Raw genomic sequence first — 119,523 nt, 5'->3', positions numbered from 1 at the left:
AGGTCACGTGGGGGTGGGGTACGATCATCCAGTCTCTGCTTCAGCTGGTCCCAGACGTGCTCTATGGGGTTCAGGTCAGGGGACATTGCTGGCCATACCAGATGAGGCACTCCGACTTCCTGAAGTCGAGCTGTGACAATTCTGGCACAATGTGGTGGAGCATTATCATCCATGAACAGAAAGTTGGGGGTGTGCTGGCGGAATTGGGGGATGATGATGGGTTCTATGATGTCTCTGAGGTAAGAACATGCAGTGACTGAGCCATCTACAATAACCAAATCTGTTTTGCGCTGACTGGTGATGCCTGCCCAGACTGTTGCACCTCCTCCACCAAAGGGAACCCTGGGGACCATGTTGACCTCGGCGTATCGCTCGCCTCGCCTTCTCCAGCAACGCTGACGACCATCATTTCTGTGCAAGGTGACCTGACACTCATCAGTGAACAGGATGGTAGACCACTGCTGCATTGTCCAGGTCACATGGTCTTGTACCCACAGCAAACGTTCACGGCGGTGTCTTGGTGTCAGTGGAGTCACCTGCAACGGTCGTCTGGCATTCAAGCCAAAGCGGTGGAGTCGGTTTCGAATGGTTTGTCTGGAAACCCTAGTACCCCTCACATCTCGTAACTGGGCCTGCAGCTGTGTGGCAGTTGCATAACGATGTCTGAGTGCATAGGTCCTTAGGTACTGGTCATCGTTGCGGTCTGTCACTCGTGGGGCTCCACTCCTGGGTCTGTCAGCAACTCTGCCAGTAGTTCTGTGTCTTGATGCAAGTCTGCTGATGACACTTTGAGACACACCAAGTTCACGAGCAACATCTGACTGCCTGCCACCGACCCGAAGGCGCGCTATGGCCAGGTGGCGCTGCTCGTCCGTTAAGTGATGTTGTGTGTTCATGGCTGTTTGAATGATGAACTTGGAATGACTTACTGACAATACCAGCTTTTTATACCCACAGAATGTTGAAATTGATGCCACATTGAAAAGGGTTGTCTTTTAGTTTTTTGGTATTGGCACACTGTACACAGTGAGACCATTTCTTGGAAAACACAAAATGAGGTGTGTCTATCACCCCAATACAATTGCCTCCCTATCCCAAAACTCTCTGAAGTGAAACAAACACCGTATATATGAAATTCACTGAGTCTCTCACAATATCCCTAACTTATTGTGAGTAGTGTAATTATAATTAAAGTGTACCACTATAAAAGGTCAGTACCAATTTGACAGTTCTTGACATGAATTGTTTAGTACAAAAAGTATTAATATTGAAACTTATTCAGACAATTATTTAAAGCCAAGGTTGGTAGTACTGCTTTTCCACCAAAATTAGCGGTCTACAAGGTTTTTTTAAATGCAGGTACACCTGCTAAAAACCCTCCAAAATGACTCAAGTCCTTAATAGACTGATTCCAAAATCCCTTCCTTGTTATAGCACCACCACTGGATGTTCATAATGTGTCATCACTTGGCGCGACGGAATTTAGTGTGTTCACCCAAGTAAACTCAAACCAATGAGAGCAGCCAAAGAGAGAACTTATTGTACACACCTCAACCTGTTCCCGTTTAGGCTACTGTAACTCCCTCTTCACGGGGATCACTCAGTCCTCATTAGCTCGACTTCAACCGGTCCAAAATTCCGCAGCTAGGTTGTTAACAAATATAGGTCATCAGTCACATATCAACCCAGTTCTAGCCTTCCTTCATTGGCTTCCAGTAAAGCACAGGATCAATTTCAAAATTGTATTAACCACATATAAGGCTCTGAATGGTCTGGCAACTGTATACTTACCAGAATTACTGAGCTCTTATTCATGTGGGCGCCCTCTCTGGTCATCTGATTAGGGCCTTTTATCTGTTCTTCATTCACATTTCAAATCCAGGGGTGATTGTACTTTTGTGGTGGCAACAGCAAAACTTTGGAACAGCCTTCCCCAGTCCATCAGATCTTTAAAAACTAATTTCTAGAGGTAAGCATTCTCATAAATTCTCCTGGCTTTACCTAACTTTTACTTAAATTCTCTGTTTGTTAAGACAATTGTGAGTTTGCATCATGCATGTGTTTGTCTTTGAACGTGTCTTTGCACTCACCCCTACACGACAGCACAGAGCGCTGCAGCAGCAATAAATAATAAAATGATAATAATACATTTTATTTGGAGGCGCCTTTCAAGACACCCAAGGACACCTTAAAGTGCAGGAGATCTATAGCATTGCAATAGTCAATCTGCGATGTGACGAAAGTGTGGACCAGGACTTCAGTGCTTGATTGAGACAGGGATGGGCGGAGTCTGGAAATTTTGCGAAGGTGGAAAAAAGCTGTCTGGGTGATGTTTTTTATGTGAGGTGCAAAGGAAAAGGGTGTTATCCAGAGTGACACCGAGGCTCTTGACTTGGCTGGAGAAAGGTACAAGGAGGCCATCGATGATGATGTTTGTGACTATGGCATTTTGAACTTTGGAGAGGGTGGTTTTGGAGCTAATGATCAGGGCCTCAGTCTTGCTGCAATCGAGCTTTAGAAAGTTCCTACTCATCCAGCTCCTGATGTCCTGGATGCAGGTGGTGAGGGAGGAGGGAGGAAGGGCAGTGGTTGGTTTGGTAGAGATATAGACCTGTGTATCATCAGCATAGCAATGAAAATGGACACCATGGTGACGGAGGATTGTGCCCAAGGGAAGGAGGTAGATAATGAAGTGGAGAGGACCCAGTACTGACCTCTGGGGGACACCCAGTGGAACAGCCGAACACCTTGACTTTATGGTTCCTCAGTTGGACAAACTGTTGTCTGCCGGTGAGGTAAGAGGAGAACCAAGCAAGTACCATGCCAGTGATCCCAATGTCAGCCAGACGCTCCAGCAGTAGTGGGTGGGAGATGGTATCAAAGGCAGCAGTGAGGATAGACTTCCGGTATGAGACACACAGGGTAGACGCGCCCTCAATTTGCTCCCACTACCGCCCTTTTGATTACCTTTTTAAACCTAAGATTTTTCAGTATATTTTGTCTCAAACTGTTTGCAACAGGTTTTTAGAGCTGTACTGATTACTTAACAATGTCAAAGTCCAAAGGAAAAACCTCTGAAAAGGACAAGGAAACTTCGCCAGCCGCTAGCATAACTTTGTCCGAGATTAGCTTGTTACTGGAGGAGCACAGGGCGGCTCTGGTGGCTGATTTCAAGTCATCCTTCAATTCGCTGACATCCACACTGGATAACATCCACTCCACTGTGACGGACCACGAACAGCGGGTCAGCTCTCTGGAGGTTAACGCCACCGAGGTTGACCAGCAGCTTCAACAACTTGAGACTGCTTGCGCCACTTTGCAGGTAGACAAGGAGGCACTCACAGTCAAAGTGGCGGACCTGGAGGAGCGCAGCAGGCGCCAAAATATCTGCATCATCGGCCTGCCTGAATCAATCGAGGGCCCTCGCCCATCTGCTTTCTTCTCCCAGTTCCTCGTTGATGTCCTCGGCACGGAGACCCTCACTTCACCCCCTGAGCTGGACCGGGCGCACCGGAGCCTCGCACCCAAACCTGCGCCGGGAGGCAGACCACGGCCCGTCATCCTGCGCTTCCACCGCTTCCAAATTAAAGACTTGGTGATCCGCGAGGCTCCCAGACGAGGTGAGCTGACCTACAAAGTCCATAAGTTCCGCTTCTACGATGATTACAGTCCCGACGTGCTGAAGCAGCGCGCCGAGTACAAGACCTCCATGGCCGAACTGAACCAGCACGGCTACAAACCGGCTCTCCTTTACCCAGCCAGGCTGCGCATCACCATGCCTGACAGGGAGAAGATCTGGCTCCCCTCTTCTTCAGCGGTGGTCAAGTTTGTCCAGGGTTTACACAAAGATCCGTAAGCAAGTGATCTGGCATATTTTCCTATTGATATTTTATCCTCTTGTTATTTTTTCAGTGCAGTCTGTAGTTTCGTGACGGGTTATTGTGCCTCGTCTCGATCTGTAGACTGTGTTTTCTGCCCCTGACACTCGCCATATAGGCTGACTGATCCCATCCGTTTAACATTTTACCAAGATATGTGGCCTTGCCTTCTGGCTCATTATTGTACTTTTAAAATATTAATTTTATGAATTTGTTGTATCTATTATTTATTATGATATATATATATATATATATATATATATATATATATATATATATATATATATATATATATATATATATATATATATATATATATATATATATATATATATATATACATATATATATATATACGTTATGTTGTGGGAATCGAGCGATAGGTTTAAGGAAGTATTTAGATATGCTGATCTATGTGTCAGAGAGTTGTGGGTTGCTGTCCTCTGCAGCAACTTCACTGGGGTTTGGGGTAAGGGGAGGGGATGGGTGGGGGGAGGCTTGTATGTTTCATGTTCTTTCTGTTAGGTTTCCTGTCTTGTCATCTGATCCATGTTTTGTGTTTTTTTGTTTATCTTTTGTCTGTTTGTTGTTACCTGTGTGCTGCTCCTGCAGCTTGGCATGCTTGGCCCAGTCAGGCACCCTTTTTCATCATGCTGCTGACTTGTGGGCGGGGGGCGCCAGTCATAGGGGGAGAGATGTACTGGCACAACATCCACCCAGGCCCCCTAATATCACTGTATGTTCAGTTCTAACTCCTTGACAACACCTAGGGGTGCTTTAAGATTTATTAGTTGGAATGTTAAGGGGCTGGACTCTCCTGTAAAGTGTAACACAGTGCTTAACCATCTGAAACAGCTAAACACTAAAATTGCCTTTCTACAGGAAACTCATCTCAAGCCATCAGATCACCTTAAGCTCCGTAGGGGGTGGGTAGGCCAGCTCTACCACTCCTCCTTCTCAAGTAAGGCTTGTGGTGTTGCAATTCTTGTCCATAAATCAGTCCCGCTTTCTGTGTCCAAGGTCATATCAGACCCCAGTGGGCGCTTTGTTATAATTTCAGGGAAAATTTATGGCAATAATCTGACTTTGGCAAATGTGTATGGTCCAAATTGGGACAATGAGGATTTTTTCAAAACCTTTTTTTTCTCCCTCCCTGATTTACATTCCTGCCAGCTCATCCTCGTGGTGACTTTAACTGTTGTCTTGATCCCCCACTTGACCGCTCGTCTAACAAGCCGTGTGTCCAATCTAAATCATCCAAAGTCATTCAGCTGTTCATGGAGCAATATGCAGTCTCAGATGTGTGGCGATTTTTCAATCCTAGTGCCAAGCAGTTCTCTTTTTTCTCCCCTGTCCATGGTACTTTCTCCTGAACAGATTTTTTTCTAATTGACAGCAAATTACTCTCCTCTGTCAGCTCATCCTCCTACAGCCCTATAGTAATCTCGGACCATGCAGTGGTCACAGTTGACATTTGCCTTCCTGGTAGATCCCTGTCGCGTTCCCCCTGGCGCTTTAATTCGCTACTTCTTCGTGATTCCAATTTTGTTAATACTATCAACAGTCACATTGACCTCTTTATTTCCACTAATGTTGATTCGGCTGTGTCTGCGGCAACAATCTGGGAGGCATGCAAAGCCTATTTAAGGGGAGAAGTAATATCCTACTCTGCTTACCATAGAAGGATTGCTGCTGAAAATGGTACGCGTCTCTCCAGTGCTATATCAGAACTGCAAGCAAAATGACGCAAACTCACCTGACGCAAATCTTCTTAAGGAACTGCTCATGAAAAAAGCAGAATTTGATATCCTGGCCAACAAAATCTCTATTAAAAACACGACATAATTATTATGAATTCGGAGATAAACCAAGTAGACTACTAGCTCACCAAATCCGCCAATCTTCTTCGTCAATGCAAATTAATACTACCAGTGGAACAACTATCAATCCTCAAACCATTAATGACCAATTCAGGGACTTTTATAGTTCTTCAGGGTTTCCTCCAGGATTTTTTTAAACCGTGGGGGAGGTCTGCCCGAGTGAAAGAGGGGTGGAGACGACGACTACGGCAACATGAATTTTGAAATGTGAAATTATGACTATTTCAAACTGAATGTTTTTCGAAATACATTATTTACTATACGGTTTCCGGTACATGGCTTGAAAATAATAATTGCAAATAGGATCTTGCAGTATCACTAGGCCAAAACAACAAACACAACAACAACAAATTAAAGATATAAGTTAAATAACTAAACTAGTCTATACTGAATACCTCAACCTCCTTCTCTGCCTCTCCTCTTTTCTCTCCTCCACTCACCTCCTGCACTACTTCTGCCTGTGCTCTTATCTAATATAATATTGGGAAGTGTTAAATTCGTTCACATCACCAATACCACGCAGGTAATGTTAGGAATATTTAAATATTACACTTATCATGGTACACATCATTATCATTTCCTTTCCTGTTCACCTTATACACCACTGACTTTCAGTACAACACCGGGTCATGTCACCTGCAAAAGTTTTCTGACGACTCGGCTGTTGTTGGGTGTATAAGTGAGGGACAGGAGGAGGAGTACAGGGCACTGCTGGACAACTTTGTGGAGTGGACTGGACAGAATCACCTGCGGCTGAACATCAGCAAGACCAGAGAGATGGTGATAGATTTCAGGAAGAAGAGGAAGACGGCTTTCCAACCTCTGTGCATTCTGGGAAAGGATGTGGAGGCGGTGGAGGATTACAAGTACCTGGGTGTTACCATCAACCACAGACTGGACTGGATATCTAACACTGAAGCTGTTTACAAGAAGGGGATGAGCAGACTTTACTTCCTGAGGAAGCTGAGATCCTTCAACGTGTGCAGCAAGATGTTGGAGATCTTTTATCAGTCTGTGGTGGCCAGTGTACTTTTCTTTGCTGTGGTTTGTTGGGGGAGCAGCATCGGAGCCAGCGACATCAACAGACTCAACAAACTGATCAGGAAGGCTGGCTCTGTGATTGGCTGCAAACAGGACACTCTGGAGGCTGTGGTGGAGAGGAGGACACTGAAAAAACTGTCATCCATCATGGATAATCCTCTCCACCCTCTCCAACTCACACTGGTCAGACAGTGGAGCACCTTCTCCGGAAGGCTGCTTCAGCTTCGCTGTCGTAGCAACAGATAGGAAATCTTTCCTGCCACAATCCATCACTTTATATAATAACTCGCTCACCTCTGCCTGACAGAGAACTCTGGTCTCTCTACTGTTTTGTTGTATATATTATTATTGTTATAGTATATTTTGCATATTTTGTTTTGTTGTATATATTATTATTGTTTATTGTTTATAGCACACTGTGCACTGTATATATACACTATGTATATATTGGATTCTATTTATGTTATGTACAAAGTGTTTTATTTGCTGACCCACTACTGCTGTAACAAAATCATTTCCCAGTCTGGGATCATTAAAGTAATTCTATCTATCTATCTATCTATCTATCTATCTATCTATCTATCTATCTATTTCTATTGACTTGAGGGAATAACATCACGACAATAAGTCAAGAACATTGAGCCTCTCCTTTATGTAAGGTTACCTGACTCTCTTCCTCTGGAACCTTTCTCTTCTTTTGAAAATGGTTTAATATACTCATCTGAAAATGAAACCAGAAAAGAGTCATGGCAGAAAATTACCTGGGCATTACCTAAGCTAACGTTATGTCGTGCTGTTCAAACTGTGTATCTGAAACGTAACAGGTTTCCTCTATCAATAGAAAATTAAGTTTTACAGTTAAAAATTAATCTCCAACAAAAAAATATCTCTCTCTACTGTATAACCAAAGACTCGACATGCTTTATTAGGCCTAAAGTAATCTCTCTTTAACAAGTGTCAATGGTACAAAAATAAAATAAAAATAAGAATCTCTCTGAAATAATGATAGAAATAATGCGTATCCTGTATTACCAATCAGTAACACATTTATCAGGATTTTTTATGTAGCCTAATCCATCTATACATTAGGGTCGTTTTCACTGGTTTGAACAAAACTGTATATATAGGCCTATAAAAATATATAACCTAGCTTAGGTACCTTTCTTTCACCCTTTTCTCTCCATCCACGTCGGACTGTTGTCTCTACTCTCTTCGTCTTTCGCGCGCCGCAGCTAGACAGGCAGGTGGTGACTCCGGTGTTGGTTTTTTCAAAATAAGGGTAGGCTATTTGCAGCGTAGCGTCACATTTCATGAAAAACACCATGTTTTGTGCCAAAATATACTTGTTCTTTATTCATGGGTTTCAGTCACGTGACTTTTTCGTTCTGGCCGCCATCTTTAGGACCATTAAGGACCATACCATAGAGTGTACTGTTAGCGCCTTCAACTGGTTCAAGGGGAAATGGCTAGCAAAATTCATCTCTCCACGGAGGAAAAGCAGCGCTATGTTACAAAAACAAGTATTTTAGGATTGGATCCACATGTACTCCCAAATGGATTACTAACCCCGCTTTTGTCCGCACAACATTTGCCAAATATTTGTTTTGGCGATAGTTTCATTTACCTTGTACACAACCCGTCGCCATACAGCAGAGAGCACAAGCTCCGGTGCAGCAAAAAAATAAAAATTACGACTTGAAATTCAAACTTTCTGTCGTGAAATATGCAGAGGAAAACTCGGGAGAAGCAGCCGTTAGATATTTCTCTGTCGACCCCAAGATGGTGAGAGATTGGCGAAAAAAATCAAGCTGATCTTCAGCGTCCGTCTGAGGAGGACAGCAACACAGCCAGGCTGCCTGCTGGAGGGAGGAAGAAGGCTAGCGAGGAGCCTGAGATAAACATGCGGGGATGAGTTATCAGCAAACGGGCACGCCACGAGAGAGTGTCCCGCAAAATGATCAGGGTGATGGAGAAACAAATGTATGCCACCGTGAGTGACAGCAGAGATGAGGAGTTTCCTCCGCTGCAACAACTTCACTTGCAGAAGGATGCCAGAAACATCACAGAGGAGCTGGCAAAGTTTGTGACATTTTCATCCCGGATTTTTGTGAGGAAGGAATTAAACACCTGTCCCAAATTCCCGCCTGGTCTGTTAGGTGGTTGAAACAAATAAACGCCCCGGCCATTATTTGGTATTTTCCGGGTGCTAATTTCCACTTCTGTTAGCTAGCTAAACTAAAGTCAGTTCAGAGTCAACGAACTTACCCGAAATAAAATGATGATTGCACAGCCTGGAGTGTTCTGACGGTGTGCAGTGAATCCTTCTAATTGCAGCTATCCACTTCTGTCTCCTTTCTGTGTTCTTGGGAATGTTATAAAATATGTGTCCATCTTTGTTTGACTTGCTGTTATTACAGCCTACAGCACAGCAGATAGACGGCATTGTTTACATTAGACTACCATAGCTCCGGTCCTAGGACGGTCTTCAAGATGGCGCTGTGACTCATGTGTGACGTCACATGAAACGCATGAATATACTTCTGAGTGCTCGTCTGATGAGGCACAATTTGAAAACTTTTTTGGGTCCTTAAACATCCCCTCCATTGACCCTGAAACATCTTCTGGCCTGGATGAACCTTTTACGGTGGGCGAACTTAAAAGAGCTTTGCTGTCCATGCAGAGTGGGAAATGTCCAGGCCCCGATGGCTTTCCAGCCGAATTTATAAAAACATTTGCTGATAAGCTGTCTCCACTTCTGCTAAACATGTTTAATGAATCTCTACAGTCGGGCATCCTCCCTCCCACACTTCGCCAGGCCACTATTTCTCTTATTTCAAAAAAGGATAAGGATCCCCTTTTTTGCAACAATTTTCGCCCTATCTCTCTGCTCTGCGCAGATGTCAAGTTATTGGCTAAGATGCTGGCAAAACGCTTAGAGTCTGTTCTGTTTCCACAGACCAAACAGGGTTTATTAAGGATAGACACTCCTTTCACAATGTCAGATGGCTATTTGATATAATATACTCACCCTCGTCCTCGGATTCTCCAGAATTAGTAATCTCAATGGATGCTGAGAAGGCATTTGACTGTGTCGAATGGCCCTATCTGTTCCAAGGATTGAGACACTTTGGATTTGGCAACACATTCATTTCTTGGATAGAGCTTTTATATACATCCCCCCTAGCCTGTGTCCGCACAAACAATGACTACTCTGATTATTTCCCCCTCAATCGTGGAACTCGGCAGGGCTGTCCACTTTCCCCGTTACACGGATGACCTCTTACTGTTCATCCCTGACCCAGACAAATCTGTCCCCCTTGTGTTGGCCATGCTGAAGGAATTTGGGCAAATTTCTGGTTACAAACTAAATCTTCAGAAAAGTGAGCTTATGCCCATTAATACTGCAGCCGCAACCTATCCCCTTTCGGACTTGCCATTTAAGATGTCCTTAAGTAATTTCAAATATTTAGGCATCTGTAACCAGAAACTACTCTGATTTGTTTAAATGTAATTTCTCCCCTCTGCTTGCTCGACTGACTCAAGACTTCCACCGTTGGTCTCTCATACCTTTATCTCTTGCTGGCAGGATAAACTGTATTAAAATTAACTAGTGCAGTGCCCGTAAGAAACATGTATTCCCATAAAAAAGTGGGAGGTTAAGTAGCTTTTTCATGGATGGCCAAATGAGGCTGTGTTTGAAGGTGGGACGTCAGGGATATTTAGGTTTGTTGTGAAATCCGATATTCCAGGGTATAATTGGCTGTTTTTGACTATTTTGATTTTGCCATTATATTTCACCTTTAAAGCTATTTACTTGGTGTCATTATTTTCAGCACAACCTCACATGTGTGACTGTATAGTTATTTTTTTATTTTGACATACTGTATTAACACAATGGACCTAAAATCACAAAAAAAACCCATAAAATCAGAGTAGAAAAAGTTATTTTTTTACTGTGAAAACCACAAATATGTTTAACAAACCTTTTGTAAAATGTAACTATTTACATTTAAATGCAGGCAATGCTCAGGTCTGCCTGTGCTCCTTAAGAGCTGGACTGCCTGCTCCACATTCAGCTTCTCCTCATTGTTCTGACTCATTGAACAAAAAACCGACTCCACTACACACTAAACACACTACACCAAACACTACATAACACACTAACTACACACTCCAAGCACGCTAAATCTCGCAACTCTCAATATCGCTGTCTCTACACCGATCGTCGCTGCCTGTCAATCATCCGCCTACGTCCCTCCCACAACTTCCTGTTCCTCAACAACCAAACTTGCTGCTTGGACACTTTCGTGACAAAAGCCCGTTTTTACCGTTTCTTCCTGCACCAGACACAAAGCAAACATGACGGCAATGTTCGCGAAAAAGCGTGACGGACATTATTTACCCTAGGTCCGGTTTTGGACGTGCCGATGCGTCCGGTCCGTCGCCTCGGGAGGTGGGCCGTGTAGCTAGCGGCTAGCTGCTAGCCGTAGCAGCTAGCTACACACGAACATCCAGATTCCGATTCCACTTTGTTGTCCGCGCGTCTCCTGATCTCCTCAGACCCGAACAGACTCGGTCCGGACTCGTTTAATCTCATTAATCCACAACAGTCAATTTAGATGGACAGAACAAAACAGAACGGGACCTAACCGCCGGCTAAATCCCGGTCCAGCTCGTGCCGCTGCAGGTATAAATCCGCTTGTTTCTTCAGGTATGTCGTGGGCTTGAGCTCTGCAGTGATTGTGCGCACGTGGCCACGGTGTGCAGTGATTGGCTCTGGTGCGCACGTGACTGTGGTGGCTCCGGTGGACAATGCTTGGCGGAATTTGTAAAGCATTTATGAAATAATTTATTCATGGTATCATTGCAATCCAAGCAAATGCTTAGATGCACACCACTGAACCACGCAGCAGCCATGTTGAAAGTCTCAGGTCAGTGTGATCCTGATCCGCAGAGATATTTGACTAACAGAAACACACACACACACGGACAGACAGAGATTCCGTGCTTTTATAGAGAGATGTGCTTCCCAAATTCCTCTATCTCTTTCAATCTATACCCCTCTTTATTCCAAAACATTTTTTCCATTCACTCGACAGCTTGATCTCGCAGTTCATATGGAACAAAAAAACTCCCAGAATTCAGAAAGACACTCTACAAAAACCCAAAGAAATGGGTGGACTAGCGCTACCAAACTTTTTATGCTATTACTGGGCCGCTAATAATCGATCTATACTGCACTGGTATCACATTAACAATCAGCCTCCACTGTGGCTGCAAATTGAGGTTGCCTCGTGTGGCTCCTCCTCTCTAATGTCCCTTTTGTGCCTCCCCCTGACATTATCACCATTATCTTATTCCATTAATATTATAGTAAAAAACTGTCTCAAGATCTGGACTCAATTGAAACGCCATTTGGGGTTACAGTCAATTTCTCTTTTATCCCCTGTGCAATCTAACCCTCTGTTTACTCCCTCTATTAATAATCGGGCTTTCGCAGCCTGGAAGGATCTTGGGATTGTGTCTGTCAAAGATCTTTACATTGAGGGAATATTTGCATCCTTTGACCAACTAGTGGGTGTATTCAAATTGCAGAGATCCCACTTCTTCAGATATTTACAAGTCAGAGACTTTGCCTGCAATCGCTTCCCTGGCTTCCCTGCTATTCCTTCCTCTACTCTGATTGACACTATTTTAAATATTAACCCCTACCTCAAAGGTACCATCTCAGAGCTATACTACACTCTCCTTACACACCAATCCTCGTCCTCTGGTAAACTGCGCACTATTTGGTCCGAGGATTGGCCTGAGGTCTGGCAGTCTGCTCTGAAATGGGTCCATGCATCATCTATTTGTGCCTGGCATGGGGTTTTGCAGTGCAAAGTAATTCATAGAGTCCACTGGTCTAAAAGCAAACTAGCTCGCATTTATCCAGGCACCGACTCGAATTGCGATAAGTGTCACTTAGGGCCAGCTAACCTCAGTCACATGTTTTGGACCTGTCCCGCTCTCTCTCGGTTCTGGAAGTCTGTATTTGACTCACTCTCTGCCATCACATCTACCAAAGTCCTCCAGTCACCATTAGTAGGCCTGTTTGGTGTCCTGCCTGCTACCAACCCACTGACATCCTACTTCACCAAACTGGTGGCTTTTCTCACATTATTAGCGAGGCGTGTCATTCTGATGCACTGAAAGAACCCGTCTCCCCCATCCCACACCCATTGGATAAGGGATACCTTATCCTTTATGAAATTAGAGAAAATCAAACACTCCCTCCGTGGCTCCAATGAAACATTTTTAAAGATTTGGCAACCCTTTCAAGAGCATGTCCAGTCTCTGCAGCTGGATGCTCCCCCCACTGACGAAACGGCCCCCTGAACGGCACCTTCTTGTAGTTCCTGGCTGGGTTGTGATCTCTCACTGTACTAGCAGCAGACAGTTTGTCTCGTTTGTTAGTGTCTTTTAAGTGTCTCACGTTCTTTTTTTTTTGTCTTTGTCTTGGTGTCTTTGTCTGGTTTTCCCATTGGTTTTAGGCGTTTGCGGGTTTGTGATTCTGTGTGGGTATTGACAAACTTTATCCTCTTGTTTTAAGTAACACCACTTTCTGCTATTAGCGCTTACCCCACCCCATTCAGTTGACTGTTGTATCTTACGCACTCAGATGTAAATGGGGATCTGTGTCTGTTCTTTTTTCTTGAAAACTCAATAAATAAATCATATTTTTAAAAAAAAAAAAGGCAGCAGTGAGGTAGAGGAGGACGAGGATGGTAAGTAATTCCGAGTCAGTTGCGCAGAGGAGGTCGTTTGTGATTTTGACCAAGGCTGTTTCAGTACTGTGTTTAGGACAGAAACCAGTTTGGAAGGGTTCTTGGAGGTTGTTTGAGTCAAGGTGGGATTGAAGTTGAGCAGCAACCACCCTCTCAAGGGTTTTAGAAATGAAGGGAAGATTGGAGATGGGCCTGTAATGGGTCAGGTCAATTGGGTCAGCACCAGGTTTTTTGAGGGTTGGTGCCATTTTGAGAGTGGGGGGTACAGTTCCAGAGGTAATTATTTTTGTGATCATGGGGGAAATGGATGGGGGACAAGCTTTGACGAGGGTAGTGGGGAGGGGGTCAAGCTGACAGGTTGTGGATTTAGCTTCACGGATGAGTTCAGAAATGGTGTATTCCATTGATGGGGTGAAGTTGGAGAGGGGGCTGATGGTTGGTTGGCCCGAGGAAACCATCCAAGGTGGGTCCACTGGTGGATGGTGTTGATTTAAGCAATATAACCCGAGAGGGTGTGCTTTAATGTCATTTGAGCACGACTGTGATGCAGCAGCACTGAAGTGCTCAAATGACTTTAAAGCACACCCGTGAGGGTAATATTGCGATTATACAACTAATACCAACAAACATAAAATGTATAATCAAAATATTTGCTCTCAAATTTAAAAGGTTTTTCTGAGTGTGCATCGCGTTTCCATGGAAACACATGGGGTCTGACTAATAACTGAAACAAAATCAGTCACGTCAGTAGACTCATATGTGTAATGGAACGTAGTTTACCACTCCAGCAAATAATCCAACCCTTAGTAACGACCTAGCAACAGAAAGGATGTTCTAGTCCCAGATGAGTGAACTCTGAGCTGACGTTAATGTTTGATCGGGACAGGCGTTTAATTCCTTCCTCTCATCGGAGGAAACGATTTATCCAACCAGCACTCGCGGCAAACTCCTCATCTCTGCTGCCACTCACGGTGGTGTACATTTGTTTCTCCACCGCCCTGATCATTTTCATTTTTTTTCATCTCTCACTCTCTTGGGGTCGACAGAGAAACGTCTAGCGGCTGCTTCTCCCGAGTTTTCCTCTGCATATTTTACAGCAGAAAGTTTGAATTTCAAGTCACACTTTTTATTTTTTTGCTCCGGCTCTGACAGTTACAATGTCGCCACAGACTTGGCGATGTAATATTTTGAGTATTGAGTCAGGCGTGCTGTCATGCTGATTTGAGCATGATCTAAATTTCTTGTTGACCAATCAGATTGCTTGGTCGGAATTACTTGTTGTATAATCTGGTGTTGAAGAATGAATGAATCCTTTATTTATTCAGGGAAGGTCGATTGAGAGCAAGCATTCTTTTCAAATGATGCCCTGATGCCCATCAGTGGCTAACATAAGAAAAAAGCATATAGCCCAGTTGCCAAGCCAATCCAATTAGCACAAAGCACGACATACAGCTGCAAGGCGTAACTGACACACAGGGTAGCCTTCTCAGACTAAATTACATTTGTGAACATAGTTAATTAGCTGCAAACACATTTCTCAGCTAGCCAGCATGAGCTGTTAGGCAGTCTCTGTCGGTGTAGTCAGGCAGTATACAAACGTGTTTTGGAGGAGTGGCTCTGGAGGGAGGCTTGAAGGGAGGGGTGGTATTTTTTTCAGGTGGATAAGTGTCCACAACCACAGCCTGCCTGAGTAGTTGGCTTTCCACTAAATTGTTAAACACAAAGACGGCTATAGGCTCTCGATACATACATACATGTACCATGGGATCATGGGCGTGGTCTTCTTTGTCATACAAGTGGACTATTAAGTCACATTTGGTCTTCGCATCTCCGACACTCACAGTGGTGACATGGCAACCAAATAAAGTGCACTGTTGACGTAAATGACATTACGTTCTTGTCTGGGTTTGAACAATTTTTAAAACATTTAGGATAATGTAATTACACAACTCATCAATATTAATCCATGTCTAGTTGTTTTACCCATTATAATGCAGAAATGTTACATATTATATATTTAAGCCAAGAGCCTAATGTGTGTCTGCAAATGTGTTTTCTGTAGAGCAGTTTGAACTCTGGCAGAACAGGGCTATATAAAAATGGATGATGCTAGACAGCTTATATGATAGCTGCCTCTATTTCAGACTCACTGAAATGTCAGCACTGTTAAGTCAGCTTATGAACAGTACAAATGTGTGCATTCCAAAATTAACAGTTTAACTGAGTGTAAAAATTGCTTGCAGATGTATTGAGGCTCTGCAATGACATTAATTGTGTTTACAAGTGAGGACTGGTGCTCACTCCCATATTATATATATATATATATATATATATATATATATATATATATATATATATATATATATATATATATATATATATATATATATATATATATGTATGTATATTATGTGAACGCAGTGAGAAACTATGAAGGCTGTAAAAATGTCTGTTTGTGGATTTCTTTAGCAGTCCTTTTACTTATGTACTGTATATTGTGTTTATTTCATGAATGGATGGTTGTCCTGAGTTGTGTGGGTTTACCATTGTAGCTGATCGTACAAAACATTCCTGGGAAGAAACACTGAAAATCCACCTATCTTTTTTGAACTGGTAAGTTTTGGCCAAAAAAGAAGTGCAAGTGTTCAACTTGGTCAGTGCACAGCGCAATTATGCAGCTTCTCTGCTTGAGATGTGGCTACTGTCTGAGCTGCAAGGGCAGCTGTGCTGCAGTGAGTACAATAAATATGCCTCATTATGGAGACATCTGTAGCCGGAGGGTAAGACTACAACACCACATCATAAACTCATAGAGATGGCATTGGGTCAGAAGTTTAGAACTGACTTCTACACAACTTCCTAGTTCCCATCACTATAGGCAGTTCCTTGTCCCGTTGTAGTGAAAGCACTAAAGCGAAATATCAGGACTTTCATCATCCTGATACTTACTGCTCACATTTGACAGGTTTTAAACTGGCTGACTGTCTCATGTCTTTGCTAAGGCCTCTGTCAAGACCGCTGTAGGTTGAGTTTAAACTTTTTGCAAAATGTATTACATAGTGTCATGTCAGGTTCATGACAAATTGCAGTGTGGCCCCTCATATATCACGTACAGTATTTTCCTTTTTCTATCACTTTCTTTCTCATTCAAAACTCAGAGACTACAACATGAAGACTTCATAGATGCCTCCCAGCCACTGTCTGTTCACCCTGCTGCCATTTGGCAAAAGATCATGCTGTCTGTTTCTGACAGTTTGGTCAGAAAAATGCACCCCAGCAGCCTGCTGGAGGTCATTATGTAGGGCTCTGGCAGTGCTCCTCCTGTTCCTTCTCGCACAAAGGAGCAGATGCCGATCCTGCTGCTAGGATGTTGACCTTCTACAGCCCTGTCCAGCTGTCTTTGTGTAATGGTCGGTCTCCTGGTATCTCCTCCATGCTCTTGAGACTTTGCTGGGAGACACAGCAAACCTTCTTGCGGCTGCCAATATGGACGTGCAATCCTGAAGGAGCTGGACGACCTGTGCAACCTGATTGGTCTGGGGGTACCGCCTCATGCTTCCAGTAGAGACAAGGACACTATCAGAACAGAAAACTAGCGAAAAATCAGTCAGGAAGGATACGGAGAGAGCACCTGTCTGAGGCCACCACATGTAAAACCATTCCCTTTTTAGGAGTTGTCCTGGTTCTGCCTCTCCATTGCACCTGGTGTCACTTTCATTTATACCAAAGCAGGTGAAACTGATTCACAACCACTTGTGCTTCCTAAATGGAGAGACTGATACTACTGAAGTTTAACTGACTTCCTGTGATTCCTGTGGTGTTCCCTTAATGGGTTTTTTTTCAGCAGTGTAGTTGAGTTGAGTTCAGTAGTGTATTTTTTGTTATACAACCTTATGTTATATAATTACAAATTAATGTTGAATCAATAAATCTTGAAGAGGACTTATCCTCTGGGGAGCATTCATGTGTGTACCCATTTTAATCCATTGATTGTTTAATATTTGATGAGATGTTTCAGTCTAGAACAAAGTGACTGCTCCAACAGTCACTACAGCCTAAAAAGAAAAGACAATTTGGAAGAATATCTAAATTTGTGTAGCTTTTAAACATCAAAATGTCTATAAATGTACAGCCACATTATCCCATAGCCTACTATATTGGCAAGACCAGCTGAGGAAAGCAAATATTTCCAGTCACACTTCAAAATTTCAAGCAAATTTCAAGAAAACCACAATGTTAGAGCTGGCATTTATGACATTTTTTACACCATAATCCGACCATGAGTCCTTCTGCAAGTCATTTATTGTTGTAAATACTGTAACAAACATTCTGGCTCTGGTACAGGAATGTAGCTCCAATAGCTAGAACATCACAGAAAAAAAGCTAGCAAATAAATAAACATTGCTGCTGCTTTACAGAAATGGTATTTTTCTTGTATGTTTTTTTTTTTAATCTTTTGACACATTTAGAGTTAATGTTTCAGTTACATTCAAAATGAGTGCACTTATAAATACGTGTTAGCCAACCCTGCTGCCTGCCACCTGCTGCAAGTGCGTGTTTCCTTGGGAAGCTTTATGTGTCACGTTAGCGTACAATCCCTGACGGACCATGGAGGGATAACACCACACACCTAAAATCATCTTGTGCCCTAGCTGTGTGTGTGTGTGTGTCTGTGTGTGTGTATATATATACACACATACATACATATGAATGTTATTTCACACAATCCTACATTCCACTCACCACTCACTTTCTATTGACTGATGTGTGCCTATAGACCAACCCAAACACACAAAACCATTAGAAGTATATACCTTTACATAATTTTCTATATATTTAATCTATATGTGTATTTCATATATTAAGCTCGTTTTTTAACATGGAGTACATTGGTTGTTATCACACAAACCACACACACTAGAAGTGAGTAACGTTACAGCAGAATCATGTGGCTCCAGAGAAGCCCCTCTTAAAAGTTCCAAAATGGCTGCCATCGCCCCAAACCTCCTCAATATCAGTTTCACCACCGTAAAAAGTCCAGTAGTGGTAGTAAGGCCAAGATGAGTTTCATCGATGAGGACAGAAATTTGGAATAAGGAGTGGGTTTTCAAGTTGAGGAGAACAGTGATCTAGCCTCGGGGTGTAAAAATAGAACACAAGTCATGCCCACAATGTCCAATAGGAAACTAAAAGTCTGTCAGATCCAAAAAAGTTAGACAGGTACATTCTCAGAGAAACAGGAGGGGTCAGAGGAGATTGTGTTGAGTTCAAATGCTTTAGTAAATTGGAGAAAGGCATTTCCACAGATTCATCAAAAAACCCTTACTGTCCATATTTAGTAGCCTTCTTTAAATGAGTCATTAATCTGCATTGTAAGTGTCCACGCCATGAAGCGAACCCCTATTCAGAATGGTTTAGTTTTAAAAAGGAAGGATAGCATCCAGCTTCATCAAATAAAAACTTGAGAACAGAAAAGGAAAATACTGTTAAACTTTACAATAATCTTTCAATTATAATAGCAAACATCAATTCTGGTTGATGTCTGGCACAAAACACTTAACAACAGTTCTGTACCTTTTTCCTTTTAAGGACACTTACATTTACAGTTTATCGAATAAGCTTTGTTAAAATAATCTTGAATATTTTGAGCCTTAAAGGTGTAATTAGTAGAATATGGCCAGAATTCAAAGGTTACCCCTTAAGCCCAGGCTGCAGCATATCACCAGAGTAACCAACAACTGCTGCTCTTTGCTAGCTATCCTTGGCTGTAGCTAGCTACTGTTAGCTAATTGGCTCATGGTTGAGTTAATCATGTAGCCACTGTTTGTGTACTTAGTGACTTGTCGACTTTTATTTCAACCAAACCGAGATTTTGTTGGTGTGTTTAATTTTGTTTACACCAGGTTTGAGCAGATTGGGTTTTAAGTCGATTTCAAAGAGGTATTTAAGCTCTTCTTAATTCAGTAGTAGAACGAAACTTGATTTCAACTGGTGTATGGTTGTATTTTTCTGTTTAGTAGGGAAAATAGCTGCGACTCCAAGCTGCTATCTGAATGTCACCCCTTTTTTATCACCTCACTGTTGTTATATGAGACAGGAAGGGCAGGGACGAGCCGGTTATCATGTTAACGCCACATTCACGTTCACATTCTGTTGATAATGTTAGGTCAGGGTTACAAAAGAAAACAACGATTCAAGCCATACCATATAAGCCAAATTGCTCCTTTAGATGAAATAAGATTCTGGATTTTTATTCCCATCTTCCTCTGGTCCAAACAAACTGTCACTTGAGTTCACATGAAATTTGTAGATATTTTAGTTTACAAGCACATGAAGCACAATGGTTAGGATCATTTTTGTGACTGCAGTAATACAGCATACAAACCACCAATTTTATAAAACTTTTTTTTTTATCTGACCACTGCTCTCTTAGCATTTACCAATCAACTTGTTAATTAATTGGCATGAAAGACAACTTTTGATAACTTTCCACTCTTGCCCAGTAGGGACAACTCGAGCACTGACACAGTATTACTGTATTTATAAGGTTCATAATTGATGTCCTGGTAAATAGAAGTGCTTGCTTAACAAAAAAAACCCTCTTTGCTTTGCTTCCGTCTTTGAGACTCATGTTAGGTCTTCTCGTGTGATCTCAGCACTTTTACCTTCCACTCAAGACAGTAGATAATCAAACATCCACAAGTCCTCTTTTAGCCCGTTAAGTTTCTTCTACATTATTGTTGAACATTTTACACAACAGAACCTTCCTTTTTTTGAGGCAGCTGCTTTATTTCAAATTACTTCCCAACTTTGACTGGAGACCTTGATTACAATGTCCATTGTGACAGATTTCTCTGAGTTTCAAGTTAATTTGAGCTGATTTTGTTAAAGATGGGGAAAAGAAAAATCATTCCGCACTTCAAAAGTAATGCAAAGAATGGGATAAAACATATAGTAACACTGTCATTTAAAGGTACAGTCATGTTGTCATCCAGTTTTATGAGCACCATTCAAATTTGAAAAACAAGTTACGTTACTGTGTTATTTGTTGTGTAAATACACAATATTATTACATGACCCTAAAAATAATCATGTTTCAGATTTTAAAACCCACTGCACTTCTTTTGCGAGTTGAACCCCTGACCGGTTAGCATTGCAGGAACAGAGAAGTGACGTTTAGGGCAAAGTAAACTGCCTACAGCTGAGCTTTGGTGGACATGAAATTGTGTTATTGTAAATATTTCTGAGCCACTGCTCTTTTTTTCTATTCTTCTTGATGGTCAGATCAGTGACATGTATTACTTCTGAATGACTGCAGAGAAAAAGTCAGCTGAACTCAAAAAGTGTCATTTCATTCTGATCATCTATTTTGCATTCACGTTCAATGTTCCTCCTTCCTCCTGATAATGACTCTGTTAATATCATATTCATTCCAAAAATGACATATTGAGCTGGTAATACAATTCCCAATCACAAATGTGTGAATCAAATGATGCTACATATAAGAATGTTTATGGAAGAGGTCTTTGGTGATCATTCAAATCTCTGGCACATACTGAATTCATGGAAAGTTAAATAACACATCACATCATTTCACTGTTTCTTTACTTTTAAGTGTAAGTGTATTTTACATAATAAAGTGTGTTTACAGGTCATGGGTACTACTGCATGTGTAAACCAAAGCCTCTTGGTGTTTTATTTGATTGAGACCTTAAACTAGACATCCACATAAAAAAAAGATTGTCCAATTTAGTTTTTTTTAATTACGTATTTCCTAATTGAAATAGTTTCAGTCATTCTCTGTTCTGGAGAAGGATGTTCACACATTGATCTCATCTTGTCTCAACTACTGCAACTCCTCGTACACGACTCTCCCAAAATTCCCTCCATCACCTCCATCTCGAACAAAATGCCCCATTTCTTGGCTCTTAACTGCTTCCAACAAATGTGACCACAGCACCCCATTTTAGCTTCTGTACATTGGCTGCCCATGTCTTTAAAATATGTTAAAGCACTTTAAGTCTGGATTGGCACCTTCTTATATCTAAGAGCTGTTCTCCCCTTACGGCCAAATGTGCTGCCTGAAATCATCAGACAAAGCTGAAGGTGAAGATGCGTTTGCTGTAAGAGCCCAGAGTGTGGAATGCCCTGCCTGAGATCAGAGATCAGATGTGTAAACAGGACCCCATTTTAAATCATTCCTCAAAACAGTTCTATAAGCAGCTTTCAACCCCTCACCTCCATGCTTTCATCTTTTTTTTATTGAGGTTTTACTTATTTTTGTTTTTGCCACTGTAATATTTGATATGATGTATGAACAACACTTTGTGACTCTCATTCTAAAAGTTTTATATTAATAAAAAATATATTATTTCAAATGTAAGCCTCAAGTGATGTCACTCAGTCACAAGTTGCATTGTGGGTAATGTAGGCACCAGGAGGAAGAATGCATGGAAATAAAAAGGTGATATCTCTGGTTCTGCTTCATCAATTTTGATCATTACTTTTGAGCTGTCCATAATGAGTCCAACAGTATGATTAACAGAAGTGCAATGCTAGTCCAGTCTGTGTTTCAAAACCTGGTGGCCTACAATACCTACAATGCAACTAAGCCCCAGAGTGACATCACTGGAGATTAAAGGCAGCTTCTTCTGAAGACACGAAAGACTTTGTACAACTTTTTCCATATAAGCAGCAGCACTCCTCAAAGACCTGTTAATACACTTTAATGAGTAAAACTAGTGGTGTTACCTGTGATGGTTGCACCTGGGATTTCTTGGTCACTGTAAATGCTCAAACAGTGTTTGTGGCCATTATTTACCCTGAATGAAGAGAGTCAGACCTTAACATGATATTAGAGACAGGACTTAAATCATTATTTCCCCTATCTTATGAGTATGGTTGATCATATGATAAGAAACTGTTTTCTCATCAGCTCCTTTTGTAATTTTTAATCCCACCATATTTACCTGACGTCTTGATAAGTTCAGTATAGTGTCCATTTCCACAGCACTAATTCATCAGTACAACATTTCATGCCACACTCAGGCTCTGCTGCTCTCTGCATTTCACTCACTGGTTCTACTTGATCGTTATTTATATCACCAATCAGCTACTGTTAATAACAGTTAACACCTCCTTTACCAAACACTAAAAGCCATAGAGAGGCTAAAAGGGGGTTCCATTTCTCTTTCCAAGTAGATTTTTTTATGTAAAAAAAGACAGTAAGTTAACACCAATTAAAAAAACAGTTAAGTGGAAGCACGTGAGAGCAGCAGAGTGGTGAGCATGACATGACTGCTTTTGTTCACATGGAAATAGTGCTGTGGAAATGTATTCCTTGTATGTATGAGTGTTACTATATTTGCTTCCAGCAGTGTTTCATGTAAATCCTTTGGGCAGTGCATAGACCACAAAACCCAGTAAGAAAACTGACTATGCAAATGAACACCTTGTGGTATTTTATAGTCACAAAGTTCCCTTCAAATTATCCACATTGTCTAACCAGCAATGAACAGAACCTATATCTATGGGAGCCAAATCATGAAGCCTTTGTGCGCAGTACAACAGGTAAAGTGTGGTTGTACTTTCTCTGAAATCCATATACCATGTACTTATAAGCCTGTACTGTACTTAGACAAAGACAGGCTTCAAGTGACTAACATTCTATTCCTGCATCTTGGACAAACATCTTGAAGCAGGGACATCTTAGGTCATCAGGTTTGGTGTAACAAGCTCTCATGTGAGTCAGCTCTATGTTTGGACACACTGGTTGGACACCGGTCTGTGGTGTAAGAGGGGTATTAATATAATGGAGGATATTACATGCTGACTGGAGCTACTGCTAGTGCTATGTACAGAGGATACAAAAAAAAACTTTAAAAAAAACTGAATGGAAACACAACAACTACTGTAAGAACCCACTACAGTAGTGTTGTAAAGCTTTCCTGGTAGAACTGTGACATGCAAAATGGAGCTGCAGCGTTGACTCTTCAGAAATGCAGCAAACGTGTGTGGAATGTGACGAGGGGGGTGTGTGCTCACACACTCATTTGTAAGCAAGATTCACATACTCGCTTTTGTGGAGAACTCCGCGTTGTGCAAGGACCATCAAAGTCCACAATCAGGTTCCAGTTTTTATCTCTTAGAAATAAACGTGTGTGAAGTTTCCATTTTTTTCATCAGAAATAAAATTAAGAGGATTTTGAGGCACTACTAGCCTCTTAAAATGCATGATTTGTAAACATAATTGTACCTTTAGCCAATGTACAAAAACCAATCTTTTCATCAGTATAGATGGATAATGTGGGTTTCTATGTTGTTCTGTGTTGTGCACTTGAAGATGAGGCTGCGCAACAGAGCAATACTGCAAACAACTTACAACAGTCCATCAGCTGTGGATAGAAAGGTACAGGATGAGTGCTGGGCTGAGTGGGTCGGCTTGGGGAGCGACAGTTGATTGAGTTGAGGAGGTTTAAAGGGTCTGTGAGTTCAGGGCTTTGACTTGTTAAATGTAAGCAGGCTGTTCCTGGGCCGTCAGCAGGCGGTACATGGCTGCAGGCATCGTCTTCATGTGGATCTGACAAACAGAACAAAGCATTAAATTCACTGAATTATTAAAGTAAATGTCTCTGAAGATCATGTGCCAAAAGCAAACAGTCAGTGTTGCTAGCCCAAGGCATCCCACAGAACACTAGTAACTGTCATTAGCTCCTCTTCGTAACACCATGATACTGTTCAATTCTCAATAAAGTAGAGCAGCCAAACTGACATCTGCAAATGACAGAGGTGGATAAAATCTGACAAAATCTGAATCTGGCCGCTACAATACAATACAAATGATAATGCACTTGATATGAAAATTCGGTAAAGATTTTCTAAAGCATTGTGCTGTAGGAAACCTCAGGAAAATGTTAATGTTAATCCTCTTGGCAGGCAATTTCATGGCAGTCTGCTCTTTAGATTTTAAAGTATGGGCTGGTGTTACTCTTTCTTATTGTCACCAAATCTTGTGAAAGCACCAGTGACATAGGGTTGGATTTTTGGAAGCATCTAGTAAATGTTCAGAAAAGGGAATGATTTCCCTTCCGCTAACTGCCACTAACTATAGTTGCTGTTAGCTAGTTAGCTTAGTTAGTTCAGTTGGCTCACTTAGCCATGCAGTAAGCTTAGGGTGCTATATTGAGAAAAGAAAGACCCAGGCTAGCTGCTTAGCATGCTAACTTCAGTAGATATCTCTGCAAAACATTACATAGATGTGTGTACACCCTGGACAAGTCGCCAGCTCATTGCAGCTCCCCTTTGGGATTCAGTATCTTGCTCAAGGACACTTCGACATGCAGTTCAGCTCAGCCCAGCCCGGGGAGTGGGGATTTGAACCAGCGACCTTCCGATCACTAGCCAACCTGCTCTACCCGCTAAGCTCTTACAAACTCAAACTGCAACTTTAAAATGCAAGGTCACAAATCCTATGAACAGACTTCCCTGCCCTGTCTCAGCCACTCAGTCCCACGCCCACTGAATTGAATTTCTCACAAATAAAAAGTTTCGGTTTGAAAAAATAAAAAGGCTCAGTAGTTTCCTAAAACAGCTGGACACTAGGGATGTAATGATGTACAGAATGTTGCAATATTGTCGTGGGACTATACCATTTATCATGTGGCGTGAAGTTCATGGAATCTAAAAAGGGAAATCAGTATAATCCTTGTCTTATTATCCTTGTCATTGTATTGTTCTGTTTGAACAGCAGAGAGCACAGGCATACCACTCATGAAGACAGACCTGCCCTTCTCCACCTCTGATTGCTTAGCTTTGTTTTTTTTGTTCTCAATGCTTGACTTAAACTATTATTTTAAACAGATGCTCCGGTGTCAAACTTTTTTTTGCAGTGTTTGAGCAGTAGTAACACTCCGATCTCCTCACTCATTTTCTGGAGCCGGTTTTTGCTTCAAGAGTGACTCTAGACTTGTTAGGTGCTTCTCCACCATCCGCCCTGTCTGCTTCGCCTAAAGAGACAGAAGACACTGCAGCTGCTCCAGCCAGGCGGTGTGTTTACCAGAGGGGAAACTATGGCTCACAATCCGCTTACTTTAGTTTTTATATAGCGATAAACATGATACTGTATCAGAGATTATATTGTACCGTGAGCTTTTGGTATCATTAAAACTATGGTGTCCAGTAGGGACTGGACATCATAGTTTTAATGAAATGTTACTCAAATGTGGAAATAATTTTGTTGGGGATCGTTCTGTTAGTGGTGTATATGTGACGATCCCTAATTTCTCTCTTCTTCTAAAAGACAAGATGTTGTTTTCGTTACCTTACCCTGCACTTGGGTTTTTGTACATCTGGCTTCGTAGTGCATGCTTAAGTACAGTATTTACCCTGGTTAACTGTGTCCCTTTATCGTTCAGTAAATTAAGATGTATGAAATATGAGTCATCAATTAAAATGGCTGAAGCTAAGTACAATCAAACACATGTTTTGAACTCTTCTGACCTTGGATTGTACATAGAGAGGTCAGGATGTAGTCTTAAAGTTTGCATTAAGTGTAGAGCTGCTTACACTGGGTGAACTGGTATATACTTTTGGGTGCCATGTAGCTGCCACAGCTGTTTATAACCAAGCAAACTGCAGTTTGAAGTCCTTGGTGTTAAGTTTTTAGGTGACATTTAAAGCTGCTTCTTCTGCATAGTAACTGAACTGTGGCATTCACTGCTAATAACTCTAAAAATCATATACCCATACAGTGCACAAATCCATATGATAACCGCAGCTTATTTTCCTGTCGTTCCTTAAATTAGTAAGAGCATCCAAACATGTAATTTGCATGCATTAACTTCAAAAAGTCTGATCCAGATCTCAGTGTTCGCTATGTCTATATCCATTTCAACGTCTCACCTCTCCCACAGCATTGGACAGGATGTGGACAATTCTTTCATGAGGCGTGGCAACCACGCTCTGGCTGTTTATCTCAATAATGCGGTGGCCCACTCTGACACCGCCCCGTTCAGCGATGCCCCCACGCATAAGGCTACAGATCTGTCGAACAGACGATTTAATTCTGTTACATGACATGACAGATGATGATACAAATATCGCTTAAGCAATTTAACAAATATCATTTCACATAAAATCAGAGCAGAACCACAGGGCTACCGACAATTCCATTCTGGACGCTGAAGCCCAGCTGGTAGCGCAGGTCTGGTCGTCTGATGAGTACAGTGGTGACGGGGGGACATCTGACAATGTTGAGCTTGATCCGAGACTGGTTTTTCAGACCCTACATAAAGAAAGCATATAAACAGTGAAATGTCAGGAGGTGCACATCACTACATCATCATACATATGATAAGATGCCACTGGTGGTTTTGGTAGAAAATGCCAGCGCTGATCCTACACTGGCTTCCCACCAACAAACACAACCTCTTTTACAGAGGCCTAAAACAGGTCCTACTCTCCCTAAAAGTTTTCATCCCAATTGCAAGTTGCCCTTTTATTCTACAATTCTATAGAAAATAAATGATAAGCAACACCTTACGGTCTTGACAGATGACCGTTTTGCAGTACCTCAGGGTCAGTGCTAAGTCCTGTTTTATTTTCCTGATAGATGCTCCTTCTGAGCATAGAATTTGCTGGCATAGAATGTTATGTAATTATTATCATTAGTGCAGTGCCCGTAAGAAAAATGTATTCCTATAGAAAAGTGGGAGGTTAAGTAGCTTTTTCATGGATGGCCAAATGAGGCTGTGTTTGAAGGTGGGACGTCAGAGATATTTAGGTTTGTTGTGAAATCCGATATTCCAGGGTATAATTGGCCGTTTTTGACTATTCTTGATTTTGCCATTATATTTCCCCTTAAAAATTATTTACTTGGTGTCATTATTTTCAGCACAACCTCACATGTGTGACTGTACAGTTATTTTTTCATTTTGACAAACTGTATTAACACAATGGACCTAAAATCAGTAGAAAGAGTAGAAAAAGTTAGATTTTTTTACTGTGAAAACCACAAATATGTTTAACAAACCATTTTTTATTACTTATAATGCAAATATAAATTGTCGTTTGCTAAATATGTGCATACATTTTTCAAATTTACAAAGTTACATTTAAATGCAGGCAATGCTCATTCAGCAGTTTCCTAATTGTTTTGACTCATTAAACAAAAACCCGACTCCACTACACACTAAACACACTACACCAAACTCTACATAACACACTAACTACACACTCCAAACACGCTAAATGTCACAAATCTCTCAACTCTCAATACACCGTTTTGACCGTTTCTTCCTGCACCAAACACAAAGCAAACGTGCCTCGAGCCGCTGCAGGTATAAATCTGCTTGTTTCTTAAGGTGGGGGGGTCGCGGTGGGCTCTGCCGTGATTGGCTCCGGTGGACAATGCTTGCGAATTTGTAAAGCATTTATGAAATAATTTATTAACGGTATCATTGCAGTCCAAACTAATGTGAAGTCGCACACGCTTGAACCACGCAGCAGCCATGTTGAAAATCTCAGGTCAGTCTGATCCTGATCCGCAGAGATATTTGAGGCATACACACACACACAGACAGAGATTCCTTGCTTTTATAGAGAGATTATTATTATTATTATTTTCGTTTTGCTGACAATACACAGTTTCTATAAGGACTGTCTACCTAATATCGAAAAACTAGACGGTGAATAATTTTCTTCAAGACAAAGCAAACTGGCTGGTTTTAACTGGCTGTTTTCCGAGCAGGTACTGAAATCAACTGCGTTTGCGCCATTCAAATGTTCAATCCTAACTTAATTTTTGCCACAATAAGCTAGTTCAGTCTTGTTTTTAGCTAGCTGAAAAGCTACTACAAGAACAGTAACTGTCCTGCTTTGTTGATTGTTGTGGTCTCTGTAGACAAAAGTTGAAGAAACACATTTTTCGGCTTGGAAAAACAATGCTTACATTTTCTGTTTTCACGTTGTATTGTATGAAGCTAGAACAGTCTCAATATCATTCACAAGTAAATGCAGAGGGATTTATATCCGCAAAGCTGGATTCGTATCTGTGCCAGAGTAATTTGTATCCGTAAAGTTGGATCCGTATCTGTGCCCCTAATTTGCAACTTGTATATCATCATTTGTTCATCAACATATTATTTTTCAGTGGAAATATATTTGTGAATTTCCACCTATTTGTGTGGATACTTTTGAGACTCTTCTACCGTGCTGTTTCACACAAAAACCACAAATGCAGGGCGCAGGTGACTCATAAAATGTCACTTGACTCGTGTCTCGTAAAACACAATTCACAAATAAATGCAGAGTGATTTATATCTGTAAATTTGAATCCGTGTCTGCGCCAAACAGATTTGTATCTGTATCTGTGCCATCTAACTTGTATATCATCATTTGCGTATCAATTTAGTATTGCTGTGGATCTTTTTGAGACTGTTTTTGTGCACTGTTTTGGGTCACACAATTCACAACTCGTGTGTGTCTTCCAGTAGATGGCGCTAATGCAACATTGGTAGACGCTGTTATACTAAACAGAAGAAGAAGAAGAAGACCAAATCAAGTGCTGCCACTGGTTGCCTGCTTGACGAAGGGGCAGCAGCAGCATGGCTAGCTAACTAGCTGCTTCCATGCTGCTATATTCACACTTTATTAATTATGAAAAGTCAGTCAGAGCCATAAAGTAACGTTAGCGGACAAGACGAGTAGACTGCAGCTGAGCACCTCCGGAGAGGGCAGAGCTGCGAGCTGCAGAGATGGTGTCGGAGCTGAGTGCTTGGATAAGAAATGACACAGAACTCCAGGTGTTACACTTGGAGTTCTGTGTCATCTATCAATATAGCAGCATGGAAGCTGCTGCTGCCCCTTCATCAAGCAGGCAACCAGTGGCAGCACTTTAGCATTAGCGCCACCTACTGGAAGACATACACGAGTTGTGAATTGTGTGACCCAAACCGGCATGGAAAACCAGTCTCAAAAAGATCCACAGCAAAAGATGGAGATTCACAAATATATTTACACTGAAAAATATTAAATTGATATGCAAATGATTATATACAACTTAGATGGCACAGATACAGATACAAATCTGTTTGGCGCAGACACGGATTCAGATTTACAGATATAAATCACTCTGCAGTTATTTGTGAAGTCAAGTGACATTTTACGAGTCACCTGCGCCCTGCATTTGTGGTTTTTGTGTGAAACAGCATGGTAGAAGAGTCTCAAAAGTATCCGAAAAAATAGTTGGAAATTCACAAATATATTTCCACTGGAAAATAATACGTTGATGAAAAAATGATGATATACAAGTTGCAAATTAGAGGCACAGATACCGATCCAACTTTACAGATACAAATTCCTCTGCATTTACTTGTGAATAATATTGAGACTGACTCCATAATATTGCACTTTGTCACTTTTTTGATAGATTTTGCTTGTATATACCCTATAATGTTTGTTATGTTTTCTGTATTGTGGAAACACAAGCAAGCTCAATGTACAGTCAACCACAGCCAGCTGTGACATCCACATACCTTGATGATGCTCTGGCAGGTGGACAGTGGCAGTCCCACTAGGCTGGTCCCATTAATGGACATGATCTGGTCTCCTATGTTCAGTCTGCCAGATCTCTCAGCAGGCCCAGCATGCATCATGCTGGCAATGATAACAGTGGGCAGGATGGAGCCCCACCCACTCTCCACAATGACCACACCCAGAATCTCCCCCTTCGCTTTTTCTATGAACACCTGGGGTCAAGGCAGGCAGAAACAAGACAAAACCATTTCAAAGTTGTATCAAATATGGCCTTTCACTTTGTTTAACAATTCTACACATCATAAAGTAAAAACTTATCGAATTATTACAGTGTAATTTTAGTGGTTATTTCATTGTACAGATTCATTGTAAATGTGACTTTAATATGGCAGTTCTGAGCAGCAACACTGTAAGAACAAATAGCTGTAGTAAAGAAAATGATAATGCCTTGTTTTTATTTTAAGCAGTACAAGACTTTAATCCAATTTTTTTGAATGATTCACAGTCAAACAGAGTCCTACTGACATCTTTGCAGTTTTCAGACTTGGAGAAGTGGATGAGGTCATCATTGTACATGTCCTGAGTGTTGAGCAGGTCGCTGTATTCCTTCTGGCTCAGGTCCTCAGGGTTTATGCCATTGGCCCGTAAGAATTCCTGATAAGCCACACTGAAGGCCTGCCCAATGGACTGGGCAATCAACTGGGCCTAGAGGACAGTATAGGCAGGGGGAGAAATTGGTCCACTCAAGTTCAAGTTCTTTTTAATGAATTGTAGTCAATTTCACAGCTGGTTGAACTGTCTAAATTAACATTGCAGAGATGGATGTATGCATCTTGACCCTTATGAAGAGCAAAGACATACTGTACATTACTGCTGTTGGACTCACATCCTCAGACTCAAATACGTGGCAAATCATCTTGTACTGGCGCTTGCTATCTTGACCCGGGTCTGAGGCCTCCACATTCTCCTGAGAGTCAGGTCGAGGCATCCTGCGGCGGGCCATCAGAACCACAATGTTGCCTATGTCGGCAATGTAGGAGATGGTCCGCAAAGGATGATCCATCATGGTCTCCTGGTAGTCAGAGAACTATAACTTATCATCTAAAGCTGGGGTAAGAAACCAAACTAAACAACCAAATACACCAACTTTAACAGCCAAATATGTAGGATATTCCTGAAAGGGTTAGAACAAAACAAGGTATGGACTCATGCAAAAAAAAAGAAAAAAGAATCCCAATTAAATGAACATTGAACACCCATTAATGTATAAGTCAGCAACTGTTAGCCCATGAAAGGTTATGCATACCACTCACATAACTGTAACAGTAATGGATAACATTCATTTCAGGAGCTTCTTATCTTTACTAGATACACATTTCACAGTATGTGCATGGACAGAAGATTTAAATTGATGTTGCAGCTGTTTTTCTACTTACAAATTCAGCCATTAGATGTGTGGCCTGCTTTATTTCCTAACCCCTTGTCAAACTGCAGAGCTCACTTTTAACTCTTTTGGCACAGATCTTGTAATATTAAAATTGCAGTTGATATGAGGGTCCCCTTGAGATGACACCAACATGCACTACACCTGTGTGTTTGTATGTCAGTCAGAGTGAGTACCTGGGAGTCAGCGTTGAGCACTTTGATTCTCTGGGTGGAGATGAAGAGATCCACCTCTGTCATGGGTTGAGGCTCACCCTCGGAGGCCTACTCACACACACACAAACACACACAACCCCACAAAGCACTATAAGACACACATTAATGAAGCTGCCCGGGCTCGAATCTGACCTGTGGCCCTTTGCTGCAGCTCACCCCCCACCAAAGAAAAGAAAATGCTAACGTCATGCTACTTGGAGCTTGATGTCTCCTATACAGGAGTGAAGAGAACTAATGCACAATATCAACGCTGAATATATTATGCATTCATATAAAAATCCATTCTACCCGAGTTGCTGACTGAAACTATAAAATCGTATTATTGTATTAATTTTACTGTGATGCTGATACATGTTCAGGTGGAACCAATTTTAACTGTTATTATTCTGTAAGGTTATTGAATCACCATGAACACATCATATTGTATAAGAAAATGATCAAACATAATGAGTCAGTATATAAAATCAAGTAAATAATGATTAGTTACATGTAATGGTGGAGAAGAATTGTAAAAAATGTAGTATAAAGATGTTGTGCTTAGGTAAAGTACAAATAATAATAATAATAATAATAATAATAATGCACTGATTATAATAATAATAACTTTCCACCATTGGAAAAAGCTCTTAAAATGACAGTCAATTTAATTGACATTTCTTTTTTATACACATGTTAGATTTATGTCAGATTAAAATGCACAATAACACTGTTCGAATTGGGACTATTTGAAACTGCGACTTTTTGCCTAGCATCATTATCTGGTCAGATCAGTTTGTCTGACTCTTTGGTTAATGGCCAGATATATCCCCATCAGCCTTAGCTGTACTTTGTGTCTCTTAGCATGTAAGACAACTTGTAGATTGATCAATTAATAGTTAATTGTGTATGGTATAGTGTAGTCAAACGCTTTATGGTGGTAACATTAAAGTCATACATTGGCAGTGTAGCTCATTTGATGCCTAATGTTAGCTTTTTACTTCTGGTAGTCTCAAAAGCATTCATTTTCAGCAGTAATCCAGAATACAACTGAGAATTCCCACTGGCCTTTTGTTGAGGGAACCAGTTAGCTGGGTTAGCTTAAACATTACCTACATCACATCAGCATGTTATCACAGTGAACATGTTAGCATTCTGTCATTAGCATTGATGTTAAATAACTGCAGTGAGTAATTACACAGAGCATGGCTTTACATGTATTTTCACATCTAAGACCCACAGCTAGACACACAGATAATTTGACATTGCATTATCACCTGAATCTTAGGTTAGCAAACAAGTCAACTGGATTATTAAGTACAGTCATACATCACAACAAACAGTCTCAGCAGCAGAGAAAACACACACAACAAACCCAGTTAGGCCTCACAGTGTCAGAACGATTATAGCCGTTTCCTGCATCCAGCAAACAGGATTCCTTTATCGCCAACTGTTAACCAGTTTGACAAAAACTATGGTGTTCCAGATTATAGTAGCATCAAAATGTCTGATGTGGAACTAAAAAAGAAATGGTGAGGGGGGAGGGACCAAAACAATGAACATTGCTTCAGATACTACAGAGCTGGTTGCTGGATTCAGGAAAATGCCAACAATTGATCAGAGTGACGGAAGAGGTAATAAAGGATAGGACAGTGATATACACTGACAGACATAGGAAGACACAAAGAGCCAAGCAGAGGAACAACAGAAGCAGTGCTAGGCATTTGGAGGACGAGACGGATATGTAGGTACTGCACCTTCTTTTTGTTCTGGGCTAATTTCTGGGCCGTCTGCCAGGCATGGAATAAAGCAGACAGGAGAGTAATGGGTTAGAGCAGTGCACAGGAGAGTGAGAGACTGCCTGGATCACAAAAAGGGGGGAAGGGACAGGCTGTTCAGTCTATATCACATAATACTCATAGTGTAGTGCCATTGTGTTTGCACTGTGTTTGTTCTATCGTTCACCTTAAAGAGGTGTGTTTGTACGGATGAAGTGAATATGTGTCTCATGAACATCATAACCGATGTGGATGTCTTAAGCCGGGGTTTGGGTTAAACATGGTGTGAACCTGCTGGTTTCATTTCAGTCATACAAAACATGAACCTGTGTCTATCAGGCAGCACAGATTCACTCTGACTTCCAGCATCCAAGAGCAGCCAAATTGCCAGAATAAACTTCTGCAAAACACAGACACTTGCACATTAGTACATGCCTCACACCTTCACTCCACAATGGCAATTCTACAATACGTGTCATGTCCAAGTGGCATCGGGGCAGTACCAAAACTGCAGTTCTTCAAATGGTCACTTGAGGCTGCCTATAAAAGCGATCCCCATTAGACCTCATGTTAAAATGTCCAACTTTACAGTAGAAATACGCATGTTTATAGCCTGGTACAACAATATGGATTTGGTCTCTATAGCTCATTTCATCACTCATGACACATGTACTGGGAGTGCATTTTTTATGTAACACCCCCTGTGAGCTTCTTTTTCCTCTTCAGAAAAGTATAGGTGATGTTACGGTCATGTCCATCATTTTGACAATGGTCAAATCACGTTCACTTATAAAACATCTCTCTCTCAAAAAATGTTGTCGTACTATGATATAAAATGAAATGGGTAATACAAGGACCTCATATTAGATTTCTAATATTACATTTCCTATTATTTTCATTTGTGCATATCCTTATTGTTTAACCCACTCCGTTTCCCAAAGATTGCCTTCAGTTTGTTTAAGTACATTTCATTGCAAGATTTTAATTATTTGTTAAGTTCAGGGTCATATTTATGCTACTACATTGTAAACAGTCATACATGCCCATAATGATAAAGGCTAAAAGTGGGTGCTACTGAACTTTAAACTGCTGTCTACTAGTTGTAATTTCTCCTTTGCAGGGTTGTAAGACAGTTACATCACAGTCTCTCCTAGAAGCAAGGTGCAAAATTAACGTTTTTGTCCATTGGCTAGTGAATCTTCAAATCATACCAGAACCTCAACAAAAAACATTTGATTTAACTGCTGGTGAGTGAAGCATATCCACCAGCCCCTTGCATTCTTAACTAGCATTTTGACAATAATGCAGAGGAAAAGTCCTTCTGCTGCTGAAAGTCACTGTAGGAAGCTTCATCACTAACTCACAGTACTGCTCTGAGCAGGACTACATGTAAGCTTTCAGCACAATTCCTAGAAGTAATTTTAATATGCTTGATGAATACAGGGTCCATGTAGTCAGACACATCCAGCCCAGCAGAGGCTAAAACATAACTCATGCCAAATTCATGATGAATGATGCACCACATTTGGTCCTATACAGGGGAAACTTGAAAAATTAGAATATCGTGCAAAGGTTCATTTATTTCAGTAATTCAACTTAAATGGTGAAACTAATACATTATATAGACTCATTACATGCAAAGTGAGATATTTCAAACCGCTGATGGTTATGGCTTACAGCTTATGAAAACCCCAAATTCAAAATCTCAGAAAATTTGAATATTGTGAAAAGGTTCATTATTGTAGGCTCAAAGTGTCACACTCTAATCAGCTTATTATTCCAAAACACCTGCAAATGGTTCCTGAGCCTTTAAATGGTCTCTCAGTCCAGTTCAGTAGAATTCACAATCATGGGGAAGACTGCTGACCTGACAGTTATGCAGAAAACCATAATTGACACCCTCCATAAGCAGGGAAATCCTGAAAAGGGTAACTGCAAAAGAAGTTGGATGTTCTCAAAGTGCTGTATCGAAGAACATTAATAGAAAGTTAAGTGGAAGGGAAAAGTGTAGAAGAAAAAGGAGCACAAGCAGCAGGGATGACCGCAGCTTGGAGAGGATTGCCAGGAAAAGGCCGTTCAAAGGTTTGGGGGAGCTTCACAAGGAGTGGATTGAGGCTGGAGTCAGCGCATCAAGACCCACCACACGCAGACTGATCCTGAACATGGGCTTCAAATGTCGTACTCCTCTTGTCAAGCTGCTCCTGAACAACCAGCAATGTCAGAAGCATCTTACCTGGGCTAAAGAAAAAAAGAACTGGTCTGTTGCACAGTGGTCCAAAGTCCTCTTTTCTGATGAGAGCAAATGCTGCATCTCATTTGGAAACCAAGGTCCCAGAGTCTGGAGGAAGAATGGAGAGGCACACAATCCAAGATGCTTGAAGTCCAGTGTGAAGTTTCCACAGTCTGTGTTGATTTGGGGAGCCATGTCATCTGCTGGTGTTGGTCCACTGTGCTTTATTAAGTCCAGAGTCAATGCAGCCATCTACTAGGACATTATAGAGCACTTCATGCTTCCTTTAGCAGACAAGCTTTCTGGAGATGCTGACTTCATTTTCCAGCAAGACTTGGCACCTGCCCACCCTGCCAAAAGTACCAAAACCTGGTTCAATGACCATGGGATTACTGTGCTTGATTGGACAGCAAACTCGTCTGACCTGAACCCCATAGAGAATCTATGGGGCATTGCCAAGAGAAAGATGAGAGACATGGGACCAAACAATGCAAAAGAGCTGAAGGCCGCCATTGAAGCATCCTTGTCTTCCATAATAACTAAGCAGTGCCACGCGGCATTAAGGCAGTAATTCATGCAAAAGGGGCACAAACAAGTACTGAGTACATATGCATCATTATACTTTTCAGAGGGCCGACATTTCTGTATCTAAAATCCTTTTTTATTGATTTCATGTAATTTTCTAATTTTCTGAGATTTTGAAATCGGGGTTTTCATAAACTGTAAGCAATAATCATCAAAATTATCACAAATAAAGGCTTGAAATATCTCACTTTGCATGTAATGAGTCTATATAATATATTAGTTTCACCTTTTAAGTTGAATTACTGAAATAAATGAACTTTTGCATGACACTTACATTTTTCAAGTTTCACCTGTATATCATACTGGTGCGATGTTTGAGTATTTGGTAGAAATGAACGGACCAGCACACAGCAGAAAATGCTAACACTCTGCCATAATTAGCCTGCACTAGGTGGCTGTGCAGCTGCAGGGTCATGATTCATTTAGTAACTTACACATAGTAAATGTGTGGAGAGGTGGTGTTTCATTGGATTATCACAATGCTTAGTGTGCTGAACAATCCAGTTTACAGCAGTCAGTCTGGATGTTCCCAGATTACTATCTCAAAATTAACATGGAGGGCAGGCTGAGAAGCTACAGGGAGGAGCCCTGTCATCCTCTGACTGGCCCTCAGCAGAATCGGGGAGTTTATCTCTTCAGGCCACTATCTGGCAGTAGAACATTCCTGCCATCGTAGCCCAGTTTCAGTGAACACACACTGGAGTGTTCATTCTCTGTTCAATATAAAATGATACGTGCTTTTGACAGCCTTTTGACATGTCACCATAGAATAGGTATGACAAAAGCCGAGTCTTTTTGCATGAGCTGTCCTCTACCAGCAGGGGTCTCTGTGGGTTTGGCTTAAGGACAGAGTGAGACACTGACTCTCAATGCTCTGTACAGCACAGTCTTCTTTCTGATGACATTCACTTGCACAGAGATGTTTGAGGATGACATATTCAAAGAGTGTTCAAAGTCCATCAAGTTAGTCAACCCACTCAATCAGAAAACCTGTGCCTTCTGAAAGAATTTCAAAATGTCACTTTAATTGGACATTTTAGAAATCAGTGTCAAAACATAATTTGAAAGTATATTGGTTGGTAGATATGGACATGTTTAGGAGTGTCACAGTTAATGTCATACAGGGGGAACATTGATATAACTCTCCCGGGAGAAACTGATACCACACTGAGATGACCTTTGCAAGGTGAATTATTTCATTAGTTGTTTTGGACTGTGGAACTATTTGGTAATTTGCCTTCCACTTCTTAACTATTAATCACAACACAAGCCTTTAGTTTTCTGACGGTTGCAGTTGAAGTTTAACATATATCACATATCATATCATAAGTTATCTAAGTTGTCTAAGCTATAAATGCAACAATATGATGCCAATAAATATCTATCTAAAATAAAACATTGATATTTACCTATAATATATTTGCAATATTGCATATACTTGTAAATAAGTATATCCAAATTAAATCAAATACAATTACATGCAGTTCACAAATAGACTGTTACACATAAAACACAAAATACAGAAAAAAAAGATCAAAACAGAGAAGAAAACAATTTTAGGAAGGTATGGGTTTTACAGTCAGAGTTTAATTATTCAACTGTAAGCTGGTGAAAATAGATGCTTCAGTCTCAGTATAAAGGTGTCTTTGGTGTTTGCCTCTCTGAGGTAATGTGGTAAATTATTCCACAGATCGTGGAGCTTGAATTGAAAATGCTCTGTGGAGTTCTTATTAAACTTCAGGATAGTTAGATAACCGCATCCTCTAATCTGAGTGTGAAGTTGGGAATGTAGAGCCGGAGAAATTTGAAGTAATCCATGAAGAGTTCGGTAGGTAATCAGCAGCAATTTGTAGTCGGACCTCAATGGAATGGGGAGCTAGTGAGGTGAGAAAATAATTTGTGGTATGTGTTAAAATGTTTTGCTTAATAGCAAATTCAAATGGCTGCACTTCCGACTTTTTTGTTATGGAGTGGGGAAAGATATAAGAATGGTGTCTTACAAAAGAGGAGTCTGGAAGAGATCAATGCACGGATGAGAATTGTTCTTCCGCGGGGCAAGATCTGGTAATGTGGCAGAGGTGATCTCACTGATGTGTTTTTAAAATGAAAGTGATAAGTCAAAAGTGAATGATGTAATAGGAAGAGGGTTTTTGGATGTAACTGACGTATTTGGTGGATATTTGCTTAGCAAAGACTGTCAAGCTCAGATGACTGAAATGAAGCCATTGAAACTAGTTTGGCTAACCAGTGAGACATATCCTTGTTAGCTCTAACCAGTCACACTTTATTATTATAAATTTTTTGCATCTTGCATGTATGGTGCAATATGGCACATGCAGCAGTGATGTTGCAAATCCACTGCTGGTTGACGGTCTCCATGAAGAACATGTCTAATTCATCTTTCAAGAACACCCTCTGTAATTTATGTTCCCTTACAAATGAAAGTCATTTCTGTAATTTCAGCCAATCTGGGGTAATACACCTTAACAATATGAACATAACTAAATATCAAATATAATGACCAAGAGATTACTTAAGATCTTTCAATAATGCCGATTGTGGACATGAGTTAATCTGCATATCATCTGAAGGCCTGTAAGAGAAGCTTTTTTACATATACTTGCAAGGAAAAAATTAAAACGCAAGTTAAACACGTTTTTGACACAGATGTCTTTATGTTGTCTCCATAATATTGCAAGCAGAAGACGACGACTAAATTAGTAGGACTGGCTCTATACCAGTGTCTGTGTGTGTGTGTGTGTGTGTGAATAGCTGAATGTGATGGGTGTTTAACACAGGCTGAAAAATGCTGCAACATTGAGCTAATGACAGAATCGGTTGGAGGGTGGGTGCACTGAGGACAGGAGGACCCTGGTCATGTGACAGGACAGGAGTGAGGGGGGTGAAACAGTCACAGACGAACACATCACCACTACAATAACAACAGTATTTATCCATAGCCCTTCACTGAGTCAACTCTGTTAGAAGATGCACATTCTAAATATCAGGCATTAGTTTATATCAGTTTATACACTAACCAATTAAAAGTCACTCTTTGTAGTGTAAATGGCAGACACGTATACAATCTAACTGTATTTAAATGTGCAAGGGTTAACATGGCTCTGTCACCTAGAGAGATGAGCTCCAATCAGTCAAAACTGAAGCCGCAAGCTATGAAAGAGAATTTACCCTTGGGATAGTTAAGTCTAAGTCTAAGCAGCAGTGAATGGGATTTGGTGGCATTTGTGGCACCGTATATGGTTGGGGCAGAAAATGCTTTGGTAGACATATCCCTAACCTGGGCCTGAAGGGATCAGGCCAAAGCTTATTTGAGATAGTGGCCATGTTCTTTTGACCGATCTTGCTCATTTGAATAGGAATGTGTATCCTAGTCCCACAAGACTGTGTACCCAATTTCGTGTTGATTGAAAATGTACTTTTATTTTTAAGTTTATGCTAATTAGCATAAAATCTATCATGGCTTACCCATATGGAAATATGTACACATTACAAATGTGTAATATGAAATGTCACAAAAATGTTTACCATCAAATGTATTATCAAGAATAAATTTAAAATCATGGCAAAGACATTGTTTTGAATATGTTTACATACTACTGTACATAAGACAGACAGACAACAGGTCTAATACTGTAAATCTGCTAACTTCAGACCAGCATCTGCCGACACTACAGGACTGTGAATAAGTGTATACTTGTGCTTTCACCTTGATGCGGCTGACAGCCTCCTGTGCCTGCATCATTCGGATGTTCTTGGATGGTGTCTTATCTGACAGCAGCTGGGTGGAGCCCAGGTAGTTGGCTGCGAAGATGATCCCATCAATCAGGTCCTCTGGGTCACATGGGCCTGGGACTGGAGGGAGGGAGGGATTCAGTCTCACATTTTCCCCCTCCCACTTTGAGATTAATAAACTGTACTAATCTATATTTAGTGACAACAGTTGATAGTTACCAGTTGGGAGAATGAGGTGAACTTACAACTGCTGTATGTGACATATTTTTTATTAAAATAAGTATTAAATAGCTCTGTATTCCAACAATAATCACTGTTATAGTGTTTGGTCAGTAATCTAAGTCTATCCTCCCCTCCCATTCAATAAAAGAAAAAACACATTTTCTGGTATCCCTGCCTACTTTAAACAATCACACCAGAGAATGTACGTATGTGCAGAGAGCAGCATCCTTCTGTTTGCCGCTATGACCGGTGATTACTGCTGTACGTTCACCTGATGACATAAAGAGGAGTGCTAACTTCAAAATGGACAGGAAGTTAGCTAAAATAACCGCAACACCCACAACTTTTATTTTCCCTGGGGAGGCGCTTCATAGCACCCGAGGATGAAGCACTCACCTTCTACATATGTGGGGAAGGATGCAAGGCTTTTCCTGGACTATTAAAAAAGAGAGTAGAATACATTATTTCAACTTGGTGTGCAAAAGTTACATAACGCAGTGAAAATACTGAAAAGTAAAATGCTGAGCACACCTCTTTACTAGAGGGAGAGGATTCAAAGCTGTCATCCTGCAACAGATGTCTGCTGGATGACTCTGCTCCTGGAGGAGTGGATGACTCTGCTCCTGGAGGAGACGGCGAGCCTGAACCAAGAGACTGCAGGGAGAGTAACAAAAAGCAGAATACAATCTGTTACTTGAGATCTTTCAGTCAGAACACCACTTTAACACAAATGTAACAAGCGTTGCCAAATAAACACAAAATAAACCACCCAAAAATGATCTGTCTCATTCTCTTATGGAAATTAAAATGGAATGTTTATTATTGTTTTGTATTGTGGTTACTTTTGCCTTTTATTGTTCTAAATTTGTTAAATGATTTTTGAAGTGCACTTGTATTGTGGAATGTGAACAGCACCTGATTATTCAAAGGCACACTTGACTGATTCTGATGCGTTTAGCAACATGCTAAACACGTAGTTTGCCCCTTCTTGTTATTGAGGTAAATTGTTAATACAGTGGAGTCAATCCTTGTATCCGGATGTGCACTGGAGTCTTAGTTCAGTTTTTTTGTCAAATTATGCGACGCAGCATAATCCATTCTCATTGTTTAACTTTCCTTTGTACCCTGTCTAGATGAAGAGGTGAGCTTTCTTACTGCAGGCTGGTCATTACAAATGTGAAGCTATATCATGCGGCTATGACTTCAAATGTCAGTTCATACTACACTATATGTACATTACCATAACAGGACCAGATCTGTTCCTCCTTTTCACTGAGGAACAGGTCTGTGGTCCTTTGCTGCAGGGCAGGGAGCATCTTAGCACTGAAGAGTACAATGTGAGCCATGCAGGTATGCCTTGTATATAATCTTCTGGCATTAGCAGGTGCCACTGTTGACCCAACAGCAATACATAAGTTAAATGAATAGAAGCTAGATGTCTGCAAAGGATGCCTCTTTTGCTCAGGCTCAGGTTTTTTAATTGATGGTCTAACAGCTAAATATAAATCAACTGACATGACACAATGACATTTTGGAAAGCCTAAAGGGGAAAAAAAGTTTAATTTGATGCTTGTCAAAATGATGTGAACTCAGAACAAAGGTTATCAATTGTGCACGCACCCTTTTTGTGCAAATTGTGTGCAAGTGTGAAAGAACACTGAGAGCCTATTAAAAGCCAACAAAGGGCAGAAAGACAAGACCACTCACATCAAAGCAGGCACTCCACACCGTCGACGCCAACAGCATTAGTAACACAACACAACTCATCTGATCTCGCTCGGAGTCTGAACGTGTCGGACAGCAGAAACACAAACACACAAACTGTGATGAGGTGAGCTGAAAGGGTACACCGATACCTCGACAGGACAGATGGCAGCTCAGAGGCAAAACATCACAACACTTCACCTCTGTGGGACAGAGGCTCCCACATGTCCTTAACACAGAAACATAGACCAGCAGGAATCTAGTAGACTACAGCATAGACAAACTGGAGGCTTTATCTCTGTTATACTAGGCTGTTCTAATCTATCTTCTCCATTTTGTTCAACTCCTTGATTTTTTATCATGGAATGGAATGGTTCAAAACACACTCTTCTTGCTTCCCCCTGCTCACATCGCTCCATGCTGGGAGATTTCTGTCTCCATCTGAATACTGAAAGAGGACTTTAAAAATTCAACAGTAACATGCAGCAGATTTAAAACCTGGATACATGGATACAACTGAAAGTATTTGTATAGATAGATACCGACAGAGTGTGAAAAACATGAACTAGAATTACCACCTCACGGTTGCCTTGCCGGCAGTCAGATGCAGTTTTCATCCATGCCTGTCAAGACTCATATAGTCTATGTAGTGAAGACTTTTAAGGATTTTTTAAAAAAAATCTATACAAGGTTTTAACTGTCGTTGTTGGCGAAATGGAAGTTATCACTAGTCTGACGTGAATATGAATAACTTCCGGTGAATGCTGTCTTCACTTATTCACATGTTGCAACAACAATGAGATTTCACAGTTTGTGTAGTGATATATAGCCATATTAGCCATGGCATACAGTAAAGGTGTGCAAAACAGGCTTGTTCATTTCCAATTACAGTTTTTCTAAACTTAAACTTAAAATACATTTCTTGAAACTATGGCTCAATTCCCAAAACTGGTTCCCAAAAACAGTTTATCATTTTGTCAAAACTCCACAAATCTCTTGTAAAATGAAACACTGCACGGACAACTTTGTTCTCTCTTGTCAAACCTGATTCTTTCCCCCAAATGATTCCCAGCTAACTGATCCTACATCACTTTAAACACTGGTGTGATATATGTAAAACACCACCATTGGTTATGCCTTAGTAGCTCAGTTGTCATGCACATCAGCCCAGGGTTCAGATTCAGCCTGTGGACCTTTGGTGCATGTCATCCATGTTCTCTCTCAACCCTTGTCCCGTTCCTCTTCAGCTGTTGTCCAGAAAGGACTTTTGTTTTTTTTTACAAACTGTTTCACTCTTCTACTTTTTCACTGTAACATTTAAGCAGGTTTATTTGTCGTAAAATAGGTTTCAACATAATAGTGTATATGTTAAGATGACTGTTGCCATATTGTATGTTATACAATACTATGAAGATATTATATAAATATGCATTGATAACCATTGAATCAGGATAAATAGAGGTAATGTCAAATTATGTTTAGCCCTCCTAGCTGACTTTCTTCCTCATCGCAATAAAATAAAATGCACCATCACCTTAATTAAACAAACATTTCTCTGGGTTTGAACATTGTTGGAAATATTTGGGGAAAATGCAAGTACACAAGCAACAAAATGTATGATATATACATGATATATCTTTAAAATCTATTTCCCTACACATCTATTTGGAAGGGACATAATGATGAATTCATCTATAAGGTCGTGACATATTCATCTCAACTACAGTACATGAACTCCTCTAGATTTCAGAGGTAAATATAATAGTTTCGACTCTCCTACATTTATCATTTTAAATTAGTTACTTCTCAGTTTGAGATTGTAAAAAAGATATGACTACCAATAGATTTTGTTGAATTGTTATCAAGTAAACAACACTACAATATAAAGCTTCCATTCCACTTCCATGCACTATAAATAAATAACAATAATAAAAAAGTTTTACAGTGTGGTGTTATTTAACTGAGGTAAAGGATCTCAATACATCAATTTCACTGTCACAAGACGACAGACTTCTCCACATAGTGGATCATCCAAAGGGGTTTCATCTTTAAGTTATTTTTCTCTGCTGAGAGAGAAAGAGGCATCTCAGAACAGAAAAGTCCAACAATGCCAAAACTTATGAGTACAGTCAGCAGACATAAACATTATGTTATGGTCATGAGACACCATTTCTTGTACCGAGATATTAAGATGATTGATGCGTGATCACAAATGGTTAATTGTTAAAACATCTGACAATTATATCTCTTATTTCCAAAAGATGGAACAAAACAATTAGAAATATGCTCTTATAAACACACAAGTTGAGACACTTGATTCCACCAATGCTACAAACACAAACCATCGCTTCCACACTGATGGAAACATCAACTTAAACTCTTCAAACTGACCCCACCTCATCTTCATCATGTCGCTCAGTCTGCTGCCTCTGCCTGACTTGTTCTTCAAGCTCAAGCTTTTCTACTTGATACATCCAAAAGTTTTCCATGGCTTCTGGTGAATGCACAAACCCAACAGAACCTCAACCAATCCCCCAGATAAGCTGGTGTTCAGAGTGGCAGTACAATGTTAAATGCAACACCAGAGTCTACAGAGTGCGAGTCAGCTGGTCAGGTGACACTCCGGATTATGTGACAGGATTCGTCATGGAATCAACAGGTTGGGTCAGTTTGTTAACCTGGATCTGCTCTGATGACAGGGTGGCATCATATCGTCATATCATATTTATTCATCAAAGTAATTTACACTGTGTTGTGTACGCATTAATCTCAATATGAAGTAAGTTTAGAGAAGAAGTGTTACCAAACCAACCCAAGCGTCCTGGTCATGCTGATGTAAACAGGAAAACAAAACCAGTCATTGTGTTATTGGATCCTCACTGAATTATTTAGCTTAGCTTGTCTTGCCCTTTACCTTTCTCCCACACCCTCACTCAGTAAATCATTTTAGGGGGGGGGGGGGATTTCTAAGCAGGCAGAGAACAATGTTTGTATTATCATGACGAATACAGCAGTATAATGTAATGTAATTTGAGGGGCAGCACTATGGTTCCACTTGATGCAGGGACCGTCACTGAGAAGATTTCTGAAGGGACCATTTCAATCCTGAGGTTTATATAAAACTGTATGTAGTCCTGATTTTGGTTTATAAATCTCAAATCATTGTGGAAACAGGTGCACATGCGCAAGCTTAATTTCTAATCCTGCATTCATCCCAGACAGATGTAGAATTCCCCCTTTAGATCCGTTTGTATATCAGTACTTCCGCCCACTTTACTAAAGATAAGACGCGTAATGCAGTGTACACAGCAACACACTGTTGCTATTTATAGTGCTGTGCCCACATGTGTACCTGTAAACCATTATGATGGTAATATTTCAACCATCATTATCGAACATCAGAAGGATGAGCAATGATTAATCTATAGAGCTCATATTGAAACAGGCTTTACAAAGCATTTCACAGTTAAAGATCATTCATGAACATCAAAGTTATGGCTCGAATGTAAACAACATAATGAACAGATTCATCACTTAAACATTTTAAATTAAGTTTATAAATGACACAATCAGTGAAACTGGCCATCATGTAACTTGAGGTGTGCAGTTTGGATAAAAATGAAATCTGAGTTCAGAGATTGGTGTGGTCTGTCCCATGTGTACTGAGTACTGATGTAATAATATATGAATCAATACTAAGTAAGCATGAGTTGGAACCTAAACATGCTGATTGGTGCTGAGGCTGGTGTGATCTCATGGTAAGATGGTCTCTAGTTCACTGTAATCTTACATCTCTCACGTTATAATGCATGTCTAGCTCATCATTTCACCTGCAGATATCTCTAGAAAAACTGGTGTATACCTGAAGTATGTGTGAGGTACATCCGCTCTTACCGCACATTCTTCCTTTATGAATATCGGTTTATGTGTGGGAAAAGGCGTATGCATGCTTTTTGTGCATAGACATTGTTTATAAATCTGACCCCAGGAGTTCTTTTACCACTCCCTGCTGTCTCCTGAGACAGCCTCTAAGCTGCAATTTGTTGTATTGGTGTGCCAGTGTACCCTTTCAGCTCACTTTATCACAGCTTGTTATTGTGTCTGAGACATTCAGACTCTGAGCAAGGATATTACTGGATATGTCTGGCCTGCGTTGACTTTAAATATTAATTGTGCAAAAAGTAACATATTCATATGCACACAACAACTGACTTAAAGAACAGCCATGTTACCTGATACAAGTTGATCAATAATAGTCAGAGCTGCAGTACTTACATCGCCCCCCAGTGTTGGCTGCAGGTCACACTCTGCAGTGGGGCTCAGGTCCTGTCTCATTACCCAAATGGGCTCCTTGGGCTCATCAGGCGTGTAGGGAGATCTCACTGTTCTGTTCTTAACCTCCTCTATGGCCTCCTTAATGTCCTTGATGGCTAGGGATATGGCGTCCCTCTTCTCCTGACTGTTCCTCAATGCTTCTGGCTCCGATTGGAGCTCAGGCTGGGGCTTTCCTTCATCCTGTGGTAATTCATTTTCTTCATCTATGGTGCCTTCAGCAGCACAATGAAGACTCTGAGAGCTGAGGCTTTCTTTGACCTCAGCTACGATGCTATCAATGTCCTCCTCCTGGTCACAGCTGTCAGCACGTGGGTACGGAGCAAACTCAGCCTCCTTCTCTGGGCTGTCAGATTCACCATCTGAACGCTCATCGTAGTGGCGCAGGCGGGAGCCCACTGCCTCCTGCTGATGGTAGTCTCCACCTCCCACCCGGCCCTCCAACAGCTGAAACCCGGCCCTCCTCTGTTGGAGAGACCCTGTGTCCTCAGCTGTGTTGGCAGCAGATGAGGGGGAAACTGATGGAAGGGCATCACCGATTTCCTCGTAAACATGCTCAGAGAGTGAGTAAATATCATATGGCTCAGAGTAGGCTTCATCCACAAGTCCAGCATCTAAACTGTCCAAGCTCTGACCAGCCAAGATGTTGGGCCGTCCCCCAATGTGGCTGAGGGGCTCGGTGTAGACGTAGTTTGAGTAGCCAGCATTCAGCATCTCTTCTGCTTCGGCCTGTATCTGGGGATTTTGGATATCTGGCAGAGGGTCATGTGGTAAGGGCGGGGGCTGAGGAGGATAGTTGGGATGTGATTGGAGATGTTGCTGCTCAGCCTCGGCACTCTCAGTGTACCCCTCCGCCTCGGGCCTTAGCTGAACTCCATAGTTCCCTGCTTCGTCCTCCAGCTCTGGCTGCCCCTCAGGCTCCAGAGACATCATCACTAGACCATCATCCCCCTCAGCCCGGTCAGTATGGGTGTGGAAGCCACTCTCAGTGCTCGCTGAGCGGGCCAGCACTGAATCATCCCTCTCTCGTTCATCTTCTTGGCTCCTCACTGTATGGTGCTGTTTCTCCTGTTGTTGTGCTAACTGTTGTGCTCTCTCTGCCTCTCTCTGCTGTCTCTGTCTGTGCCTCTGCTGCTGAGCTCTGATCCGGGCCTCGCTGTCCCCTTGTCTGCGGTATCGTGTCACCGCAGGTCTTGGAATGGGCTGGGGCAGCTGTGGCTGTGGAGACTGGGCTCCATGCTGTAGCTCCATGTCTTGCTCCTCCTGTGGCCTGCGCTGCTGTGGTGGCCTGGCTCGACCGCCAGCACTTCCTCCAGCAGGGGCTTCACAGTGTCTATATCTCTTTTCCTGGTTGCTGTGGCTGTGGGACCGACTATTGTGGTTGTTGTGGTGGTGGCAAGGAGCGGCATCGGTCTCCTCCATCACTTCCTGGCCAAGCTCTGTCTCCTCGGGGTTCATGGCCATCTGGGTCTGGTTGGTTTGGGTTGGTGTCAGGGATAGGTTTAGGAGTTTGTCAGTGTCAGCCAGTGCATGTGCATGTATGAGGTCAGGGCAAAAGAAGCTGGAAAGACATTGAAAGCAGAAGAGAAGGGAATAAAATGTCAGTACAGGTAAGAAGAAATTGAGAAAAAAAGAGAAATATTTTGCACCAAAAACAAAAAACAGCGATAAAAAAAGGTGGTGACATACTGACTATGCACAGGGTTGAATAGCAAATTACTGTAGCTGGCAGGCTAGTACTACACAGCAACAATAGCAATCCTAGCTTGGCTGCTAACCAGACAATAACAGGTTATGGACCATATAATCTGTACACTTAACCAGTGTTTTTATTGTTGCTGTGTACATTTCCCCAGATGCAATCTAAAAAAATCAGTGCAGGAATTGTGTGATGTCATCAGAACCTCAGACTAAATTCTATCAACATGTGTCCACATCCCCACCAGAGGAAGAAATATCCTGGACCATGTGAATACAAATTATTCCTGGTGGCTACAAAGCCCACCTATGCACCTACCCACTTTAGCCTAACAAATAATATTTCTACTGACTCCAATCTGATAAAGAGGATCAAACCATCAGTTAGAACTGTCAAAGTGTGGACAGATGAAGCTACAGTAGCACTACAGGACTGTTTTGTGTGCACAGACTGGCAAATGTTCAGAGATGCTGCCACTCAGGAGAACAACTTCAGTCTTGAGGAATATACATCTTCAGTGAAAACATACAAATGTGTTGATGATGATGTGTTGATTGTAATAGGCCTGGAGCCAGGTCCACCCCTCAGGATGTTTTTTGCTACCTTTTTTTCACTATTATTTCCTGTTATCCCATACATTGGGCCATCACAAGTTGATAATCTCCACCCCCCAACTCAGGGCCTTATGGCCTCAGGAGCCAAAAAAAACCCTTTTTGGGAAAAGCGTCCGGCGAAATGATGTAATTAGTGTGAATGCTAAAGGCTCTTTTTCTCTTTTCTACCTTTTGTAATTTTGGAAATATTCAGCTTTTTCAGCAAAATTTTTCCCATTCATCCTTAGTTTTTTTTTTCTCCAAATTTCATTCTGCTACAACTTCAGCATACGTTCAGTTATAGAAACAGTTCAATGATTAAAATGTTCAGCTTTTTAAGCTCTTTAGGCCTTGTACTTTTCAGCTTTTTAACCTTTCAACTTTTTCTGAAATTCAGCTTTTTCCCAAAAAATGTAACATTGAAGTAAATGGGAAAATCTTAAAATCCTCTGCAAAACTCATCACCTTTCAACCTCTTCTTGTCCCTCATGCTGTGAGCTAGAGACACCATTCCAACTCTAAAAGAGTCAAAACATCTTGAACTATTGGTCATGTATTGAGTTTTTCTTAAATCTTTTACGGTTTTGAAATAATCACAATTTTAGTTTTAAGGGGTTTTAGCCCGTCTTCTCATTTTATAACGGGTGTGTATTGCGTCAGCTAGAGTGGAGAGCAGCTTCAAAAACTGGAGAAAAAATTTTCTTCAGCTTGATTTTGATCCCAAATCTTTTACTACACATAGACAATGTATAGAAATGTAGGAAATCTTGTTGGCTTTCAGCTGATGGTCTTATTTCGGACTTACAGTTTTCAATTTAGAGCCCGAGAGCGACAAGAACTCCAGCAGCTCCCCCATAAGCCGCAATGTTAATTTTGAGGCAAAATTTCTGGAGGATTTCTGCCCTCATTTCTCACTCTAAAGAAATAAAAAGGACATGAGTGCGTTTAGCCATGTCTCCTCTTACTCAACACAGTGGCGCCGCCAGGATTCAATTTCAAAGTACGCACAGAAACGGCAAATACAACAAATGGAAAAATACTTTTTTAAGACAAAATCTAATGTTTTCAGTATCAGTGAAATAACAGATTGCAGCGCCAACATGATCTGTGAGACTGTGGTTATTCTGACATGAGTTAAATGGCTGCTGTGTGGAAAACTACGCTGTGGTCCGTAATCGCGGTGCAGGCGAGTGAGTTTGGAGCTGACCAGAGGAGAGAAAAAAGAGAACGATATGACGCAACTGTAGCCGCCATGATATGACGACGTCGCCCCCGCTGAGTAGGAACTATGAAGGACTCAGTTGTGATGGAAAAGCACCTAAACTGAGCAGGGCAGTTGCTAGGAATTCTGGGCCCCCTGAAAGAATATCGGTGTGGGCCCCTCTACCCCATCCATTGCCACTTTCAATTTTCTTGTTTTTCAGTATTCTTGACGGTGCCTGGTGTAATACACCCAATTTGTTTCCTTTTTTACGATTAACGACTTAACAAGTCAGAGTATTATTATGTAATTATGTATAATTAGTTGTCTTATTCTCATTTCACTGATTCGCAACACGTTATTACACCTCTGATTGCAAATACATTTTCAATGAACCACTCAACAAATAGGTAGTGGGTCACTAATAAACCAAAACAGCCAACCAGTGTCTACATCACTCACTCACCATCAAAGGCATCATTGGACTGCTGGGCTGAGCGACTGTTGTGGGGTCAAACTCAGATGAAGCAGCCACTGCTGATTCTAGTGCAGCAGAGCATAAAGGTTTATTGTTCCATTATATATATTGTAAACATTATATGTTATGTTTCATGGAGAAACTGATGCAGAACTAACCTATTCTTGGACAAATTCTAAATGGGCTTCTTAGTACCATAGCTCTAGGTGGACAGCTTCACTTCCCCAGGCAAAAAATATTCTTAAAAACCATTCAAAAGTCAGTGTAAACTGTCCACAACTCTAAATAGTCTTTTTTACTTTGTTGTTGTCAGCTATTATGGTGTCTTTTATTTTATATTGCTATGAAAACAAACAAATCTTTGAACATTTAACTTTTTTGTATTTAGGCTATTCAAATGTCCCACTAATAACACATTTTACAAGACCACATTGAACACATCATGATAACGTAACTTCGTCAGATGCTCATAATTACTAAGTAGAACTTGAATGCGTCATAATACATTTCAATGCGCATACTGGAGCACTGTCCGACAGTGATATGTGTGAAACACACAGTCACTGTACCCACTAAACATTAGACGTCTTATGGACGTGCAGATCATGTCTATATTGCGTCTGTCAGTCCAAGACCAATTCTGGACCTCTTCACGACGTGCAAACTAGGTCCACAATTTGGACGTCTAATCATAACCCCACTTGGACGTCAATATGCAGTTGAACATTTGAACGTCGGGCTAGATCACTTTTTTGGACGTCTAAGACAGGTGCAGGGAACTGACATGATGTAAGTAATTTATTTATTTATTCATTATTATTATTATTATTATTATTATTATGATTATTATTATTATTATTATTATTATTATTATTATTATTATTATTATTATCATCATCATCATCATCATCATCATCATCATCATCATCATCATCATTATTATTATTATTATTATTATCATCATCATAGGAGTAGTACTAGTAGTGTGGACATGATTATTTTGTGATTAAACATTATTTTTGAATAAAAGTAATGTTTTTGTTTGTTTACATTTTCCTGTTTTTCTTTTCTAAAACAGTGTAATTCTGTTTAATACAAATATATATACAGTCAACGCCATTTTGATTGGCTGAGGCATTGCGTCATTACAAGTACATCCTAATAGCCACTCCCATTGGCCCAGGTGTTTGTCTTCGTTTGAAGCAATTGGCCGCTGGGCTCTGTGCACCGTTGACCTATACAACAACTTACAGCAGTCCGAAAATCAGCGTCCACTAAATTGCAGGTGAGTTCGGGTTGCTCATAGACCCATAAGTTAATTTTATGTTCATTTATGCATTTATAACGTTTGCCGTTTTAGCTTTGTTGTGTTAATCTACTTCAAATCTGTTGTCGCTATAATTAGCATTACATCTGCTGACGTTAGCTTTTGAACACAACCAACTTTGTTTACAACGAAGCCGGCAAAAAAATCAATACATAGAGTGACGCGCTTGAGCCGTGGGCTGTTACCCGACCATCGTCGGCAACAGGAGCCTCCAGTGTTAACAAGCAGGAGGGCCATTGTGGTGAGCAGGGAAGCGGGTGTTAGAAGCGGATGTTAACCGCTACCGCTCATCGAAGTTAGCATAAAGCTACCTCATCACAACGGCCATCATACTTGTTAAGTTACCGGTCAAGGCTTTTTTGTCGGTGACGGCCGTGTATGGGTCCGTGGCTCCAGCGCTTCACTCAGACTGTAGTTATTTTTCTTTGCGGTGCTGCTGCTGACAGAGACGTACCTGCACTTGCTAACATCCGGGACAGCTAATTGGGCTAGCAGCACAACAAAACAAAGCAAAGCAAAATACTAATATACAGGCGGGAGGAGGGGGAGCTTCAGACACAACCACGTGGGGGTTTGCAACCAAATGCATAACAATTTAGTGCAATGGAGTACTGAGTTACGTATTGTGAAGCTTTAGTTGGGTGTTTCTAAATCAGTCTTATCCTTTAGTCAGGTGGTGTTTGGTCCTCTTTTGAAAGTGGAGTGGGGTTTCCAGCCCTTTGGAAGCCACCCAAACAAGGTACAGATTGTGACCTCATGCTCATTTGCACACACCCAGTCAAATAAATTGTAAGACTAAACTGACTTATACTGCATCTGTGTCTACAGATGGCTATGAAAATGAGAGAATGGCGAAAACACCTAAGAGACATGGATGAACTTCTACGTTATGACAGCGAAGATGGACATCAGAGCATTGACATTAATATCGATGTTGTGGCTGGGAGTTGTAGCAGTGTAGTTGTAGCAGTGTGCCTGGGACCCCACGCAGTTTAACAAGTGACAGCGTTCCTGAGACATCACATGGTTTTGATTTTGACACTGATGTGGACTGTTTGTCCACTGACTCTGAATATGAACCAAATGATGATGAAGCTGAAGTCATCAGCAGCCTTGAAGATGACCTGAAACAGTGGGCTACAGACAAAGGGAATGTGTGTTAAATTAACCATTTAAGTGTGGAGATTTTTGTTTATTTTCACAAGATGAATCTGGTAAGCCCTTTAATTTTTCTGTGTTCAGTTTGATTTTTACCCCAGTGTTCACACTTAGAAAATAAATAAATAAAAATAGATATATATGTATATGTGTTTAATTGTTTTATATTTTAATTGTTCTTATATTTGTACATAGTCACTCAGGACTAACCCTATTTTTGTAGTACAGACCAAAGAGGTGTAATTTTATTTATTGTATTTTACCACTTTTTTTTTTCAAACTTAATTGAGGGTTATGCAGCCTGCTGTTAAGAAGTAGTAGCCTAGTAACTAGTATTTCTCAACTGAATCCTGGAGATTGGATTGTGATTTATTATTTTTAACAGCATGCCACCTTCTGAAATGGGACTACATTTATGCATAGAAACTAGAAGCAGTACAGTATAAAAACAATGTCTAATATGAGTTCTAATTTGAAGCTGAAATGACGTCCACAAAGACCATATTTGGACTAGAAATAGCTCCTGTACGGAGGTACTGTGGATGTCATGAATGAACGTTAAGTGTACGTCAAAAAAAAGACGTCGTCTGGAGTAACAGTCTGCACCTTGAGGTGACCAAAATTAGACGTGCAAAAATGACTTGGAAAAGACCTCGTTTGGACGTCTCTCTGCGCAGTGGGTAGTAGCTCCTAAATTAGTAACGTTCAGTTATAGCTACTCTAGGAACCGTTGCTCTACAATGAACTGGCGACTTGTCCAGAGTGTAGCGCGGCCAGATGACAGCTAACGTAGGCTCCAGCCTGCGCCCCGTCAAAGGTAATGTTACAGACATTAAATTAATGAACAAGTAGGCTAATTGTTTCAGGCGTCCTCGGTAGTTTTACTCCCACATTCTTAGAAAATAAGTTGTTGATGTCCTGGGCCCCTGCTCTGCTGCTCCTACTCCTGGCCTCCTCAACTCTTCTCTGGTGTCCGGACTTGTGCTTTTTGGTGGGCATCCTAACCCTGCTGGAGTTCGCTCGCGCTCACTTAATTCCGATGAGGAAGAACTATGGGAAGAACGAACCGCGGTGTGGACCAAACCATTTTGTAAGAAGGGGCCAAGGGGGTTATTGAAATAATTAAAATTAGAATATTATATGACTTGTGGCTTTGTTTTAATTCGGATTCATTCGTATGAATATATATTAGTTCAGTGTATGCATAACCATTTTGTCATAGAGGCTACTGGGGGCTGTGTGTGGGCCCTATAGCGGGCTGTGGGCCCTTAGAATTGTCATCACCTTTCCCCCCTATACGACGGCGCTGAAACTGAGTCGAGTGGAGCCGAGCTGTATTGTGTAGTGGAGAAGGGGTAACACACGCTATGCGCGCGACCGTCCTCTCAGATGCGGCTGCGTCTCCGCAGGTCACTGTGTGAGGTAAAGAAAAGCTCTGACTTGCATGGGCAGACGTTGTTTGGTGTCACCCGCTGATTTGCATAATTTAAATATCTAGCCCGCCGAACCTTCCAATCCGTCCCCGGTTCAGCACCCTGGACAGTGCCCTGCAGACCTGCAGCATTTGTTTTCATCCAAACTTTGCAAACGTGGCCGAGATTTGTAGAAGACATGTGTAGGGTGCTCACTAGCCCATGCTGTTCCTATAAATAAATGCATATCTGTGTAGAGAGGGATATAGGCTATGAAAAAGTGATCCCAAGTCCCCGCTTTCCCACTAAACAGAGGGAGAGAGAAATTACACAGAATACAAATTGCTTTATCATTATTTTTTTTCACCTTCAAAAAAAGTACGCACAGTGCGTACAGGATTCCGGCTGGCGGCGCCACTGACTCAACATATAGATATTTGGGCGATAACCATTACAGTTTTTTCATAAAGTGGCAGGAGTTTGGGAGGTGTTTTCCCATTCATTCTTATAGGGACATTTTCATCTTTGGCTCTCCTACTTCTCCAGCAGCCAAAGAATGCGTGTGTATTGCGTAGAGGTGGGTGCAGTTCATCGATGTGGCGATGCATCGTGATGCGTCACAGGACGATTTGGTATCGATTAATTAATGTTGATGCTTTGCCGCAAGACCGGAACAAAAAACACGTAACCGGAACCTTAGCGCGCGCCCCACCCGGACTGTTTATTGAGTGGGACCAAAACAAACAGAGCAGTAACGTTTCTTTGCAAAATGGCAACAGCTTTAGCAGCCCCCAAAGAGCGACCGGGGTTCACTGCAACCACGTGGAAGCACTTTGGATTTTATAAGAGAGCAAACAAGACAACTGATAAGACCTACGCAATTTGCTGTTTTCAGTGATTTCTGCCAATAGAGGGGACTCTCGCGCAAGTGGAGCTTTCCCTGGTCAAAGTTGAGAAGGTCAAATTGCAAATGTTTACATAGTCATAAAATAAAATACTTAGTGTCTTTGAAAAATACAAGCCAAATGTTCAAAAAACCATGTTATTTACTTAATGAGTGTAGTTTTAGAGGAACTGAGTTAATTGATAGGCTATTTATTTACAAATGCAGCCACAGATGAAGACAAAATCAATCTTGTATGGAAAAAAAGCATTAAAAATCACAATAATCGAAGAATCGTGGCACCAATAATCGAAACGAATCGACAATCGTTATAATCGAAGAATCGAAGCTCCCATAATCAAAATTGAATCGAATCGTGAGGTTCCCTTGTTGGAACACCCCTAGTATTGCGTGAGCTAGAGTGCGTGACATCATCGCTAGAGTGGAGAGCAGCTGGAAAACTGGAGGAAGAATTCTCTTCAGCTTGATTTGGTTCCAACATCTTTTACTTTACATAGACAATATAAACATAGAAATGTAGGAAATCTTGTTGGCTTGCTCCATGGTTGCTCCTGCTCCTTCGTATGTGCAGCCATTTTAAGCTCTTCACCCTTTAACTTTTCCCATTTTTAGCCTTTTTTCACAATTTTAACCTCTTCCAGCCTTTAACTTTTCACCTTTTCAGCCTTTTTTCATCTTTTTAAACTCTCCCAGCCCTTTCATTCTACGTTTCAGCCTTTCGTCACATTCTTAAGCTCTTATAGCCTACAACCTTTCAGCTTTTCTGCCTTTTCAGCTTTTGAAAAATTCAGCTTTTTCTGCAAATTCTTGACCATTCTTATAGTTTTATGCATTTTCCAGTACATTCAGCAGATTTCCAAAATCACTGTATGTTCGCAGGAAATGCAATTTTACTAGTTATCATTTAAAATCTGAATATATTGGCACTTTCAAAGCTGGACCACAAAAACCAATGAGAGCGATTGAGGCAATGAGAGCAGCAGCTGACAGTACTGCCAAGCAACAATAAACAGTCTTACTACTGCTAGCTAGTAGTGTTGTCAAGATACCAAAATTATGACTTAGGTACGATACCTGCCTAAAATATCTCGATACCTAAAACATCATCAAAAGTAATGGAATAAAATATTAGATGACAGAATGTGGAACTTAAAATGATTTCTTTCTTTTTATTAATTAAAACAAGAATATACAGTATATTTTTGTAAAATATATTTCAATGTTTCAATAGTCTTCTTCTTCTTATTATTATTATTATTATTATCATTATTATTATCATCATCATTATTTCAGTTTGATAGGTAACTTAGCTGCCAATGTGGTTACATGCATCTCTGTATCAAAGAAGACAAGTGTCTTCTTGTTTTGTTCATTTGTCTTGTTTGCTTTCAGAGATTATTAAATAACCCGACCTATTCAACATAAAAATAATGAACATAAATTAAAAAAAAGTCTGGCAATTCCTAATATAAGATAATACTTTATTCGTCCCACAAAGGGGAAATCTGAAATTTGCATTTCATGTTGATAAAGTTCAAACCCTGGATTATTAGCCTGCAAACTACATAAGTGAACTAAAGTACAACACAAATGGCCCAGACCTGGTGAAGGTCTGTGCTCTAATCAGACCATTTTCTAATAATATAAATTACAAAATATATTATAAATTATTGACAAAAATGTACATGCTATGATTATATTACTAGTACTGATTGACTTAAAATAGATAATTTATAAGTGGTGTTGTTGATCAGCATACTTGTGAACACCAGCGTATGTTCTGGTAAAGTTGATGTTACCAGTGTGAACGCTGCGTTTGTCCGTGGGCTTGCCCTTACTGTCAGCAACATAAGCAAATATTTCCATATTTCGCTCCATGCGTCTGCTTTTTCAACAAGCCTAGGACGGTCGGCAGGAGCCCTTATGCCACTTTCAGCCGTGTCTGTCTCGCTATGCTCTGTGACGGTCACCGTGAAACCACGCCCACTCCGGCTGCAGGTAGCGAGGAAGCAGAGAGAAGCTGCACACACAGACATGCTACCCCGCTGTCGCACTTAGTTCATAAAGTACCGATGCTAATAAAACATGAAAAAGTATTGTTTTTAACGGCTGGGTACCGCAGTACCTTTCTAGTATCGGTTTACCATGAAACACTACTAGCTAGCATATTACTGTTGACAGACACCTCTCATCTCCAGTTCTTGCTGAAGAATAGAAAACCTGAGTCTCCCCTCCTTTATCTTTTGCTTTCATTACAATTTTTTATTTTTGCAACACCATTAACCTAAACACCATTTTGTTGCGTCTGCTTCCCCTTTCCACTGTCCAGTCACTCTTAACAGGTTAAAGCAGCCACACTGCTGGCATAACTTGTGCATCTCATGCGTGTCTAATGTTTCAGGTTCTCATGGTTATTTTTACTGCATCTGCGGGCAGTTCTTGGAAAAAACAGTCCTGAAAACGACCTGTAGCCAGTCACATCAACATCATACCAGTATGTCACTATAGTTTTAATGTCTGTGTCTGTAGAGCAGCTTACAGACATGTAGAGAATACCAAGAACAAATTAAAGCGGCAAGCAGTGATGAACGGGCCCTTGCAGTCCACGCATATCGGGCATGCTGCCGTCCGGGATTGTTCATGCAACACCTTCTGTTGAGGAATTTGTTCCTTTTATAATTTGGTGGCCTGCTCCCGCTGGAATGAAATAATATATGCATGTTCAGGCAGTGAAGCTGAAAAGTAAGAGGGCTGATAGAGCTTAAAAAGGTGAAAAGTTTGATAGCCAAACAGTTTCTTTGGCTGCACATATACTGGAGCAGTAGCAGAGCCAAAGTTGAAAATGTCCCCATAAGAATGAAAACACCTCCCAAACTCCTGCGATTTTTGAAAAAAGTGTAATGGTTATCGCCAAAATATTTATATATTGATTAACAGGAGACATTGCTGAACTCTGTGATGTCTTTTTTATTTATGTAGAGTGCAAAATGAGGGCACCAGAGCGAGAGACAAAACAGGTACTGTCTGCTCTCCTCCAGAAATTTAGGCTCAAAATTAACATTGCGGCTTATGGGGGAGTTGCTGGAGTGCTTTTCGCTCTCAGGCTTCTACAGCCAAAAGTGTAAGTCCTACATCTGAAATAAGACGATCAACTGAAAGCCAACAAGATTTCCTACATTTCTATGTATACATTGTCTATGAGAAGTAAAAGATGTGGGATCCAAATCAAGCTGAAGAGAATTTTTTCTCCAGTTTTTCCTGCTGCTCTCCACTCTAGCGATGTCACGCACTCTAGCTCACACAATACACACCCATTATAAAATGAGAAGACGAGCTAAAAAAACTCTCACTCTTAAAACTAAAACTAAAACTGTTATGATTTCAAAACCATAAAAGATTTTAAAAAGCTGAATACATGCCAAATAGTTCAAGGTCCTCTCACTCTTTAAAAGGTGGAATGGTGTCTGTAGCTCAAACTATGAAGGACAAGAAAAGGTTGAAAGTTAATGAGTTTTGAAGAAGATTTGAAGATTTCCCCATTTACTTCCATTGACACTAATTAGACTGCCACCAGAGCGCCACCTATTGGCCGATTTGCACCAAATTTTGCACAAACCCTCATCGGGCCATGGAACACAATTAGCAAAAGTGTTGTGGTAATGGGACTGTATTTGGTGAAGATACTAAAGACTGTCTGTTTTGAACACAATGTGCAGGAATTTGTTGTTTTATATTTTAGGCGTCTTTTGGTCTATCAAAATTCTTTTGATAACTTTTTGTCAGGAGGATCCACAGATGCTACATGCAAAGTTTGGAGCAAATCGACTAGGAGGAGTTCGAAAAAGTTTTTCAAGTTTCGTGATTTTGCAAATGGAAAGTTACTGCAAAAGTGGGCATGGCTTACATCACATAATTCAGCTGTATTCAGGGAAAACTAGATTCAACAATGTGCGACATATTATATAGGAGTTGTTTGCCAAAAACGCTTTAGCATTGAAAATAGCACCACCTGCTGGTCACTTTTGGCGTGTGAGTTACAGGGTCTTTACCATCCCTATGAATTTCATTCACGTAAGTGTAATGGTGTGGGCACAGTGCCAGATATTTAATAAGACTGTCACCAGAGCGCCACATAGTGGCAGATTGGTAACACCTTTGTCGGCTGTCCTCAGGAGGGCACTGACAATAATTGTACCAAGTTTAGTGTTAATCGGACAAACCAATGTGGAGATATAAAATATTTCAATTTAAAGAGCGCCACCTTGTGGTCATCGCCTGAAATTTTGGACAGAGCCTCAGGGCCTCATGGGTAAGTCCTAATCTGAGTTTCATGTCATTCGACCACACCACTGTGGAGATATGCAGCACTTCCTGTTTTGAACCAAATCTGCAGGAGCTTTTTATTAAAAACTTGAGTATTCTTTGGACTATCGAAATTCTTTTAATAACTTTTTGTCAGGAGGGTCCACAGATGCTGTGTGCCAAGTTGTGTGCAAATCGGTGAGTCGCCTGGTAGGAGTTTAAAAAAGTAGGTTTTCAACATTTCGCAAATTTGTAAAAAAAAAAACGGTAGATGGAAATAGGCGTGGTCTATACCCCGAGATTCAGCACAATTCACTGAACGCGTGGATATAAGGTTTTTAATGTGCAACAAAGTATATGGCCTTTCCTTGATTATAGCGCCACCCAGTGGTGGAAATTTAAAATGAAAATTATCAAAGTCAAACCCATGTAAACAGATAGGGTTCGACAGGAGCCGCGCTGCAGCAGCAACACTGCCTATTTGAACATACACACCAGTGAGCAGCAACTTGGCAACGCAGCTGTCAGGCAGTACATAAGAAGCAAACGTGGACAGCTAACCAAGTGATACTTTAGATATATCCTGTAGTTTTAAGTAAAGATGGAGAGCTCTCCTGCTGCCAGTCATGCAAGTCTTATGAGATTTGAAAGCTTGATTTTCAGTGTGATTTTGAACCCAGTCCTGAATGTGTCCAGTCAATGGCATCAATGCCTTCATCATCCAGGAACTGCCTGCACACACTGGCCACATGAGGCAGTACCCGTGGCCCACTGCACCAGCATAAGGCCCTCATGGAGTTTTTTTCTAACAGTTTGGTCAGAAACATGCACCCCAGCAGCCTGCTGGAGGTCATTATGTAGGGCTCTGGCAGTGCTCTCCCTGTTCCTCCTCGCACAAAGGAGCGGAGACCAGTCCTGCTGCTAGGATGTTGTCCTTCAACAGCCCTGTCCAGCTCTGTTTGTGTAACTGTCGGTCCCCTAGTATCTCCTCCATGCTCTTGAGACTGTGCTGGGAGAAACAGCAAACCTTCTTTCACCAAAGCAGATGAAACTGTTTCACAACAGTTCCGAAATGGACACACTGATATCCTCGAAGTTTAAACGTGTTGATTTTTGAGCTGTGAAAGTGGGCGTTGTAGCTTAGATACTATTAAATTGTATCTAAGATACAACTGTGATGCAAGTCTTTTCTTGCTGGAAGTTACATGATAAACACTGAGATCTGTTCTTTAACAGCTGAACAAATGATCAACCTTTTCTGTGACCAGTGGGTGACATAAAGGGTTTCTGCAGGTTTGAACAAGTCAAATTAAGACTTTTTAATACCTTTTTAAGATCATTTTGAACTAAATTTAAGACCTACACGAAGTTTGGAAAAGTAAGGAAAATTAAAGTCCCCGAATTCCTTTAAAATATAACCAAATTTATCGCCATTCATAGAGCAACTCAAAACAACGAAGAATGGAGTGAGTGAGCGAGTGAGTGTGTGTCAGGGTTATCATAGTTTTTAAATTTCATTAGTTTTTATTTCAGTTTACTTTTTCAGTTTGGGTTAGGGTTAGTCAGTTTAGTTTTAATTAGTTTAACAAGTGATTAAGTCGTTTGAGTTTAGTTTTTATCAAGGAATTTAATTTAATTCAGTTAACTATAATCCAAAGCACCTCTGCTTTCATCATCAGAGTTGAGCCGAAGGTGGTTTGAATGTCGCTTGACTGCAAGCCAGCAGAGGCAGCGCAGAGTTCGGGTCGAGCAGAACTGGATGAACTTGGACTGGGAACTGGTGACAAAGGCGTACAAAAGTGTGTGATAGTGTGACTTCGCTGGAGACTTTTAGAAGCTAACTGGTGTTTTTCTGATTTTGTGTGACACCAGCGTTTTCACACCAAATGTGCCCGAGTTGATGGTCTTCTAGCAGAGCGTACACTGCGCTTCAAATTCATTATTAGGTACGGCTTTTAACCAACTGAATTCTGGTTGTTCAAGACAACACTTTCCCATAGTTGCAGCAGATTCTGCTGTCGAAGTCTCCAAAACTGGTGAAGTGTGCGTAGATAAATTCCACCCGGGCTGTTGGCCACTTACATTCCTGGTTACTTGAGAAAGAAGTACAACACACAGAACTAACTGAATCTCACCAACAAATTTCCCCAAAACAAAAACATAAATGAAAAATAGGCAAAGACAGAAGCGCAACCCTAACCCTTACTAAATGTAAGACCTATGTGCAAATTATGGACATATTTAAGACTTTTTAAGGCCTAAAATTGAGATTGTCAACCTGCAGACCCAGCAGAAACCCTGTAAATAGTGGAAAATTTAGCAGCTTAAAAGCCAATCATCAGCTGTGTTAGCTCTATCAAACAGATGTGACAGTAACTGGACCAGATTAGAGTCAAAAGGTCAGGCAACGCCTCTGGCTTAGTATCGCAACAGAGTATATTGAAACTATCAGCAGGATATTGATAACAAAATATACTGTATTATTGTATCAGAAAATTAACTATTTGCCCCACCCCTACTCAATATCTCATGTCAGAAGGCATCATTATTACTCAGCGCCCTTTTTAGTGGTACAGGGGTGAGACGGGGGACAGCGTGTCTATTATTAGGGTTCTGACTTGAGGAACTAATTAGCAGTAAGCTGACAAAAACACTGCAGCCAAGAATAGGCCAGAGCATGTTGAGCCTTATTTCATCTGGATCATTTTTATGCCATGTTAGAGTTTTTCATGTGCAGAGCCAGTGCTGTGTCTTCTCCATTTACAACTCATCATGAATTAGCAACAGGGCTAAAGCAGGCTGCTGGACGACAGCGGATAGGAAAGACCGATTGACAGGGTCCCTGACATGAAATCCTGTAGTAATTGCGTAGAATGCAGGAATGCTCTGAGAAAGGTCACTGATAGAAATGTTCGCACTGCTGTAAATAAACAGGAATGATGCAGGAATGTAGAAGCCTGTCTATATATGACAGAGATCAGAATACCTCTGGTCAGCTGCTGAAAAATGGCTCTCTATTGAAGGCTAAATAATGAGAAACTGTACTCCTGCAAAAAATCCATCCATCAGGGACATATTACATCTTTTCCTTCATCCTACTAATGAACTGGCACACATACTAAATTATGTAACATACACAAGACGCCCAGTCTACAGGGTGAATTCCATAAAACCCTCCCCCCCACACTAACTACTAACCAGTCACTAGAGCAGCAAGTAGAATTACAGCCCTCACTGGGTTCCCACCCAGAACATTGTCCAATGTGTTCCTCCTTATAGAGGTGGGGGAGCTGGTGATTTTAGTGATTGATTTTAAAAATGATCTAATTTTTTTCTACTATATTTAATATAATTTAACTTCTGTTTTCAAACTTCACATAAACTCATTAACTTGCAGATCCTTGCTACTTGAAAATACCAATAGAAAGATATAGCCAACAGGAAGGCTAGGCTGATTGGGCAAATATCTCCACATGGTTCTTCCTTGCGTTACACATTGTGTATTGTACATGTATTGAACAATGAAATGTGAGTTATAGCAACAGCATGGCAGATGAAGAGCTTGTGCCCAAAAAAACAACTACCTTTAATGCAATATCATGTCCAAATCCTCATTTCATTTCAAATGCAATTTCACACTGGGTCCTCAGCAGCATGATCTTCAGCCTAGAGCGCACCTTTACCCACCACTAATGATATAGTGATACTGATTTTTGTCAGGCCTCCTTTTATTTTTAGTGAATGTTGACTAGTGTGCATTTTTGTAAGTTGGTCAAAAGAAATGTAGGCAATTTGTATTTATGACTGACAAGAAAATGATAGAAATGAGGTTTGAAATATGAAGCAAACATAACGGAGTTGTTGAGGATGCTCTTGCACAATAGCAGACCTGTTATCTGGGGCTCTTGGCAAACCCAAGCATAGAGGTCTTCCAATAAAGGTTCTCATGTGAAAAGATGGCTGGATGGCTTAAAATATCTATCTATAATACAAGGAATCTCTGTCTGTCTGTCTCTGTGTGTGTGTGTGTGTGTGTGTGTGTTCCTCAAATATCTCTGCGGATCAGGATCAGACTGACCTGAGACTTTCAACATGGCTGCTGCGTGGTTCTGTGGTGTGCAATAAGCATTTGCTTGGACTGCAATGATAGCGTGAATAAATAATTTCATAAATGCTTTACAAATTCTGCAAGCATTGTCCACCGGAGCCACCACAGTCACGTGGGCACCAGAGCCAACCACTGGACACCATGGCCACGTGCGCACCAGAGCCAATCACTGCAGAGCTCAAGCCCACGACATAACTTAAAAAACAAGCGGATTTATACCTGCAGCGGCGCGAGCTGGACCGGGATTTTGCCGGCGGTTCGGTTCCGTTCTGTGCATCTAAACTGACTGTTGTGGATTAATGAGATTAAACAAGTCCAAGTCTGTTCGGGTCTGAGGAGATCCGGAGACGCGCGGACAACAAAGTGGGATCGGAATCTGTGGATGTTTGTGTGTAGCTAGTGCTAGCCACACTAGCAACACGGCCCACCACCCGAGTCGACGGAGCGGACGCACTGGCACGTCCAAAACCGGATTTAGGGTAAATAATGTCCAACACGCCTTTTCGCGAACATTGCCGTTACGTTTGCTTTGTGTCTGGTGCAGGAAGAAACAGTAAAAATGTGCTTTTGTCACAAGCGGATTTATACCTGCAGCGGCGCGAGCTGGACCGGGATTTTGCCGGCGGTTCGGTCCCATTCTGTTCTGTTCTGTTCATCTAAACTGACTGTTGTGGATTATAATGAGATTAAACAAGTCCAGACTGAGTCTGTTCGGGTCTGAGGAGATCCGGAGACGCGCGGTCAACAAAGTGGGATCGGAATCTGTGGATGTTCGTGTGTAGCTAGCTGCTAGCCGCTAGCCGACCCACACGGCCTAACGTTACCTACTGAGTTGACGGAGCGGGTGCACCGGCACGTCCAAAACCGGATTTAGGGTAAATAATGTCCAACACGCCTTTTCGCGAACATTGCCGTTACGTTTGCTTTGTGTCTGGTGCAGGAAGAAACAGTAAAAATGTGCTTTTGTCACAAGCGGATTTATACCTGCAGCGGCGCGAGCTGGACCGGGATTTTGCCGGCGGTTCGGTCCCATTCTGTTCTGTTCTGTTCATCTAAACTGACTGTTGTGGATTATAATGAGATTAAACAAGTCCAGACTGAGTCTGTTCGGGTCTGAGGAGATCCGGAGACGCGCGGTCAACAAAGTGGGATCGGAATCTGTGGATGTTCGTGTGTAGCTAGCTGCTAGCCGCTTGCTGACCCACACGGCCTAACGTTACCTACTGAGTTGACGGAGCGGGCGCACCGGCACGTCCAAAACCGGATTTAGGGTAAATAATGTCCAGCACGCTTTTTCGCGAACACTGCCGTTACGTTTGCTTTATGTCTGGTGCAGGAAGAAACAGTAAAAATGTGCTTTTGTCACGAAAGTGTCCAAGCAGCAAGTTTGGTTGTTGAGGAACAGGAAGATGTGGGAGGGACATCGGCGGATGATTGACAGCAGCAGTGATGTGTTGGAGACAGCGACAGAGATAGCGAGTTTTGAGAGTTGAGAGATTTGTGATATATAGCGTGTTTGGAGTGTATAGTTAGTGTGTTACGTAGTGTTTGGTGTAGTGTGTTTAGTGAGTAGTGGAGTCGTGTTGTGAGGCAAACCAAGGAGGAGACGGCTGTATGTGGAACAGGCAGGAATGAGCTGAGCCCTGAGCCTGAGGCATTGCCTGCATTTAAATGTAAATAGTTACACATAGCTTTGTAAATTTCAAAAACTTATGCATCAATTTAGCAAACAACAATTTATATTTGCATTATAACTTATGCAATTGGTCCATTAAACATATTTGTGGTTTTCACAGTAAAAAAACTAACTTTTTCTACTCTGATTTTATGTTATTTTGTGATTTATGGTCCATAGTGTTAATATAGTACCTTAAAATGAAAAAATAACTGTACAGTCACACATGTGAGGTTGTGCTCAAAATAATTACACCAAGTAAGGCAAAGTAAATAGTTTTTAAGGTGACATATAATGGTATAATCAAAAGTAGTCAAAAACAGCTAATTATATCCCTGACGTCCCACCTTCAAACACAGCCTCATTTGGCCATCCATGAAAAAGCTACCTAACCTCCCACTTTTCTATAGAAATACATGCTTCCTACGGGCAGTGCACTAGTCTAGTACAATGCTCAGAGAAATTAAGGAAACACTTTAATCATACGTCGGATCTCCTCCCATACCTGAATCAGGGCATCAGTGAGCTCCTGGAAAGTCTGTGGTGGTATGTGGCAGCGACAGATGCATCAATACCTAATGTCCCATAGGTACTCAATTGGATTTAGGTCAGGAGAACAAAAGGGCCAGTCAATGGCATCAATGCCTTCATCATCCAGGAACTACCTACACACTCTGTCCACATGAAGCCAGGCACCCGGGACCCACTGCACCAGCATAAGCTCTGACAGTCACTCTGACAATTTCATCCTGGTACCTGACAGCAGGCTACTGTAGGCTATGACATGGAGGTGTGACCCTCCAAGGATATGCCTCTACAGACCATCACTGACCCATCATCAAACTCGTCCTGCTGGACGATATTACAGGCAGCACAATGTTCACCACGGCATCTCCAGACTCTTTCACGCCTGTCACATGTGCTCAGTGTGAACCTGCTCTCATCGTGAAGAGAACAGGGCAAAAATGGCAGACCTGCCTTTCTCGTGGCCGCCAGTATGGATGTGCCATCCTGGAGGAGCTGGACGGCCTGGGCAACCTGACTGGGCTGCAGCTAACGCCTCATGCTACCAGTAGTGACAAGGACACTATCAAAACACAAACTAGAGAAGAATCAGTCAGGGAGGATAAGGAGAGAGCACCTGTCTGAGGCCACCACGTGTAAAACCATTCCCTTTTTGGGAGTTGTCCTGGTTCTGCTTCTCCATTGCACCTGGTGTCACTTTCATTTGTACCAAAAGCAGTTGAAACTGATTCACAACCACTTGTGCTTCCTAAATGAAAAAATGTACACCCCTGAAGTTTAACTTACTGTGACCATAAGTGTTCCCTTAATTTTTTGGAGGGGTGTAGTTCCAGTTTATAGTCTGTCCTGATATTACCCATGGCTGTGTTCTAGGGCCCTATGATATCCGCGATCACGGAATCGCGGAATTGGCCAATTAAAACAGAATCTACTTTTTAACGCGGAATGTCGCGGAATTTGTTATAATCTCACTCACACGCCGTTTTCATGCTGGGTGGCACAACAAGTCGCCGCCGCCCCATAGACATATATACATAGACGCTGCATCGACTGTGGAGTGGGGTGCTTAAAGCGCCGCCATCTTGGAACAGGGCTAGCAGAGGCAGCGGTGCATCAACCTACGAAGGAAAGAGGTACTCCTCACTCTCAAAGTAGAATTATTCGCTGAATTTTGGACCGATTTCCAAATGTACTGATTTGTTAAAAACGCCACACATGTAGCTATGATTCAGGGTGCTTGGATATTTTAAAAATGCTGGTTTTACTACCTAAATACAAATTCTACTTAATTTTATCAGCAGACGAGCTTCTGACAGAAGATTTGTTATGAAAAGATGCTGGACTTCTGTGCCGCGTATGGATGCTCTAATGAGCGGAGCATACAAACCAGATCTCGTGGGATCACTTTTCACAGGTAAATTGTAAGTAAGGGATAACCTATAGTGTAAGCAGGTTGTTATATAGTGAAATAAACCCTGACAGGACGGACAGAACCCCTCAGCTTCGAGTCCGGGTTCTAGAATCCATGATATAAACAGTTCCAAAAAAACAGACCTAGACTGTGATTGATCGGTTAGAATACAGCATTTAATAGAGCTAATAAATTGATCATTATTATTAGCTCTATTAGATGGAATTATTTTTTGTTGTAGACAATTCTTTATCTCTCGCTACGTTTCTCACATTTATAAGGTTTCCCAAAGACAACAGTCTAAAGAGACAGTGGGAACTGGCAGTGAAACGGGAAGGTTTTGTGGCAGCTGAGAGGTCCTTGCTCTGCAGTGAGCACTTCAAGCCAGATGACTTTGACCGAACAGGGCAAATTGTCAGGCTGAGACATGGAGTCAAACCATCTGTCTTTAACTTTCCATCTCATTTACAAAAGGTGTTTGTGCCATTTGGCAAAAGAATTCATTAATTTCTATGTTTCATATGTCCATGTAAGCATTTGATAGCTACTTAATGCCACAATTTTTTAAACTTTTTTCTGTCTGCATGTTTAGGAATAAAGTACACTACACTTTCCGATGCCAAAAACCTTTAACATAATTATAACATATAATTATGTTTCTTACATCTTAGGACATACCATCAAGGACAACAAAAGCTTCAAGGAAAGGAGAAGAAAGCCTTCCAGTGGACTTGCCTCAGCATTTCCCTGAAGCTGAACCTCATTCTAATGTTGTGAGTATTTGCATGTAATATTTTTCAAACACATGAGAGCATCAATGCCCCTGTCATATTAAAACCTGTATTGCATTTGCTCTCTGCCACTCATTTTAGACACACTGAAATACACATGAGTACACATTAAAACATACTGTAGTGTGTTATGTCCCTGTCACTAAGACGCTCATATCCAGGGTGCAAACAGTGGGACAGAGGGATGATATTACGAATGTTGGCCAGCTACATCAGTGAGTGATGAGTTATAAACATCACTATGTATTTTCATCCGTCTTTCCACTAGGACCACAATTATGCTTTGCCTGCTTCTCCCACTGTTCTAAAGGCCAGACTTAGTGAAGCTCTGGCTAGAGTGGAGAGTCTGGAGCGCGAGAAGAGGGATAGCATGCTTCGGGAGTGAAGGGCGAAGAAAAATGTGCACGCTCTTCTCGAGGATCTGAGGGAGAAAAACTTCATAAATGAAGTGCTGAAAGACAGGCTTGAATGCTACTCAGGTAAAATGGAAATACTAATTTGAATATTTTATATAGGTAATTTATGATCTGTGTTAAACTCTCTTTCTTCTTATTTAAAGGGATCTTACTAATAAGTTTATGCTTACTGAATTTCAGATCTTCAGATCAGACCTCTTGGCAAAGAAGTGCCATGAGTACACCAGGGAGCAGAGGGTGCCCTTATGCTACACCTTCATGGTCCGAAGGCATATAGTTTCCTGAGAGTCTCAACATCTTCCTCTCCCGCATGCCCATACATTGCAACGGTATTCTCCATGTTGCCTGATTGTTAAATACATTGTGAGGGACCGAGCTGGACTAGTGTGTGGAATTTATTCATAATCGGCTCAAAAAATGTAAAAGTAAATTAAATAAGGATAGCATGTAGGTGCAGAAGGTTACCGACATTCAAGTTGGTTGTGTGGCTGCAGGTGTGGCCATCACATACATTAACCACTTTAGTCCTACAGACTATGTTTTGTGACAATGAAAATTACCAATTTAAAAGCTAACATCACACACTGCATTCTGATACATTTTGAGCTTTCAAATATTCTATTTTCTGTTTATTTCATTTTTTTCTGAAGGGGTTGGGGTGGTCAAATTACTACATTTTATTTTTCAAAGGTGGCTGACTTCAGTGGATGCAAAGCCTGGCCTGAATAAGCTGATGCTGGACATGCTGGGAAGAAGATGCAAGGAAGACCAGACAAAATATGGATTGGTGACAGTGATTTTGGATGCCATGGCCATAGAAAAAACAGTGCAGTACAATCCCCAAACTCAAACAATGTCAGGGTTTGTGGATATGGGGGATGGATTAAATGAGACGGATGTTGCCTCTGAGGCTCTCGTGTTTATGGTGGTAGGCATACAAGGGCACTGGAAAGCTCCGGTTGCTTAGTATCTGACCAGTGCTCTCTCACCAGAAACACTGAAGGTCTTAGTTGTCCATGCATTGGAGAAACTTCATGCTCATGGTCTCAGAGTGGTGTGCATGACAATGGATGGACATGCATCTAACATCAGCATGTGCAACAAACTCGGCTGTGACCTCAAGGCAAACCCTCGTGAACCCCTGAAGACCTCTTTTACACATCCAATGACTGGTGAGAGAGTGTTCGTCATGATGGATGCCTGCCACATGCTGAAGCTTGCACGCAACATGTTATAGGTAAATGCTGATTGCTGTTCTAGGCTTATTGATTTTTTAAATTATTTTATTGCTGTATGTTTTATTTACATAGTTATGACTGCATGTGATGCATTACATTTTCCTGTCTGTACTGGGGGTACTTTGAGCTGTGATTAAAAAGGATTCTGTTTCTGATTCTGATTTTGAAGGCATACAGCCCAATAATGAACACCACTGGCCCCATCAACTGGAAATACATAATTTGTCTCAACGATGTTCAGACGAAGGACAGACTGCATGCTGCAGACAAGATCACACACAAGCATGTCCACTTCGACAAGCAGAAGATGAAGGTGTCTCTGGCTGCGCAGACATTGAGTCGCTCAGTAACAGTGGCTCTCCGCAAACTGAGGGACCTGGGCTACTCACAGTTTAAAGACTGAAGCAACGGCTGAATTCATTGAGGTAATATGATTAGGGATGTGCATAGGGCCATAGAGGGAGTAGAGGGAAGTTCCAAATACTTGCATGTTTAACATAGTGAAATGAATAGTTTTTTAATTCTGAATACATTAGTATTAATTTGATATGATACCTGTTGAAACACTGTTATGGAGATGGTTTTGGATGCTTAAAGTTAATGCAGATATTTGTTTTTACATGACTAACAGGCTCTTTGACACCTTGAACAGCCGCAATCCCCGTGCCAAAGGATTCAAAGCTCCCCTTGAGGCTTTGAATTGGGCAGAGAGAGTGACGTTCTTGTTGAGAGCCAGGGAGTGTTTGATCAGTTTGTCAGTGAAAGATGACACACCCCTTCAACTATCAAAGAGGTCCTTTTAAAATAGTGACTATACTGTTTGCATGAAGTTCAAGGTTCAGGTTCATTCACGATTCAGTTCCCATATTCTGCATCGAGTTCATAAGATGCCCTGTTCTCTTGTTCTGATTCAGGTTTAAATTATGCTTTTGTTCCAATGTTTTTTTTCCTGTATGCATTGTTTTTTACTGTTGGAAATAACTTTTTCAGTGTTTCTTCAGGTCTTACAGGTGTCAATATGCTATGGTATGGTATGGTATGCAGCAGGTAAGATGGCACCCACCATGACTAACATCTCTGTGTACTCCTCCACGACTGTCCTGCCAGTAAAGTTTTGTAAAGGTTGTGTAATAATAATTTGATTATTTGAACATTTGATATCATTGCCGGATTTGTCTGAATAGATAAACAAATCTCACCACCTGAGAAGCCTTCCTTGTTGTGGGGAAGCCCTCGGTAAGCACTCGATAATCAACTCACAGGGCTTACCCACAACAAGGAAGGCTTCGCGGGTGGTGAGTTTCGTTTATATTTTCCGACAAATACGGCAACGATATAAAATGTTTGATGCCTCGAAATATGTGCTGGAACCCTATTTCTAATGTTGCTGAAGTTTGGTGCTGTTCTGAGCATTATTTGTGGCTTTTTGATGGCGGTTTTATATTTTGACCCATTTACTGCAATGTAGTGTTGCCGTGCGGTCTTTTCTGAGGATTAAATTTACACCGGAATATCCCTTTAAGTCAATTGTTCCTGAAGTCATCCAGAGGCTCTCTGCCAAATTGGCCTATAGGTGGCACTATAATGGATGCAAATGCGTTTTTGCCTTTAACTTCCACATTTTAAAGAACACATTCATAAACATCATATTAATGTATTTCCCGAATAAAGCTAGGTTTTCTGACATAGGCCCTGCCCTCTTTTGCTGCACTTTTCCTTTAGTTACGAAATGATTGGTCAAAGTTGGCGTGATTTAATACAACAAATCCATATCAACAAACAACAAACCCCAAATACCACGGCTCAGACATTTGCCTGTGTCCTCACTTTTGCCCCGAGCCCGTCATCCTTTGGGGACAACTTCCGTGGGCTCTGCGGTGCGCGGGGGGGCTTGGCCCCCGTTCATAACTGCTTGCAGTTCTAGTTTTCTATTTGAATTGTTTAGTGTTTTTCAGGTCCTACAGGTGTCAATGGTATGTATGATGGCGTGTAAACATCATGCAGGTGTCATGTATTGCATGTTCTTGTTTCAAGCTGTCCCTGTTCAGGTTCAATAATGTTCCTATAGATGGCTCAGTATCTTAAAAGAAAATAAGGTTTGCAAACCTGTAAGAAGCACACAGTAATTTTGTTCCCAGTAAATTGGCAGTACAGCTTACCCACAATGGATGCCACCTAAGCAAAAGATCTATGACTGTGGCTATCCCTGTCACCCATTGCTGTTTCACATCTGATGGATATGGTGGCAAAATTAATTTACCTTTCAATGAACACAATTCCTAGGTGCTTCCTTGAGGTGTCTTTGTTTTAATACAATCGGGGAAATAAAACTTTTTCTTTTGAAGGTACCTGTCTGTCATCGGGTTTGTGATCAACATTGACACCCTGATGTTTATGATTCCTGAGCTGCTCCAAGTCCAGCAGTATGTCTGCACCTACCGGTTCAGCCAAGATCACTTGGAGCTTCTCTTTAATTCAATCAGAGCATCAGGTAGGGTTCACATTTTACAGCCTTTAAAAAAGAATAAGAAAAGATGTTTGGTGTAATTGTAGTGTGTGGGTGTGTCTTGTTTTTTTTCCTTAAGGGGGCTGGAACAACAATCCCTCTGCCAGCCAGTTCCAGGGCATCTTCCGGCGTCTGATGGTCCGGTGTGGTGTCTCACCAAGTGGGCTAGGCAACATGGCAGCACAGGATGACATAGCGTCTCTGTCTGCTGTCGAGATGTCCTCTGCCGAAACTGCAGATGAACTCCCTTCCCCATTTATTAACTTTGCAGCCCTCGTGTGTCACCACAGCTACCTTCCCACGCGCTTTGGTGGTCTTGTGGACAATGCTCTGGTCTACATCGCAGGGTTTGTGGTTCGGCAGGTTCTAAGAAGGCTCGCGATGTGTGCCGTGCCAGCCTGGTGACAGACGCAGTACACTCTTCAAATGATAAGAGCTACCACCTACTTGTGGTCAAAAATAATGGTGGGCTGATGATTCCATCAGATGGCACAGTCAAGGTGGTGAGAGCAGCAGAGCGGGTGATTCGCCAGGTCCACTCAGGGCAAGCTCCTAAAGTGTCAGTGGTCATGCATGTGGTCCGTGAGGAGATTGGCACTGAAGATATATTTTTGCTCAGGGAACATACTGGAGACACACAATTTGGCCTTGACAACCACCATTCAAACCTACTAAAACTAGTGGTGTCTGTGTTCCTCAAAATTAGGCTGCACCACATTGCAAAACTTACCTCACTCAAAGTGGCAGCACAAGAAGGAAACTGTGCAAAACAGTTCTCTTTCAGGGGTTTTAGCTCCAATTCATGAAAGGCTTGTAAATACTCTTGTAAGTAGTTTTCTGGGTGGATTGTTAATCTTCTTTCTTGTGAATATTTCAAAGTTCTGCGTCTCAACCCTCTGGTAATTTAAAGAACCTGTTTAGTTAGAATATTTGGAATCTATCAAATCACTTTATTCATCAAGCTGGTGATACTGATCAGGGGGTGGTGGGAGTTTAGGAGCTGGACAGCCACGAGGAACAAAGTTCTCCTCTGTGTCCTGCAGTGTGCAACAAAGTCTGAGTCCTCAGGGGAGCCACTCAAAAAAAAATGGAAAGAATGTGATGGATCCTGTAAGTTCCTGCAAGCTGTTCTGACGGTCTGATATTCAAAAAGGGTAGAGAGAGCAGATCCTATGTCTGCAATAATAATAATAATAATAATAACAATAATCATAATCATAATAATAATAATAACAATAATAATAATAATAATAATGACAACAATAATAATATTAATAATAATAATGGTGATAGTGATATAATTATAATAACTAGTGCAGTGCCCGTAAGAAAAGTGTATTCGTATAAAAAAGTGGGAGGTTAAGAAGCTTTTTCATGGATGGCCAAATGAGGCTGTGTTTGAAGGTGGGACGTCAGGGATATTTAGGTTTGTTGTGAAATCCGATATTCCAGGGTATAATTGGCCGTTTTTGACTATTTTTGATTTTGCCATTATATCACCTTAAAAACTATTTACTTGGTGTCATTATTTTCAGCACAACCTCACATGTGTGGCTGTACAGTCATTTTTATTTTGACAAACTGTATTAACACAATGGACCTAAAATCACAAAAAAAAAACATGAAATCAGAGTAGAAAAAGTTAGATTTTTTTACTGTGAAAACCACAAATAAACAAATTTACAACAAACCATTTTTTTTTTTTTTACTTATAATGCAAATATAAATTGTTGTTTGCTAAATTTGTGCATACATTTAAACAGTTTACAAAGTTATATGTAACTATTTACATTTAAATGCAGGCAATGCTCAGGTCTGCCTGAGCTCCTTCCAGCTGAATAAATAGCTGGACTGCCTGCTCCACATTCAGCATCTTCTCATTGTTCTGACTCATTAAATGAAAAACCGACTCCAATACTCACTAAACACACTACACCAAACACTACATAACACACTAACTTCACACTCCAAACACGCTAAATGTCACAAATCTCTCAACTCTCAATATCGCTCTCCGACCGTCGTTGCCTGTCAATCATCCGCCTAGGTCCCTCCCACAACTTCCTGTTCCTCAACAACCAAACTTGCTGCTTGGACACTTTCGTGACAAAAGCCCGTTTTTACCGTTTCTTCCTGCACCAGACACAAAGCAAACGTGACAGCAATGTTCGCGAAAAAGCGTGGCGGACATTATTTACCCTAAGTCCGGTTTTGGACGTGCCGATGCTTCCGGTCCGTCGCCTCGGGAGGTGGGCTGTGTAGCTACACACGAACATCCACAGATTCCGATTCCACTTTGTTGTCCGCGCGTCTCCGGATGTCCTCAGACTCGAACAGACTCGGTCCGGACTCGTTTAATCTCATTATTCCACAGCAGTCAGTTTAGATGCACAGAACGGGACCGGACCGCCGGCAAAATCCCGGTGCAGCTCGCGCCGCTGCAGGTATAAATCCGCTTGTTTCTTCAGGTACGTCGTGGGCTTGAGCTCTGCAGTGATTGGCTCTGGTGCGCACGTGACTGTGGTGGCTCTGGTGGGCAGTGATTGGCTTTGGTGCGCACGAGACTGTGGTGGCTCTGGTGGACAATGCTCGGCGGAATTTGTAAAGCATTTATGAAATAATTTATTCACGGTATCATTGCAGTCCAAACAAATGCTTAGATGCACACCACTGAACCAGGCAGCTGTCATGACTGTAGATTCTTGTTCGTTGTGTTCTTGTGTCTGGTTTTGTCTTGTGGTTTCTTGTATTTGATTTCCGTGTCTTTGTATCTTGTCTTGTGTCTTGTTTTTCCCATGCCCTCATGTGTCCTTTAAGTTTTCCTGTGTTTTTTCATATGTTCCCTCAGGCTCCCTCTGTCTATTGCTTTGTTCCCTTCATGTTCTCATGTGCTCCTCCCCTTCGTTATCTCTCCTGTCGGTCCACCTCACCTGTTCCTCGTCTTGTCATCAGTGTCTGTGTATTTAGTCTCTGTGTTCCCCTCACTCCTTGTCTGGTCATTGTTCTTGTCAGCTTCTGTCTTCGTCCATGCTCCCATTCATGTGCCTGCTCCTGTCTGTTCCTTGTTCCCCCACGGTATGTGTTTTTGGATTTGAGTCTTGCATTTTGCCTTTTGATTTGAACTTTACTTTTTGGTTTGTACTTTGTCTCGCTGTTTTTGGTTGCTACTTTGCCTTGCTTTCATTTGCTACTTTGCCTCTTGCCTCCGTTTTGTCTGCTTCTGTTTTTCCTGTTCAGCTTTACAATAAAGCTCGCTTTTTGTTTCCCCTAGCCTTGCCTATATTTGATATTTGACCAACAGACACATACACACATACACACACAGACAGAGATTCCGTGCATTTATAGATAGATAACAATAATACTATAATATTACTATAATAATAATAACAATATTACTATAATATTAATATAATAACAATAGCAATAATAATAAAAATAATATATTTAGAATTATAGCAATAATAATAATAATAATAATAATAGCAATAATCATAATAATAAAAATAATACCAGTAACAACAATACCAGTAATAATAAAAATAATATAATGATAATATAATAAATGATAATGATAAGAATAGTAATAACAATAACAATATAATAATATATATACATATATATTATTATCTATCTCTGTCTGTCTGTCATGTCTGACGTTTGACAAACAAACCTCGTGAAAATAGCTTGACAACTGAGTGATTTATTACCACTTTCATTGTGTAGAAACACCATTCCTCCATAGATGTAATGCACTGTAGGAGCGAGTAGCCCTGTTCCAAGATGGCCGCCCTGTAGGCACGCCGATCTAGTGGGCGGCAGCAGTCAATGCGGCGTCTATATATATATATATGTCTATGGCCGCCCCCCCTCCCCACAGACTGAGCTCCCCCATCAAAACAAAGCATGGCGAAGCGGCTGCCCATGGCTCCGTCTTTGTCGGCGAAAAAACTGAGAAGCTTGACATTAACCCCTCAGTACAGAGCCGAGCAGTTCCCGAATGACTTTTATGTGTCAGGTGAACTGTTGTTTTGCAAAGAAGCAGACCTGAGAAATCATAATTAAAGGTGTAATGCATGAGAGTTAGCCATCTGTCCGATTCATTTTATCGGCCCAAAATACCAGCGTGACTGTTAACTGCTGCTAACAGTAGCTGCTGTTAGCTAGTTAGCCCCGTTAGCCACAGCCCTCTCAGCTGACTGCCTGGGCTGGGAGCTCAGAGGACAGGGTGAGGGCTGGTGTTTTTACTGCAGTGCTAGCAGGTTAGTATGCTAACTTGACATAACGTTACGAGTATAATTTCTCATTTTGTTGGTCGTCTTTGCTAATTTTTAAAATATTTACAACTTAAATTTTCAGTACAATTTTGTTATGCAAACAATTACTGGATCTGCCTGAGAGCTGACCATGTTTTTATTCAATGAAACCCATAAAAACACAAAAAATACTACTGTATGAAGACATGATGAAGTCAAAATGTTTTTGATGCATTTTAATGTACTGTACGGTACACAGTATTGAGGAAATGTGTTTGTCACCTCAATAAATTTAAGGTAATTTCTATTTAATTTGTGCACATTTTAGTCATCTCTCTATAAAAGCAAGGAATCTCTGTCTGTCTGTCTGTGTGTGTGTGTGTGTGTTTCTATTAGTCAAATATCTCTGCGGATCAGGATCACACTGACCTGAGACTTTCAACATGGCTGCTGCGTGGTTCAGTGGTGTGCATCTAAGCATTTGCTTGGACTGCAATGATACCGTGAATAAATTATTTCATAAATGCTTTACAAATTCCGCAGAGCATTGTCCACCGTATCCACCACAGTCACGTGCGCACCAGAGCCAATCACTGCTGAGCTCAAGCCCATGACATACCTGAAGAAACAAGCGGATTTATACCTGCAGCGGTGCGAGCTGGACCGGGATTTTGCTGGCGGTTCGGTCCCGTTCTGTTCTGTGCATCTAAACTGACTGCTGTGGATTAATGAGATTAAACGAGTCCGGACCGAGTCTGTTCGGGACTGAGGAGATCCGGAGGCACGCGGACAACATAGTGGAATGGGAATCTGTGGATGTTCTTGTGTAGCTAGCCGCTAGCTAGCAGCTAGCTGCTAGCCGCTAGCTACACGGCCCACATCCCGAGGTGATGGACCGGACGCATCGGCACGTCCAAACCCGGACCTAGGGTAAATAATGCCTGCCACGCTTTTTCGAAAACATTGCCATCACGTTTGCTTTGTGTCTGGTGCAGGAAGAAACGGTAAAAACGGGCTTTTGTCACGAAAGTGTCCAAGCAGCAAGTTTGGTTGTTGAGGAACAGGAAGTTGTGGGAGGGACCTAGGCGGATGATTGACAGGCCGAACGACGTTCGGTGTATAGACAGCGATATTGAGAGTTGAGAGATTTGAGAGATTTATGACATTTAGCGTGTTTGGAGTGTGTAGTTAGTGTTATGTAGTGTTTGGTGTAGTGGAGTCGGTTTTTTGTTTAATGAGTCAGAACAATGAGGAGAAGCTGAATGTGGAGCAGGGGGTGCAGCTCTTAAGGAGCACAGGCAGACCTGAGCATTGCCTGCATTTAAATGTAAATATTTACATATAACTTTGTAAATTTTTTAAATGTATGCACAAATTTAGCAAACAACTATTTATATTTGCATTATAAGTAAAAAAAAAAAAAGGTTTGTTAAACATATTTGTGGTTTTCACAGTAAAAAAAATCTAACTTTTTCTACTCGGATTTTTTTTTTTTTGTGATTTTTGGTCCATTGTGTTAATACAGTATGTCAAAATAAAAAAAGAACTGTACAGTCACACATGTGAGGTTGTGCTGAAAATAATGACACCAAGTAAATAGTTTTTAAGGTGAAATATAATGGCAAAATCAAAAATAGTCAAAAACGGCCAATTATACCCTGGAATATCGGATTTCACAGCAAACCTAAATATCCCTGATGCCCCACCTTCAAACACAGCCTCATTTGGCCATCCATTTGGCTACTTAACCTCCCACTTTTTTATAGGAATACGCTTTTCTTACGGGCACTGCACTAGTTTACATTAAAAACACACAGTTTTTGGCAGTATAATAAGAGTAAAAGATTTAAAAAAAAATGGAATTCCCAAAAATTAAAACGGAAAAAACAGAATTCCCAAAAATTAAAAAAAAAAAAAAAAAACTGAATTTTGGAAAAAATAAACAGATTTTATAGGGCCCTAGTGTTCCTCATCAATAAAACAGAAGGCCATAAAACAACAAAATGCAAAATAGAGGTGAGGCATCTCATCATCTTCACATAATGTCTTGCCTCCATTTTTCACACGGGTCAAGTGTGAGATTAGAACTGTGTGATTTATACACTCACTGCCGTCTGGGGCTGTGGGAGGCTGAAGCTTCAATCGAGTAACACACAGCAGAGCAGACAGGCTGACAGAAACGCAACAAAGACCTGAGGAGACCTGCCCCAATTTTAGCTTGGTTTATGTTTGAGAAAATGTCTGTATATATTTTGGAATAAAGGGTTTCACTCATCTGTCATGTTAATCTAATCAGTTCCTGGACAACATTACAAGGGATGTCTGGTTTGAGCTAATCTAGCTAATTAAATAATTAGCTAATCAAATATCTAATCACACTGAAGCACAAATCAAAATACAAATACTGCCATACTGCCTACACATCTAATATAATCAAAGGTACTAAAAGAACAGTTAGCAAGGTATACACTGTATTGCAAAATCTCAAAACTGTAACAAATTTGACTGACAGCAGTCATGCCTGTATCCCCTAAAGTGTATGGACTGACTGCCAGTTCTTTCTACTCATATAGATGAAAGCAGAGATCTGTCAGAGACAGACCAGTCTTGAAATCACAAATGCAGTAAAGCAGACAGGATCTACCACAGAAAAGTAAGACTGGATCTTATCAAAATCCAAAATGCTGGACCCAAATCCCCAGGCCACTGGACAAAAACACGATCACTAAAATACTTGTGATAATATATTCATATTGAGATTGCACACATTCTGTCTGTGTACTCTATACTCAGTGTATAGTAGAAACAAATCTCCAAATAAACTACCTCACCAGAAAAACGACAACACTGGTTGACTATTGAAGCAGAAGATGTGTATGTTGGTGGTGACCTCTAGTGGCCATAGTAACCATGACAGGAGCAGTCTGGCTGTCTGGATATAGACTGCTAACATAAGCTTGTCATGGGTCGGCTTTTTCAGGCCGTGTTCTCCTCCCTTCCACTATGTGCATGTTACCGATTGTCCCTACATACAACAACAAAAAAACTTGGGAAGTCACTGTAAGCCTTACCTGGTCACTTATGCTATGAATGTAAACCTTTTCTTTTTCCATTTCAATGCCAGGGCTCGCCTCCCCACATGCAAAGCAAGTTTATCCTGACACTATTTTGCAGGAGCTTCTTCTGTTTAGCTGCACCCAAGACAACTGTGATTGGTTTAAGAAAACAAAAACAGTGGGTGTTTTTTCCCTGTACCAGAATGATAATTGGTGGAGCCAGACCTTTCTGCAGCACTTAGAGAGCACTGTCTGGCTATGCAAGACAATGACCAGAGCAAGGGAAGAAGTCAGTTTACATAGTACAAGTAGCAAGAGAGCTCACATATGGAGAAGGTTGAGGCGGATGGATGGATCAAACGCAGGGCTCTCACTCAGGAGATTACTCCTTAATTAATGTGTCTTATGTGAGACCGAATGTCAGTGGTGACTTCTTTCACATACTGTATGTCCATAAGTTTACTTACACAACATATACACAGAATTTATGACAGTAAGTAGTGTAAGTAATGGTAAAGGCATAGCATCACAAACATAATGTAGAAAATATAAAGAATTTGTGTCACATTTGTAACTTATGTTACGTAAAATACATAATGCAGCTTCTTATCATAAAACCATCATATTTTCCTAAACCTAAGCAAATAGTATCAAACTGCTATGCTAACTTCTTCGTTTTAACAGCTTTTTCAGCTTGTCACCTTTATCGTCCCAATCTTGCAAAGCCTGTATGAAAGATGTTTCCTATTCTATATCATGAATCCATGGTAAAAAATCAAAACAACTTCTTGCATTGAGTGCTTAGGCTTTGCAAGTCGTCATGGTGTGTGGTTGCACACATCCCAGTTTTTGAGACTAGCTCACAAGAGAGAAGCAAGTCAGGTCAGCTGGCTTAGTCAGTGCATCACCTCGACTCACATACTTTGAACTGGCTTGGCTGAGGACACTCTATGGCCCAAAACACATAAGTAGTCAAATTGCACAGCTCCATTCACTCCAGCAGAGAAAAGTTTGCCATTGGGAAGAATTCAGTTTACACCTGTAGCAGACCTGCCAAGGTACTGTGCACTCAATGATGCAGTCAACAGATATTTAGTTTCTGGGGCTAAACTCTGAGGGCAGTTAAGACCTTGCAAGAAGACGACGCAGATTCGGTGTGACTGAGTGGCTTGTGTGAGGAAAACAAGTCATCCGCTTGGTTACCTGCGCAGTGTCTTTAAATAGAAGCAGTAAAGAGCAGGGGGAGATTCACAACACAGCAAACACCTTGTGTCAGAGGTAGACTGTGATATGAAGCAGTAGGAGCTCCTGGAGCCCTGGCTATTTCTGGATCCAGTATTCTTGTTGGATCCCAATTTGTACCATTTAAAAAAGACTGTGCCTCCCTGGTGGTGTGTTCGCCATTTGTTGGATGTGTGTCACTGGTTTGCCGCTACATGAAGACATCATATTTGAAGGAATGTACAGCCTGACAACTTCCTGAAGCATAGTTGTGGAAGTGCTAGTTTCAAAACTCTAACTGAAAACTGAAACAGAGCTGAAACGAGCACAGTTTGAAATTAAGTCTTTGTTTCTGCTACAGCATACATCTAAGAACAAAAATCAGAAAGCAAAAAGCATAATACAGGATGACAATCCCTGTCACTTCTCACTGACAAACATAAAGATGATGATGATTTATATTGAGGTCTGTAGCCCACTAAACCAGCAATAATGGATTGGATTTGTATGGTGCTTTTCTAGGTACTCAAAGTGCCTCACAGGGTTCCAGGTTCCATTCATTCACACACAGTCATACTGGTGGTGGTAAACTACTAAGTAGTCACAACTGCCCTGGGGCAGACTGACAGAGGCAAGTTCACTTACTTCTACAGAATAACATTTTCAGCGGGGCATCTCGGTTGCAGCACGGTATTTTGTGACAGGTATGTATGACATATTACTATGGTCCAAAAAATCTACAGCTCCTGTATTTTGGATAGTTCACTTGGCCAAACGGTGCTTTCAAAAATATTTTGATGAATTGTGCAACTAGGGCTGGGCGATATGGCCTTTTACTAATATCCCGATATTTTTAGGCCATGTCACGATACACGATATATATCTCGACATTTTCCCTTAGCCTTGAATTAACACTTGTATACAATGTATACATTAAATGTATACAATCATGCCAGTATGATGATTCTACGTGTCTACATTAAAACATTGTTCATACTGCATTATTATATTGATTTCAATTGATTAAAGCAAAAAAAATATCTTTTGACTGAAATGTTTTTTCGAGCTGTCAAATTCCCAATTTATAATTTGTGAAACATGTTAAAGGGCACGTTACTTAACATGTGCTAAAAAAATAAGATAAGATTTACAGTCTCACCACACACCATGTTCTCTAATGCAGACATCACGTTTACATATTTGACCAACAGTGTTTTACAGGAGGATGATCTGAACAGCGGCTCTATTCACACTTAAAATGTTTTTTGTCTTTTCAATGTAATTTTCAATCTATGAAATCAATCTGTGCCTTTTTTTGGCCAAGCTTCTCTCAAGTTGTACTCTTTCAAATAATCAACATCTAGGGAACCTTATTAGTACGCTATTTTTCTACCTCTTCTTCTCATCATCATTATCATTAATTATTATTATTATTATTGTTATTAATATTGTTTAAAGTGAACCTCTTATCGTTTAATATAAAAATACAGCATACAAACAGCAACTTTTGCAGCCTTGTCAGTCTGATGGCGAGTTATCACCTTTCTGTCATCACTAACATACTGTTAATAATCAAAGAAGCTCTGAGGCTTTACATTTGTTCTGTTATAATACAAGATTTCAGCATTGAGCTACAATCAGGCTACACTCATGATTTTGTACAGTCAAACTAACCAAACACTTCTTATTGAGTTTCAGGGCGTTCCTGTAACCATGGTAACTCACGGTGCCAGAGGGGAGGGAGAGACGCTGAATGAAGCCGTTTACACAGATACACTGCAGACAAAGTCCAGACTATAGTTGTTATTCCACACATGTGGCACACAACAGGAGACTCTCCGTGTCAGACGAGTTCTCACGTGTTGACTAAACTCAAAAGCTAATTGATAACGTAGCAGCGCGACGAGTCCTTGCTAGCTAAGCAGCTAAACTTTAGCGCCGCTCCGTGTGGGTCACTACACTGTCATTGGTCAGGCGCTACATTGATCTCATAAGTCGCCTCTGTGAAATTTGAATGACGGAAATCCGTCGTAGCGACGGAGAACTTTAATCCATGCATACTTTACGTCCTTCCTCTTGTACCCAAACCACCGCCAGACGATGGATCCTGCTTTGTTTTTCTTGGGAATTAAATCTCCCTCCATTTTTCATAGTACCTGCTGCTGCCGCTACCTAAGATCTCTGCTGCTACATGCTGCCGGGCGTATGACGTTGCACGCACGACAGAATGTGATGTACGTAACTAGGTGCGTTTGTTTTGTCTCTCTGTGCGGAGAGATGAGAAAGAGTGAGAAAAACCTGTAGTTGCCCGCGACTAAAAGCAACTGAGTGACAATTGAATGTATACTCGAATATTCACGATATAGTCATTTTCTACATCCCACAGAGAACAAGCCGCGATACATCGAGTATATTCGATATATCTCCCAGCCCTATGTGCAACCCTACCTGAAATGTCATCGAACCACAGCCAGCCAGAAAGCAGCCTGATGCACAACATGTGAAACACATCCATTTCCCTGCCAAAGTCTGCTTCTTCTATGAATAAATATGTTAAAACATTCAGCCTTGTCCTACACTGCCTGTTGAACGAGAAACAGAAAAAATGTACACTGTTATCATCAGGAAAGTACACTGCTAACACTAGATTGCAGGCTAAATAGCCAATAAGTTTCTCAGGTGCAGAAAATAGAATAGAATGCAAATAGTCTGCGAATGTCCGAATTTTTGTCTGTTCAGTTGTTGATTTGCTTCTTGATATCTGCGTTTATAGCCTACAAATCATTGTAATGGTAAAGCAGCATTCTTTCAATGGGTTTTCCTTTTTTTCCCCCCTATTTTCTGTTCTTGTGTACTTATTCTCTTAGCTGTACAGTCAATCAGAGTGATTTCTTGTACAGACTTGCAGCCACTTCTACAAGCTCAATTTACCTAAAACCCCAAAAAGGGCTGACTTGTACCAGCCGTGCGGGACACACCTCAACAACCAGGGCCCCAGACACTCACTGGTGTCATGTGTGTCAGGGACCTTAAGCAATGCTCCAAGGTTTAATTTGTCCCCTGCTGGGGCTCAGGCCGTCAGATGCTTTCAATCAAACCCAGACAGGGAAACGCCCTCCAACTGCTGCTAGGAAAAATAGCATTTTTCATATTTCCCCAAAAGCTTTAATTCTTCATTTTACTGATAGAATTTTTTTTTAAACTATACTTGTTTACAAATATTTGACTGCAAATTGGACGACTAAATATGATTTTAGTCAACTTAACAGTAGGACCTGACCCCAAAGGTTTTCCACTATGGTTTCTATCAGGACTTGATGGACCTGGTTCTCGCTGCTGGATGGAGGTGCTGCAACAAAGACAGACTGCACAACCATCTAACCTGCGGCAACAACACCAGGCCACCGACACGCTGCCTCTGCACAACATGTGTCTGAGTCAGGCTGCAGCATTACAAGAGGTGGTGGAAACAGCACTCAGGAAGGACCACACACACAAAAAGACTCAAGCAAGCCGGAGTTGTGACAACACTGTGGTTAGCCCTGCCGGGACTGTGCACCTGCCAACAACAGGGCCTCTGTGGACCGTTTCATTCATGTCAAGCCGGTGGGCGGTCGCGCTTCAGCCCGGCACAAAACCTCGTAGATACAGCCGGCGCTGCGTTTGTTCCAGTCTCAATCCCGGTATGGCATTTCCTCTGAAACGAGCTGTTATCTTTTCCTGTAGCCACTCCTCAAAGTCAACAACCCGAGCGGCGACGATACACCCACCGCTCATTCTCATTCACACCGCCGCTGCAGAGCGGTTCTGGGCCGCCCTGTTGGGTCCGAGGTGTCGGGTGACAGGGAGCGGTAGTCGAGCCGGACCCGAGGAGTACTCACCTGCCTTTAAAGGTGATGTTGCTGCAGGCTCGGGATCCGCTCCGCCGCTGCCACACAGTCCTCCATCTTCCATGTAGCGGTTCTACGTGCGTGTGCGTGTGCGCCTCGCAGCCCCTCCTTCCTCCCTCCGTCACATCATCAGGACACAACAAACAGCCTGTCCACGACGCGATGCCAGTCTGCAGCCCCTTCAGTCTGTGTCAGGGTCCACAACACTTAACATGGAGTGAACAGGCTGTATGAAATAATCATCTGAATCCAGAACATTTACATAACAGTCTTTATCTCTAAAAAGGCTAGCCTACAACAAATCATGGCTTAACATTTCATAGTAGGCCTAATTTTAACATTTCAGGTTGTGACTACCTTTATTTAGCTGTTAGTAGTTGTTCAAATTTCCAGTTTAGTCTGAAACATTTCAGTATGGACCGTTCAGAGCTAACATGTGCAATATGTTTAAAATTCCTCATGTCTTTAAAATCTTATAATTTACTGACATTGTTCGAGGGCACAATATCAGGGCCCTCATGCCCAGATGTCACTGCCCCCCTGAGCTAAGGCCAACCTGAGCACCTGCAATGAATTCAGTCCATGAGGATGATTTTATTATGCAGACCAAGTGAACTAAATAAATAAATCATACTTGAGTTTTACTCTGAGTAAACCATTTCATGTTTGGATTTAGTTTTAGACCTCAGAGAATTCCCTTTTTATATTTTCATTTATTTGTAAATTAACTTTCTAATGTAAAAATGTACAGAATTATTTTTCCTCACAACATTTCGTTGCTTAAGAAAAGTGTAAATATAAATGAACTGCAAAAAACAATAATTTGCTGAGTAGTCCATTTGCTCTGAATTTACTACGGATTCTTCCTCGCTGCTCATTGGAATCTCCAAAGAAACCCTTCAAGTCTCTTCAAATAACCGTTTCCTGTGATTGAAAGAGCGTTGAGGAAGTCAGCATTATCCCCTATGAGTTACATGCATATGCAACTATTCTGTACAAGTAAATCACATTTAGGATAATTGTAATGCTGCCTGGATTGCTCCTTAATGTTTGTCTTCGACATTTCTGCAAAATGTTTACTTTCACCTCGGTTGATCATCAATTGGAGTCAAGAAGAGTTCAACCTAGGCAACATTTCTCTGATGGAAGAAGACAATTTTTTGGTCAGCTATAGTATGAGTTTTGATACTTAGAGTGAAACTCCCACCAAAATGCAACTTTAATTGTGAATGTATATGAGTCAAACCTTCATGTAAAAGCATAATTACGACAAAAGGGGCACTTTTAAGATTTACCGTATTTTTGTTTTCGGGTCAAGCTTTTCTCAGTGCTGGGGCACTTTTACAATAGCATCAAAATCGCTATTTTCAAAACACTAAGAAGGCTCCACACAACATGAAACTTTGCTCGTAGTATCAACAGGGTCTCTACACATCAACACGAGAATTGAGAACATTGTTTGTGTACAATGACTTTACTAAAAAGAAAGTTTTTCTAACAACTTACCTTAGCAGTAGCTTGTTCCGCCCCCAACCGTCATGGCAGCTGAGAAGTATCGATCTCTGAATGCGAGAGTTAAGGTGGACAGCTACTGTCTTCCGGCAACAACTATCCACGCAATATCTCATGTGACTTTTCCGGCTTTTGATTTTAGTATTGTTTTTTATATGAGGCTCCTTTTTAACTTCAAGGTCAATATTGTTTTTTGCAAACAACAAATTATCCGTGCATTTATATGGAACTAAGCTTTAGGAGCGCTCCACCTTAACCCTACTCCAGGTTACGTCGCATTAGATCGAAACTTCTCGGCTGCCATTACGACTGGGAGCGGAACAAACTGCTAAGGTGAGTTGTTCAAGAACTTTCTTTATAGTAAACTCTGTGTACACAAACAATGTTCTCAATGCTCATTTTCATGTGTAGAGACCCTGGTGATACTACGAGCAAAGTTTCATGTTGTGTTGAGCCTTCTTAGTGTTTTAAAAATAGCGATTTTGATGCTATCGTAAAAGTGCCACTTGCACTGAGAAAATGAGCTTGACCCGAAAACGAAAATAAGGTAAATCTTAAAAGTTCGTCTTTCATAGTAATTATGCTTTTACACAAAGGTTTGACTCATTTACATTCACAAATAAAGCCTAGGTTGCATTTTGGCTAGAGTTTCACTTTAAATACGAGCATCAATCACTTTTATTATTGGCCATATATGAACAGATTGTAAAATGACATGAAAAATTAGACCTCCCTGTCCCTCTCAGTTGCCTATACAAGCCTGTGGACGATTTGTAAGTTGTTAAATGCTGCTGGACGTTGTATTTCTTTTTAAATAATCTTTCTAAATAGTCCATGGGCCAGACCAGATTTCGGTACCATTCAAGGTGGCAAAACCTAGTAAAAATTTTTGAAATGGTACATGTCCATAGATAATATTTTGTGGTAGCTTTGTGACAGTTATCAGCACATGAAGTTAAACACCCCCTACAATAAATAGGCCTCCAGGTGCAGGTGCATATCCTACTTTATGCTCATTTTTCAGAGCTTTATTCCTCTTTTATGAGGGCATGTTTGGTAGCATTTTAAAGGGTAGATTCATAGCTTTCATTCAAACCAGGTTTTGTGCCTGTCTAAATACAAAGGTCACATGGGCTCTTCAAATTATCAACAACAATTTTTCCACAATTTTCGCCTAAACTGCAGTCTTTTTTATAGCAGTATAACATGTAGGAACAACACTGACACAAATAACAAACACTGAAATACTCACAGGACTGTAACAATTCAGGAAATGTATAATCCTCCCATATTATCCTACTATGAGGGATTGTAGGCCTTAAAGTGTAACATGGGCCCAGGCGAGAATTGTCAATAATTGCTAATTGTTTGCTTTTTCAAGGAGTCTTTATTTAAAAGGCGGATCAGATCAGTAGATTTTTGTCCTAATATTTAAAGACTGCTCATCAGTTAAGATAGGTGGTTGTCCAGTTGGGTTGTTTTTCAGCCTTCCAGGCATTCTTTTTTTCTTTTTTTCGGGTAATCCTTGGCTAAAGGGATAAAGTTCACTGGTAGAGGAAGGCAGTTCAGGGCCTTGGCTGCTGCTAGTTTGCCTCGAGCCTGACATGCTCCAGAAGATAAACAGGTATGGTTTATGATAGGAAGGATCTGATGAGTTTGTTCTTGTAAGGCTGGGAAATGAACAATTGTGTGTGGCATCGGGCGTCAGTATTATCAAGTTTGCTGTTGATAGAGGTGGTGATTGTGATTTGTTTTCCTTATCAGTCAGGTGTAGGAAGTTGAACCTTAAGGGTGGCAGGCAAAGACTGCCATTAAGATGAGCCAGCCAGAACTTCAGAAGGCCACAGTCTGTTCACTTGTCAGTGCCCCGTCTTTGTCCTGATTCCTAAGTATTTCTTTGGTCCCTGTGTTCGTGAGTGTGAAGTTGACATTTACATTTATCTTTAGGGTATTTTGGGCTTTAGGGTATGCTTTTGTCCAAAGCGACTCATAATGAGTATTTTTCACAAGAGAGAAACCACGACATATCACCGTCGATGTCGAGGTAGACGGGTGCAGTTCTGTTGATGGCCTTGAAGGCCAGCACCATCGTCTGGAATCTGATGCGGGCCGCAACAGGAAGCCAGTTGAGGTCACGGAAGAGGTGGGTCACATGGAAGAATTTTGGAAGATTGTAAACGAGGCACACTGCAGCGTTCTGGATACGCTGCAACGGTTTAGTTGCAGATGCTGGGAGTCCAGCCAAGAGGGAGAAGCAGTAATCCAGGTGGAAGATGACCGGAGCTTGGAGCAGGAGTTGCGTTGCATCTTTTGAGAGGAAAGACCGGATCCTGAAGAGGTTGTAGAGGGCAAATCTGCAGGATTGGGCCACCGTAGTGATGTTGTGCTGAGGCTCCTCGTCATTGACATAGGCACTACTGTGATATCCTCGACAGTGACCTACAGGTCCATGTGAGGGCAGTCTTTCCCCGGGATGAAGAAGAGTTACATTTTTCAAACGTTGAGTTTGAGGTGATGTGCAGCTGTCCAAGCGGAGATGTCTGCCAAACATTCCGAGATGCGCGTCGCAACATGGGTGTTCGAGGAGGATGGGGAAAAAAGAGGAACAGTTGGGTGTCGTCAGCATAGCAGTGGTAGGAGAATCCATGCAATGTGATTGCAGAGCCTAGTGATCTAGTGTATAGTGAAAACAGAAGCGGACCTGATACTGAGCCTTGAGGAACACCAGTTTACAGAAAGCAGTGTTTGGACAAGAAGTCGTCCCATGTGACCTGAAAGGTGCGATGATGTGAACCAGGTTAGAGCAGAGTCAGCAATGCCAAGTTCAGCCGAGTTTGGAGTGGAGAGGAGGATTTGGTGGTTGACTGTGTCAAACGCAGAGGATAAGTTGAGGAGAATCAGGACTGACGAGTTGGATGAGGCTCTGGCGGCAACGAGTGACTCAGTCACCGTGAGGAGGGCCGTCTCAGTGGAGTGACCAGTCCTGAAGCCTGACTGATTAGAGTCAAGGAGGTCATTTTCTGAAAGATAGGAGGACAGTTGGATATAGACTGCACGTTCCAGAGTTTTCGAGAGGAATGAAAGAAGAGATACAGGTCTGTAGTTTCGGATGTCAGCTGAGTCTATTGGGGGTTTCTTTCAGAGTGCCTTTACTGTGGCTGTCTTGAAAGGAGCTGGAATAATGCCTGAAGTGAGTGAGGAGTTGATCAGAGTGGTGAGGAATGGCAGGATGTCGTGAGAGATGTTTTGGAGAAGGGGGGAGGGAATCGGGTCCAGGGAACGGGTGCTGGCACAGTTAGATGTCACTAATGTGAGACCATCTTCAGAGGAGAGAGGGCTGAAGCAAGGAAGGCCATCGGAGGTGACAGTCGGGGAAGGTGCTTTCTGGATGGGCATCAGAGTAAATGGGTAAATGGAGTGTGAAAAGGAGTAGGCAGATGAGAGGGCAGCTGGAGTGGCAGTGTTTTCTAGGTTGATCCAGGTCTCAGGAAGGGCCAGGAAGTGGAGAGTCGGCAGGGAGACACAGGTTGAAATGGCGTCTGCCTTCTTGACTGCAGACTGGCAGTTCCATAGCCCCCCTAGTACTTCGAGTTCAGTACTAGTGGAGAATGTTGGATAGCAGAGATTGGCTGGGTTACAGCCTCGAGCAATGTATCTCTAGTGAAATCTACGACTAAGCTCCGGAGGTCCTCGAGCAACTAGCCAAGTACCATGACACCATGTCAACACTGTACAATCTGGGCCTCAGAATGTCTCTCCTATTCCCGCCTGACTACATTACCTTTTAGGGAAAGACACAATGAAGACGATGGACCAGAGACACGGTAAACTGAGTCAGTAATGTAGTCAGACACTTTAAGGCCCCCATACACCACCCAGACTCAAACCAACAGCCAACCGCCTTCATCCGACCACTCTGTTGCCTCTCCTTTGACCCGTTCGGCAGAAAAGTTGCATTGAAGCATATTGCCTTGACGGCTGCCAGTTACACAGTAGCATGTACGTTCTGCACTTGCGCAAGATCGGGTGGTGCTAGTCTTGTGCCAGTAATCCAAAACATGAAAACAGGAAATTACGGAACGGAGTGCATAGAAAAACAAAGTGCACACGCATACAGAATTCCGCCCCTCCCACACACTGTGCTGATTCGCTAGCACACCGCCAATCAGAATGGTCATACAGCTAGCATACAACCAATCAGAGTATCCAATGGCTCAGACGGCCAACAGCCAACGTTCTCATACTTCGCATGTTGAATTGGAGCAGACGCTGTCCACGCTGTCCCAAAAGCTTCCAACGCAGCTGAACACACTGAACAGTTTTGTTCCCGAACTTGTCTGAGTCTCCAAAAAAGCTTCAGACGGCCAACGGTTGGCTCGGTTTGTTTCAGGCTTTAAGTTGTTCGGCCTATCTCCTTTTTTCCTTGAATTGCTGAAGATATTTTCTGTCCCAGTCTTGTTTTCTGCTTGGCTGTGTGCCTTTATATACAATTTAGATAATGGTGAAATGTGTCCCATGACAGACTGTTTCATACACTGTTAAGATGACAATTGGAAGCTTGTGGCACCCACAAATATAGAATATATAAAAATAGGGTGAAGTTGAAGATGAAGTTGTCTTGACCCTGGACTATGATGATGATAATGATGATAATTATAAAAAAAATCTACTGATCTGATCTGCCTGCTAAATAAAGACTTTGAAAATACCAAGCAATTATTGACAATTCTCACCTGGGCCCATGTTACACTTTAAGGACCACAATCACCCCTCATAGTAGGGTAATATGGGAGGATTATACATTTCCTGAATTGTTACAGTCCTGTGAGTATTTCAGTGTTTGTTATTTGTGTCAGTGTTGTTCCTACATGTTACACTGCTATGAAAAAGACTACAGTTAAGGCGAAAATTGTGGAAAAATAGTTGTTGATAATTTGAAGAGCCCATGTGACCTTTGTATTTAGACAGGCACAAAACCTGGTTTGAATGAAAGCTATGAATCTACCCTTTAAAATGCTACCAAACATGCCCTCATAAAAGAGGAATAAAGCTCTGAAAAATGAGCATAAAGTAGGATATGCACCTGCACCTGGAGGCCTATTTATTGTAGGGGGTGTTTAACTTCATGTGCTGATAACTGTCACAAAGCTACCACTTAGGATGGGTTATCATACCAAAATATCATCTATGGACATGTACCATTTCAAAAAATGTTACTAGGTTTATCTACCTTGAGTGGTACCGAAAAGTCAAAATTTGGCCTATGGCCCATGGACTAAAAGGACAAGCCAAGGGATATCACTTTAACAAATTCTCAAACGTTTGTCTCAATGCCTCTCTCTGCTCCACAAACAGTAGCTAGCATTAGTTTAAGAATGGATTCTGTAGAAAACATATGACTCGCTTCCACCACAACACAGAAGTTCCACAGAACCCCTTAAAATCAAAATCCAAAAACCCCTCGTCTTCTCACATTTGTTTTAATCCAGCTTGCCAAACTTTAGAGAAATAGTCACCGTTTAAAAATCAACTGCTTTTCAACCAAATACTAACAGCCAATATTTAGGTCAGGTCAAATTATTAGTCTAGTGAAGCTCCTCTAAAATTTTGATGAGAACTGACGTCATGGATGTTGATGAAATCACTGTGGAAGCATGTAAAGTATAAGAAGAGCAGGCTGAGACAGGTGCCCAGTGGGACTCCTTCACATACTGGTATATCAAGATCCTGAGACATGATATCAGCAGCTAAAAAAATAACCATGACGACAACAGATGATTAAAAAGAAGATTAACAGCTGCATAAATACAAACCCAGTTTTCAGGATTGTGAGTTCAGATTTTTTTGTCAACTCTGTAAAAAGCCATGTTTAAACAAGTACATTACATACAGACCAATTTCTACTAACAGTTACAGTATGTACCTTGTCACTTCACTCTAACATTACACCTGATGATCATGTTAGAAAAACCCAGTAAATGCTAATGGAAGGGTTATACTAGAGAGATGACTGGGTTTTTTCATACGTAGTACAAGTTGGAAATTAAAGTGTGTATAGCTGTTCTGAAATGGCCACATTTGAAGACAAGTTGAAAAGGCAGCCATCAGATATACAGTTGAAACAAAAGACAGATAGCTAAGAGAGGAATTCAAACCCTGGCTTTTCACCTCTGCACAGCGAGCCAATCACATTGTTGACACGGGTGAAGGGTCGGAACGTTGGCTTCGGGAAGTTGCAGGAATTGTTAAACACGGAAGGGTTTTACAAAGCTATTAAACCATATGACATGCAGTTCTGACGGAGCACACTGGCGCCTCAAGAATAGTAAACCTCTTAAGTCACTTCTCAGACTTTGGTAAATTCTTGTGCATCAGTGCAGTAATTGCCCCCACCCACCCTCACATATACACATATACAAACACACACACCTCAAACAAAAAAAAAAAAACAGCAGGTAAAAAATGTTTATCCCAGATGAGCTATATTTCCTTGGTAAGCAGATGACAAAACACTGAAAATGAAAATTAAAGACTTTAACCCTACAAATAAATAGAAAATTAATAAGATGCTAGGGATCATTCATCAGGTAAATACCCTCCACTGAAGTCAACGGAAGAATAAATTAGAAAAACAGAGGCTACATTATTCTTTTTAAAAGCTTGTTGAACCTTTAAAAACATTTCTGCATAGATAGTCTTGTATTCAAAGTTTGTGTTCTAGGTCTACAAGGATGTTAAAATATCCCTAACATACAGTTCTGATATGCACTCATTTGTGATGAACAAACCTAAAGAATACATGGTTAAAAAAATAATAGTTTCAAGATTATCTATGATCATGTACACAGTGATGAGATGATAACCCTTACATTGTTGGTTTCTAAGAGAAGTTAAGTACAACATGGTAAGGGTTACATGGAAGCACATGGAGACTGTAATGGAGAGCTAGGCAATTTTGGCTAGCTGGCCTGTGCATACTGCGGCCACTAACACAATATACACCATTTTGTTTTTAAGCATGAGCCAATGTCAGGGATGCAATCAAACTTCTAAATACATATGTGAGGATACCCAAATGGCATCAAGGGCTCACTGGGACACAAATGGTTCTGCAACATTTGTGTGTGTTCATGTGACACTGATGGAACAACAACAATGTCATCTGTCTGTTCATGTATTTCAGCCATGTCCAAACTATTCCACAAAGGGCCGCTGTGGTTTCAGGTTTTCTTTTCAACCAAGCAGCAGCACAATCAACTGATCTCAGTCTTCATAAAGTTGATTGGTCAAACTGTGTGCTCTTGACTGGTTGGAACAAAAACCTGCAGCCACACAGCCCTTTGTGGAATAGTTTGGACATGCCTGATGCTTTGTTAATTTGTGTACCGATATGTCTTTGACAGCAATCAAGTAGCAACAATGACCCATTACTGGGTGTCAAAAAGATGGATCCTACTCAACGTGCAATCCATTCTATTTTCCAGGCAAATATCTGAAATTCAGGTGAATTAAATTTTGTTAGCCTAAAATTCAAGAATTCCATTCTTCCCTTATAAATATATATATGAGACAAAGTGGCGAGGGGAGTTCTCATTTTCACCTTTTACATTATTGAAAGGATAAACAGTGCAGATACAGCATGTTACAATAATTGAAATAATGCTATAAATTATCAATCAACACAAAACATAGTGTAGATTTTTGACCTTTCTCAACGGTATGTCTATTATTATACAAAGTAGTTACATTAAAAAGCTAGGCCAACTGTTAACTAGCCCGGTGCAAAATAACAGACAATATTTAAAAAAAAGAAAAAAATATATCGTATTATTGTCATTTAGCAATGATATTCCACAAAGCAATGATTGCCTATTATCATCAAAGAGTCAAAAGTGCTGTTCAGTTTTCACCTGTAGGACACTATCCTTGTAACAGATGAAGTAGTTGTAGTAACAGCAACATGTAGCACCAGTGAATGTCTCTCTATCCTTCAAAGCCAAACATCAGTACCACCAAACTCTTAAAGCTAACATCTCTGCTATGTGTTTAATGGTTCAAGTTGGCAAAAGGTAAGACATGTAAGTTAGCTTTGACTAACCTTTCACATAGCAAACACCACCTCTTTTATTTTTTTACCAACTAGCTTTACCAACTAGCTTTAACAACTAGCTTTTTGGCTTTCTGTTGCAAGCTACTGTGACTTCGCTACATTGTTAGGACTTACTGATTATAATCACCAGTAAAATTAGAGGGTATAAATCGACTGCCAACAGCAAACATGGACCAACAGAAGAAGCAAATGAAAATGTTAATTAATGTAACCACCTTCAGAATGGAAATCTAAGAAACCTCACAGAAAAACTGGAGTCTGGCTGTGCTTAAAACCTGCCACTGCAACAGGCGAGGCCTGAGTGAATTTCAACACATCTAAAGATGAGTTAAGATGTGAAGCTGTGAAGCTGAGAAGTCTTCTGATTTTGTTGGAAAGATTTTTAACCAGAGCCACCATTTTTCTGTTCCACCCCAGAGGTTTCATCATCTCAAAAATTCGAAAATGTAAAAAATCAATAAATTAAAAGAGAAACCAACATATAGTGCTTTAATTATCAAAACTCAACTCATGATTGTGAAATGTTTGGTAACTTTTAGGAATTTGTATTGACATTGGATACAATTACATTTTTTTATTTTTTATTTCATGACTATTTTTCTCACTAGCATTTCCTTTTGTCACTTTTTTTGGATAGAGCTGCCACCACTCCCCACCCACTCAGGTTTAAGCCAATGACTTGACAAAACAGATTTTTTAAAACAAAGACGCACTTAAATAAAATGTCCCTCTAATCAAACTGCTACCATAAAAATAGAGGGTCATGAAATAACATTTTATAAATCATTTGTTGAGTTTTAACAATAATTAAGTTTGTATTGTACTCCTCTTATCCATATAAATTCTTATTAATTTAGATAATACTGACTCTTTGGCATTCCATACAATGAGGTCCAACAATTGTGATCTTTATTGAGTCAGCTAAATTCTGCTCAGCTCTCACCTCTGCAATGACATTATTGCTCTTCCTGTGGCAGCTTTATTCAGTTTCTTTGCTGAATTATTGGGAAAAAAACTGTGCAAGTGAACGCCAACTGGCAATAAAAAAAAAAACAGTGAAAAATTGACCTGAGGCATCGAGAAACCTGAAATAAGAACAGAAACTACTGAGACACATAGTGAGCCAATTGCCTTTATGTGTACAGATTTCTATTCTGAAGGGGTTGTGGCTCAGATGAAGCTCAAGAGAATCCAGGTGTTTCCAAGGAAGAACAGACTAGAGACCCCATCCTCTCTATTCACCATCAGGAGGATAGGTAAGTAACTAGGCTGCCCCCATGACCGCTTTCTAAAGTCATTACTGCATCTGAAGTACTATTAGTTAAAGTCAGCACTACAGGTAGGCAAGCTGATCCTAAATCTGTGTCTAAAGGCAACTTTAATATTGAGAAAGGATGGAGCTATCTGTTCTCTCTCAAGGTTGATGACCAATGACAGTGTCTAACCACTTTTCATATGCAAGGGCGAAACGTCTCTGCTCAGGGTTACAGCAGTCATCCAGGATACTGCTCACAAAGCTATACTCAGAGGACAGGGCGGGGGGGTCAGGCAGCAGGATGCCTGTCTTCAGTCGTTTGCTGTCACGTAGTTCTGGAAAGGATGCCCCGTCTACCTCCATAGCCTCAGTAGCATGCCCCTGTCCATTCACACTCTCTCCCCGGCCTGCACAGCTCTGAGCACCAACTGTCTGCAGGCCGGGGTCGCTGTCATTGAGGTGGACCAATTCACTGCCTCCGTTGCTGCTGTAGTGCTGGTATTCCCTCCTCCAATGGTGCCACAAGTAGAAGACATGCCGCCTGGAAGGGGTGGAAGCATACATCAAACATCTTATCATTGGATTATACTGTACAAATTCCCTATATGGCCAAACGTACAGTATGTGGGAACACAGTCCAAATATTTTCAGTCTGGAGCTGTTTTTTTTTTATGCATCAGGCTAAATTCCCTTGTTTCATGGCCAACAGTCACCTATGGGTGTAATATGTGTATCCAAACACTTTTTGTTTATAATTTATAAACCTGAGGCAATTATGGGAACTAGCATTCATATTACTAATTCATATTCATATTTATTTAATAACCAATTAGTTTACCTTGAGATATGATGAATCATACAAAGCATACTGAGCTGCTGAATGAACACATTTGTAGTACATTCCTTACAGTCGTTGGCTTTCCCAATGTAGTCCGATATTACTGATGCATTCATGTGCAAGTACAATGTTACTGTTGCAGCTGGTTGAGGTTGACTTGCATTTAACTAAATACTTTTTAAACTGTTAGGGTACATAATCAATAAAACAATAATACAAAAAACAACAACAATCTTATAAAAGACAATTTAGTCCATTCTAAAGCAGCAGTAGAATATGGAACAAGTACCTCTTCGTTGTACTTCCAGACAGTCCTTGCATAAATTAAAAATGTAATTCAAATGTTCACTCACATACCACCACTGCTTTTCGCAGATTTATACCAATAACAGCAGCAAAAATACAGCCACAAGTGGCCATTTGCCGGGTTCAAGCCTACTTCGCTATGGAAGCTCAATAGGCCAAAATTAAGCCACAGGCAGCAATGAGCAAGATTTAGTGTAATCTAAAAAAGGTTCCGAGTTGAAAAATTTGGTATTTGTGGTGCTTTGGCAGAACTATTCCCAACCTCAGCTGGAAGGTATGTTTCAGATTTTATGATGGTGTAACCACAATTTATAATTTATTCAGTGATAGGCCACACCTATGTCCTCCAATTAATAAGGTACTTTAGTGCAGCAGATTAGTAGGAAAATCATTCACTTTGGTATACAAGCATGAAATTTGGCACAGATACTCTCTGAGGGCCACTATTTTGGAAAAAGGCGTTGGCCACTCAAAAATTCAATATGGCGGCCATTTTTCAAGATGGCCACCGTTCCTGTCGAATATTAATTATTTCAATTGTTAAAATGGTGATGCAAGCATAAAATTAGGCAGAAATACTCTTCAAGCTATTCAGTGCTTATTATATCAATTATTCGAACAGTGATCCAAGCATAAAATTTGATACAAATACTCTCTAAAAGGACATGTTAATGGAAAAAGATGCTTGTCCCTCAAAAATTCAAGATGGCCACCATTTTTAAAGATGGCCACCATTCCTGTCGAATATTAATTATTTCAATTGTTCAAATGGTGATACAAGCATAAAATTAGGCAGAAATGCTCTTCAAGGAACACTGTTTTGGAAAAAGGTATATGCCACTCAAAAATTCAGGATGGCGACAATTTTCAAGATTGCCACCATTTCTGTCAAAAAGTCATAATGTCTGCTTTGTCTGCCTCCTCTTCTTTGACCTGGCCGGCTTAGTTAAACTTGCCAGGGATATAAAATCCCCGCCGGCATTGCTCTCAGGTTCATTGGAGTACACAAGCCTCTCCACCACGGGAAGGTGCAGTCCACAGAGAGGAAGGGCCACTGTTAGAAAAAGGAAGTGACCAGAAAAAATTCAGGATAGAAACCATTTTTCAAGATGGCTGCCATTCCTGTCCTCTGTTCATTGCCACTGTTTCCAAATAGTGATACAGAAAATATGCCACAAATACTCTGTTAAGGCCACTTTTTGGAAAAATTGGATGGCCAATAAAAAAATTCAAGATGGAGACCTTTTCCAAGATGGCCGTCATTTCAGTAGTATGTACACTGATGCACACATGCATGTTAGCAAAAATACTCTAACAACCACACTTTTAGAAAAAGGCAATCACAAAAATTCAGGATACATTATTCAAGGTGGGTGTTGCTTTAATAGTGTACTCTGTTGGGACTGGGTTAAAAGGAAGGATTGGAAAAAAAACAGAAGTTCTATTCACATTTTTACCAGCTCAAAGGCCTTGTGGTTAGAGTGTCAACCTGAAATTGAGAGGCTGTGCCCTGCCGAGTCATAATAAAGACTGTTAAAAATGGTAGCCAATGCCTCCCTGCTTGGCAGTCAGCAAGTGTGGTACTGGGGGCAACATACCTAGGAAGGTGTACATATACATTACGGTCCAGAATCAGGAAATTGGCTCTCGGCCCACCGCAAGGCTACGTAATTTTTTTATTCACATTTGCAATTGCACAGTTCTGTGCAAGTGAAACCCAATCTAAAACATTTGCATCTTCCATGGCATTCTGATTTGCAGCCACACTTGGCTAGTTGTTCACAACTTTGTGCAAATGGTGCATTTGCTGTCCAGAAGACCCCCCACCCATTGTTCACCAAGCTTTTTCCATCCCCAGTCAGCAGGACTCTCTGCTTCCGGCTGACACTGGGTTGCTTGACCCCATATGCAGCCTGCCTGATATACAGCATGTTTAGTGTGTTGAAGCAGAGCTTCATATGGCCTCTGCTTTCGGGCAAACATGTCAAGTCTAGCCTCATCTACACTAACAGCTGTGCTTGATCGATCATACAGCAGGACCACAAACTTCTCAAGGATCTCCAGGTCACTATGAGTCAGAACAGGAGGGTATTGACTTAGTTTGCTGAAGATGAGAGAGGCCACACAATCAGCCATTTTGGGGGTTTGTTGTCTGAGTAAGGCAGAGGGGTTACCGTTTTACCACCTCAATCATAGACATATTACACATTCAGGTATGGGATACAACTAGGTTCGAGTCACCTACACCTAGCCCGATCATTCATCCAATGCCATTTAAGTCCCGTGTGATCTGTACACCTTCCAGGTAAGCATACATGAACAAGTCATGTATTGCCCCGCTTACCCTTGGCTCGGCTCTCCCGCGCTGGCACAACCTGTCAATTCAGGTTCGGCTATCTAACTACATCTATTACTAGCTAATTGATGAGGGGCTGTTAGACAGCATTTGGGACACTAAACTTAGCTATACTATTACTACTAGTCAGGAACTACAGTGAAAGTAAAACTAGATCAGCTGACTCTAATCCCTATGCTGAGTTCCACAGCAGTGAAGTCACCAGTGTGCCCTGGTTGTGTATTGACTTCATCTCTATTAAACAAAACCTTCCTTTACACATTAACCACACCTTTTTCCATGAGAATGTTCCTTGAAGTATATTTGTACCAAATTTGATGATAGCATCACCCATTTAAAAAATTGATGTAAGGATTCAAGAGAAATGGCGGCCATCTCGAAAAATGGTTGCCATCTTGAATTTTTGAGTGACAAGCACCGTTTTCCAAAAAAACATTCTTAAGAGATTATTTTCACAAAATATTATGCCTACATCACTGTTGGAACAATTGACATAATGAGCATTTGACAGAAATAGCGGCCATCTTGAAAAAATGGCCATGTTGAATTTTTGGGTGGCCAACGCCTTTTTCCCAAAAAGTGACCCTTAGAGAGTATCTGTACCAAATTTCATGCTTGTATACCAAAGTGAACGATTCTCTTGAAATATGCCATTAATCTGCTCCACTACTTCAGATTTTGGTTAATAATAGCCCACAGTTTATGCAAAACAAAATTGGTTAAAGCAGTGCATCTCAATTATTTTTGGTCATGCCCCCCCAGAGGACAGAAATGTTTTGAGATAGGCAATTTCAGTTATGATACCGTATAGTCCATGGGCCCGACCAGATTTTGGTACCACTCAAGGTGGCAAACCTAGTAAAATTTTTTGAGATGGTACATGTCCATAGATGATATTTTGGTATGATAACCGTAGCTTTGTGACAGTTATCAGCACATGAAGTTAAACACCCCCTACAATAAATAGGCCTCCAGGCGCAGGTGCATATCCTACTATATGCTCATTTTTCAGAGCTTTACTCATCTTTTATGAGGGCATGTTTGGTAGCATTTTAGGGTAGATTCATAGCTTTCATTTAAACCAGGTTTTGGGCCTGTCTAAAAATACAAAAGGGCACATGGGCTTTTCAAAATATCAACCACAATTTTTCCACAATTTTCGCCTAAACTGTAGTTTTTTTTTATAGCATTGTGAAATGTAACAGCACTGACACAAATAACAAACACTGAAATACTCACAATACAGTAAAAATTCAGGAAATGTATAATCCTCCCATATTATCCTACATGGGCCCCGGCGAGAATTGTCAATAATTGCTAATTGTTTGGTATTTTCAAAGCGTCTTTATTTAGCAGGCAGATCAGATCAGTAGATTTTTATCCAAATATTTAATATTTAAAGACTTCTCATCAGTTAAGATAGGTGGGTGTCCAGTTGGGTTGTTTTTCAGCCTTTCATGCGTTTTTTTTTTTGTTTTTTTTTCCCCCTCGGGGTAATCCTTGGCTAAAGGGATAAAGTTCCCTGGTGGAGGAAGGCAGTTCAGGGCCTTGGCTGCTGCTAGTTTGCCTCTCAAGTTGCCTCGAGCCTGGCATGCTCCAGAAGATAAACAGGTATGGTTTATGATAAGAAGGATCTGATGAGTTTTTTTCTTGTAAGGCTGGGAAGTTAACAATTGTGTGTGGCATCGGGCTTCAGTATTATCAAGTTTGCTGTTGATAGAGGTGGTGATTGTGATTTGTTTTCCTTACCAGTCAGGTGTAGGAAGTTGGAGCTTAAAGGGATATTCCGGTGTAAATTTAATCCATGGTCTAACACACTGTGAAACTGTGTTAGACTCCCTCTCGAGAGATAAAGTTTGCAGACCGCTAGCTAACGTAGTTTTAGCATCCTCAGAAACGGCCGCACGACAACAATACATTGCAGTAAATGGGTCCAAATATAAAACCGCCATCAAAAAGCCACAAATAATGCTCAGAACAGCACCAAACTTCAGCAACATCAGAAATAGGGTTCCAGCACATATTTCAAGGCACCAAACATTTGATATAGTTGCCGTATTTGTCGGAAAATATTAACGAAACTCACCACCCGAGAAGCCTTCCTTGTTGTGGGGAAGCCCTGTGAGTTGATTACCGAGTGCAGTAGAGTCCCGCAGTAATGATCATCATTGAGCTGCGGAACTCTACTGCACACGGTAATCGACTCACAGGGCTTCCCCACAACAAGGAAGGCTTCTCGGGTGGTGAGATTTGTTTTTCTATTCCGACAAATCCGGCAATGATATAAAACGTTTGATGCCTCGAAAAATGTGCTGGGACCCTATTTCTAATGTTGCTTACGTTTGGTGCTGTTCTGAGCATCTTTATATTTGGACCCATTCACTGCAATGTAATGTTGTTGTGCGGTTGTTTCTTGGGATGCTAAAACTACGTTAGCTAGCGGTCTGCAAACTTTATCTCTCGAGAGGGAGTCTAACACAGTTTCACGGTGTGTTAGACCATGGATTAAATTTACACCGGAATATCCCTTTAAAGATGGGGGGCAAAGACTTCCATTAAGATGAGCCAACCGGAACTCTTGTCGGTGCCCTGTCTTTTTCCTGATTCCTGAAGTATTTCTTTGGTCCCTGAGTTCATGAGTGTGAAGTTGACTTTTACATTTACCTCAAGGACAGCAGATGCTTTTGTCCAAAGTGACTTACATTAAGTACATTTGTCACAAGAGAGAAACCATGACTTATCACCGTCGATGGAGTAAAAAGAAATATAGAAACAATTTTCAAGCTCTCATCCGAGGATCGTAACTGCTATTTGTCAAAGATTCTTTAAGTGCATGAGTGCACAAGTACTATGATACGAACATACAAGTGCACGGTTTTCCCTGCCATTATACGGCTTAGGCGAGGCGCCCAAGCATTTTTGCCTCCCGCCTAAGCAGGGTTCTCCCCAGACAGTGGAACAGCGGCGCTACGCCGCTATACTCCGCACGTGACGGTGACGAGCGTCCGTCCGTCCGTCCCCCGGTTGATGGCTAGGAGCTCCCGGCTGACGGCGATGAGCGTCCGTCCCCCGGCTGACGGAGTTTTTTTAGCACGACGAAATCCGTCCGTCGTGTATCCCTCCCCGCCCCCGGACTGACGTTGACAAGCGGTCGGGTCCAGGGAACGGGTGCTTGCACGGTTAGACATCACTAGTGTGAGAACATCTTCAGAGGAGAGAACATCTTCAGCCAACTCCCTTTATCCGACCACTCTGTTGCCTCTTGTCTGACCCGTTTGGCAGAAAAGTTGCATTGAAACATACCGCCTCGACGACTGCCAATAACACAGTAGCGTGTACGTTCTGTGCTTGCGCGAGAGTGGGTGGCGCTAGTCTTGTGCCAGTAATTCAATCCATGGAACGGGGTGCATAGAAAAACAAAGCGCACACCATAGAGTTCAGCGGTGCACACAGAATTCCGCCCCACACCAGAATGGTCATACAGCTAGCACACAACCAATCAAAGAGGAGGATGAAGTTGAAGATGAAGTTGCCTTGACCCTGGACGATGACGACGACAACGATGATGATGAAAATCTACTGATCTGATCTGCCTGCTAAATAAAGACTCTTTGAAAATACCAAACAATTATTGACAATTCTTGCCTGGGCCCATGTTCCACTTTAAGGACCACAATCACCCCTCATAGTAGGATAATATGGGAGAATTATACATTTCCTGAATTGTTACAGTCCTGTGAGTATTTCAGTGTTTGTTATTTGTGTCAGTGTTGTTCCTACATGTCACAATGCTATAAAAAACGACTACAGTTAAGGCGAAAAAATTGTGGAAAAATAGTTGTTGTTGACAGTTAGAAGAGCCCATGTGACCTTTGTATTTTTTTAGACAGGCCCAAAACCTGGTTTAAATGAAAGCTATGAATCTACCCGTTAAAATGCTACCAAACATGCCCTCATAAAAGATGAGTAAAGCTCTGAAAAATGAGCATAAAGTAGGATATGCACCCGCGCCTGAAGGCCTATTTATTGTTGGGGGTGTCTAACTTCATGTGCTGATAACTGTCACAGAGCTACCACTTAGGATGGGTTATCATACCAAAATATCATCTATGGACATGTACCATTTAAAAAAATTTTACTAGGTTTTGCCACCTTGAGTGTTACCGAAAAGTCAAATTTTGGCCTTTGGCCCATGGACTAATATGGGTTATGCTAAAAATGCTTTATGAGTCCCATTCCCAACCTCAGCCTTAAGATATCTATAATGTGCCATGATGACTGGACTAATGGTTACTGAGTTCTGGACGAATTTATTTATCTATTTATTCATCTGAATATTTATTCATCTACAGTGCCTTGCAAAAGTATTCACCCCCCTTGAACTTTTCCACATTTTGTCAAGTTTTAACCAAACATAAATGCATTTTTATTGGGATTTTATGTGATAGACCAACACAAAGTGTAAAAATACAGAAAAGTGTGGTGTGCAAAAGTATTCATCCCCCTTTACTCTGATACCCTTAAATAAAATCCAGTGCAACCAGTTGCCTTCAAAAGTCACCTAATTAGTAAATGGAGTCCACCTCTGTATATCTAATCTCAGTGTAAATACAGCTGTTCTGTGAAGGCCTCAGAGGTTTGTTAGAGAATATTAGTGAACAAACAGCATCATGAAGCCCAAGGAACACACCAGACAGGTCAGGGGGAAAGTTGTGGAGAAGTTTAAAGCATGGTCAGGATATGAAAAAAATATCCCAAGCTTTGAACATCTCACAGAACACTGTTCAATCCATCACCTGAAAATGGAAAGAGTATGGCACAACTGCAAACCTACCAAGACATGGCCGTTCTCGTAAGCTTTTTTTTTTCCGGCATAGACACCTTTATTAAGCAGTAGACAGAGAGGAAATACGGGAAAGAGAGGGGGATGTGACATGCAGCCGGAATCGAACCGGGGTCGGCTGCGTATATGGCATGCGCTTTAACCACTCAACCACCTGCGCGCCAGCCGTCCACGTAAACTGACAAGCTGGGCAAGGAGAGCATTGATCGGAAGCAGCCAAGAGGCCCATGGTAACTCTGGAGGAGCTGCAGAGATCCACAGCTCAAGTGGGACAATCTGTCCATGGGACAATTATTAGTCATGCTCTCCACAAATCAGGCCTTTAAGGAAGAGTGGCAAGAAGAGAGCCATTGCTGAAACAAAGCCATGCAGTTTACCACAAGCCATGTGGGGAGCACAACAAACATGTGGAGGAAGGTGCTCTGGTCATATGAGACCAAAATTGAAGTTTTTGGCCTAAATGCAAAACACCATGTGTGGCAGAAAACGAACACTGCACATCACCCTGACCACACCATCCCCACCCTGAAACATGGCGGTGGCAGCATCATGCTGTGGGGATGCTTTTCTTCAGCAGGGACAGGGAAGCTGGTCAGAGTTGATGGGAAGATGGATGGAGCCAAATACAGGACAATCTTTGAAGAAAACGTGTTAGAGTCTGCAAAAGACTTGAGACTGGGGCGGAGGATTACCTTCCAGCAGGACAACGAGCCTAAACATACAGTCAGTGTGCATATGTGCATCACTGGAAGAGAATTACACCAAAAGACATGCAGCTGTCATTGCAGCGAAAGGTGGTTCTATAAAGTATTGACTCAGGGGGGTGAATACTTTTGCACACCACACTTTTATGTTTTTTTATTTGTAAAAAAAAATTAAAACCATGTATTTTTTTTACTTCCACTTCACAATTATCATATAAAATCCAAATAACATACATTTATATTTGTGGTTAAAATGTGACAAAATGTAGAAAAGTTCAGGGGGGGGTGAATACTTTTGCAAGGCACTGTACCTTCACAAGGATATTTTTGATCAATAGCTGCCATGTTTTTCACCCGATCTTCCGCATTTGGTGCTGACTGAGTCAAATTTTAAACTTTTCTGTCCTTCAAGTTGGAACCCTATTGAACCCTTTAGGCTTGAACCCTGAAGAGCAACAATCAAATCTCTTAGCAGCAGGAGTCTTGTTTAATTCCTGATGTAACAACAAAAACATTCATTATAGTTTAGGTGCTGTGCCGTACTATGCTTTGGTTTCACCTTTTAGGATATTTACAGCTTATTTTAAGTATCTGCCCTATGTTTAAAGTCTTGTGTTCTGTTCACTTCGGTGGCCTTACCGGTGACTCCAGAGTGTCTCATGTCCAGGGAAGGAGTGGATCAGGTCGGAGCACAGCTCTATCTCCTGGCAGAAGAGTTGAATAATTGTGGTGAAGCTGGGCTGTCTCTCCTCCTCACCAGCTGCCTCAACTCCTGACAGCTCCCCATTAGCCTGGGCTTGGCTGTGATGGCTAGGGCTGCTGCTGGGGACTGTGCTGGAGTTGTGCTGGGGAGAATTGGTGGCGGAGGACAGCGGCTGAGAGAGCTCAGTGATCAGCTCCTTGAGCAGGAACTGGCGGTAGTGGAAGCCACTGTGGTCGGACACATGCATGGACACCCACAGGCGCATAGAGGACAGCTCATCATGGAAAACCTGTGAGGAAACATGGCAGTGATCACAGGTTTTTGCACAAAATAGAAGTCTAATATTGAGAAAATACAATGTGTACTTGGGGAAATTGTCATGTTTTCAATTTAGTCTAATAAGTGGGACATCTTCATTTAGTTTACCTGTTGACTAAGTAGAGTAATTTACCAAGACAAGCTGCAAAAAGAATAAATAATCCAAATTTACACTTTGTAAATGGATATCTAGATGTGTTGTTCTTAGAATTATTCCAAGTATTTTGAAGTAATTAGCAAAGGATATAAACAGCAGTGTTGTTCAACTTACTTCCAAAATGTAATGTAGTACATATTCATACTTATCATTTTACTTAACAGTACAGTAACTGTTTACCTTTCCTTTACTTTTACCAAAATAACGGCATAATTATGCTAGTCATTATGGAAAACGTAAGGTCACATTGTTTGGCGACTATAACCGCATTTACCTGGTCTCCATTGAATATAAACACTTTGCTATTATTCAAAACCATCGTTTGTTATTTCTCTTCTGTTATGTGCAACTGGAAAAAGACGCCTCTTACTGCAAAAACTGTGTTCCATCTGACTGGGTCCTAAAGCATGAGGCAGGACTTTGCACCAAAACACATTGAAATTGCTTGGCTTCCATGCAACACAACTACCCAGCCATAAACTTTTGGAAAGGGAAAATGACTGGCCTCACTCGTGGGCGATTGAGCCATTATCAACAAATCATTCTACCATGGTAGCAAAGATACATGAAAGAGCCGATTAGCCTTCCAAACTGGGAGCACTTGCTGTATTCCAGGGGCTGTCCAGGAGTGAAAATGAAACAGAAAAAAGAGGTGGACAAAAGGAATATAAATAGTGGTGTAATGGACATGATGCATGACTTTGATGGCTGCTTCAAAAGGTAGGGAGTCAGCAAATATTTTCCAATCTCTTTGCTTACAAATAGTCTAAGCAATACAGCCATGTATAGAATATCCATACTGACAAAAGTTAACACATTTATATCATTATAGCCATCAACCTGATGGGTCTGACCAGGTTGAAAAGACCTATTAACAGTTATTTTTGGGTGGTAGCCCGTTACTGGACTTAGTAACTGTAATAATATTGCCATAAGTACATGTTATTTTGCTCTGTTACTGCTTGAATTTATACAGTATTGTAACACTTTTTTAGCAACTTAATCCCAACACTGATAAACAAAATAATCTAATATGATGTTTCCGTTCAGGTATCGGAGAAAGAAAAATGGCATTGGACAATCTTTACAACACATTATTTTGATCTTGGAAAAAACAGGAAAAGAAAATCTATTCCACATCCCACCTTCACATTGCCCATTGCCATGTGCTGCAGCACCCAGATGCGGTGGGACCAGGCGTTGTAGTTGCTGGGATAGAGGCAGGCAGCGTCACAGCACACCTTCATCTCTTGGTGGAGTGTCCTGGCCAGATGGTCCCCGAGCTGCTGGCTCCTCTCTGCATCAGCCTGCTCTGTCTCACCCTGCTGCTGCTGCTGCTTACTGGTCTGGCCCTCGGCAGAGAACTGACGCAGGATCTGCTGCAGCACCCAGCGTCTGTAGGGAGATGACAACTCCTGGGTTAGAGAGCTACAGTAACCTGGTGTACTGTTACTGCTAAACCATCTGTCAATAAAAATCACTCAGTTTTATAACTGCTAAAACTATTCAATTGGTATCTGAAAGTAAAAAACAACTAAACAACAACCTTAACTAGGAGTTGACACTACACTTACTATCATAGAAGGTTGAGCACCGAGCTTTCACTAAAACTAATCTAGTTCTGTTTTATCAGTTTTCCCTAAAATATCAAGCATAATTATTCAACATTTAAAACAACAACAACTTGATATGCAATACCCCCCATAGGTTTGCATGTCTGTTACATGTCATAACAAGTTGCTGTCCAAGTCCTGCTGTTCTTTAAGGAAAACATGGCTCTATGGACCAGTAACTTAGAACATCAACTTTGCAGTGATGTGCTAAGGAGGTGGAGCAGGTTGTCCACTTATTGGAAGTTCAGTTGCTCTCTGGATCCCTCATCTGCATATCTAAGTATTGTTGGGCTAGATACTGAACCCCAAATTGCTCCCGATGTGCAGGTCAGCACATTGCATGGCAGCCTCTGCCATTAGTGTATAAATGTGTGAAGGTGAGTATTGTTAAGCTCCTGTGGTCAGTAGACTTGAAAAGTACTATATAAATGAAAGTCCATTTACCATCTCTTGCTCTGTCTGGTTATTATTTGCCAGAGAGCAGAACAGTGAGGGTGAAATAAAAATATTCATTACATTTAATAACCACCAACCGGCAACAGTATTTTTAAACTACAGCTCAGCAAAGATAACCACATTGACATCACCAACACAAGCACGTGTTCATATGCTCATGCGTAAAAAGAAGCTCACACTCTACAGAAGACCAGACAATATATATGTGGAATAGCACTGTGAAAACAGGACAGTGACTATCTTTCAGTCTCCCAGTTAAGGTTTATTTATAATTTTGGAATGATGCAACACAAAAAGCAACAAACTGATTGACATTAGCCTATATTTGTTAATTCAAGGCAACCCCTAGAGCAGGGCTATTCAATTGGAGGCCCCAGGGCCGGGTCCGGCCCCTGAGGAATTTTGTACCGGCCCTTGGAGTGAAGTGTGGTTATTACATATGGGTAGCCTCATACAGCGCTTGACTATGGTTAATTGTACATTCTATCATGCAGTAGGAGGCAGTATGCATCCCCTTAATCCATGCTGGCAAAACAGTTAGAATATCCACCTGTTTCGGCCAGACATATATTTTGGGGGACCACACTTGACCAATCAGAGTCCCCCATTCCCGCTCTAGTGCTGCGTTCTGACCACTCTGACTGACCAAGCACGAAGTTTGGCTAACAAGAAAAAATGTCTCTCTCTACGTTAAAAAACAGAAAAGTTGACTTAGAGAACAGGCAGTTCAACAGTGAATGGACAGAGAAATGCACGTTTATTGCCGTTGATGCGAATCCTGTGTGCTTAATCTGAAACGAGTTCCTTGTCGTGTGCAAAGAGTATAATTTAAGAAGGCATTTCAAGACAATGCATGCCAACTTCGATGCTACTTTGCCACCGGGCTCTGCTGCTTGGAGGCAGAAGATAACAGTCGCATTTTGTTGCGGGCCTGTACGGATCAAGAGAGGGCAACTGCGGCATTGTTACGAGTGGCATGGATATTGGGCAAAAAGAAAAGGCCGTTTACAGACTCGGAGACAGTCAAGTAGTGTATGCTGGCATCCATTGAGGAGGTGGTAAATGATGAGAAAAGCCGAAAAAGCCTTATGGATTTGATCACGCAAATTCCAATTTCTGACACGTCAAATATGAGGAGAGTCGAGTCCCTTGCATCGGACGTTTTCGAGACGCTTTTGGACAAGCTGAGGAAGGCCGAGGTGATGTCTTTGGCCGTGGATAAGTCGGCTGATAACAGTGATGTTGCACAGCTGTGCCTCTATGTGCGATTTTTTGATGGTGAATGTTTTCTTGAGGATCTGCTTGGACTAATTCCCATGGAGGGGCACACTACCGGTGAGATTCTCTTCACTAAAATTGCTTCATTCTTTCAGGAGAACAACTTGGATTTGGCATGCATCAACATCTAGGTGACGGATGGTGCGCCTCTTGATGGTGGGCCTCTTGATGGTGGGCAGGGATCAGGGGCTCGCCGGGAAGATGGCAGCCGCGGCTCCGCAGGTGAGATCTCCACACTGCCTCATCCACCACAGCCTCCTGTGTGCCAAACTCAGTGGTGAGTTAAAAGAGACCATGGACTCTGTCATGGCAATTATAAACTTTATCCGCTGTACTTCCAGTTTTCAGCATCGCCTTTTCTGCAAGCTGTTGACTGACATGTCTGTAGAATATAAAGATTTGCTCATTCACAATGACTTTAGATGGCTTAGCAAAGGAAACGCTTTGAAACGTTTTCGTGAACTAAGAGAGGAATTGAAGTTGTTAGTTAAATGAATTAAATTCCAAACAACTGATATGGCTCACCTAAACTGTGAGATGCAATTTGAAATAAATTTCCTTGATAAAATACCATGCACTGTTATGTTATTTTAATTCTATTCTGTACCATACTATGCATTTTGGTTGTATTTTTGTTGGTGGAGATACATTTGATGTTGCCTGTCACTCAGATGAGAGCAATCTTAAATATCTGTGATATGGCTGACCTAGACTGATTGATGTTCAAATTGGACAAAAGTGAGTACAGTAGTAGTCCATGTGTGGATTTATGGGTCAGTCAATTTTATTTTTTTTTAGAAGGCAAAAAGTGTGAGTTGTATTCAGTTACCAATTAGCTACATTTCTGTTTTTAGCCAGATTTCCCTCTTTACTTGTAACACTGAAATTTAGTTGGTACAGTTATGTGCAACTGCATTTCTTTAATTGTCTTTGTCTCTGATTTTTCAAATTGTATTGCCATTTGAATGTAACAATGCCTTGGGCCTATGTGTCTTAGTGCATCACAATGTGCATATGTTTTTCTGCATTTACAAAATAGAATATATTGACTCTTTCAGTATGTAATTTCTTTATTTTGTTACCATAATACCATATTTACTCATATTCACCGGCCCCTTATTTTGCCTCAGTTTCATGAACTGGCCCCAGTTCCAAATTAATTGAATAGCCCTGCCCTAGAGGGTCCAAGGTCAACCTGCCACAGTCTCACAAAATCCCATGGTGTCATTAATGAATTCTGATTCTGATGTGAAGTGACAATGATGGTGTTTAGAAAAGCCTTACCGGTGTATCCACGTCTCTGGGCTCTTGGGGAATTTGGTGAGGGCCAGCTTGCCCAGGTAGAGGTCCTTCTCTGGGTTAAGAACTCCAGACTGCAGTAGCTCCTTCCTGCAACAACAATCAGTCATGGATTACAGTAAGTCTACACAGCAGACTATGGCCTTTTCTCACAGGAAATGAATACCGTCCTTCAGGTGTGTTGAGCTGTGGTAAGCATTTCTATTAATATTCTGCAGCAGTCTCATGTTCAGTTTTGAGTATACTGGGTCTGTGTGAATGCTGGACACATTTTTAAGGACAGACAATGCAGCTGGCATCCATGAGATCAAATCGTTCTGCAGCTATGTTGTTGTCAGTGGCAGTTACTGGATGTATTTGTACCTGACATTCCATGCAGTGGTGAAGTCCGGGTTAAGCAGCAACAGAGTGCAGGTGATATCCACCAAGGCTGAGGAACACAAACATCAGCTGTTAGCCTCTCTGATTATCTACATTACTTCAATTTTGAGACCAGACTTGGTTTTGACGATTATTTGGCCATCAAAACATTTATCATGTGCTGTTCTGCGTACAATAACAAAGCAAAAAAAGCTTAAAAAGAATAAATAAAAAGGCTTGTCTTTAATCACCAATTTAAAATTGGGAGCTTGTTGGCTGACAATCTGATTCATTTGGGGCCACACCATGCCTCTCCGAAGAGGGGCTTAAGAACTTCCGTCCCATCTACAAGCAGGCTGCGGTGACGTATCATGACCTCAGCCCACCTGTGACAACCCCTTCTACCCCTCAAAAATCTCTATTTCTCTCCTGCTTCCCTGTATGTACTTTCAGACATCAGCCTTAGTTACCGTTTTAACACTCAACTGTATTAAGAGTCATGTTAAGTTACTTCTGGTGAAATGCAAACATTTTCTGATTTTGCTGCTTCATAGTTAAAGCTTTTGAATAACTTCAACACTAGGGCTTTTATCGTGAAGAAATTATGTGAAGCAAAACATGCTCTTTACAGATTTACTCAGCTTCGTTAGCAGGAAATCTGTGATAATAGTGTGAGTGTACTGCTTGTTTGACAGCTACTCCAGACAAAAACATCATTAGTTCAAGACACACCTACAATCAGGTAGCCCTGTTGAAATGCCACTTTAGGCTGATGTACGGAGTCAAGCTGAGTGAGCACATGTGTGTAGAAAAGCTATAGTTGATGCAATTGTCCCAGAAGCCATTTCAGACCACTGATTCATTAATCAGTCTTACTCACAGCCAAAAGAAAGAAAAGTGCCGTGGTCTGTAAGGATGCAGCATATGTTTTTTTTTTTCCAGCTGATTCCTGAAACCAATTATCACATGCTTCTCATGGCCGATACTGATAAGTTCATTGATATTTTCACTTTTTTCGTATATTTATAAAACTGATGATGTCATGAGTGCATCAACAGTGCACTGCACTTCTTATTCTACCTCTTTGTTTATTGGCAAAATTACATTTAGGAGGAAGGTTACATAACCTTCCCACACTTTTTTAAAGGGTACTGATGTTACAAAGAAAAAAAAAAACTTGTTGATTTATAAATTGAGTGAAGGTGATATTAATAAATATATGAGCATGTTTAAGTAACACATGCTCAAATGTGGTAATATATGACCTATGAGTTATTAATTTCCATGGTATTTCCTTTACACAATGCATCACTTTTAATTATCATAATCATTTTTTTAAGAGATTTAAGAGAAGATTATATAATTGGGAGAGCTAGCATTTACTTTAGAAGGGGAGGATCAGATATGCTCGCGAATAGACTCATATTCAATCGTCAGCCTTCAGTGTTTCCCCTAGGATGGAGTTGTAGCAGCGGAGGTGTCCCATGCAAAACATTTTCTTGTATGTTTGCAAACTGACATCTGGGTGGTTTCAATGTGTCCGCTGGCAAAAAAAAAAAAAAAAAAAGTACAAATGAGGTGTGATGAGCCAGTTTTATAAACTCATGGGTGAAAATCTAATATCACCTTTAGAAGAGACGTATAGGCTACATGAAATTTTCTCCACAGCAACTTGAAGAGGACACCAAATGTAATGTAATGTAATGTAACTCAAACACTGACACCCTGCCAGCAAAGACATAAAGATAAATTAATTCACCTACTGGGTGACCATTTAAGTCCATGTGTATGCCATCTGTATATAGGGGACACACTGGCCTTATACCTCCAAAAAGGACTGTATTGAGAAGATGTTTTGAGTGTGTTCAGTTACCTTCCCTGTCCAGCCAGTGTTTGCGCTGGCGGTACAGGAGCAGCTTGTTGTGGACATACGGCAGCAGGAACTTGACACACCAGCTCTCAACACCCAGTTTGTTTTCCACCAACACAATAGGACTACGGTTGTAGCGAGCCTCTGGACACGGGATCACACCAATTTCATCACTGAGGGAACAGACAGTTGAAAATGAAGGTTTACCTTGTTGTTCAACTGGTAAGTACAGTGTAGTAGTAGTAGTAGTACACTGAAGTACAGGCAATAGCTTGACTTGCTCAGTGGTGTTTTGAAGCCAATAAAGCTCAACTTCCCGGCTATGAAAATACCTGGATTGCAGACCAAGCTGGCCAACTTCTGGTTTAGCGCTCGCAGCTAAATATTAGACCTGTTCTTGTTCTTAAGGCCCGTTAACACTATGACAACCCTAATCTTATCTGCTGTCATACTGTGTGAGATGGGTCTTAAATAATCTTGTTCAAAACTTTATCTATGTCAGACTGTATGGTATGGAATTTTTACGTAGTAAAATACTTAATTCAGTATGACCTGTGACCCAAACAATTATTGTCTTTTATGTTTACTCACATGCATGGACCAGCAATTCTAGAGCCTGAGTTTAACCTGAAAAATGTTGGCAGTGCACCAGTTCTTGAGTATCAGCTGTAGAATGCCAATTTACTTTGCATGGTTAGTCAAGCTCATGTAGTGTTGCTGCCTGAATGGCAAACACAAATGAGACACCAGATGTGTAAATAACATCAAGATCCATATTTTGGTAGCATTACAGTTGAACATTTACTGACTGAAAAGTAAGAATTACAGTAACACGTATGTGGAATGTTTACTTTTTTAAAAATGACATCTCATTTTCAGCATTTTTTTTTATATATTGAACCATTACATCAAAACTGCAGTTCATACCAAACCATGATTTTAGTGCACCAACTGCTGCTAGTAATAATGATAATAATGTGGCATATGAGAGTACAATGAATATCTGGAGAACCTTAGCATTATGATATAAATAAATAGATAAGCATATGCATTCAGCGACGCATTGTGAACTTGCATCATCAATCTGCAGCAAAAAGGCGGCCAGACACAAATTCAGGCTGTAACACAAAGGACTTTGGTAACAGTGACACAGTTGATATTTGCACCTTATTTGAAAAACATGCTTGACATAAGTCATAGATACAAGAGATTAGATACTTCTAAATGTCTGTGGCTGGGTTGCAGCAATATACCTCTCAAACTATACCATTATATGAAAACTGACAATTATCAAATTATGTACATTTGCTTCTCTTTTATAATGTGTTGGGTGGGTCTTAAATCACTGCTCTCAAGTCTTCAGTCCAGTTAGGGTGTTTTTATCTCTGGTCTCCACATCGCCTTCTTTACAGGTTTTGTAAAGAAGCAGGCACTTAAAGGAAGTACATAGAACAGGAAAGGCTGACAGATATAAGACAACTCTCCAGGCAATATATGTAGTTTCTCCTTATCCTGATTTACTTAACAGTTACATAACAGTTTCCTGTAATGCACTTTCGTATATGTCTCAGATCAAACATGGGACTTGATTTCAATTTTGTCTGTTGGTAAATCTTGCAAGGATGATTCTGATTTTCAGTGTTTTGACTATTATAACTGAGTCTGAGTAGCTGTGAAAAGATTAAGGCTCAGTGCAAATGTATTTCTCACTACATATCAGCAGCCTGTGATGGGAACTTTTCACGTTTTTCATTTGGTTGGTGTGTGGCATATCAGCAGGTTTGGCTGGAAACATGGTCATCATAATTATTGTAGATGTTCAGGACTTCAGGTGTGTGCTCTTCACTTTACTCTACACCACACATTGAGTATACTAACCATGTATATTTAATGTTAGCATATTGACACGATCTTTAAGTACCAATTAATAAGCTATTTGCATTGTTAATACACAGACAGCTGGTGAGTACCGTTATCGTGTGCTCCAGAAAGCATAACTTAGCTTTTGCTAACCCTGACAGCCTGACGCCGGCGTCTCCCTACTAATGAGACCAAGGCACTATCATAACAAGGGGGTATGGAGAATTGACAGACTACCAAATTTAAAGCAAAAGGATTTGACCCTCGTTAATTACGAAATGTATTCATCAAAACGTTAATGTCACTGGCCCGTGTAGAATGGGGCACTTTATCAGACGTCCGACTACGTCAGATGGCTAACAAAGTTACACGAAATGACTCACTGTTAATTATATTATAGATATTACAAACGGAAAGAAACTTTGTCCACTGGGTATTTTAAGATACTATTTCATACACCTATAAAACAGAATTACAGCTAAACTATGTGGCTAAGTTGACAATTTTCTCTAAACCGCAATATTCCAGGTAATAGTCCAAGCCCAGGCAGTAGAAAAGCTGGTTCAAGCTGTTGTTTGGCTTAGCGTACGCTGGATGTGGCAGACTCCGCTGCAGTGGGTCTGACATGTTCACAGGCACGGATACTTACATGTTGGGGTTTCTCTTGAACGCGTTAATGATATCTTTGACGACTCTCTGGACCAAGACGTCCACCTCCTCCTCCGACTCCGCCATTTTATATACACTGAAACGTCACATGGGGAAAAGAATAGCATTACTACGGAAGCCTGGAGAGGTCATTGACAGACTATGAATGTTATACGAAGGCTCATTAAAACTCCTTTCATATCTGCTGTTTTCGTTTTTTCATTCTGACTTTTTTCTTATCTGTTTTGGGCGGATTAATGGTGGGGCTATGCAGTCAGGGATGGATAAATGAGAAATTAACAAAACAAACGATTCTAACCCCTTTCATCCCAAACCAGCGACCCTGATCCTTATTCCCCGCAGACGCTGACATCGGCCGCCGTGTTCCTAAAAGATCTGTGCAACACATACCCATGATAGGCCCCAGATTTCTCCAAATTGGGCTTTTTCAGCTACATGCTAATGGTCGTGTCTCTGGGTCCTTCCAGCTCACCATAAATTAATAAAACACAAACAATGATGGTTAATGACGAATAGTCCACGCCCACTTTCACCTATCAACATGGCACTCAAGATATTAGTTAATACTTGCCCCTAGAGCATGCATACCAAATTTGGTGAAATTCCGTCCAATGGTCTTTGAGGTAGGCATGTGTCGCACTTATAGCGCCCCCTATAGGTTGAGCTCAACATGCTTTGGTAGGCAGATTCCCAGTCCAGTTGAGAACCTACCCACCAAGTTTTGTGATGTTAGGGCAAAGGGTGTGGGAGTTATGGCCAATTATTTCTAAGCCCCACCCATTGCAAAAATACATTGGTCCGTGGCGGCCATGTTTTTTTACCAATCTGGCTCATTTGTAGTAGAAATATGTCTTTTCATCCCCCGAAGCCGTATACCAAATTTGGTGGTTTGTTGGTCAATCTTTCAAAAGTTTACTGTTTTTCACATTATGCAAATTGGCAAAAAATCGAGGTAGGCGGAGCTTTATGGTCCAAGAGGCTTTTTTGTAGAGCACATCGAGCCAGACTTGTGTGTTAAATTTCAAGCCAATCAGACTTACGGTGTGAGGGGCGTGGCCTTCCCAAAACACATTTTCAAGCCTTAGTGACAGCGCCACCATCTGGCTGACTGGGCTCATATTTTAATAAAAGTTGATGCACATCATTTCCAATCATTGGGACAAGTTTCCCCTTCGGGGTTAGAACCCTAATAAAGAATCATTTGAAAAACAATAGGGTCCTTGCAGGTTCCCTGCTCGGGCCCTAATAAACCGGCACAATTTCCTAATAAGAATATAGCCGCAAGCAGCAATCCGCAGGTTCTAACCCCTTTTGCCCCAAACCGGCCACCCTGACCCTCATCCCCCGCAGTTGTTGACATCGGCTGCCGCGTTCCTCAAAGATCTGAGCAACACATACCCATGATAAGCCCCAGATTTCTCCAAATTGGGTTTTCAGCTACATGCTAATGGCATTTATAGCGCCCCCTATAGGTTGAGCTCAACATGCTTTGTTAGGCCGATTCTCAGTCCCCTGGTGAACCTACCCACCTTTTGTGATGATAGGACAAAGGGTGTGGGAATTATGGCTAATCATTTCTAAGCCCCGCCCATTGCAAAAAGACATTGGTCCGTGGCGGCCATGTTTTTTGACCAGTCTTGCTCATCTATAGTAGAAATTTGTCTTTTTAACCCCCGAAGCCGTATAGCAAATTTGGTGTTGATAGAGTCAATCTTTCAAAAGTTCTATTCATTTTACTGTTTTTAACGTTATGCAAATTAGCAAAAAATCTGTAATAGCAGCTTTCGTGGTGCTAGAGGCTTTTTTGTAGAGTACTATCAGGAGGACGTGTATTAAAAATTTCAAGTCAATAGCACTCATGGCTTGGCGGGGAGAGCCTTTCGAAGTTTACACCCTATGTTATAGCTCCCCCATCTGACAGATTGGGATCAAATTTTCGGAGCAGCATTTGGATGTCATTTATACTCAACATACCAAATTTCATGTCTCTGAGTCCTTCCAGCTCACCATAAATTAATAAAACGCAAACAATGATGGTTAATGACGAATAGGCCACGCCTACTTTCACATATCAACATGTCACTGAAGACATTAGTTAATACTTGCCCCTAGAACATGCATACCAAATTTGGTGAAATTACGTCCCACGGTCTTTAAGATACGTATTTGTAGCATTTATAGCGCCCCCTATAGGTTGAGCTCAAAATGCTTTAGTAGGCAGAGTTTTGTGATGATAGGGCAAAGGGTGTGGGAGTTATGGCCAATCATGTCTATTTAGCCGTATACCAAATTTGGTGTTGATAGAGACAATCTTTCAATAGTTCTATTCATTTTACTGTTTTTCACATTATCCTAATTAGCAAAAAATCTAAGTAGGCGGAGCTTTATGGTCCAAGAGGCTTTTTTGTAGAGCACATGGAGCTGGACTTGTGTGTCAAATTTCAAGTCAATCAGACTAACGGTGTGAGGGGCGTGGCCTTCCCAAAAACGCATTTTCAATCCGTAGTTTCAGCGCCACCATCTGGCTGACTGGGCTCATATTTTAATAAAAGTTGCTGCACATCATTTCCAATCATTGGGCCAAGTTTCAAGTTTCTGGCCCATTCCAGCTCACGGGAATTTGAGCTCAAGTGGCAGACAACAAATAAAAATAATAAACCGACACAATTTTAGAAAAAAGGATATGAACAGAATCAAAGCTACAAGCAGCTTTGAACGGGCCCTCGCAGGGCATGCTGCCGTCAGGGCATGCTGCTGTCAAGGTGTGCTGCGTATCTGGTCTTGTTGCATGATCATCGCGTCCGTGTTTTTGACAGTGCAGGAAGGGGTTAAATGTCATTTCCTGTGTCCAACATATGGTGCTGTGACTATGACTGTATATTGGCCTATGTCTTGATGGCTCAACTCTAACTCAAACATGTGAAATTTGTAAAAACCTGTGGTATTCCCGGTCAAATTCAGTTGTGTTGAAATAAAGAAGCTTTTCATACTGCTCCAGCCTTGTGTCTGCTTTTGACTTGAACCAGATTCTACCAAGTGTAACACATCTTTGTGTGTGCGTGCGTGCGCGTTTTCGACACACAGGAGTGGTATTGTACTATCAGGTTGGAGTGTGCCTTGCAAACAAAGGCATCACATTTGTAGCATGTCAGTGTTGTTGCCGTTGTTGGGGGGCTTAGCCTGGGCCAGCAGCTGGGGCTTGCAGACTACTAACCAGACTAGCAGAGGGTGATGAGTTCCAATCAGAATCAACAGACACATGTAGTCTTGGAGAAGGACCTGGTCGAATGCTCACCATATTTCCCTAAACACATGCTTCCCCTCCAGGTCTGTCACATCCAGTATCATTGCCGCCATGGACTCTGGTAAAAAGAGTTGGAAGCTGGACTTGATGCCATCCACACAAGATATTGCTTATAGTGTTGGCACTGGCAATCCCCTTACAATGTTTTCCTCTCTTGCTGTGCCTCCTATCCTGGGAGGAAGAATACCAGTTTAGTAGTTTGAACTGTGTAAATCTTTATATATAGGGCCTTTGATCAGCTATGATACATTGTTAGGTCTGGATAGTGTGTGTGGCACCCAGGTTGGCACATAAGTTCAACAAAAAGACAGGTTTCCATACATGACACCTAATCCTTTCTGTGAGAATGTGTGTGTGGGATGGTATTTGTGGCAGTGGCGGCTGGTGCGTTTTTTTCCAGGGGGGCTATAACAAAATCCAAAATATATGGTAAATCATAAAAGTGTGAATTAACAGTAAAGATGGTCATGATGGTGAATATTGACTCACTGTCAGTTCAACTGATGAACAGCAACACCTGATAAACTAAGAAAATAGAGACAGCACTATGGACAGCAGTCACCCCACATTATATAACGTTATTGTCACAAACTGGCTCAATTCATGCCACAAAGATGAGACAAGTCATGTTAAAGTGCAACCTGAATGTTTTATTTGAAACTATTTACAAAAAGCATGTGGTGTGAAAAGTAACTGCATCAGTCGTGAATGTGATGTATGGATGAGTGAGAAATGTGTATGCTACTGTTGAATGCACCAAATATGTCATAACAGCCCCCCCAATAATACCTTACTATTAAAATATGTATTATGAATATATCTATATATTACATAAAATGATAAAACAAACATTATTATTAATATTATCTTTTTAACACTTACAGATCAAGTAAAATTAATACTGTTATTAACATTGTACTGACATCTAGTGATCAGATGAAAGCGGCAGCACTGTACATTAAACCAATGTGATATAGTCCTTAAGGTTTCATGAGCCTGAAAAGAATACAGGAGAAAAGGTGGGTTGTTTTGCTCCATTGCCCTATGAGCACAACAATGTTGACATTAGTAGTAACATATTAAACCTGTAAAGAAAACCTTCAGGTGTTTTCAGTTTTACTTTTTATACATAAATGTTGCCCTTCTCTCCTGGAGAGATGCAAATTTGTCAGTGATTTTCTGGTTAAAGTCGTGGATGTCTTTGATA

The 119,523-nt window shown here is 41.2% G+C and overlaps 3 protein-coding genes and 1 long non-coding RNA gene across 5 annotated transcripts; 1 reads left to right on the top strand and 3 right to left on the bottom strand.

Annotated features, from left to right (window-relative positions):
- Positions 1-17,850: 17,850 nt before the first annotated feature.
- Positions 17,851-84,678, bottom strand: apba1a (amyloid beta (A4) precursor protein-binding, family A, member 1a). Its single transcript, XM_030416922.1, has 13 exons — positions 84,497-84,678; positions 46,282-47,899; positions 40,834-40,956; positions 40,699-40,738; positions 40,055-40,200; positions 33,492-33,524; positions 31,720-31,806; positions 30,986-31,171; positions 30,625-30,804; positions 30,099-30,311; positions 26,729-26,848; positions 26,467-26,607; positions 17,851-24,145 (listed from the first exon to the last, which is right to left on the bottom strand). The coding sequence occupies exons 2-13, from the start codon at positions 47,800-47,802 to the stop codon at positions 24,074-24,076; spliced, it is 2,862 nt and encodes a 953-aa protein (XP_030272782.1). The 5' UTR covers positions 47,803-47,899; positions 84,497-84,678; the 3' UTR covers positions 17,851-24,073.
- On the top strand, positions 51,534-52,888 carry LOC115581649 (uncharacterized). 2 transcript variants are annotated; one of them, XR_003984053.1, is made up of 3 exons: positions 51,534-51,594; positions 52,310-52,375; positions 52,465-52,888. It is a non-coding gene; the product is annotated as an uncharacterized LOC115581649 (long non-coding RNA). The 2 variants fall into 2 exon arrangements; XR_003984054.1 differs by having other exon boundaries at positions 52,306-52,375.
- Positions 84,679-87,394: 2,716 nt separating the features above from the next.
- Positions 87,395-90,134, bottom strand: LOC115582159 (uncharacterized). Its single transcript, XM_030417939.1, has one exon. It carries the CDS (start codon positions 88,662-88,664, stop codon positions 88,005-88,007), a length of 660 nt encoding a protein of 219 aa, XP_030273799.1. The 5' UTR covers positions 88,665-90,134; the 3' UTR covers positions 87,395-88,004.
- Positions 90,135-91,481: 1,347 nt separating this feature from the next.
- On the bottom strand, positions 91,482-115,114 carry ptar1 (protein prenyltransferase alpha subunit repeat containing 1). Its single transcript, XM_030417548.1, has 7 exons — positions 114,993-115,114; positions 112,487-112,656; positions 110,617-110,683; positions 110,239-110,343; positions 106,753-107,002; positions 105,069-105,421; positions 91,482-95,923 (listed from the first exon to the last, which is right to left on the bottom strand). The coding sequence occupies exons 1-7, from the start codon at positions 115,076-115,078 to the stop codon at positions 95,542-95,544; spliced, it is 1,413 nt and encodes a 470-aa protein (XP_030273408.1). The 5' UTR covers positions 115,079-115,114; the 3' UTR covers positions 91,482-95,541.
- Between the last annotated feature and the right edge of the window lie 4,409 nt (positions 115,115-119,523).

This window comes from Sparus aurata, chromosome 5 (assembly GCF_900880675.1).
Source record: "Sparus aurata chromosome 5, fSpaAur1.1, whole genome shotgun sequence".
Taxonomy (NCBI): Eukaryota; Metazoa; Chordata; class Actinopteri; order Spariformes; family Sparidae; genus Sparus; species Sparus aurata.
This window is presented reverse-complemented; position numbering and strand designations above follow the sequence as displayed.

What these genes read in the sequence shown, in the direction of transcription:
- apba1a (XM_030416922.1), bottom strand. Translation starts at nt 47,802, where the DNA reads ATGGCCATGAACCCCGAGGAGACAGAGCTTGGCCAGGAAGTGATGGAG. An exon ending in AGCCAACACTGGGGGGCGAT is followed by an intron (nt 40,957 to 46,281) that starts GTAAGTACTGCA and finishes CTCTCCCTGCAG; the next exon opens with TCTCTTGGTTCAGGCTCGCC. An exon ending in AGGCTGTCAGCCGCATCAAG is followed by an intron (nt 33,525 to 40,054) that starts GTGAAAGCACAA and finishes CATGCCTGGCAG; the next exon opens with ACGGCCCAGAAATTAGCCCA.
- LOC115582159 (XM_030417939.1), bottom strand. Translation starts at nt 88,664, where the DNA reads ATGGATTCTCCTACCACTGCTATGCTGACGACACCCAACTGTTCCTCT.
- ptar1 (XM_030417548.1), bottom strand. Translation starts at nt 115,078, where the DNA reads ATGGCGGAGTCGGAGGAGGAGGTGGACGTCTTGGTCCAGAGAGTCGTC. An exon ending in ACACTGGCTGGACAGGGAAG is followed by an intron (nt 110,684 to 112,486) that starts GTAACTGAACAC and finishes TGTGTTCCTCAG; the next exon opens with CCTTGGTGGATATCACCTGC. An exon ending in TGGCAATGGGCAATGTGAAG is followed by an intron (nt 105,422 to 106,752) that starts GTGGGATGTGGA and finishes GTTTCCTCACAG; the next exon opens with GTTTTCCATGATGAGCTGTC.